Below are 144,179 nucleotides of genomic sequence, written 5' to 3'. Positions count from 1 at the left end.
AAGGTTGTTTTTCTAGCTAGAGGCCTGTGACCAGCAGTGTGCCTCAGGGATCAGTGCTGGGTCCACTGTTATTTGTTAATGATTTGGATGAGAATATAGGAGGCATGGTTAGTAAGTTTGCAGATGACACCAAGATTGGTGGCATAGTGGACAGTGAAGAAAGGTATCTCCAATTGCAACGGGATCTTGATCAATTGGGCCAGTGGGCTGACGAATGGCAGATGGAGTTTAATTTAGACAAATGCGAGGTGATGCATTTTGGTAGATTGAACCAGGGCAGGACTTACTCAGTTAATGGTAGGGCGTTGGGGAGAGTTACAGAACAAAGAGATCTAGGGGTACATGTTCATTGCTCCTTGAAAGTGGAGTCACAGGTGGATAGAGTGTGAAGAAGGCATTCGGCATGCTTGGTTTCATCAGTCAGAACATTGAATATAGGAGTTGGGACGTCTTGTTGAAGTTGAACAAGACATTGGTAAGGCCACACTTGGAATACTGTGTGCAGTTCTGGTCACCCTATTATAGAAAGGACATTATCAAACTAGAAAGAGTGCAGAAAAGATTTACTAGGATGCTACCGGGACTTGATGCTTTGAGTTATAAGGAGAGGCTGGATAGACTGAGACTTATTTCTCTGGAGCGTAGGAGGTTGAGGGGTGATCTTATAGAGGTCTATAAAATAATGAGGGGCATAGACAAGGTAGATAGTCAATATCTTTTCCCAAAAGTAGGAGAGTCTAAAACTAGAGGGCATAAGTTTAAGGTGAGAGGGGAGAGATACAAAAGTGTCCAGAGGGGCAATTTTTTCACACAGTGGGTGGTGAGTGTCTGGAACAAGCTACCAGAGGTCATAGTAGAGGCAGGTACAATTTTGTCTTTTAAAAAGCATTTAGATAGTTACATGGGTACGATGGGTATAGAGGGATATGAGCCAAATGCGGACAATTGGGATTAGCTTTGGGGCTTTAAACAAAAAGCGGCAAGTTGGGCCGAAGGGCCTGTTTCCATGCTGTAAACCTCTATGACTCTAAAAGTTAGCTGCAGTAATAATGACCATGAAACCATTGTCAATTGTTGTAATAAGCCATCTGCTGTCCTTAACTGTTCTGACCTCCATGTGTCTCCAGACCCACGGCAATGTGGTTGACTCTTAAATGCCCTGTGAAATCACTTAACAAGCCACTCAGTTCAAAAGCAATTTGGGATGGACTTGCCAAACCCTATTACATAATTAATTTTAAAAAGCTCCACGTTCTGTGAATCAAAAACTTTGAGTGTCATGACAAACTGACAGAAGCATTATTACAAGCAATGGGTGTAACTTGGAAAGGTTGTAATTCAAACCAGTTGTCTAATCCTATTGTGTTTCAGGTTTTGAATAGAATTGGATTTTGCTTGTGATGTCTTAAAGATCAAAACGGTTGTTTTAAAGGACCACTAAAAGGACTATTGTATAATTTTTCATAGAATCCCTGCAGTGCAGAAGGAGGCCATTCAGCCCATCAAGTCTGCACCAACCACAATCCCTTCCAGGTCCTATTCCCGTAATCCCACATATATACTCTGCTAATCCCCTGACACTAAGGGGCAATTTTGGCAAATCAACCTCACCCACACATCTTTGGACTGTGGGAGGAAACCAGAACACCTGGAGGAAACCCACGTTGACATGGGGAAAATGTGCAAGCTCCACACAGACAGTGACCCGAGGCCAGAATTGAATCCAGGTCCCTGGCGCTAACCACTTTGCCACTGTGCCGCCACTGTATTTGCATTATTCCAAGCTCTGGGTTCTATAGCATTTCATTGAGAGAGGAAGAAGTAAACACAGTTTTGTAGAATGACGTCCACCAGACCCAACCAACAGAAAATATGTATAAATAGTTGTTAAGTGAAAAAAATCACATTTAAACTAAGGTTACAAATCTTTTAAACTGTATTTGTAGCTGTATCTATCTCCAGGTGACATTCTTGCCACGCATATGGGTTTTATTATCTTGTTCAAAGTTTAAGCCAACCTGGATCATTCATGTACAAAGTCCTACAGTTTGTGACCTGTGTATTACACATACATAGCACTGTCTGATTGTTCAGACCAATGTACTCTGATTAAGATTAATTTTACAGCGAGTTAGATAAGAACAATAAAAATTTCTGAAGAGGTGCTATGATTCCAATTTAGTCATATCCCTCTTATTGACAACTATCTATAAAACTAATGTTTTCCAAATAATTTCACATGCCTTCAATAATGTACCCCAAGCTCAAGTTACTTTAGTAAGTCAGTGATTTAGGCATTGTACATAAAGGTATTGAGATATTTTTCGAGCTATTTAAGCAGACTCTCATCATAATTCTGATTCTGGTTATACCAAGTCCTAGGCTAGTGCTAGAGGCTCCAGCAACATTGTTTTGAGATGGTGCCTTAACCCTACCACAGCAGACCATTGACACTGAGGAGGTGGAGCTAAGGATGGTGACTGCCTATGTTGGGAGTCCCAATTTATTTAGCTTCAAAAGCCCCCAGCATAATATTGGTGAGCAGTTTATCTAATGAGATTTGATGCATCCATCCCCTCAAGGATGGAGCTGAAGAGTTCAGACTGCTTCTGAAGACGAAGTTTTTAACTAATTATATAATTGACTCTCTCACAATAGATGTTTGCAGTACAAAAGGCTATTTGGTCAATCACGCCTGAGTTGGTTCTCTTTAAGAGCTTTCGTTTTAGTCACATTTCCATGCCCTCATCCTTTTAAAACTTTTTATATATATTTAAAAGTTTTTAAAAGCTTCTCCAAATTTGCTCCAAATTCATTTCTGATTGGGTATTTTCATTTTTCAAGGTAAGAAAATCCAGAATACTTTGCATCCTTAGCACAATGACTTGTCATTAACCCCTAGGCAACTTCTCAGTTTGCGTTTGAATTACAACTCAAAATATCTGTAGCAAGGAAACTGGCAGCAAAATTACCACAGTGATGAGGTACCATCCTTAATTGTTATGCTTATGGTTTGTTTCTGACTGGCTATGTAATATCACACAACGTGATGCCTACATATGCATTAAACCATGAAATATCTACTGGTCAGCAATGCCAGTATTTTTATATAATTTCCCACTGAACAATATGCCATTCTTATTCAATGTCAGTATGTTGGTTCATTTCCAAAAGTAGATGGTGTCAATGGGCGCTCCTGCATATACAACATGTTGAACCTACAAATATGAATGTTTTTATTGTAAGTTGCATCTTGACTGTATGCTGTGCTGAAGTATGAGATGCAATAAAGGAGTTTAAATTCATATGAAGCCTTATGATGGCCAAGCAGTAAACAAGAAACAGAATTTCCAGATATCCGGAGGGATATCAGGGAACATATTCTCATTGACTCCAGCAAGCTCAATGTCATTTCGCACTCCTCCATGTGTTGATTGGCAGAAGGTGGGACTTCCATCCGTCACTGGGAGGAGGTCCGCTTTGGAGATCAGATTGGCCGGCAGCAGTCCAGTCATTTCAGGAACAGCACTACAGTGGCCAGAAGAGGCACTGCAGCTAGCTGCGTGGAACTAAGTACTGTGAACTGGAGGAAAGGTAAATGGCAGGGGTCAAGTGGGGGAGGAGATAGGGAAGGCCTGAGGGTTGTCAAGGGGAGATCGGGGTCTCAGGGAATAGGTTGGGGAGAGTGAGAGTTGTCCGGAGGTTATTGGGCCCTAAAGGGAGAGTGCCCTCAGTCTTACAAAGATGCCCCTGCCTACTTGTTTCCACCCAAGATTGAACTTTGTTCAATTTCAGGTTTCCCTCCCCAATCTATCATCCACCTGCCAGCCTAAAAATTGAGGCTGGGCAGAAAAAGTCCATTAAGTGGCCACTTAAGGACATTAATTGGGGAAGGGCAGGCTTTGTGTCCGAGGTCCTGCCCGCCTCAGAATAAAATCACTACTAGTTGGGGCAGATGGGATCCGGGAGCGAATCCTGCTGGGGTGCTGGGGACGGTGGGGAGCATATAATTCTGGCAATTATTAGGTACATCCCATCCGCCTGGTGTATAGAGTAGCACAGTGGCAAAGTGGTTAGCACTGCTGCCTCACAGCTCCAGGGACCTGTGTTCGATTCCCAGTTTGGGTCACTGTCTGAGTTTGCACATTCTCCCAGTATCTGCATGGGTTTCCTCCAGGTGCTCCAGTTTCCTCCAATGGTCCAAAGATGTGCGGGTTAGGTCATTGGCCATGCTAAATTGCTCCTTAGTGTCTCAGGATGCGTAGGTCAGAGGGATTAGCAGGGTAAATATGTGGGATAACAAGGACAGAGCCAAGGTGGGATTGTTGTTAGTGCAGACTCGATGGCCTGAATGGCCTCCTTCTGCACTGTAGGAATTCTGTTCTATACTATTGACCAGATTCTTTAAAATGCAGTATCTCTCAATATATGTTTTCGGGTGTGTACGTATTGTATACAACACTTGGTACAGTTGTCAATTCAAGTCAGTCGTGATACATTGTCATTCTCCAGGCAGGTTGCCTTGGGATGCCAATCAGGTGAATCACTCACCGAATGTACCAGAAAGTTGCTTCATTACCAACAATAGAGGATTAGGGACTATTTTATTTCGCAATTTGTGCATCAGTGTTCAATTTGCCTTGCACCTTTAAACCCATTCTATAGTACCTTCCTGAAATGCCAGCAATACAATGTTTAGAAAGGTCGAGGAATATTTGGAACTATTTTCACCATTCCCAAACACTCGAGAAATTCATCCCTATCCCAACATAGACATCATTAGGTGGCTAGATCCATTTAATCTTTATGCCCCAAATTCCTTCTTGCCCCCTCTTTCCTCCACACCTCCCACAACTACCCTAATGCCCAACCCCCACACCAATACCACCACAACATGGGGGTATTGAACAACCTGAGACACGTTACAGATGTAACATTTCTAATGGAGTGGCGTGGGGAAACAATGGTGGGATGAAAAAGATGGAAAGTGAGATTTAAATACAAACTGGAGGAACAGCACCTCATCTTCTGATTAGGCACTTTACAATCTTCCAGACTTAGCATTGAGTTCAAAAACCTCAGAGCCTGAACTCTCTCCTCCAACTTCACCCCATTTCCATTTACTTTATTTTATTTGATATTTTTTTAAATTTTCATTTCTTCCATGGTTCATTTTTCCACCTTCACCTAAATCTCACTTTCCATCATTTTCCCCCACCATTGTTTCCCCTCCCCTTATTCCACTAAGGCCTTCTGTTACATGTCTCAGGTTGTCCTTTGACACTCTGCTAACGTTTGTTCTGCCACTTACACATTCCAATCTCTTAATGGCTGCTATCAGCACCCTCCTTAACCATAATCACCACAATTTACATTTCCTTTGTCTTTTTGTCTTGAAGGGGGTGATTCTCCCAAAAAAAATCTAAGTGCTCAATGGACGGAAAAATGGAAAATTGCCAGCCTTCAGATCGCCGGCCTTCCAATTTCTTCCCAACCACCTCTCCCAGCCCTCGATCATCGGCTTTCCAACCCTTCTCCATGATCACAGGTCTCCCCGACCCAGCCACCCATAGCCAGCCCTAGCCCTCCCCTATGTGCAGCCCCAATCTCTACCTCCCCATATGCAGCCACAATCTGCCCCATGTGCAGACCCGTTCTCCCCACCATGTGCAGTCCTGTTCTCCCCCATGTGCAGCCCCATTCCTCCTCCCACATATAGCCCCATTCGCCTCCCCCCTTCTTCCATCAATCCCACTGCGGAGTGGACAGTAGGTCCTCCTCTCCACCACCAATCAGCCCCGCCCCTGCAGTAGGCCTCACCCCCTCTGTCTCTGCTGACTTGACACAGCCCAGTGCCCGGTGGCCAGGATGCCCAGTGGACACTGCCAGAGTGCCAGGCTGGCACTACCAGGCTGGCACTGCCCAAGGGGCATCTTCTACCCTTGACCTCCAGAAAGGGGCCTCAATGGCTCTGACCCCACCATCGGGGTGATCACACCTGATCAGTAATGGGGATCAGCTTTAATCCCCAGGGGCAGGGGCGGGAGGGGCAGACACGAGCGAGCCTGAAGAATACGTCCTGGGCTTGTTAATGATATTGAAATTGAGATTTCAGTATTGTAATCAGCCATGCGCTGATTTCCAGCACAAGGCTGATTACATTGAAAAAAAGTGCCTGGGAGGCGCGCGAACAGCTGGATGCCAGTCGTGAATCCTGCTACAGGCCCCCAGTTGTGTCCACCGGCTCAAGTAGTGCAGCGGGCTGGGTGAATTGTCCCTCACATCTTTGTTAATCGCTCCCCTCCCCCCTCCGCCATTCTCACCCTAACAGTATAAATATCATCCCCGTTTCTCTTGTCTTCAGCTCTGACAAAGGGTCATCCAGACTTGAAATGTTAGCCCCATTCTCTCTCAATTTTATAGTGTTTGGATCTATAGGAATCACAGTGTGTATAATGACTGTTGAAGGTAGGTTTCTAGTCCATAATAGCAGAGAACCAATTTGTGAATTTCTGAACTAGCAATTTGAAGAAAAGAAGTGCGTTGGACTGCTCCATCTCACAAGTGCAATTAAGCATGGGATGGAGCATATTAAGATGTGGAAGGAAATTCCTACATGTGTCAGTAGATTCAAAGGTCATGAATGTATCATCAACATATCAGAAATATGCTGATAGGCAGCTGTTCAGGACTCATTCCATCAAAAACATGTTTCAACAAAATTGTTAACGAATGCTGGGTCTAGAGAGGATCCTAAGGCTACAGTAGTTATTGGGCATATATTGTGTCATTAAAACTGAATTTTACTGTTTCAGTTGTTAAGTTATAAGTTCAGCGCATACATATTCATAAAATAGTGATGCTTCTGTCCTGCTATGATATAGGGTCATTTTGCAAATGTAAATGGCTTAAATATGTAGGTCACATTTTGTGAAGGTGAAGTCCATGTATGTGGGAAACTCATGAAGAACTGGCTGTTGTAATTCATTTGGCGAGCCAATGCTTCATGGAATCCGTCATTGATAAAATATGGTACAATGGGCCATTGGTTTTGTGTATCTTCGGTAGCCCATTCAAGAACATAATGAGCCATGAGGATGAGTCCTATCATAATCATCACAAGGCGGCAAAGATGTGCTGGTTAGGTACATTGGCCATGCTAAATTCTCCCTCAGTGTACCCATACAGGAGCTGGAGTGTGGCGGCTAGGGGATTTTCACAGTAACGTCATTGCAGTATTAACGTAAGCCTACTTGTGACACTAATAAATAAACTTTAAACTTTAAACATTACTCTTGCAAGTAAATTACAAGTCTAGAAAATATTTCTATAGCACACCTTTGAGCAAGGATTGGTGGCAGTTCTAAAGATACAAACCTGAAGCCATCATTAAGAATGGATTGCATTTTGTCAACATTATTATGCTTGTTTAGAATGACCACTCTAGTTCTTTTTATCAGACTTGCAAACATGTGTGCATAGTTTGGCTCTTAGGTTTTGCAAATCCAAAACAACGGCCAAAATTTTACCGCCCCACTTGCCACAGAATCGGAGCGGGCAATGGAAAGGTCCATTGACCTCAGGCAGGATTTTATGGTTTCAGGACAAGAGTGGCTGTAAAAATTCCACCCAAAATATCTACTGTTAGATGTGATTCCGTCATTGGGCAGCACTTGCTGAACAATCCTGAGTATGTTAATAGGTAGACTAACAAGTAATTTAAGATAATCTATCAAGCTCCTAATGCGGCTCAATTATGTTTGCTGGAAGTAACATTCCTTTATGCTTCCTGAAGTCGATGACAATCTCCTTTGTCTTGTTGACATGGAGTGATAGTTAAATAGATAGTTAAATTAGATAGTTAAGCCAGTTGACATTCAACGATTTTCAAATCTGCATCTCATTGATTTAAGGGCATGAAGATAATGCTTTGGGGTTGGATTTGAATCCCACCATGTCCGATAGTGGAATTTGAATTCAACAAAAATTTGGAATTAAAAGTTTAATGATGACCATGAAACCATTGTCGACGGTTGTAGAAACCCTTTAGGGAAGGAAATATGCTGCTCTTTCCTGGTCTGGCCTACATGTGACTCCAGACCCAATGTGGTTGATTTAAATACCCCCTGAGATGGCCTAGCAAGTCACTCAGTTCAAGGAAAACTACGAACAGGCAACAAATGTGGGCCTTTTCTGTGATGCCCACATCCCATGAAAGCATAAAGAAAACCTACCTTCCAAGAAAATGCTATAGTTTTATCAAAGCATATTATCTGACTGGGCAAAGCCAGGGGCTATCTGCTACATACACAAATTTGTGGGTGGTGGGGGGCAGGGAGGAGGGTGGGTGGGGTGGGTGAAATGGGTAGGACTAAGTAGGGTAATGAGATCGTTACACATTAATGGCACTGCCAAAAAGATAACAATTCTACTCTCATTTGATGCTGGCTTCAATGCCTTACCCACCCAAATGACATTTGGCCTCTTCCTGACTGCAACATCAAATTTTGGCACTGTAACTGTTTACTTCATTAAACTATTACCATTGCGGTAATCAGTACAGTTTGCCTCATGCATTTGTGGTTATAAACAAGGAAGAAGTTTGTTGTCGGCTGAAGCAGGAATAAAGTGAGGGCATCATTGTTTTTGAACAGATTTCTCTAAGCTTGAGAACTAAAAGACCATGTGAGAGATATCTTTTGAAGTTTTCAGCACAAACACTGAAACATTGTACATAAGTTGTACTGATGTGGAGATGCCGGCATTGGACTGGGGTAAACACAGTAAGAAATTTAACAACACCAGGTTAAAGTCCAACAGGTTTATTTGGTAGCAAAAGCCACACAAGCTTTCGGAGCTCCAAGCCCCTTCTTCAGGTGAGTGGGCATAAGTTGTACATAAGTTGTACAACAGACTATCTCTGAAGACGAAAATGGCAACTGAAAACAGCAAACAGAAGCTAAAATGTCCGTGCAAAGGTACTTTTCTCCTGTTGGCCGGCTTTGCGGAGAGTTAGCATCCATGGATGCAAAGAGTGAGAGAGAGAGAGTGCTTCTTCCAAAAATGTGGATACCATGAATTGCTACATAATGAAAGAGCCATGGCTATTTCTGAGATTATGGTCAATTCTATTGTTGGAAGGCATCCAAATATTAATGTTGTGCAAACTGTGCTGTTCATTTGGTTTTGGGGATTCATGTGAGGAATCCTGCTGTTAACATGGTTGTTGCGACACATTGTACTTGAGCAAATAATTTTCACCAATGGCAGAACCCAGTACTTGAGTAAAAAGGACAAGGTTGAAGCATTTGCAATCAACTTCAACTCGAAATGTTACATGAATGACCCACCTTAACCTACTTTTGGATCTACACCATCATTATTGCCAGTCTTTGGCCAAATCGATACATTTAAAGTGATATCAGGAAACGGTTGAGCAAGCGGATACAGCAAAGTAACGGCAATATCCTGGTTATAATGTTGAGAATTAATGCTCCAGAACTAGCTGCACGCTTAGCCATGGTGTTGCAACCTGTCACAGTTACAACCCTGGCATTTACATGACAAAGTGGGAGCTCGTTCATCCAGGAAAAAAACAGGATTAACCCCTTCAGACCAATTACCATCCCACCAATCTGCTCTTAATCATCGGCAAAATGACGGAAGGGGTCATTGACAGTACTCTCAAATGGCACTTACTCAGCAATAACCTGCTCACCAATTCTCAGTTTGAATTCCACCAAGAGCATCCATCCCTCTAAGTTCCACTGGTGCATAGTCACAGAGCAGTTCAGAACTTAAGGTGCAGGTTACACAGGCCCATACAAGGAAATGTTTCTTTAAAATATGCACATGCATGGCCACATGGTAACTTTAAGGGTTCAACAAATTGTCTGCGCACAGCAAAGGAAAATTAGAGAAAAAAATGACCAGGATCATGCAGCTTTGCATCTCATTACAACATTGATCCAAACAAAGTGTTTGGAAAGGAAAAGGAAAGGCAAAAAGAAAATAATGGAATCTGCAAAAGTGGCTGCCTTTGATATCAAGGCAGCATGGTATCATTTTATTGAGTGTGGTATGAAGGAACCCCAATAAAACTGAAGTTAATGAGAATCCAGGAATGAGGGGGGTTTCAGGGTCGCTCCACCTGCTGGCAACATACCTAGCACAAATGATAATGGTTACGGTTATTGGAAGTCAATCATCTCAGCCCCAGGACATAGCTGCAAGATTTCTTTATGACCTCGGCCCAAATATTTTCAGCTGCTCCATCAATAACCTTCCATTATTTGTAAAACCAAAAGTTCACTGATGATTGTGCAATGTTCAGTTCCATTTATAAGTCTGCATAGGCTGTTAAGTGAAAAGTAATATTTGTTTCACACAAGTGTCAAGCAATAACTAGCTTGAACAGAGGGATTCTAACCATTTCCCTTGACGTTTAATGTTATTTCCATCATCAAATCCTCCACCACCAACATCTTAGGTGGTCAGCATTGACCAGAAATTCAAATGGAGCAACGATATAAATAGTGTGGCTGCAAAAATGGGTCAGGAGTGAGAATTCTGCAGAAAATGTGTAATCTCCTGACTCACCAGAAACTTTCCACTATTTGCATGGCACAAATTAGGAATGTGATGGAATATTCTCCAATTTCCTGGGTGAGGGCAGATCCAATAGTACTCAAGAAACTCAAAACCATTCCAGGACAAAACACCCTGCTTGATTTGCACCCAATGCACTACTTTAAACAACCACTCCCTCCAATGCCAGCACACCATGACTCTTGCTTGTGTACAATCTACAAGCTGCATTGTAGCAACTCATCAAGGTTTCTTTAATAGCATCTTCCAAACCCATGACCTCCCACCACCTAAAAGCACGAAGGCAGAAAGTGCATGGGAATATCAATACTTCCAGATTACCCTCCAAAACACATTACCAAACTGATTTGGAAATATATCACCATTCTTTGATTGTCAATGGGTCAAAATCCTGAAATTCCCTTCTCAATATCACACAGACTGCAGTGGTTCATGATTGCAGTTTACCAGCACCAGTTCAAGGGCAATTATGGAAAAAGACAACTTTGAATTAAGCTGGGGAATGGTTAATACTTTGCCTCTACCAGAATAATTACAAAATATAGTGGGCCCTAGACAGGCTGGGCAATTACAAAATGTGCAAAGACATTTTACCTTGGGGGGTAAATAGAACAAAGGACAAAGAACAAGTTAGTATTTTATTATACACATAGAAAAGCACAGCAGATGGGTCTGCTGGCCAGACATGGTGTGAACAAAGAAAAGCCTGCAATACAGATGTCATCATACCCTTTGGCTCATACTTGAGTCTTTATAAAAGCATTGTCATTGAGAGGACAAAGTTTAATTGACTCAGTTAAAAACAGGATAAAGGGATTGATTCATCCATCAATGAATTGTACCACCAAGACAAAAAATACTGAAGATGACTTAATCAGAGATAGAATAGTCTTTGGCATTTTAGATGAGAATCTCTCCGACTTCTTATAATCTCAGAAAGATTTCAATTTAAGCAAAGCTGTACAACTGACCAGACAAGATGAGGAGTAAAGACAGAATAAGGCTTTTGTCGGAGATGTGAGGGAAGTTTCCCAAGAACAGCCTGAGGTAGTTGTTCAACTTATGGGCTGTAAAACCAAAAGTGTAACGAGACAACAACCAGGGAAGTGCCTTGAAAAGGTGCCAGTCAGCATTTTCCAATGATCCTGCTGTAGTGGGAAGAAGGTCCACAGTTGGAAAGAATGCTCTGCCCAAATTGCACAGCACCATGGCTGTGGCAAGTTAGGCCATTTTAAAGTGGTCTCCTGTTCAAGGAAATTCTGTGTTTATGTGAGAACAGGATAAATCTGCTAAAGGATCCTATATTCAAGAAATTCAAGAAAGGTGCTATCAAAGAAGCCTTGATGAGTTGCTACAGTGCAGCTTATAGATTGTACACAAGCAAGAGCCACGATGTGCTGGTATTGGAGGGAGTGATTGTTTAAAGTAGTGCATTGCGTGCAAATTCTGCAGGGTATTTTGTCCTAGAATTTTGAGTTTCTGCCCTCATCCAGGGTATATATTTTTTAATTCGTTCATGGGGCATGGGCGTCACTGGCTGGCCAGCACTTTTTGCCCATCCCTAGTTGCCCTTGGAGGGCAGTTGAGAGGCTGTGGCTCTGGAGTCACATGTCGGCCAGACCAGGTAAGGACGGCAGATTTCTTTCCCTAAAGGACATTAGTGAACCAGATGGGTTTTTCCAACAATCAACAGTGGTTTCATGGTCATCAGTAGATTCTTAATTCCAGATACTTTTTATTGAATTCAAATTCCAACGTCTGCACAGCAGGATTCGAACCCAGATCCCCAGAACATTAGGTGAGTTTCTGGATTAATAGTCTAGCGGTAATACTACTAGACTGTTACCTCCCCCATAAGAGAATATTCCACCACATTCCTGATTTGTGCCACACAAATAGTGGAAAGTTGCTGGGGAGTCAGGAGATGAGACATTTTCTGCAAAATTCTCAGCTCCTGGCCTATTCTTGCAGCCACACTGTTTCTATGGTTACTCCATTTAAATTTCTGGTCAATGTTGATCAGGGAAAATGAGATGCTTAACTCCAAATTGGATCAGACCAATAGTGAAAGTTCAGAGTTATTAATTCAAACAAACTAAGCTCATACTTGGATCTCATTAACAAGCCATGGATTTACTCAAACTTTATTTCATTCTAGAAGCAAAATGCCAAACAACAGAGCTTCTACAGCTGATGGGTACCTTAGAAAATCTGAAGCAAGGGTGGAGGTGATATCGCTACCTATAAAAACAGAAATTCTTACCCAAGAGTAATTGGGAACTTCTTCTTTTGGTCTCCAGCAATTTCTCATACTTATTTTCATCTACCAGATACATTTCTTACTCAGATATTTAATGCTCCTCTTGTTGTCACAGCAGTGCTGAATGTTAGAGCTGCAAAGTTCATCATTTTGTTAAACTGGAGCTTTCACCTTTCCCCAATCTGCAATACAGAAGAAGGTGAGAGGGAGAATTTCAGTGTGTTGTCTGCCTTTGCAAGGGAGAGTGATTGTTCAAGTTCTGGAGGGTTTTGTCTTGAATCAGATATGCCTTGATTAGTCTTCACTGCCTTTACATTCAGATCATCATAACTGTCGCAACCCAGGAACCAGGTGACTTGAGAAGCTGCAGTCCCACTCCAGCAATATGTTTGCCTTCCAAGGCGACAACAAAGGAATGCATATGTCTTCCTCATCCTCCAAGAGAGCTGAGATCACTAATGGGGATTGACACCTTTGGCCCAACATTTCTCACTTTTGGAGGTGGGGAGTGGGAGTGGTGAAGTAGGACTTGCCTAAAAACTAAAAATAGTACATGAGGTTAACAGTTTGTGGGAAGAGTTAACTTGGGGGAACATGTAGGGTAAAGGGTAAACTCCAATAATGGCCACTGACCATGTTCATATGGAGATACATCACAGTGATGTCATGCACTGACAGCAGATGACTGAGAAGCATCTTAAGAGAATAGCTGCAGCTATGTCTTGGTCTTACTTAATCTTTGTAGATAGTATGTAAATAGGCATGTTTTCAGCAAAAGACCATTGTCTCCAGCAACATCTCTTCTCGAATAAGCTAATGACTGCTAATATAAAACTCCAATAACAGAATGTCAACTTCCCAGGAGTGAATTAATAACAACAGTACTCCAAAAAAGTATTAAAGTTGTTTGCCTCTTGCAAATGTAACGGCCGGAATTTTACTGTCCCACCTGTCACAGGAACGGAGCAAGTGAGGGGCGGACAATGGGAAGGTCCATTGGCATTGGGTGGTACTTTACGATTTCGGGACGAGTGAGGCCGTAAAATCCTGCCCAACATTTCTCACTTGTTTGATGCATATGCACACGACAGACTGTCCAATATGACAAAAGTCTCCTCAGCTGGCTTGGATGAATCCAGTGGCATGAAAGCTCTATGTAAGCATTAATTTTGTTGGCAAGAGCCTTCTTCAATCCAGATATCTGCGGGTCATTGCGAATAAATCAATAGTGACCTATCATGTGAACCAGAGTCAGCAAGAAAAGTATGCTTTCACATGACCAAATGCAAATGGCAGGGTGGTGACTTGAGGTCAAAAACAACTTGATAGATCATTTCCACCTGTAATTGCTGGTCTTATTCAAAACGTTTGCAGTGACACAGCAAGTTTAGAACCCCCAAACTCATTCTCATCCTTTTTTTAGGGATATCATTAAAACCAATAGTCAAAAATAATGAAGAAAAGTATTGGTTGTAAAGTAGAAATTCAAAATGCTACCCACTGCACCACAAGATTGCCCTTCTGGTGCCAGGTGCTCTCAGCTAATTTTCCATTTTGTAAAATATATTTTCTGCCTTTGTCACAAAACCTGGTTTCTGTGTGCTTGTGAACACTCCTTATTTAATGCTGCATTATAAATCTCCAACCATGCTACTGAATCGTACCATTTTTATCATTCCTGACTGCCTTTTTGCTCTCTAGTCGTATTTTTGTCACTTCCATCAGTCTTCTTGCTTCTGCCTTGCAATTTATTCTGCTCCTGTGAGCCTATTTGCTATTCTGACTGATCTTGATTCTGTCTCCCTTTGGCTTCGATTCTGCCATCAGTGTTCTTGTTGCTAATCCCACTAGTCTTGGCGCTAGCTTAGTTCACAGGAAATGCACATGAAATAAAATCTTTCTGAGTTAGGTTTGCAATTGGAATAGGGCTTAGGGTTCACGAAGGTTTTATGTTTGTCGTTGAGATGGGCTACAGCATTGGCTTATACTTGGCTTTGGTATGTAAGTGTGAATTCATTGCATCTTCTTCCCAGTAAAACAATTTAGGCCTTCCTTTAATTTTTAACAACTTCATTAACAATTCCCAAAATTTTCTCTAAATTTCAATATGCAGTGCCAGAATATTATCTTAAGATCATAATTGTTACACCTCCCCCTAAAAAAAATGAAAAGTCAGCCCCATAATGTTGAGTTTTCGTAAATGCTATCCAAAATATAACAAATAAGATCATTTACACCTTAACAACTAACTTACTACATACAGTACAACTAATAAGCTTCCCCCCTCCCCCATTCTGTCACATTTCCCACTATACAACCCATCTTACCAGCATCACAATGTTTAACCTGTATCAACTCAATGTATGCAATAAGTTTTAAAGTTCCCATTATGGCGATTCCCAATGTTTTTTATTTCATTGGCAGCTTCACTTTCCAAGATGTGTCATAGCAACTCTCCTTCCTCATGATGATTAAAGTTGTCATTGTTTTTATGTTATCGGTGGATAGTTCAATCCTTGGTCTGGTTTTGTTAAGTCAGTCAAGAACAACATGCTGACTTCCGGTAGTCCCTCTCGCTTTTAAATACCAGCACATGTAAACTGTAAACTGAGAAGAAATTCTCTATTGTAATGCTAGTTACCTTCCAGACTCAATGCAGGGATTCTCCCAAAAAAAACTAAATGCCCAATAGGTGGGGAAAAGAGAAATTTTCCCAACCATTTTTTGGCGTACTTAGTGGAACAAATCTCCACACTCTGAGGTTCACGCTGGAAAGTAGGGGACGGGGCCTTATCCCACCTAAGAGGTCGTCACCTGCGTGCTGAACGGGCCACTGCACATGTGCCAATCTGTCAGTGGGGAGATAGACGCATGCACATTGCCCCCCCTCCCCCCTCCATCGCCGGCCTCCCGGTCGCTAGCCTACCCATTGTTTCCCAACACCCCCCCCCCCCCCCACCACAGACCCCCCACTGATGTCTCCTGGCCCACTGCACTACTCAAGCAGTGCAGCGGAGTGGGAGAATCCCAGTCAATATTTCCTTTGATTCCTCTTTAAGACCAGATCTTATATTGTCATCAGGGTGTTGACTTTTTAACTTGGTCTTTGGATCCCCCTATTTAGATTTTACCCCTGATCTCCATTCTCTTTCAGAGCTATTTTGAATATTTTTAAAAGGTCTCAGCTAACCAACCAGCCCAGCCTCTTTCTCCTGTTTCTCCTTCACTACTTTGAGAATTTCATTGAGGTTATATCAATGTTTGGATGAAAATTCCTGATGCTCTTTTTTTCATCAGCTTCCATATTATTTTGCATGCTTTTACTTTTTCATTTTCCCACTCAGCACAAGTTTTGTCTAATTCCCTGTGGCAAGATCCACAGTTAGTTCTCTCTGGGGTTCAACGATGTCCTCATAGCCCCAGAGCAACAGTATCAGTTAGAGCAGTCATTTTGGGCCACTGCCCATGCGCCAATCTGTCAGTGGGGAGATTATCTGTTTCTTGCTGGTTGTTCATTAGCCTAGAATTCTGATGCTGTTTTCTATTTTGAAACTTGTGGCTTAAGAGTCTGCAAGCAGGTTCCACTTAGTTGGTTGGTTTTAACTCTTTGAAGTCAACCTGAGGTTTCAGTATCTTTTCAGATTTAGAAGTTTAATCTTGATTTGTTAGGCACCTCTTCAGTCAAACTAGATTCAGAGATAAGCATATGTTTTTCAAAGTTCTCTGATCTAGCTGATGCATCCTTATCTTTACCCACTGCATTGGATTTTGTGGAAATGCCTGGAGGCAGGACACAGTCTCCAGGTAAGGTTGTTCCCCAAGATAAGATCAACATTATTAATAGGTAATTTGGATAACCCACCCAGAATAACAGATACACTAACTAAAACAGAGTTTAAACTAACTTTACACAATGGAACAGGTAACAGAACAAGTTAATACACTTATAATTAGCAAGTCTGTGGAAGAAATTCATGTCTTTTGCTAATATTAAGCTTTTAAGGCAACTCCTCATCCCTATGAATAACCAACCTTTGGTTCTTATAGCAGAGAAAAATTGAATCATTTCATCCTCAAATATAAAATCCCATGATCTTTTATGTTCTGATTTACAAAGAACAAAGAACAAAGAACAATACAGCACAGGAACAGGCCCTTCGGCCCTCCAAGCCTGCGCCGCTCATGTGCCCAACTAGACCATTCGTTTGTATCCCTCTATTCCCAGTCTGTTCATGTGGCTATCTAGATAAGTCTTAAACGATCCCAGCGTCTCCGCCTCAATCACCTTGCTTGGCAGTGCATTCCAGGCCCCCACCACCCTCTGTGTAAAATGCGTCCCCCTGACTTCTGTGTTCAACCTTGCCTCCCTCACCTTGAACCCGTGACCCCTTGTGTTCGTCACCTCCGACCTGGGAAAAAGCTTCCCACTGCGTTTGATAAGGTCCCCCATGGTCGGCTTATGATGAAAGTGAGGAGGTGTGGGATAGAGGGAAAGTTGGCCAATTGGATAGGTAACTGGCTATCTGATCAAAGGCAGAGGGTGGTGGTGGATGGAAAATTTTTGGACTGGAGGCAGGTTGCTAGCGGAGTGCCACAGGGATCAGTGCTTGGTCCTCTGCTCTTTGTGATTTTTATTAATGACTTAGAGGAGGGGGCTGAAGGGTGGATCAGTAAATTTGCTGATGACACCAAGATTGGTGGAGTAGTGGATGAGGTGGAGGGCTGTTGTAGGCTGCAAAGAGACATAGATAGGATGCAAAGCTGGGCTGAAAAATGGCAGATGGAGTTTAACCCTGATAAATGTGAGGTAATTCATTTTGATAGGACTAATTTAAAGGTGGATTACAGGGTCAAAGGTAGGGTTCTGAAGACTGTGGAGGAACAGAGAGATCTTGGGGTCCATATCCACAGATCTCTAAAGGTTGCCACTCAAGTGGATAGAGCTGTGAAGAAGGCCTATAGTGTGTTAGCTTTTATAAACAGGGGGTTGGAGTTTAAGAGCCGTGGGGTTATGCTGCAACTGTACAGGACCTTGGTGAGACCACATTTGGAATATTGTGTGCAGTTCTGGTCACCTCACTATAAGAAGGATGTGGAAGCACTGGAATGAGTGCAGAGGAGATTTACCAGGATGCTGCCTGGTTTGGAGGGTAGGTCTTGTGAGGAAAGGTTGAGGGAGCTAGGGCTGTTCTCTCTGGAGCGGAGGAGGCTGAGGGGAGACTTAATAGAGGTTTATAAAATGATGAAGGGGATAGATAGAGTGAACGTTCAAAGACTATTTCCTCGGGTGGATGGAGCTATTACAAGGGGGCATAACTATAGGGTTCATGGTGGGAGATATAGGAAGGATATCAGAGGTAGGTTCTTTACGCAGAGAGTGGTTGGGGTGTGGAATGGACTGCCTGCAGTGACAGTGGAGTCAGACACTTTAGGAACATTTAAGCGGTTATTGGATAGGCACATGGAGCACACCAGGATGATAGGGAGTGAGATAGCTTGATCTTGGTTTCAGATAAAGCTCGGCACAACATCGTGGGCCGAAGGGCCTGTTCTGTGCCGTACTGTTCTATGTTCTATGTTAACCCTATCTATGCCCTTCATAATTTTATACACCTCTATTAGGTCGCCCCTCATCCTCTGTCTTTCCAGGGAGAACAACCCCATTTTACCCAATCTCTCCTCATAGCTAAGACCCTCCATACTAGGCAACATCCTGGTAAACCTTTTCTGTACTCTCTCCAAAGCCTCCACCTCCTTCTGGTAGTGTGGCGACCAGAACTGGACGCAGTATTCCAAATGTGGCCTAACCAATATTCTATACAGCTGCAACATCATATGCCAACTTTTATATTCTATGCCCCATCCAATAAAGGCAAGCATGCCAAATGCCTTCTTGACCACCCTCTCCACCTGTGCTGCCACCTTTAAGGATCTGTGGACTTGTACACCCAGGTCCCTCTGTGTGTCTATACTCCTGATGGTTCTGCCATTTATTGTATAGCTCCCCCTTACATTAGATCTACTGAAATGCATCACTTCGCATTTATCTGGATTAAATTCCATCTGCCATTTCTCCGCCCAATGTTCCAGCCTATCTATACCCTGCTGTATTCTCTGACAATGTTCATCACTATCCGCAACTCCAGCAATCTTTGTGTCGTCCGCAAACTTACTGATCACACCAGCTACATCTTCCTCCAAATCATTTATATATATCACAAACAGCAGAGGTCCCAGTTCAGAGCCCTGCGGAACACCACTAGTCACAGACCTCCAACCGAAAAAAGACCCCTCCACTGTTACCCTCTGTCTTCTTTGGCTAAGCCAATTCTCCACCCATCTAGCTAGCTCACCTTTTATCCCATGAGATTTAACCTTTTGCACCAGCCTGCCATGAGGGACCTTGTCAAACGCTTTACTAAAATCCATATAGACGACATCCACGGCCCTTCCCTCGTCAATCGTTTTTGTCACCTCCTCAAAAAACTCAACCAAATTTGTGAGGCATGACCTCCCTCATACAAAACCATGCTGTCTATCGCTAATGAGATTATTCAGTTCTAAATGCGCATATATCCTATCTCTAAGAATCTTCTCCAACAATTTCCCTACCATGGACATCAAGCTCACCGACCTATAATTACCCGGGTTATCCTTGCTACCCTTCTTCAATAACATTTGCTATCCTCCAATCCTCTGGGACCTCACCTGTGTCCAGTGAAAAGACAAAGATTTCTGTTAGAGGCCCAGCAATTTCATCTCTTGCCTCCCTGAGGAGTCTAGGATAGATGCCATCTGGCCCTGGGGATTTGTCTGTCTCAATGTTTCCTAAAAAATCTAACACTTCCTCCCTTGTAATTGAGATTTTTTCTAACGGGTCAACACATCTCTCTGAGTCAACATGTCCCTCTCCTTTGTGAATACTGATGCAAAGTATTCGTTTAGGATCTCTCCTACTTCCTTTGGTTCTAAGTATAATTCCCCTCCTTTGTCCCCGAGAGGTCCGATTCTTTCCCTAACAACCCTCTTGTTCCTAACGTATGTATAAAATGCCTTAGGATTCTCCTTAATCCTGTCTGCCAAGGACATTTCATGACCCCTTTTTGCCCTTCTAACTCCCTGTTTGAGTTCTTTTCTACTTTCTCTGTATTCCTCCAGTGCTCCATCTGTTTTTAGCTGCCTGGACCTCATGTATGCCTCTTTTTTCTTTTTGATTAGACCCACAATTTCACTGGTTATCCATGGCTCCCAAATCCTACCTTTCCTATCCTTCCTCTTTACAGGCACATGCCTGTCCTGCAGTCCTATCAACTGCTCCTTAAAAGACTCCCATATGCCAGATGTGGATTTACCCTCGAACAGCCTCTCCCAATCAACTGCCACCAAATCCTGCCTAATCCGGCTGTAGTTAGCCTTCCCCCAATTCAGCACCTTACCCATAGAACAACACTCATCTTTTTCCATTACTATTCTAAAGTTTACAGAATTGTGGTCACTATTTGCCACATTTTCCCCTACTGAAACTTTGATGACCTGACCGGGCTCATTCTCCAGTACTAGGTCCAGTATAGCCCCCATTGTACACCCATTGTACACCCATTTACACCCATTGTAAATACATTAGATGATATTGGTTTGTCACAAGCTTTGGTCATTGCTATCATGCTTTCTAGGAAGAACTAGCCATACCCATTAAGACTACAAACACAACTTTCATCTTCCAGCTGTTAGCTTTCACATCTTCAACTTCTTAGAGTCTATTGTAAGTCTATTTCCAACTTCCCTGATATTACTTTTAAATTAACTTTTGTTAACTGTTGAATGGGCTCACAGACAAGTCCTCTCTTTTGATTTGATTTGATTTATTATTGTCACATGTACTGGGATACAGTGAAAATGTATTGATTCTTGCACACTAAATGGTGAAACATACTGTTCATGAAGTAAATAGGGGAAAAGGAAAATGATAGGGTGCAGAATGTAATGTTGCAGTTACAGGTAGGATGAAGAGAAAGACCAGCTTAATACCTGATAGGAGAGTTCAAAAGACTGATGGCAGCAGGGAAGAAGCTGTTCTTAGATCTTTTGGTATATGTTTTCAGACTTTTGTATCTTTTTCCTGATGAAAGAAGGTGGAAGAAAGTGCATCCGAAATGCGTGGGGTCCTTGATTATGCTGGCTGCTTTCCCAAAGCAGTGGGAAGTGTAGATGGAGTCAATGGATGGTTGGCTGGTTTGCGTGATGGACTGGGCTACACTCACAACCCTTTGTAGCTACTTGCAGTCTTGGTTAGAGCAGGAGCCATACAAAGCTGTGATACATCCTGATAGGATGCTTTCTATGGTGCATCTGTAAAAATTCCTTCAACACTATTATTCCCACGAAACTCATCACCAAACTCCATGGCCAGGGCCTTGGCATCTCCCTCTGCAACTGGATCCTGAACTTGCGAACTCACAATCCTAGACCACATCAGTAAGGAGAGGCCACGATCATCCTCAACACCGGTGCCCCACAAAGCTGTTTTCTCAGCCCCCCTACTATACTCCTTATACACCTATGACTGTGTGGCCAAATTCCCCTCCAATTCAATTTTCACGTTTGCTGGCGACACCACTGTAGTGGGTCAGATCTCAAATAATGACGAGACAGAGTACAGGAATGAGATAGAGAATCTGGTGAACTGGTGCGGCAACAATAATCTTTCCCTCAATGTCAACAAAACGAAGGAGATTGTCATCGACTTCAGGAAGAGTAAAGAACATGTCCCTGTCTACATCAATGGGGACGGATTAGAAAGGGTCGAGAGCTTCAAGTTTTTAGGTGTCCAGATCACCAACAACCTGTCCTGGTCCCCCCATGGCTACACTCTAGTTAAGAAAGCCCACCAATGCCTCTACTTTCTCAGAAGACTATGGAAATTTGGCATGTCAGCTACGACTCTCACCAACTTTTCCAGATTCACTATAGAAAGCATTCTTCCTGGTTGTATCACAGCTTGGTATGGCTCCTGCTCTGCCCAAGACCGCAAGGAACTACAAAAGGTAGTGAATGTAGCCCAATACTTCATGCAAACCAGCCTCCCATCCATTGACTCTGTCTACACTTCCCGCTGACTTGACAAAGCAGCCAGCATAATTAAGGACCCCATGCACCCCGGAATTCTCTCTTCCACCTTTCTCCTTCAGGAAAAAGATACAAAAGTCTGAGATCACGTATCAACCGACTCAAGAACAGCTTTTTCCCTGCTGCTGTCAGACTTTTGAATGGACTTACCTTGCATTAAGTTGATCTTTCTCTATACCCTAGCTATGACTGTAACACTACAATCTGCACTCTCTTGTTTCCTTTTCTCGTGCCTTACGAGCCTGGTTGAGTTCTTTGAAAATGTGACCAAACACATTGACGAAGGAAGAGCGGTGGATGTGGTCTATATGGACTTCAGCAAGGCGTTCGATAAGGTCCCCCATGCAAGACTTCTTGAGAAAGTGAGAGGGCATGGGATCCAAGGGGCTGTTGCCTTGTGGATCCAGAACTGGCTTGCCTGCAGAAGGCAGAGAGTGGCTGTGGAGGGGTCTTTCTCTGCATGGAGGTCAGTGACCAGTGGAGTGCCCCAGGGATCTGTTCTGGGACCCTTGCTGTTTGTCATTTTCATAAATGACCTGGATGAGGAAGTGGAGGGATGGGTTGGTAAGTTTGCTGACGACACCAAGGTAGGTGGTGTTGTGGATAGTTTGGAGGGATGTCAGAAGTTGCAGCGAGACATAGATAGAATGCAAGACTGGGCGGAGAAGTGGCAGATGGACTTCAACCCGGATAAGTGTGTAGTGATCCATTTTGGCAGATCCAATGGGATGAAGCAGCAGTATAATATGAAGGGTACCATTCTTAGCAGTGTAGAGGATCAGAAGGACCTTGGGGTCCGGGTCCATAGGACTCTTAAATCGGCCTCGCAGGTGGAGGATGCGGTCAAGAAGGCGTACGGCGTACTCGCCTTCATTAATCGAGGGATTGAGTTTAGGAGTCGGGAGATAATGCTGCAGCTTTATAGGACCCTGGTTAGACCCCACTTGGAGTACTGCGCGCAGTTCTGGTCACCTCATTACAGGAAAGATGTTGAAGCCATTGAAAGGGTGCAGAGGAGATTTACAAGGATGTTGCCTGGATTGGGGGGCATGCCTTATGAGGATAGGTTGAGGGAGCTTGGTCTCTTCTCCCTGGAGAGACGAAGGATGAGAGGTGACCTGATAGAGGTTTACAAGATGTTGAGAGGTCTGGATAGGGTAGACTCTCAGAGGCTATTTCCAAGGGCTGAAATGGTTGCTACGAGAGGACACAGGTTTAAGGTGCTGGGGGGTAGGTACAGAGGAGATGTCAGGGGTAAGTTTTTCACTCAGAGGGTGGTGGGTGAGTGGAATCGGCTGACGTCGGTGGTGGTGGAGGCAAACTCGTTGGGGTCTTTTAAGAGACTTCTGGATGAGTACATGGGATTTAATGGGATTGAGGGCTATAGATAGGCCTAGAGGTAGGGATATGATCAGCGCAACTTGTGGGCCGAAGGGCCTGTTTGTGCTGTGGCTTTCTATGTTCTATGAATGGTATGCTTTGTCTGTATAGCGCGCAAGAAACAATACTTTTCACTGTATGTTAATACATGTGACAATAATAAATCAAATCAAATTGGTAAGAGTCGTAGTCGACTTTTCAGGTAAGCTTCAGAAATAGACATAGCCATTTTATCTTTTCAATAAATACAGCAAAATTCATAGTGAAATCGTGTTCTTTAAACTCTGGCAAATCCAGTGTAACTTTCTCAGCCTATGGATTCAAAATTCTGCAAAGAGCCCTAAATTTATTATGATTAGAGACTGTTAACATTTAAGAAGAAATTCAAGCATCCATTTAATAGCTGAAAGGGTAACATGGCAATATTTCACATTTGAAGATGTTTACTGTAACAAGGTGATGAAAAGCACTATTGACTAAACACTGGCCTGAATTTTCTGGGTGTTCACACTCCACAAATTTGGCACTCAGCCAAATCTCCATCCACTGCAGCGGGACCAAAGAATCCAGCTGGCATGAACTGCCGGAAAATTCCAACCACTATTTATGGAAGTAACTTATGCTTTAAACTGCAGAGCAAAACATTAGCGAAAAAAAACAATATCAGGTATACATTATACTGTCCTTTAGGCATTCAATTCTCCCAGAATCAGACCAAGGTAATTCTTAGTTCCTGAGGGTTGATATATGTCCTTTTCCTTTCTCATCCTTGTAATTTCTAACCCCAGGACTATATTTGCCAGTGAGAATATTATTCGAAATCCTCTCTCTCTCATACAAGCTAAGTGAATATTCATTTGTTTTTTCTCACAAATTTGGTCTTTTCAATCCAAATATCAGCTTTCACCTTTATTTTGGTGCAGTGAACCACAGAGATTTTTGGCCTCTTACTGATCTCTCTTTCCTGAACCCTGGTGGACTAACCCACTTGTCTGGGATATTTATGATCTTTTAGGACAGTAACCTGATCTTTGGCATCATCTGCACCCTTTCCCATGGAAAAGTGAATCACATGGACCTTGTATCCAAGTTGAAAAGATGATTAACTACTCCTTAAACCTCAAACCTATCCTATCCTGAAATCAAATGGACAGATCAAAATCTACTCTTCACAATCTAACTTCCCCAGGTTTTGGAGGCTAACACTTGCATCTGTCTTGCATTACAATTGTTCCCCATTACAACTGTGAATACCTTGCACCTACTTTCCTGTAAAACATTTCAATCTTCCTTTAAGTTTTCACAGTCCCATCACCCAAAACTGTTTGCAGCAGACTTCAGCAAAGGTCACATGACTTGCTTCATTTTGCCCTAATTTTAAACATACAGTGCCAAAACATATTTTATAAATCTCATAATCTTAACAAATTTGAGCACTGATATATATTATATATTATGTACAAAAATGTCTCATATATATGTCATAAAAATGTCCCAAGCTGGGGAATGGATGAGTATCTTTTTCAAAACAAAATCACTTGAGCCACTTGAATTAGAAGTAAGTTTTGCTAAACCTGCATGTAGAATTCAAAATTAGTAGTAAGAAAGCTATTCCTTATAGAATCATATAATCATAGAATTTCCACAGTGCAGATAGAGGCCATCTGGCCCATTGAGCCTGCACTGACAACAATCCTACCCTGGCCCTATTCCCGTAACCCCATGTATTTACCCTGTTAATCTCCCTGAGACACGGGGCCATTCACTTGGTGCGGCATGGTGGCACAGTGGTTAGCACTGCTGCCTCAGAGCACCAGGGACCCAGGTTTGATTCCCGGCTTGGGTCACCACCTATGTGGAGTTTGCACATTCTCCCCGTGTCTGCCTGGATTTCTTCCCGGTGCTTCGGTTTCCTCCCATAGTCCAAAGATGTTTGGGTTAGGTGGATTGGCCATTCTAAATTGCCCCTTAGTGTCGGGGGATTAGCTAGGATAAATGCATGGGGTTATGGGGATAGGGCCTGGGCTGGACTGTGGTCAGTGCAGGCACGATGGGCCGAATGGCCTCTTTCTGAACTGTCGGATTCTATGATTCTATGAACATGCAACACCACACAGACTCCAAATTCCACCCAAGGCCAAAATTGAACCCGGGTACCTGGCGCTGTGAGGCAGCAGTGCTAACCACTGTGCCACCATTCAGCCCCGTCATGTTTGAATGAACTACTGTGACATTGGTGTTTGTTTGTTTCCACTGTCACAATGCACTAACTGAAAATATGCAAAACACAAATAATCCAGCAGAAAGTCTATCCAATTTTCTGTTGAGTTAAGATCAATAGACTGAAAATAAGGCAGGTGACTTTATAGATCACCAATTCTGCTGCCTGAATTTTATCTGCATTTCACCCAGATGATCCAATATGCTCAGGCACAGGAAAATGCAAAACTGTCTTTTTCTGCCGTCTAGAAATTAGTTACAGCAATTAGAGAGTTGTATTTACATTGACGTACCAGGTTAATCCCACTTGATGCCTTCCAGGATACACCCACTGTCATTGAACATACTGATAGGTTCATAATTGAACCTTCTCTATGAGTGACTTTGTTGTATATTTTATCAGTCAAAGATAACAAGAAAACGTACATTGGACTTTCAGACATTTGACCAAGCATGGTTGATAATATTTTGCTTATGACTAGCAGTGCCAAATTTTGGATCACTTCTTCATTTAGACATTGTGCAATTGATTGTGAACTTTTTCATCTGTGAGCTTTTACTATTAATAAGATATTAATCCTGTTAATATATATTAAACATGCCTTCCTTATAAAATTAATATGTATAAATAGAATAACAGTTACTGAGGGCTTATTCCCACTGGCACTGATTTCTTCAAAATGTTACAGGTGGGAACTGATTTTGTCAACGCTCCTCCTGGTCTAGACTTCCTATTCCTGTTTCCAGATGAAAATAATATGAGCAAGTGTCATTCTGGATTGTGAATTAATGATTAAACAAACAGAATAAAACAAAAAAAGATGCTCAGCAGAGAATCAACAAAAATAGCAAGTAAAAGATAATTTGACAACCATATTTTTCACAGACCTAAGTAATTGATATGAATTTTCAATGTAATTTTAAAATATATTATTTCAGAAGTGAAATTGAGCTCAGATTTTTTTCACTGAAAAAGACGCTAATCATTTAGGGGGCGGCACAGTGGTTAGCACTGCTGCCTCACAGCGCCAGGGACCCGGGTTCGATTCCGGGCTTGGGTCACTGTCTGTATGGAGTTTGCACATTCTCTCCACGTCTGCGTGGGCTTCCTCGGGTGCTCCGGTTTCCTCTCAGACTCCAAAGATATGTGGGTTAGGTGGATTGGCCATGCTAAATTAACCCTTAGTGTCAGGGGGACGAGCTACCGTAAATGCATGGGGTTATGGGGATAGGGCCTGGGTGGGACTGTGCTTGGTGCAGACTCGATGAGCTGAAAGACTGCCTTCTGCACTGTAGGATTCTATGACTTAGTAATTTCTTGCTACTCTATGGGCAAAATTTATTTCAGTTAACAGACCTCTTTATTTAAACATGCTGGGACATAATCTGCTGAAATAATCACTCAAATGTAAGGGAGGTACCCAATTTTTCATTCATTAATTCAAATTGATAGAAGTTTGGTGATCCTCCCTCTGTGCACTGCACTCATTGAATTAATAAACCAGACATTGAACAGCATTTCTATTCCAGGGTCAGTAACTTTACTTCATGGTCATCTTCAAGTCCTGGCCTCACAGTGTGTCAGCAGCTCACATGCCGTGTAATTTCAATTTGGGAGTAGCTCACTGGCCAGGTTTTGCATTCACAGCTCAATTAGCAGATTCAGGAAGGAAGTGGGACATAAGGACCAGCAAGGTGGATGACAGCTATTGCAAAGGATACTTTTCTTCCGAAGAATTGGAAGAACAGAGTAGCGAGAAGGCAGAACTCCATCCGTCATGTGCTGGAGCAGATACTGTTGTTCTGGCTTTTCAGATGCATCATTGGAGGTCTTGCTGGAAGTGATGACTAAGCATAGAAACATCCTGTCCCCTGTTTGTGGCAAAGCTTGTCAAGTGTGCCTGGCCGGAGGTGGCTCTTACGCTAATCAGCAAAGGAGTGGTGAGGAGAAGGTCACAAAACTCTTCATTGACCTTCAATGTTTGGAAAGCTGAGTCAAAGATAAGGCATGCTGCCTGCTCACCAGTCACTGAAGTGGAAGACAGAGGGGGATCCTGAGGTCGGATAAAGTTCCCGTGACCATGGGGAAGACAGCAGCACAGCAATGCCTATGATACGAAAACATAGGTCAGAACCTTAGGGATGTTGGAGCACAGACTGCAAAATCTTTTGTGAAAGAAAAGCTGTTAGTGCTGAGGAGAGAGGTATTGTCCTAATAGTGGCATAGCCCTGCTCAGCAGGACAAAGATGCAGTGTCCAGGAGTCTCGAGTCTGCTGTACTGGAGAACCAGGGTCATGTGCGAGCCCACATGTTGGAGTTACTTGAGATATGTGAAGTCACGGCATGAGAACAAAGGAGTCCATCTCATGTGCTCCATGCTTTGAATGTATGCGTACCTCAATCGAGAGAGTGACCAGCCCCATAGAAAGTCACGTGTGGAATCGGTCAGAGTGATTGCAGGAACAGAGCACTGAATGCATGGAATGTCTGCCACAGCCTGTAGCACAGTCAATGGCGCAATGAAACATTGAGTGGATGCCAGCTATGCTCCAGATAGTGGTGTCCTCCAGTGCTCAAGAATGCCATGAAAGGGCTGAGGTGACAATAGGTGCAATGAGAGGGCCATCCATCATTGGACACCTTCATCACCCAATATTCTCCATACTGTCTTCACACTGAGGACACTATCTATTGTGTTGCATGACACTGCTACCATCCTAAAAAGGATAGATTCACAAACGATCTAGCAGCTTAAAACTGCCATGTGGCACTGTGCACCATTAGAAGCAGCAGACATGCATTCAACCACAATCTATAACCTCACGGCTTGGCACAGCCCTCAGTATCATGACCATCAAGTCAAGAGATCAACTCTGGTTCCAATGGAATTTTACTGCTCAGACGGGGAGCCTGGTGGCCAGGGTTCAGTCATCTTCTTGACAGAATTAATTCACAGCTTTTCAAGTTATAAAACTTACTTTAACAGGAGGATCATGCAATGTTTGCAGTCTCCCTCCCATTCCATTCCACCAGGTGGGAGAAGGATATTTGTCTGACCTTTTCCTCATGACACATAACAGCAATGGCCAACAACAGATATGCTCCTGAGAAGTGCTGCCCATCTTCCCCATTCCCAACAGCATCTATAGCGATATCACTTTAAGGATTATGCAAATGAGTAAGAAAACAGGATTTGGAGCAGCATGTGGCCAGCAGCTAGTGGTATGGGAATTGCAGCTGTGCTGTCCTCCTGGGGAATACTTGCTGAATCCATAAAGATGATCTGTCTGCTAAGCCATCCTATGCTGTATCTTCAAATAAACTGAACCTACATCTAGTTTACCAGTCCTGTGAGATTGGTAAACTTACGTGAAGTAAACATAGAAATGCAACATAACAGCAGTGATGTGAATTTGAAGACCACAGGATAAGCCACAGTCAAGATTTAAAATAGTTTCATCCTGTGTTTGAAAAAGCTAAATTGGATCCGTGGCCTTCCAATTCACGCTGGGAAATTTAAACATCAAAATCTTGGAAGGTAGAGTCCCTCTATAGAAGGTGCTTTGCATTACTGTGAGCACCTAATTTGTGGACCCGCCAGATAGAAACATAGAAGATAGGAGCAGGAGGAGGCCATTTGGCCCTTTGAGCCTGCTCTGCCATTCATTACAATCATGGCTGATCATCCAACATGCCTCTTGAATACATTCAATGTTTTGGCATCAACTACTTCCTGTGGGAATGGATTCCGCAGGATCACCACTCTTTGGGTGAAGAAATGTCTCCTCACCTCCGTCCTAAATAGTCTACCCTGAATCCTCTGACTGTGACCTCTGGTTTGGACTCCCTCACCATTGGGAACATCCTCCCTGCATCTACCCTGCTTAGTCCTGTTAGAATTTTATAAGTCTCTATGAGATCCCCCCTCATTTCTCTGAACTCCATCAAAAACAATCCTAACCTAGTCAATCTCTCCTCATACGTCAGTCCCGCCATCCCCGGAATCAGCCTGCTAAATCTTTGCTGCACTCCCTCGAGAGCAAGAACATCCTTCCTCAGAAAAGGTGGTTAATGGGGCAGCAAGTTGGTTCAGAGTTGTGCTGTGCAGTTGGTTTTGACCTGGAAATCTGCGGGGTCATTACAATGTCCTCAGGTGAACATTCCCAAGCAAAAGATGAAAGCATCTGAAATGGAAAAAAAAACCTCAGAACTAGACAGAAGGGGAAAAAACAGCAGCTATACTGGTGAATCTCTCCATGGAATAGAGAGATTACAAATCCCTACACATCAGAAAGATGATCATCAAATTTCCCGGCATGAATTGGAAGGTCACCAATTCAAATTTAGCATTTTCAAAGGATGAAACTATACCTTTACAATTTATTCATCATGGAACTGTATACACAAGCGGCGAAAATATAGTTAGCTATTGGAAATAAGAGATTGAATAGAGTCAACACTTTACGCCTGTCAGAGGGGGACCAGAAGGAACCTGTTAAACCAGGCGACATGTTGGACAATCAGCATTGTGTATAAGTGAACTTCAAACATCCTACAGACAGCAATCATAAGAATCAACTTATACACCTATGACTGTGTGGCCAAATTCCCCTCCAATTCAATTTTCAAGTTTGCGGACGACACTACTGTAGTGGGTTGGATCTCAAACAATGACGAGATAGAGTACAGGAATGAGACAGAGAATCTGGTGAACTGGTGCGGCAACAGTAATCTTTCCCTCAATGTCAACAAAACTAAGGAGATTGTCACCGACTTCAGGAAGCGTAAAGGAGAACATGCCCCTGTCTACATCAATGGGGACGAATTAGAAAGGATCGAGAGCTTCAAGTTTTTAGCTGTTCAGATCACCAACAACCTGTCCTGGTCCCACTGTGCCGACACTATAGTTAAGAAAGCCCACCAATGCCTCTACTTTCTCAGAAAACTAAGGAAATTTGGCATGTCAGCTACGACTCTCATCAACTTTTACAGATGCACCATAGAAAGCATTCTTTCTGGTTGTATCACAGCTTGGTATGGCTCCTGCTCTGCCCAAGACCACAAGGAACTACAAAAAGTCGTGAATGTAGCCCAATCCATCACGCAAACCAGCCTCCCATCCATTGACTCTGTCTACACTTCCCACTGCCTCGGCAAAGCAGCCAGCATAATTAAGGACCCCATACACACTGGACATTCTCTCTTCCACCTTCATCCTTCGGGAAAAAGATACAAAAGTCCGAGATTATGTACCAACCGACTCAAGAACAACTTCTTCCCTGCTACTGTCAGACTTTTGAATGGATTTACCTTGCATTAAGTTGATCTTTCCCTACCCCTAGCTGTGACTGTAACATTACATTCTGCACTCTCTCGTTTCCTTCTCTATAAATGGTATGCTCTGTCTGTATAGCGCGCAAGAAACAATACTTTTCATTGTATGTTAATACATGTGACAATAACAAATCAAATCAAATCAAATCAGTTTCTAGGTCAATACATCAACTATCATCCAGTTTACTCTTTGTTAAAACTTACATGGACACAAAGAAAGCTTACAAAATTAAGAAAAGAGCAATCATGATAAGGATCCAATGAATTACAATGAAAAGTCCATGTACATTTCACATTCCTAAATTCATGTTTAGTAAATGTAGTAATTCCCTTTATACATTTCCTCTGTACTATGGTATAATGAATCATAGAATAGAATCCCTACTGTGCAGAAGGAGGCTATTTGGCCCTTCGAGTCTGCACCGACCACAATCCCACCCAGGCCCTATTCCCGTAACCCCTCATATTTACCCTGCTAATCCACCTGAAATTAGGGTCAATTTAGCATGGCCAATCAACCTAACCTGCAGATCTTTGGACTGTGGGAGGAAACCGGAGCACTCGGAGGAAACCTACGCAGACACGGGGAGAATGTGCAAACTCCACACCGACAGTGACCCAAGGTCGGATTTGAATCCAGGTCCCTGGCACTGTGAGGCAGCAGTGCTAACCACTGTGCCACCGTGCCACCCCCTAAAATCTGTTGCACCATCTATCTAGTTCACATACAAAGATGGAAGGTAATTGGGTACTGTGAAACTACCCTAATTTGTTAGACCCTGAAGTTATTCAGCTTAGTGATGCCAAAAATCTATATTTTTGAAAAACAAAATAGGGATTTAAAAATATTGACATTATTTAAAGTAATATGAAATAATTATTATTTTTATGAACAAATATAATATCAAATACTATTGTTGCATTTACCTAGACACAATGATTTATTTTAGTACAATTTACTTACCAGGTAACTGAATTAGAACTGACTTAAATGAAAATTTGATCACTAGTCTTCAATTCTTTGGATCATGATGAACAGTTGGCTACATCACAAAGAGCATTGGAAATAGATTCTTCCAGGCATAAAGTAGTTAATCTATATCGGTACAGTGAATAAATGTCCTAGTTCCACATATAGATGGATTCTTACTTTTTAAAAAATCATTTCAATACCCCTCTCAGCTACAACCTCTAGAACTGTGATTTTTTTGTGTTGCTGTACAATCAGTTTCAGATCAACCTCCATGAGTGAAGAAGCAAAGAATGCAGCACCTTTGTTTGATTAGGGAAATTTTGAATCAATGGTCGGGCTAAATTTTAACCTTAGCACAATAACACGGTACAGCTTGCATCACTAGAGACATGTTTTGGTCGCTAGTGCTAAGCATAAGCAGATAGCAAGATACTTAGATTTTTTCTGAATTGTCTGCTCTTGCTTTTGTTACAAATTAGTGTCTTCGGTTGGTACTTTTTTAGATATCACTTGCTAAGTAGATCTCACACTGCTTACAAACGGGACTAGACTCACAGGCTGGAATTCCACCGCCTCGCCCGTCATGGAAATCAGAGCGGGCGAGGGGCGGACAATGGGAAGGTCCATTAACCTCTGGCGGGGTTTTATGGTTTTGGGACGAGTGAGGCCGTAAAATCCCACCCACAGTGTCCAATGTCGACTTACACAAATACATAGCCCAGGGATTAGACAATAGTACTGCCTTGTGATCGGAGCATAATATCCATAACTCTTGATTCTACTACTTTATGTCTTATCAAAGGCAGACTAAGAACCCAACTAGTAAGATGTGACCAGATATGAATCACTGAGTTACTTCATTTGATAGTACTGAACATACAGAGCAACAACTATGATTCAATTCACTTAATTGTATTAAACAGCTAGTAACCTAGACTGAAAAAGAGAAGAAAACGCACACACAAAAGCAAAAAGCATGCTAACTGCCTTCACCTACACATCATACACATCACATTGATCTGTTGGACACACTGCAAGTGAAAAGGAGGGCCAAAATGTTTAGTCTCTCCCTGTTAGTAAACATCTTCTCCATTGGCAAGTCTCCATGGTGACGCATGAAGACAGGCCCAGGCTAAAGCTTCAGAGAAACTTCAAAAAGGTTTGGTCTCCAGACATGCAGTGTACAGGCCCAGCATCATGTGGTCACGCCCTAACACTCCTGAACCAAATTTCAAGATATGTGCGAATAGCCCCCCCTGCTCTTTATAGATGTGATGTGGAGATGCCGGCGTTGGACTGGGGTAAACGCAGTGGGAGATCTCCCACTCCACCTGACGAAGGAGCAGCACGCTCCGAAAGCTAGTGGCGTTTGCTACCAAATAAACCTGCTGGACTTTAACCTGGTGTTGTTAGACTTCTTACTTTATAGATGCCTCAGGAAAGTTGAAAGCTAAGGGAGAAAAACTGAGCAAAAAATATCTGGAGTGGCACCTCCAGACAGACTGATATCTATGTATGTTGGGGGTGATTCTCCCAAGAAAATTCGAGGTGTTGAATTCGTGTAAAAACTGAAGTAAATCCCATTGGTTTTTCAGCGGGAGTTTCAAAATGAATCTCCCACATTCTGTGCATTATAGAGTACCTTAGCGTAAATCACGCTGAAATACAGTGGGCGGAGCCTATTCCCGCTGGAGAGGCCGGCAGCATAGCGCTGAGCAGGCCACTGTGCATGTGTCGATCTGTCAGCGCCGAGATTGGCGCATGCGCAGTAGCCCTGCACTGCAACCCCCCCATCACTGGCCCTCTGACCGCCCCCCCCCATTCCCTGATCGCTGTCCCCCTGGACCTGGTAAGAAGGTTAACAACACCAGGTTAAAGTCCAACAGGTTTATTTGGTAGCAAATGCCACACAAGCTTTCAGAGCCTTAAGCCCCTTCTTCAGGTGAGTGGGAATTCTGTTCACAAACCTGTCCAGGGCAGCCTCAACCGCCTCCTGTCTTCAGCCCGCCCCATTCCCTGCAGCCCCGATCTCCTGCTTCTCCCCCCGATCTCCTAATCACCACCCCCACGTACTGACAGCCCTGACTCCCCCCTCCCCAGATGTCCCGACCCCCCCCTCCCCAGCAGGTTGACCACCCCCCCCACCACACCAATGGCTAGCCCCGATCGCAGGCCTCTCTCCCTCCGTCGCCACCGAGTGCAGAGTGGCAGTGGACTCCCCACTTTGTGGAATGGACTGCCTGCAGTGATAGTGGAGTCAGACACTTTAGGAACATTTAAGCGGTTATAGGATAGGCACATGGAGCACACCAGGATGACAGGGAGTGGGATAGCTTGATCTTGGTTTCAGATAAAGCTCGGCACAACATCATGGGCCGAAGGGCCTGTTCTGTGCTGTACTGTTCTATGTTCTATGATTGCACCCCCCCCCACCCCCGGGGCCCCACCCCATCAGGCCCCATCCCCTTGGCATTGCCCTATGCCTGGTGGGCAGTGCCAAGATGCCCCCTGGGCATTGGCACTCTGCCCCTTGGGAAGTGCCAGCGGGCCCAGGCTGACACTGCAAAGGTGGCATGCCCAGGGGGCACCCCCCAGCGCCTGACCCTCTGGGGGGGGGGGGGGGTGCCTCGATTTCCTCCGTTCACTCCAGAGAGGTTGGGCCGCCAGCTCCCCACAAGTGTCCACAAGTGGGGAGCTATACTAAACCCTGCTGGAGTGAACCACCTCTGGCGGTGGGGGAGAGGCTAGCAGGCCCAGAGTTTCAGTCCAGGGCACTCTACTGCTATTTAAATTAGATTTTAAATCCAGAAATCGACTCGGAGGTGACGGCACCGGAAATCTGGCTGTCGGAAAGATACGGAGGCTGTGACTCCCAATGGGGAGCCTGTGAAACAGCCTCCACTCGAGTCTCCTACGAAAGCAGCACAGCAGGCTGGGAGAATCGCCCCTGTTATCTTTTTGGCAGCTCCTGCAACCAAGTCACTGTCAAATGTAATTCCTTGCATCAGTTTGGAGTCAGCTGGTGAGGCTGAGAGTGTTGTTCCTGGCGAAAAAACCAGTGTATTTCCCTCCAGAGAAACCAGTCGGTTTTCTCTCTCGATCTTATGACCCTGTCAAAAAAAATGTTTCACGCCATCATTTGGGAGTGGGGCCTCAACAAGCCAGTAAAACCCCACTGCTCAGAAATCAGGCTCCATCTTTAAAGGGCACCCCAATCTGAACCTGAGTAAACCCCATCCCCAGCCGACCATGGAGGTCTCAGGGGCTCACCTCCCCACCCTTGATTGGAGTTGGCACACCTCTACTCGCCCCGATCATCGGCCCCTACCCACCCTCAATTTGCCGAGTCATTGACCCCTTCTCCCCCCCAACCCCCCCCCACCCCCAATTATCGGCCCCTTCTCCCTCCCCTCCCTGATAATCGGCCCCTTCTCTTTCCCCCCTCGATCATCGGCCCCTTCTCTTCCTGGCTGCACCAACCATGATGCCAACATGGCAGTGCCAACCTGAGCCAAGTAGCAGTGCCAGGGGGAATTGCCAGGTCACTGCTTGGCCATGTCCCTCTTCCCCAGGAGCTATACTCACCTTTATGATCCTGGGGGGGTCCCCACGACAGGTTCACATCCAGGTGAACCTGTTGTGAAAGTCACTGACGTAACGTCACACCGGTGCCCACTGAATATCCAGTGAGGGAGGAAGGAGATGTCTGCTGTCCTGCGGCGTGATTCACACCACTCTGCCGGAGAGGAGCCAGTAAGATTGGATTTCGCCAGAGCAAATCGCACTCTCCAGATTTTGAACATGCGCCACCATTCCTGCAGACAGAGAGTGTGCAGCCTCAAAATCACCCTCCCCATCTCTACAGAATTTGCCTATATTTGCACCCTGGGCAGCACATTCCAGTTTTACTGCAGAGACTTAACACAACACGGGAGACAGCAGTTCTGAATGATAGGCCCAACACAATTGGCGTGGAGACCTGGTGCTGTCCGGGCTGTCTCTGATTGTGGGAATGACTGCCATCTCCCACTGGTCAGCCATCTCAACCACCACCAACACCCACCTCCACCCCCTCAGGTGGGGCAGCCCCTGACGGATAAGATGCTGAGCTGCTAAGCATCATCTACTTCAAAGGATTCTTGGAGCTTCGAGTCTTTGCTCAACAGCAGATGGAATTTATTACAACAGACAGACAAACAAACAAAAAGAAGATGACAACTCTGACTGTCAAACTAGAGTGTAAGGACCATATGCACGGGATTGACAGGTGACTTGCAGCTGGTCAATAACACAAACAAGATAGCTGTGATCAACATTGATAGGCTGGACAATGACATAGCTTCCCTACAAGAGGTAAGGCTGACCAAGAGCAGGTCATTGAAAGAGAAACCTTTCCTCACAGAGGAAGTGTTCAGAGGAAATATATGGGCAGGATGTAGGGGGCGATTCTCCTAGCCTGCTGCACTGCTCTAGCAAGATCCCTGCTGGGCGCCATGGCCTCCCCACGTCTCCGGGCTAAGTGTTTTAGAGTAATCAGCTCCGTGGAGCTGATTTCCATATTTGAATCCGCGTTTCAATCCCATTAGCGGGCCCGGGACTGAAGTCTCTGGACCCGCTCGCATCTCTCCCCACCCTGCCAGGAGTGGTTGACTCCAGCGGGGTTTTCAAAAGCTCCTCATGAATGGGGAAGTGGCGGCCAGCACTGCTGGAGGAAACAGAAGCCATGGAGGTCCCCACAGGAGGTTGTGGGTAAAGAGGGATGCCCCCGGGCATGGCCAGGCTGGTCCCCTGGTGCTGTCCAAGGGGCAAACTGGCAATGCCCAAAGGGCACCTCAGCACTGCACACTTGGCATTGGGCAGTGCCAAGGGGGTGCGGCCAGAGGACTGTGGCGTGTTGGGGGCGGAGCCTATAAGGGGGATCAGTGGGGATGGGCGGGGGGCTCCCGCTGCAACTCTGCATAGGGATCGCAATAGAGGGAGGGAAGGAGGGTGATTGGGGAGATCCGGGAGGCCAGCGATCGTGGAGGGCGGTGGGGTGTCAGAGAGGCAGCGATGGGGAGTCACAGGGCTGACCAGCGATGGGTGGCCAGCAATCAGGAGCCCGGCAGTATGGGGCCACTGTGCATGCTCCGATCTCCGCACTGACAGATCGGTACATGCGCAGTGGCCGGCTCAGCACTTTGCTGCCGGCCTCTCCAGCGGGAATAGGACCCGCCCACTGATTTTTAGTGTGAATCTCGCTAGGGCACTCTGCAGGGCTCAGAGTGTGGGAGATTCATTTTGAAAATCCCACTGAAAAAACCAGCGGGATTTACTCCAGTTTTTGCGCAAAATCGACACCTAGAATCTTTTTGGGAGAATCGTCCCCGTAGGCTTCCCTGTAAGGAACTCGGTACTGATGATGATAGAACACCCAACAAGTGATTCAGATGGTTCGTTCCAATTGCTTTTCAATTCAAGCAGGGCCAGTTAATCTTGTGAACACCTATGCACAAGCATAATGCTCGACTACAAATGCAGAAGACCAGTTCTATGAGGAGCTTGACACTGCTGTCAACAGAATTCCAGATCAGAACATCTTTACCTAATTGGGGGTTTCAGTGCAAGAGTGGGATAGACCATGAGACATGGTCCTCCAGCCACAAACATTACGGTCTGGGACAAATTAATAATAGCATAGGCTACTTGACTTTCCCTGCCATCGAGAGCTTTGTGTAACTGGCATCTTCCTTCAGAAAAAAATATGCTCAAAGTTTTGTGCAGACATCAGGGCATTGGCACCAGCAGGATCTGATCACCAGCAGGTGTGACTCTCTGAACCATTACAAAGTCAACAAAAGGGAATGAAACTAGCGTCGACCTGGACACCGGAAACCACAAGAGCAAACACAATCCTGTCGATCCTGAAAAGTCATCCTTACTAATATGTGGGGACTTGTGCCAAAGCTGGGAGAGCTGTCTCACAGGCTAGTCAAACAACAGCCTGACATAGTCATACTCAATAAATCATACCTTACAGATAATATCCCAGACCCATAATCACCTGAGTATGTCCTGTCCCACTGGCAGGGCAGACCCAACAGAGGTGGAGGCACAGTGGTATACAGCTGGGAGGGATTGCCCTGGGAATCCTCAACATTGACCCTGGACCCCATGAAGTCTCATGGCACCAGGTCAAACAGGGGCAAGGAACCTCCTGTTGATTATCATGTACTGTGCCCCCTCAGTTGATGAATCAATACTCCTCCATGTTGAATACCACTTTGAGAAAGCACTGAGGAAGGCAAGGGCACAAATATACTCTGGGTGGGGATTTCAATGTCCATCACCAAGAGTGGCTCATTAGCACAACCACAGACTCAGCTGACCGGCTCCTAAAGGGCATCGCTGCTAGACTGGGACTGTGGCAGGTGGTGAGGGAGCCAACAAGAGGGAAAAACATAAAAGTAAAATACTGCGGATGCTGGAATCTGAAGCAAAAATAGAAAATGTTGGAAAATCTCAGCAGTTCTGACAGCATCTGTGAAAAGAGAATAGAGCCAATGTATCGAGTCAGTCAGGATAACCCTGCATCAGACGGAAAAATATACTTGACCTCATCCTCACCAACCTGCCTGCTGCAGATGCATCTGTTCATAACAGTGTCAGTAAAAGTGACCACATCTTTGTGGAAGCAATGTCTTATCTTCACAGTGAGAATACTCTCCACCATGTTGTGTGACACTACCACTGTGCTAAATGGGAAATACTTCGAACAGAGCTATCAACTCAAGACTGGGCATCCATGAGGCGCTGTGGGCCATTAACAGCAGCAGAATTGGACTCAACCACAATCTGTAACATTATGGCCCGGCATATCCCTCTCTCCACCATTACCACCAAACCAGGGGATCAACCCTGGTTCAATGAAGAGTGCAGGAGGACATGCCAGGAACAACACCAAGCATACCTAGAAATGCTACTGGCATGCCAAACAGCATGAACAGCAAGTAGACATAGCTAAACAATTCCACAACCAACGGATCAGATCTAAACTCTGCAGTCCTGCCACATCCAGCTGCGAATGGTGGTGAACAATTAAACAACTCATGAGAGGAGGAGGCTGCACAAATATCCCCATCCTCAATGATTGAGCAGCCCAGCACATCAGTGCAAGAGATAAGGCTGAAGCATTCGCAACAATGTTTAGCCAGAAGTGTTGAGTGGATAATCCTTCTTGGCCTCCTCTGGAGATCGCCTGCATCATAGATGTCACTCTTCAGCCAACTCAATTCACTCAATGTGATATCAAGAAATGGCTGAAGGCACTGGATATTGCAAAGGCTATGGGCCCTGACAATATTCTAGCAAAGGTACTGAAGATTTGTGTTCCAGAACTTGCTATGTCCCTAACCAAGCTGTTCTAGTGCAGCTACAAAGCTGGCAGTTACCTGGCAATGTGGAAAATCGCCCAAGTGTGTCCTGTATACAAGAACAGGACAAATCCAATCCAGTTATCACCTCATCAGTCCACTCTTGATCATCAGTAAAGTGATGGAAGGTGTTATCAACAGTACTATCAAGGTCAATGTGGGGATGTTCGCTGATGACTGCACAATGTTCAGCACCATTCACGACTCCTCAGATACTGAAACAGTTCATGTCCAAATGCAGCAAGGCCTGGACAGTATCAAGGTTTGGACTGACAAGTGGCAAATAACATTCATGCCACACATGCGCCAGGCAATGACCATCTCCAACAAGAGAGGATCTATCCATTGACCCTTGACATTCAATTGCATTACCATCACTGAATCCTACACTATCAACAAACTGGAGGTTACCAGTGACCAGAAACCGAACTGAACTTGCCATACAAATACTATAGCTACAAGAGCAGGTCTGCAGCCAGTAACTCATAAAAACAGAAGAACATAAGAACATAAGAAATAGGAGCAGGAGTAGGCCATCTAGCCCCTCGAGCCTGCCCCACCATTCAATAAGATCATGGCTGATCTGAACAAAGAACAAAGAACGATACAGCACAGGAACAGGCCCTTCGGCCCTCCAAGCCCGCGCCGCTCCCCGGTCCAGGATTGAATCCTGAATCCAGGATCCCCGCCCAATTTTCCAGCCTATCTATATCCTAATATCCTATCCACCGAGCTGTCCCTCACAGCTACGATGCTTTGTTCATCACAACCTATTAACTCACCCCCACCCCCCCATTCCAGACCATGTGATCTCCAGGGAGAGGCGAAAACCCAGAGTGAAAACCCCAGGGCCAATATGGGGAAAAAAAAATCTGGGAAATTCCTCTCCGACCCCCTGTGGCGATCGAAATGAGTCCAGGGGATCACACTGGCCCTGATCAGAAAATGCTTCCCAACCCTATTCATTTCCACTTCTGCTTTACGAACACCATCTGAATTCCCTGCCCCCGAGACAGGTTCCCAACTATCCGCAGTCTCGCTCTGTACTGGCACCAGCAAGATGATCATAGAATGAAGCCTTGAAACGAGAAACAAAGAACAATTAGCCCGCGCCGCTCCCTGGTCCAAACTAGACCACTCTTTTGTATCCCTCCATTCCCACTCCGTTCATATAGCTGTCTAGATAAGTCTTAAACATTCCCAGTGTGTCCGCCTCCACCACCTTGCCCGGCAACACATTCCAGGCCCCCACGACCCTCTGTGTAAAATATGTCCTTCTGATATCTGTGTTAAACCTCCCCCCCTTCACCTTGAACCTATGACCCCTCGTGAACGTCACCACCAACCCGGGGAAAAGCTTCCCACCGTTCACCCTATCTATGCCTTTCATAATTTTATACACCTCTATTAAGTCTCCCCTCATCCTCCGTCTTTCCAAGGAGAACAACCCTAGTTTCCCCAATCTCTCCTCATAACCAAGCCCCTCCATACCAGGCAACATCCTGGTAAACCTCCTCTGTACTCTCTCTAAAGCCTCCACGTCCTTCTGGTAGTGTGGCGACCAGAACTGGACGCAGTATTCCAAATGCGGCCGAACCAACGTTCTATACATCTGCAACATCAGACCCCAACTTTTATACTCTATGCCCCTTCCTATAAAGGCAAGCATGCCATATGCCTTCTTCACCACCTTCTCCACCTGTGACGTCACCTTCAAAGATCTGTGGACTTGCACACCCAGGGCCCTCTGCGTCTCTACACCCTTTATGGTTCTTCCATTTATCGTGTAGCTCCTCCCTACATTATTCCCACCAAAATGCATCACTTCGCATTTATCAGGATTGAACTCCATCTGCCATTTCTTTGCCCAAATTTCCAGCCTATCTATATCCTTCTGTAGCCTCTGACAATGTTCCACTATCTGCAAGTCCTGCCAGTTTTGTGTCGTCCGCAAACGTACTGATCACCCCAGTTACTCCTTCTTCCAGATCATTTATATAAATCACAAACAGCAGAGGTCCCAATACAGAGCCCTGCGGAACACCACTAGTCACAAGCCTCCAGCCGGAAAAAGACCCTTCCACTACCACCCTCTGTCTTCTATGACCAAGCCAGTTCTCCACCCATCTAGCCACCTCCCCCTTTATCCCATGAGATCCAACCTTTTTCACTAGCCTACCATGAGGGACTTTGTCAAACGCTTTACTAAAGTCCATATAGACAACATCCACGGCCCTTCCTTCGTCAACCATTCTGGTCACTTCTTCAAAAAACACCACCAGGTTAGTGAGGCATGACCTCCCTCTCACAAAACCATGCTGACTATCGTTAATGAGTTTATTCCTTTCTAAATGCGCATACATCCTATCTCTAAGAATCTTCTCCAACAACTTCCCCACCACGGACGTCAAGCTCACCGGCCTATAATTACCTGGGTTATCCTTCCTACCCTTCTTAAATAACGGGACCACATTAGCTATCCTCCAATCCTCTGGGACCTCACCTGCGTCCAGTGACGAGACAAAGATTTGCGTCAGAGGCCCAACGATTTCACCTCTCGTCTCCCTGAGCAGCCTTGGATAGATTCCATCAGGCCCTGGGGATTTGTCAGTCTTTATATTCTCTAACAAACCTAACACTTCCTCCTTTGTATTGGAGATTTTCTCCAACGGTTCAACACTCCCCTCCGAGACACTCCCAGTCAACACATCCCTCTCCTTTGTGAATACCGACGCAAAGTATTCATTTAGGATCTCCCCTACTTTTTTGGGCTCCAAGCATAAGTCCCCACTTTTGTCCCTGAGAGGTCCGATTTTTTCCCTAACAACCCTTTTGTTCCTAACGTATGAATAAAATGCCTTGGGATTCTCCTTAATCCTGTCTGCCAAGAACATTTCGTGACCCCTTTTTGCTCTTCTAATTCCCCGTTTGAGTACTTTCCTACTTTCTTTGTACTCCTCCAGAGCTCCCTCCGTTTTTAGCTGCTTGGACCTAACATACGCCTCTCTTATCTTTTTGACCAGTCTCTCAATTTCCCTGGTTATCCACGGTTCTCTAATCCTACCCTTCCTATCCTTCTTTTTTACAGGCACATGCTTGTCCTGTAGCCCTAACAACCGTTCCTTAAAAGACTGCCACATACCAGATGTGGATTTACCCTCAAACAGCCTCTCCCAATCAAGAGCTGCCAATTTCTGCCTGATCCCAATAAAGTTAGCCTTCCCCCAATCCAACACCTTACCCTTGGGACACCACTCATCCTTTTCCATCACTATCCTAAAGCTAACAGAATTGTGGTCACTATTTGCCACATGTTCCCCTACCAAAACTTTGAAGACCTGACCGGGCTCATTCCCCAGTACCAGGTCCAGTATAGCCCCCTCTCTAGTCGGGCTGTCTACATATTGTTTCAACGAACCCTTCTGTACACATTTTACAAATTCCTCCCCATCCAGAGTCCCTGCCCTCAGCGATTTCCAGTCTATACCAGGGAAATTGAAGTCTCCCACTACAACAACCCTATTTTTCCTGCACCTATCCAGTATCTCCTGACATATCCATTCTTCCACTTCCCTTGGGCTGTTGGGGGGCCTGTAGTACACCCCCAACATAGTGACTGCGCCTTTCCTGTTTCTAAGCTCCACCCAGAGTGACTCGTTACACGACCCCTCTGAATTGTCCTCCCTCTGCACTGAAGTGGATCAGTTCCACTTACCCGCCTGATCCCTATAACCCCTAATTCCCTTACCGATCAGGAATCCATCTATCCGTGATTTAAACATATTCAACGAGGTAGCCTCCACCACTTCAGTGGGCAGAGAATTCCAGAGATTCACCACCCTCTGAGAGAAGAAGTTCCTCCTCAACTCTGTCCTAAACTGACCCCCCTTTATTTTGAGGCTGTGCCCTCTAGTTCTAGCTTCCTTTCTAAGTGGAAAGAATCTCTCCACCTCTACCCTATCCAGCCCCTTCATTATCTTATAGGTCTCTATAAGACCCCCCCTCAGCCTTCTAAATTCCAACGAGTACAAACCCAATCTGCTCAGTCTCTCCTCATAATCAACACCCCTCATCTCTGGTATCAACCTGGTGAACCTTCTCTGCACTCCCTCCAAGGCCAACTCACCTCCTGACTCCCCAAAGCTTGTCCACCATCTACAAAGCACAAGTCAGGAGTGTAATAAAATACTCTCCACTTGTCTGGATTCGTGCAGCTCCAACAACATTCAAGAAGCTTGACATCATCTGGGACAAAGCAGCCCACATGATTGCTACCCCTTCCACAAACAGTCAAGCCCTCCACCACTGATGAACAGTGGAAGCCGTCTGCACCATCTATAAGATACACTGCAAGAACTCACCAAAGTTCTTTAGGCAGCACCTTTAAACACATGACCACTACCATCTAGAAGGACAAGAGCATCAGATACCTGGGAACACCACCACCTGGAGGTACCCCTCCAAGTCACTCACTACCCTGACTTGGAAACATATTGCTGTCGCTAGGTCAAAATCCCGGAACTCCCTCCCCAACAGAACTGTGGGTGTACCTACATCTCAGGGGCTGCAGTGGTTCAAGAAGGCAGCTCACCATCACCTTCTGAATTAGGGATGAGCAATAAATGCTGGCATAGCCAGTGACGTGCACATTTCTATATGAATACAAAATGGCCGAGATAGATAATCCATTTGGCACTTCTAGTTAAAGAAAGTTGCAAATGCTTCAGCCTTCTATTTCGCTGGACTCCTCCATCATTGAGTATTGGGATATTCGTGGAGCTTCCGCTTCCAGTTTGTTGTTTAATTGTCCATCATCATTCATGACTGAGTGTGGTAAAACTGCGGAACCTAGATCTGATCCGTTGTTTTGGCATCACTTAACTCTATCGCATGCTGCTTGCACTGTTTGACATGCAAGTTGACTTGTGTTTTAGCTTTACCAGGCTGACACATCATTTTTAGATTTGCCTGGTGTTTCTCCTGACATGCCATTCTTTCTTTGAACTAGGTTTGATCCCCCAAATTGATTGTAATGGTAGATTGTGGAAATATACCAGGCCATAAGGTTATAAATCGTGATTATATACATGGCACTCAGAACCTCATGGGCATCCAGGTTTGAGCTGCTAGATCTGTTCGAAGCTAATTCCACTTAGCCACAGAATGCAATGGAGGGTATTCTCGATGTGAAGATGGCACTTTATCTCCACAAGGACTGTGTGGTAGTAACTCCTACTAATACTGTCATGGACTGTCTCTTGCTCATCATTTTCTTTCTCCAATGTCCAAAGGGATGTCTAAAGGGAATTCCTTCGATAATATTTCCCAAAATTAATCCATGTAAATGGAGCCTGCCGCAATATGTCAACATAAAGCCTGAATTCTGCTCAAAAATCCAGCCTATGAACAACGTATCCTGCTACTTCCAATCTGTTACCTCATTGGAGTTTTGGGGCCCATATCCATATTCGCATAATGATTTTCCACGGAAAATGTATCAGGGACTATAATTTCGATGAGGTTCTCCTGTTGGAATTTCAGCAGAAGTTGAGCGGAAACTCTAGAATTTTTTTTACACTGTCTCTGACATTTCCACCAATCCTGATTACAAACGGAGGTTGGGGAAATTTCTGTGAAAATGCCACTCTTACACAAATAGACATTTTTCTTCAAACTATACAACTTTTAACTGAATCATTGCAACTGTGAAGAAATATGCGCACAAGAATTCTAAAGTTTTTTTACACAGCTTACCGGTAAACACCAAAGATATCAAGCAATTGCCTTTAACTTCAGGCTTGGGGCAAAGTGCAGACAAATTAGCGAGACAATTCTGACCTATGACACTCAGGTTTTTTGCCTGATTCTTTTGACTTTGTTGATCTTGTTTTTTCTGCCTGGATAATAACAAATCAGTATTTTAAACAAAGGTAGACGTCCCTTGGTAACACAGTGATTCAACTACCTGAAATGTGGCCTTTGGTTCTTGCTGTTAGTCTGCCACAATTTATCAGGTTTGGTTTCGTAACTGTGAAATGGGAATTGATAGTGCTGACTTAAGATTGTGTGGTTATCATGTGCAGTGGGGCAGTTCAATGATACCTTAATAAACTGTGCTCTGGAGCTGAGATATCAGTTTGCACCTCCAGATATAAAATCTGTGACCCCAATCATGGGAATAAGAGAGGCTGATAGCAAGGATGTATGCGATTGTCTGAAGACGCCACTATCCTTGTACAAAGTTCCTCTTTCATGAAAGCACTAATTGACACAGGTACGGCAACATAGTCGTTATGTTAATTAACTAGGAAATCCAGAGATCTGCAGTAAAGTGTTAAATCTCAACATGGCAGATGAGGATTTAATATTCAGGTAACTAAATAATATCTTGAATAAAAAGGTCGTATCATTACAAATTATTGTAAAACCCAACTGGTTTTGTACACTTCTTCAGAGAAGGAAATTTGCCATCCTAAAAGGTAACTCGGTTGTATTGAAACTGCCACAAAAAACTATCAGCATAACTTCCCTTTGGCAGAAGGATTGAGAAAGTGAGGGGACCGACTTAAGCTGAACTGCAAAAGAACTAAAGGCAACCTGAGGAAAATCTTTTTTCATGAGTGGAAGGGGTTCTGGAATTCACTACCTCAGAGGATGGTGGAGGCAGATTTAATCACAGTTTTCAAAAGGAAGTTAGATAAACACATGTATAGAAAAAAAATCAGAGTGAGAGGGAAGGGAACTAACTAAGTTGCTCTTCCGGAGAGACTGCATGTTAACAATGTGTTGAATGACTTCCTTCTGGCCAGAATAATTCCGTGTTGTGTGCTGCTCTGTGCACAATCTGCCTCTGGCAAGGGGGGACCCACTGGAGGGTGGGGATAGCAAGATAGCTCCACAAGTCGAGAAAATTAATCTACTGATGGATCTGATGAGGAGCACAGAGAGGCATAGGGTGAGGACTTGGAGTCGGTTGTGAGGAACCTTCAGGGAGGTAGGAACACCAGGGAGGCCTTGATTATGCATTCCTTCAGTGAGACTGCCAAGGCGTTGAATCTATCTCACGCCAAGTATACAGCTTCCTTACCAGACATTTGTGATGATCCAACCCAAGATCCCAAAGTCCATTCATAGCCTGTGCAATAAATTTACACGCCCTTGTCGCCATCATTGATAGCCATCAAGCATACTCTGGCCATTAAAACAAAAGCAATATTTATCTCATATTCAAAGTTACAAAAACATAGCAAGCATAACAATTTTGGTTGTTAACATTCACATCATAAAGAAAGATTACAATGTTGAAATAATGGCACCTGTGAGAAGTTCCTGTTCTGCTCAAGGTATCTTAATCTTGCATTTGTGGGTACTGCGTCTTGATGTCCATGCACCGCCCCCCCCCCCCCACCCCCATACCTCTCCCCCCGCCACATCGCCTTGCTGGTAGTTCCATTGGAGGCAGCAAGCTGATTCTCCTGTCATGTCAACACTTAACAGGGCCTGAGTGGCTTACGCTTGGGAGGGTGTATTCAACATCATGGCTGGATACTCTTCAGTCAGCGTGGCCTCATCAGACGCAATGGGCACTGACAGGGAGGGGGAGGAACTGCTGTCCTCATCCAGAATGCCCTGAGAGGAACCCACAAAGACGACAGGCAGCTCATCCGTCAGCATGAGGTATGTCTGGATTTTCTTGTTTTTTAGATGGACACTTAACAGAGAAATTAGGTGCCTTATCCATCTCTCATACTGGAAGTGGCCTCCTGAGCTCATTGCCTATTTGAGGATTTGCAGGTCCGAGCAAAACCCAAGAGTCCCTGCTTCTGTTCCTGCTGCTACCCCTCCATGAAAGTTGTCACTCTGTCAATGGAGAACGCTGTATGTTCAGTGCTCATGCTCCGCATGCATTCCTCCAAGGTAGGGACCATGGCACACAGACCCTCAGGAATATCTGCCAGATTTCCCCACACATCCTAAGAGACATCCAGGATTCGCTGCCTCATTGACAACTCCAGATGCTCCTTGGGCGGCACGGTGGCACAGTGGTTAGCACTGCTGCTTCACAGCTCCAGGGTCTCGGGTTCGATTCCCGGCTTGGGTCACTGTCTGTGTGGAGTTTGCACATTCTCCTCATGTCTGCGTGGGTTTCCTCTGGGTGCTCCGGTTTCATCCCACAAAAAATTGCCCCTTAGAGTCCTGAGATGCGTAGGTTAGAGGGATTAGCGGGTAAATATGTGGGGGTAGGGCCTGGGTGGGATTGTGGTCGGTGCAGACTCGATGGGCCAAATGGCCTCCTTCTGCACTGTAGGGGTTCTATGAGTTCTATGCTCATCATCTACCTCAGATGCAGCATGGTCCCGGTCTCCAGCAGTTGTCTGACTTTTGGTGGCCTGGAAACTCTCTGCCTCTGCCCAACTCCTTGTGTGAGTGTGATGTGCCATCGTCACTGTGCACTACAATCAGCTGTGATGAACTAATGCCCACCGTTTTGATAGAACCTGTGCTGGAGCCTTGTTCAGGGAGAGGGTGTGATGCAAATGCAAGTGTCAGTGTCTCCTCCTCAAGGGGTTAAAGTGGAGTCCTTAGATTTCCTGAAGCATCTTGCGGATGGCACACCTGCAGGAGGAAAGCAATATGTCAGTATATTCATTCGTCACGTAGCCAATGTGCATGCCTGCAGGCTGTTGAGACAATGGAGAACTGCATCACGACACCGTCTTGGTTGGAGGATCAATGGGAAATCTTGCTTTGACATTTCCATTTCAGATGAGGCAGCCTTACAATCTTTGCTCTCCCCATTACGACTGCACTCCACTCTTACCTACCTCTGAGACCATAGCCCCACCGTGACAGTGGAATAAACTCTGCGGTGGCATTCATGCTCCAGGGCATCCTTCCCATTGTGGATCAGGACCAATAGGTGGGCTCCCCATTATCTGTTCCTGTGGGCTGCACCGGACGATGGTTTCTTCTGAAAGCGCAGAAGAGAATTCCACAAGAGAAAGGGCCAGTCATTTAAAACTGAGGCGTGTAGAAATTTCTTCTCTCAGGGCTGGTGAATCTCTGGAATTCTCTATCCCAAAGGGTAGTGGAAGCTGGATCATTTGAAGCATCCAAAGTGAAGGTGGGAATAGAGGGCTATGGGGAAATGGCACAGAAAAGGAGTTGAGGCCGGCATAGTTCAGCCATGACCGTATTGAATGGCAGGGCAGGCTTGAAGGGCTTGGTGGTCTACTACTTCTATCTCTCGTGTTCTTGTTTATTCATTCTCCCTCTCCCTGCAGCACCGTTCCAGCTTGGCCCACTCTCCTCCGAGAGCCGGGTTGTGGGGTACATCAGAGTGGCATACCTCACCATCCAATGCACTCAGGCCAAGTGGCGGACCGCCCAGCCTTGACCGATGCAGGCTTCAGTGCTGTTGGCACTCTTACACCACTGAGCATGATGAGGAATGACAATCCAGCTACACTTTCCACACTGTTCCATGCCACCTCTGTATTCATCCCTGCCAACTGCAGAAGATTGTTGAACCCTTTTCGGCACTGTATCCAGGTATGGCATACCACATTGTGCCCACTGACCTGCGTGGTCATTCCTGCCCATGTCTTCTTAGCATCAGAGATGATCTCCTCTAACAGCATTCCCAGGTGTCGAAGAAACAGGAAGCAGAATGCCCACCAGACTTGCCCTCCCACCTTCCGTGCCCACTGGGTGCTGAGGTCATTGCTGGACAATGGGATACTTAGTTTAATGGTTGCAGACAGTTTTTCAGCCTTCCCTACAATGCCTGACAGCTGCCAGGGAGCTACCTCCATAGTTTTTAAATTCCCCATTGAGCCCCTATTCGACCCTTGCCCGACTTATTCCTGTCCTGCCCTGGACCATCAGGCCAACTGAAGAATGCGCTACATGCTGGGTAGGCCTTACTTGACCACAGAGCATGGAATCACCTTCACAACGCAATCTCACCCGTGAGAGGATTTTACATCTACATCCAGGTTCACCGACCTTGCACACCTGACAGGCATGAAATTCCGGCTTATGTTTCTTTGTAACTGACAATTGTGGCTAATATGCTAAATTTAGTCTTTTTTTGATAAAATGTCTCTCAAGAATAAGTATTATTTATTTTTTATTTCCTAGTGTCACAAGTAGGCTTACATTAACACTGCAATGAAGTTACTGTGAAAATCCCCTAGTCACCATACTCAGGCACCTGTTCGGGTACACTAAGGGATAATTTAGTATGGCCAACGCACCTAACCACCACGTCTTTCAGACTGTGAGAAGAAACCGGAGCACCCGGAGGAAACCCACGCAGGCACGGGGAGAATGTATAGAATCTGCACAGACATTGACCCAAGCCAGGAATCGAACCCAGGTCCCTGGCAGTCCCTGGCGCTGTGAGGCAGCTGTGCTAACCACTGTGCTACTATGCCACCCATAAAATCAAAATGGAGAATGTGGGCATCGATCCCACTGCCTCTCACATGCAAAGCGAGCACGCTATCATATGAGCTGATTCCTGACAAAAAAAAGGAGCATTTAACAATTCCATATCAAATGATGTTTAACACAAATTCATGCAAAGTTAGAGTCCACTAGCAAGGATACTGGAAGCTTTTACTAAAAGATGAGGGGAGTTGAAATTGATATTTGCTGGTAGTATAGGGAACTGGAAGCCCATCGATATAAATGGTAAAGAAAATCAGTTAGGTAGAAAATGGGCTGTTACTCGTCTATTGCCCATTTTACCTCATTTCCAAAAATGTAAAGACAAACAATGCGATAAAAAATTTCATGTATTTCCAAAAAGAAGTTCATGCTTAAATAACTTTATTGAATTATTTGAAGAAGTAGCAGAAGAAGAAAATAAGACAAAGCACTGACTGTGGTACACTGGGCTTACATTCTGACTGTGGTACACTGGGCTTACATTCTGACTGTGGTACACTGGGCTTACATTCTGACTGTGGTACACTGGGCTTACATTCTGACTGTGGTACACAGGGATTACGTTCTGAATGTGGTACACTGGGCTTACATTCTGCCTTTGCTGAGTTGCAATATTTGTTTCACCTTTGTAATGACCTCACATTTACCAACATTGTACTCCATCTGCCAGACCCTCGCCCACTCAACTTAGACTATCTATTTGCCTTTGCAGATTTTCAGGGTCCTCTGCGCACTTTGCTCTGCCACTCATCACCGTGTCATCTGCGAATTTTGACATACTACACGGTCCCCAACTCCAAATCATCAATGTTAATCGTAAACAATTGCGGTCCCAACACTGATCCCTGAGGCACACCACTAGTCACTGATCGCCAACCCATTTACCCACACTCTTTGCTTTCTGTTAGTTAACCAATCCTCTATCCATTACATTACCCGTAAAACTGCACACCTTTATCTTATGCAGCAGCTTTGGTGCGGCACCTTGTCAAATTTCTTCTGGAAATCCGGATACACCACATCCACAATGTTCTCAAAGAATACCACCAAATTAGTCAAACGTGACCTGTCTTTCATGAACCCATGCTGCATTTTTCCAATGGGCCAATTTCTATCCAGATGTCTCGCTATTTCTTCCTTGATAGATTCAAGCATTTTCCCGACCACATAATGCATTTGCTATTTTCGCCACCATCTGTTTTAGTACCCTGCGATGCATTCCATCAGGGCCAGGAGACTTGTCTGCCTCTAACCAATTAGTTTGCCCAACATACCTCTTTTGTGATCATGGTAGTTTATAGGTCCTCACCTGCCATAGCCTTCTTGACATTAGTGACCTGGCAGCTATGTTCCCTGCCAGGTGTGCCCAGAATGGGAGAATGCGATATTTGCCTGAAACATAGAAGCTTTCCTTACCTGCTGGGGACTGCGGGGACCGGTGTGTGTTTGAACTCATTTCATCGTATTTTGCTTTGTTTAACTTTTCTTTGAGATTCTGTTCATTTTTAAGAAGCCACATTTTAAATTATCCCTTTGTTGATCTGGTCTATTTTGTTAAGATGCATATTGCAAGATGCAGAATTTCACTGGCATTTCAATCTCTGAGCTTTTCCATCGCATGCCAGCGCCCCACAGTCTCAGTCACCTTGCAGAAATGTCCCCCTCATTTTAACAAGGAGCAGAAGGTTTTCCTGTGTCAGCAGCTGCTGCACCCCTGGGAGGGAGAATAGGGAGAGGGAAAAGGTGGGAGAAGAAGGGAAAGAGGGAGTAAGAGGTGGAGGTGGGAACCAAATGTGGTTTTGAGTGGTTCGAAAAAACTAATTGTGCAAATTTATGGTTTCTGAAATTTGTAGTAATTTTCAGCAAACTGAGCAGTGGATGTTCGGTGAATTATCAACCTGGTAGATTGTGTTCAGTAACGGGTGAACAATCATCTCATTGAATGAAAATGAATGTTCACTTACTCCTCTTCCTGTAAGTTTGTAAATACCTGGTGTGGTTCCTTTATGTGGTGAGGTTCCTCAATTAACTCCTGCTGATGTTGGAACAGAGTCTGATCAATGAAAAGTAATATTGTCCCTCACAATTGGTCAGAGCAGTGGAGAATAGGAAAAGTGAATGGGGAAGATTGAAGAGAGAGGGAGGGAGTCAGTCCCAAGGTGTTTGGAAGGAAAGGAGGGAGGAACTCCTTGGTGCCATGGACACCAATGGATCTTGGCGCAAGGACAGTGAAAGATGAGGCTTTATCAATTTCCGTTTAAAACTTTCCTCTCTGAACTGTTCTCTCTCTATCTCTCTCTCTCTGCCGGAACTGTTACCTGTTTCTCCTTTTCTATTTTTTTTCTGTTTTTGTCTCTAATATTTTCTGGATTTTATTTTGTGTTAATCAGTGACCGTAATGAGACTGAGCTTCCTCGCTGTTTAAGGGAGGGTGATTGACACCTAGATCCACCAATCAGAGAAGGGGAAGCATCGAAGCCCCGGCCTTGGTGTTAACGGATGTGCACGGACCCTCATGACCAGCACTATGCATGTGCATGACCAGAGTGCGGCTCCGCTCTCTGCGCATGCATCGGCCTGCCGCCTGAGCGCAAGAGGAAACAGTTAGAAAATAGACACAGAAAAAAAGAACAAAGAAAATTATAGCAGAGACACAGGCCCTTCGGCCCTCCAAGCTTGCACCGACCATGTTGCCTGAACTAAAAAAACTACTCTTCCGCGGGCCATATCCCTCTATCCCCATACTGTTCATGTATTTGTCAAGACGCCCCTTGAAAGTCACTGTCGTATCCGCTTGAACTACCTCCCCCGGCAGCGGGTTCCAGGCACCCACCAACTGTGTAAAAAAAAACTTGCCTCGTACATCTCTTTTAAACCCTGCCCCTCGCCCTAAAACCTATAGCCCCTAGTAATTGACTCTTCCACCCTGGGAAAAAGCTTCCGACGCAGCATCAACACTGAGTATATCTGGGTGATTATAGAATCATAGAATCCTACAGTGCAGATGAAGGCCATTTGGCCCATCGAGTCTGCACTGACCACTATCCCCACAACCCCATGCATCTATCCTAGCCAGTCCCTCTGACACTAAGGAGCAATTTAATTGCAATTGTAATTTTGTAATTGTAAATGTAAATTTAATTGTAACAGGATTACAGAGTACTGGGCCAATGGTAAGATACTTGGTAGTGTGGATGAACAGAGAGATCTCGGTGTCCATGTGCATAGATCCCTGAAAGTTGGCACCCAGGTTGATAGGGTTGTTAAGAAGGCGAATTAATAAGGTTGTTAAGTGGCTGAAAGGTGACCAGGACTGGGAGATGAATATCCAGGGGTATCAGGCATTTAGGAAGAATAGACAGGAAGGAAAAGGTGGTGGGGTCGCGCTATTAATAAGAGATAATATCAGGGTAGTACTGAGGGATGACATAGGCTCTGAGGAACAAAACGTGGAATCATTATGGGTAGAGATGAGGAATAGTAGAGGGAGAAAGACACTAGTAGGTGTGGTATATAGGCCCCCAAATAATAATGTTGTGGTAGGGAGGGCTATAAACAAGCAGATAAGGGATGCGTGTAAAAACGGAACAGCAATAATCATGGGGGACTTCAACATGCACATTGACTGGCAGACTCAAGTCGGTAAGGGTGGAATGGAGGAAGAGTTCTTAGAATGCTGTCGGGATAGTTTCCTTGAACAGCATGTTACGGAACCGACGAGGGAACGAGCTATTTTGGATCTGGTATTGTGTAACGAGGTAGGTAGAATTAAGGATCTTATTGTGAAGGACCCTCTTGGGTCTAGTGACCACAATATGGTCGAATTTCTGATTCAGATGGAAGAGGAGAAAGTTTGGTCCCAAACCAGTGTCCTCTGTTTGAACAGAGGGAAATATGATAGGATGAGGGATGAATTGGCTAAGGTAGACTGGGAGAGCAGGCTGGCAGGTAGGATAGCTGAGGAACAGTGGAGGATTTTTAAGGAGATCCTTTTCAGTTCTCAGCAAAAATATATTCCAGCAAAAAACAAGGATTGTAAGAAAAGGGAGAACCAGCCGTGGATAACGAAGGAAATAAAGGAGAGTATTAAAATAAAAACAGCTGCGTACAGAGTGGCCAAAAATAGTGGAGAAACAAGTGATTGGGAAAAATTTAAGAAACAACAAAGAGAGACTAAGAAAGCGATAAAGAAAGGAAGGATAGACTATGAAGCTAGGCTAGCAATTAATATAAAAAATGATAGTAAAAGTTTTTATAAATATATAAAAAGGAATAGAGTGGCTAGAGTGAATGTTGGACCCTTGGAGGACGAGAGGGGGGAGTTAATAGTGGGAAATGAGGATATGGCTGAGTCTTTAAATACGTTTTTTGTGTCGGTCTTCACGGTGGAGGACACAAATAGTTTGCCAAATATTAACGATAGAGGGTTGGCAGCAGGAGAAATACTTAATACAATTAATGTTACCAGAGAGGCAGTGCTGGGTAGACTAATGGGACTGAAGGTGGATAAGTCCCCGGGTCCGGATGGAATGCATCCCAGGGTATTGAAAGAAATGTCAGAGGTAATAGTGGATGCGTTAGTGATTATTTATCAAAACTCGTTGCATTCTGGGGTAGTGCCGGTTGATTGGAAAACGGCTAATGTTACGCCGCTGTTTAAAAAAGGAAGGAGACAAAAGGCGGGTAACTATAGGCCGGTCAGCTTAACGTCTGTAGTAGGGAAAATGCTGGAATCCATTATTAAAGAGGAGATAGCAGGGCATCTGGATAGAAATGGTTCGATCAATCAGACGCAGCATGGATTCATGAGGGGAAAGTCGTGCTTGACGAACATGTTGGATTTTTATGAAGATGTGACTAGGGCGGTTGATGGAGGAGAACCGGTGGATGCGGTGTTTTTGGATTTCCAAAAGGCGTTTGATAAGGTGCCCCATAAAAGGCTACTGAAGAAGATTAGGGCACACGGAGTTGGGGGTAGTGTGTTAAAGTGGATTGGGGACTGGCTATCCGACAGGAAGCAAAGAGTCGGAATAAATGGGTGTTTTTCCGGTTGGAGGAAGGTAACTAGTGGCGTGCCGCAGGGATCGGTACTCGGGCCGCAACTATTTACCATTTATATAGATGATCTGGAGGAGGGGACGGAGTGTAGGGTAACGAAGTTTGCAGACGACACAAAGATAAGTGGAAAAGTGAATCGTGTGGAGGACGGAGAAGATCTGCAGAGAGATTTGGACAGGCTGAGTGAGTGGGCGAGGATATGGCAAATGGAGTATAACGTTGAGAAATGCGAGGTTATACACTTTGGAGGAAATAATAACAAATGGGATTACTATCTCAATGGAAACAAATTAAAACATGCTACCGTGCAAAGGGACCTGGGGGTCCTTGTGCATGAGACGCAAAAGCCCAGTCTGCAGGTACAACAGGTGATCAAGAAGGCAAATGGGATGTTGGCCTATATTGCGAAGGGGATAGAATATAAAAGCAGGGATGTCTTGATGCACCTGTACAGGGCATTGGTGAGGCCGCAGCTGGGATACTGTGTGCAGTATTGGTCCCCTTATATGAGGAAGGATGTATTGGCATTGGAGGGAGTGCAGAGAAGGTTCACCAGGTTGATACCGGAGATGAGGGGTTTGGATTATGAGGAGAGGCTGAGGAGATTGGGTTTGTACTCGTTGGAGTTTAGAAGGATGAGGGGGGATCTTATGGAGACTTATAAGATAATGCGGGGGCTGGATAGGGTGGAGGCGGAGAGATTCTTTCCACTTAGTAAGGAAGTTAAAACTAGAGGACACAGCCTGAAAATAAAGGGGGGTCGGTTTAAGACAGAGTTGAGGAGGAACTTCTTCTCCCAGAGGGTGGTGAATCTCTGGAATTCTCTGCCCACTGAGGTGGTGGAGGCTACCTCGCTGAATATGTTTAAAGCGCGGATGGATGGATTCCTGATCGGTAAGGGAATTAAGGGTTATGGGGATCAGGCGGGTAAGTGGTACTGATCCACGTCAGATCAGCCATGATCTTATTGAATGGCGGGGCAGGCTCGAGGGGCTAGATGGCCTACTCCTGCTCCTATTTCTTATGTTCTTATGTTCTTATGTTCTTATGTACGGAGTGTTAGCTTTTATTGGGAGAGGGATTGAGTTTCGGAGCTAGGAGGTCATGTTGCAGCTGTACAAAACTCTGGTGCGGCCACACTTGGGGTATTGCGTACAGTTCTGGTCGCCGCATTATAGGAAGGATGTGGAAGTGTTGGAAAGGGTGCAGAGGAGATTTACTAGGATGTTGCCTGGTATGGTGGGAAGGTCTTATGAGGAAAGGCTGAGGGACTTGAGGTTGGTTTTTTTTAGAGAGAAGAAGGTTAAGAGGTAACTTAATAGAGGCATACAAGATGATCAGAGGATTAGATAGGGTGGATAGTGAGAGCCTTTTTCCTCACATGGTGATAGCTAGCACGAGGGGACATAGCTCTAAATTGAGGGGTGATAGATATAGGACAGATGTCAGAGGTAGGTTCTTCACTCAGAGTAGTAAGGGCATGGAATGCCCTGCCTGCAACAGTAGTGGACTTGCCAACATTAAGGGCATTTAAATGGTCATTGGATAAGCATATGGATGACATTGGAATAGTGTAGGTCAGATGGGCTTTAGATTGGTTTCACTGGTTGGTGCAACATTGAGGGCCGAAGGGCCTGTACTGCGCTGTAATGTTCTATGTTCAATTTATTTGTACAAAAGTGCAGTAATTTCTACTTTTCCTCATGTCCAGTCGGAACTTACTGGCACTGTATTGTTGTAAGAGTACGTTTGTTCATGTCACAAAAAGCCACCATTGTTGTTTTATCATGAAAGATATAAAATATATAATCTTCTGGAAACTCCATTTAATTACAAAAGACTGGCCGGAATTCTCCCATCCCACCCGCCACCGGAATTTTAGCGGACGGGTTGCGGACAATGTGAAACCCCATTGACAGTCAGGTGGGAATTTCCGGCTTTTAGACCAGTGCGGCCAGAGAATTCCACCCTTTATCTCAGGGTGAGAATTGGGAGAGGGGAAGCCAAGACAGGTGACTGACTCTCCTGACCTTGACAGAGTGTTGCCCAGATTCAATCTGCATGACCTGGTCAGTTCCCGCCCAAGGTTAAATTCACCCCTCTAACGATGGAATTATTTCTTAAGCTCAGTACACTTTTTGAATTAAAGCCATGCCAAGGAATATACAATGACAATGGGGGGGTGGGGGGGGGGGGGTGGGGGGGGTGGGTGGCGGTGGCAGGTGTGGGGGGGCGGTGGCAGGGGTGGGGGAGGCGGAATCAGGCTATTGATTTGAATGATCAGCCATGGTCATAATGAATGGCAGAGCAGTCTCAAAGGGCGGAATGGCTTCCTGCTCCTATTTTCTATGTTTCTACATTTCTAAAACATTGAATTGTCAAAACAAACTTTTACATGGAAATAGAGATTAGAATCAATTTTAAGAATTTGGTTAAGGGTGTAAACAAATATTTGGCATGATGGTCCAAATGGCCTCCTTCAGTGCATAAAATGATTCTATGAGAAGTATATTAACAAAAACTTTAAAACATAGCTCTAAAGTTATTTTAATCCAAAATTGACTAAAACTAAGACTTAAGTGTGTATTGGGATTACAATGTTGAAAAAGTAGCCGGTATTTATCATTGCCTTTGTTAAATTACCTATCATAGCGACAGTACAGTATGGATACATTATCTCCCTTTGATTGTTATGGACTTATTTAGCTGTTCCTGCCACTTTGTGCAGGCAAGATACAGGGACCTGATTTTAATAAGGCCCGTCTGGCTTAAATGGGGTGGTACCTCTTAAATGGCATAGTATCACCTACCAACCTCCAGTTTACACTGATGCACCAGCCACCACGAGTTGGAATAGTTCTTCCAAAGGGTAGCCAGATGCCCAGTAGTTTGTAGCAGTAGATCCTTTCAGTATGCAAATCAAGATCTTATGGCACAGATAGTGTCCTGGCTGCAATTCTGAGGGACAAATGGTCCCAAATCTTTTATTTCATTTTTGTAGGATCTGTAAGAATATTGTGGGTGACTGAAACCCCATGACCATTCCCCTTTGCAATCGGTATCCTTCTCAGGCCTTCCAGATATCCTCCTTGCTTGTCAGCCAGAATAGCATTTTTCCCACACAGAATTTCTCCACAGGCCAAGTGGTTCGCCGTAATGGGACACCTATTTAGGGAAAGTAGCAAGCTAGGACTATGCTAATTAGACTTGAGACTCACAATGACTCAAATGTTCCTGTTGGCTCAACAGACAGATAGCTGTATTGGTCCAATACAGTTTTGTAACGATGAATAAATGAGGAAGTATTTGTGTAAATTAATAATCCTTACTGCTGCCTCTTCCCACCACTTATTTAGGCGCTGCACTAGGCTGTTGATATCTCCATGACGATTAGCAATGGTGTAAAAACAGAAAATGCTGGAAAATCTCAGCAGATCTGGCAGCATCTGTGGAGAGTGAAAATAGATTTAAAGTTTTGAGTCGTATGATTCTTCTTCAGAGCTAAAGAGAGGAAGAAATTGGTTCATTATATTCTGTGTAAGAGGGGTGGAGCAGCTGGAGCAGGGTAGAAAGTCAATGATTGGTGGGAGCAACAAAAAAATCAAAATACCGCAGATGTTGGAAATCTGAAACAAAAACAAAAAATACCGATAAACCCAGCAGCTCTGGCAGCACCTGTGAGAGAGAAATACAGTTAACATTTTGAGTCCATTGACCCATCTACAGAGCCATGATGTGTAGAACACGAGACAGTGGAGGCGTTGAAAGCAGGAGAAGGTGCTTGTGGTTGCATAAGTGGAGTCATTTGAGTCATTATGACTATTTTTCAGAGCTCTGAAGAAGTCATATGGATTGAAAACATTACTTCCGTTTTTCTCTCCAGAGATGCTGCCATACCCGCTGAGTTTTTCCAGTGTTTTCTGTCAGCATCGAATGTGTTTCCTGAGTATGATTTTTCATGTTATAGTTTGCATAGCAGCACAAAATATTGAAAGCCAACTGGATTCTCCAAGATAGCTGTCAGTTGCTTATCCTGCTCCCACTCAAATGATGTGATTACAATGCTTGTTGTGAACTATCACACATATTGAGAGATTGTGTGGAGGCAAATGCAGGCCCCCTTGTTTAAGGTTTATTTCAAAATGTCTTGGAAACTCTTTTATTTCACGATGCATGGTAAAAATCCTTTTTGCTTTGCAGCTTGGTTGAAAACTTGCACTAGTTGTTCTCCTAATTTCCACCATTCCTGCATTTCAGGGTGTGTGGCATGACATCAGCAGAAGGCATGTGTCATGTGATCCAGTTTTTAACTTCACATTAGTTTTTATGTGGAGCAAAGCAGAGGCAGCTCTGCTGCTGTGTCTTCAAGCTTTCTGTCTATGTATGTCTATTCTCATGTGTCTGATCTTAATAACTGAACCCACAACCTAATCCTTTATGAGTGATTGGTGCCTTTATATCATTATAAAAACATGACACTATCCTGAAGGTGCTGAATCATCTTAGATTACGAATAGGATTTTCTACGCAACTCACTGCGTGCTTCACAGCGGCAAAGGCGACCTGCCATTCGCTAGTGACGGGATCTTCTGGTCTCATCGTCATCAACCGGGTTTCCTGTGAAATGCACCCCTCGCTGCCATGAAGCCTGTGGCAGGGTTGCGCCATCAGTGGGACCGGAAGATCCCACGGTGTGAACGGCCATAAAGATCCAGCCTACAGTTTAGCAGACAACAGCAATTTACTGATACCTTTTTAGCTGATCATTCTTCCTGTATAAGGAAGGTATGGTGTGATAGTGATTATGGTATTGAATTAAAAGTCAGAGGTCATGAGTTTGAATCCCATCATGACAAATTGACAACTTGGATGAAAAAAATCTATCATCAGGAAAATAGCTGTGGAAGCTCCCGGATTGTCTCAAAAGCCAAAATATGTGTAATATTTAATGGAGCTGATGATGGATGGACTTGCAAAATGCCAAACCCAATCAGGCAGTTGACAGGCCAGTGGTGGACCTTCTTCAGGACCAAGGACAACTTGGGCAGAAATCCTGCCCACTGAGAGTGGCCGGGGAGGTGGTGGCTGCTGCCAGTACAACACCCCAGCGAGACCTTGGATTGTGGAAGGACCAAGGCCACAGATGAGTGATGGCGAGAATGGGGTTTATAGGGGAGTAGTATAGGGGCGGGATCAGCTGCAAGAGTGGGAGAGTGACTCTCAGTGATCACCTCCTCCTGACGTGATGTCCCTTTATCATTCACTGAGTACTCCCATGGCCACCCCTCTCCCCCAGGGAAGCAGCAAAGTTGGAAAGCAACTCCACACAGGTTACTTATTATGCTACCCTAATGATGAATTCCTCTGTGCACTGCTGGGTTAGTAGCAGTAGCAGTAGGATGAAGTTCTTAAGCAGGTATTAATTGTCCACGTAAAGACCTCAGTTGGTGGCAGAGCAGGAAGAGGACATGTCCCTACCCATCATCTTCCGGTCTGATTGAATGCCCACCAAACCCGCCACAAAGGAGGACAATAAATTATGCCATAGGTTACTAATGCTTCTCTGGAAAGAAACTTGTGTGTATACTAGTCTGGCGTAATTTAGTCCTACACTATATGCCTTCTGAAGTGACCCAGCAAGCCATTCAGTTATTAAAGATTCACTCAACAATGTAAACTTGTATTTATAAACCATCTTTAACAAATTGAGATTTTCCAATCCACTTCATGAATTTTATCAAACAAAATTTGACAGAGCCACCTAAAGAGATATTAGGAGGGATCATCTAAAGTTTAGTCAAGGTGGTATGTTTTAAGGAGCATCATAATAAAGAGGAAAGCAAGGTAGCAATGTAGAGATATTGAGGGAGGAAATTCCAGAGTATAGCACCTTGACAACTGAAGACATGAGCACCAAAGGTGGAACGATTCAAATTGGGGATGCTCAAGAGGCCTGAATTGAAGATGCACAGATATCAAGGAGGGTGCTAAGGCCTAGAAGAGAGATAGCGAAGGGTGAGGCACTGGAGAAATTTGAAAGCAAGGATGAAAATTTTAAAATTTAAGTGTTGCTTAACCAGGAAATGTTGTAAGCAGGAAGCAGAGGAAAAAAGACCACTAATAAATTCTTAGGGTGATGAGCACTAATATCACATTGCCACCTTCAACATCATCAGAGAAAATATAGTGAATATTAACATTCAATATAACAGCAGGAGAGATGGTGGCATCATGTGAGATAGCACGAGTATCTCAACAGTTTTTAGGTAAACCTCAAATGAATTATCTTCCTGCTTTTGGGGGATCGTGATTCTCACTAACCTTATCCTTAATTCGACACACCTGGAAAGCACTGTGCAAAGCAGTTTTGTAATGAGCAGTATGGACAGTCCCATTAATCCCAGGACCCCATGCTAAGGGCAAAATCAATCAGGTTTTTAAGTCTGCATTATTATTGTCGTGGTGGCACAGTGGTTAGCACTGATGTTTCATTGTGCCAAGGACCTGGCTTCAATTCCGGCCTTGGGTGACTGTCTGTGTGGAGTTTGCACATTCTCCCTGTGTCTGGTTTCCTCCAGGTGCTCCAGTTTCTTCCCATAGTCCAAAGATGTGTAGGTTAGATGGATTAAAGGTAAATGTGTGAGGTTATAGGGATAGGGTGGGGTGTGCACACCTGCTGGGCTGAATGGCCTCCTTCTGCACTGTAGCGATTGTATGAATTCTATGAAGTGGAAATCCACATAAAAACTAGTGCACATACTGGGCAATCAGTCCAGGTTCCCAACTGTCAGGTCCTGGTGCAACCATCAATGTGGCTCCTCTGCAGCCCACTCTGACACTCTGGAACTTCCAGGTGTGAGCATAAGTGAGCTCCACAGACATTGTGCTGCAGTTGTGGCCTCAGTACCAGTGAACTTCTTAGTGTCTCTATTGTTGGGACAAGAAGCTCCAGGTTCATATGTTTTTAGATGATATGACTGATGTTCAGCATTGACATGAGAAATGCAGGAGGAGGGTGGGGAGTTTTCAAGAATAAATTTTTGGAGGGTCCCAAAGGGAATATGAAGAGAAGCCAATGCAGCCGATCCTTTGGCTACTACTGGAAGGGAACCAGGAAATTACAGCAGGTACTCAGCTGGATGACAGAGGGGAGGGTTCGAGGACGATGGGGGCATCAGCTCCATGCAACTAATAAATACAGTACATCCCACTTCAGTGTTATGAAACTCAAAAAAACTTACCTTATGTTGAGCTGATGAGTCAGAAGTCAGAAATTGAGATCTGGAGGCCAGGAACTCCAGTTTCCAGTGGACAATGGGACCTCTGCACATGCGCCAGCCAGGAAATGGCCACACATGCAGTTTGTTCATTTTCGCGTCTTTGGGCTGGAAAGAGGTTTTGTGCACACGTGCAGAAGGAAAGCAAGGAAAAAGAAGTGAAACAGCGTGAAACAGCAGGTCAGGTGATTTGAACCAGAATGCCATTTGAGAGGCGTCCCAAGGAGCAGGACATGAGGAAGGGGACAGGGAGAAGATCCCAAACTAAAGAAAAGATCCCAAACCAGAGTACATCAGAAAGAGGTTCTAGAAGTTATGTTGAAAGAAAGGGGCTGAGAAATAAGTTCCAAATTAAAGGCAGGGCTGTAGGGAGCAGACTTGAAACAAAAAGGCTCGACAGAAGCCCTGATGTTTTGAAGAGGCAGTTGAAAATTGGCAACTCCTTACTGCAGACCTTTTGGAGCAGTGGTATTCTGGCCACACCTGAGGACCTGGAATTGCATTTGGAAGATGGAACTTGTGTGTACTCAGAATTTAGCAGAAAGGATGCTCAGAATGTGAGATTGAAACCCTGGTGGTGGATCCTTGTTGAATCCATCTGAGTGAGAATGAATTCCAAAGCAAGTTCTTCGAATGTGGAGATTGGAAACTCCCTTGATAAAGCAAGACCAGATGACTCACGGTGTGGCAAGCATCTGGATGGGTTGTTGAGAAATCCATAGAATCTGCAATGATTGCATTGGCCATTTACTTTGGAATGTGGTGTGTCTGACCCCAGTTTATCACTTGGCTTAAATGTGCCCCATGCTTACCCTGAATATTAGAGAATAAGATAGATATGGTAAATTGTTCTATCTTTCTGAATTTATATGTGTCTGTGAAGATAGAGCTGGAGTGAAGGAATAGTGAATATTTGAATCATCTTATTGTGTTTGTATAAGATCTTTCCAATCTTTCTCTCTGTTGTAATGTGTTGTTTTCTTGTTTAATAAGTGTTTTATTATTTGTGTTAAAAGCTCATCAGAAGAATCCTGTGAATCTGTACAGCAATGTTGTTCCACAATGTTTTTTAAAAGTTGAGGTCTATCAAGCCAGATTCCCCTCTGGGATCTGACTTGTTCAGTATTAACATCAGCTGGGATTGTAACAAAATAAACAATGCATTAATGATGTGAAAGTTTTATTGGTAAAACAATGTCATAGTTGTCATATATTCCAATATCATGTTGTTACTTAAGTGATGGACTGGCTGTGCTCAGTTGGAAGCATGCTCACCTCTGACCCAGAAGGATGTGGGTTCAAGTCCCACTCCTGGACTTGAGCACAAAAATCAAGCCTGATGCTCCAATGCTGTACTGAAGGAGCAGTAAGCAGTCTCACAACACCAGGTTGAAGTCCAACAGGTTTATTTGGTAGCACGAGCTTTCGGAGCGCTGCTCCTTCATCAGGTGATGAAAGAGCAGCGCTCCAAAAGCTCATGATTCTAAATAAACCTGTTGGACCTTAACCTGGTGTTGTGAGACTCTCACTGTGCCCACCACCGCAGTCCAATGCTAGCATCTCCATGTCACCTACTGAGGGAGCGCTGCATTATTGGAGGTGTTGTCTTTCAAATTGCAAATGTGATGTTAAACTATGGCCCTGTCTGCCTGTGGGGTCACATCAAAGATCCCATGGCATTAGTGTAAAGAAGAACATGGTAGCTTAACTTTGATGTCCTGGCCAATCATTATCCTCAATCCATATCAGATTTTCTGGTTGTTATCACATTGCTGTTTGTGGGAGCTTGCTGCGCACAATTTGACTGCCAATTTCCCTATCTTTTAATGGCGGCTACACTTCAAAATATTTTTTTTGGCTTGAAATTGCTTTGGGATGTGCTGGGGGCCGCTATATAAATGATTGATTTTTATTGTCTAGAATCACACCGTGGCAACCGACTTCTTGTCAAATCATCGCTGGTCATGACTCGCCACCGCAAAAAAAACTTGCCCAAAAGAACAAGTGGCTCCTCCCCACCCCTCCGCAAACTCCACCTATATTCATTCGAGGTAAAGTATGTCCACAGGTATTATCAGATCTGGAGTTAAAATTATATTGATGGGCTGCGTGAGTTTCGCTCTGAGTTTAATGATGTCACCTTAGTCCGTCCGTGTGAAACTAGTTCTAACCAATTTCAGCTTGCCTGGGCCATTTATATATATATATATATATCAGTTTAGAATCAACCGTGGGCCATCGGTATTTTTCTCGTTTAAGAAGAAGATTCGATTGCAAGTACGCTGACAAAGAAAAGCTATTTCTACTGCAAATTATAAAGTCATTCTGGAAACAAAATCTCAGCTCCCTTTGTCCCAATTGCTTGAAAAAAAAACTCCAGGTTTCAACCTTTGGACTTTCTGATAACTTTTGCAACTGCAATGAACTTCATAAACAGATTGGCTCAGCTTTAGTGACTATATAAGTACTGTGCCAGGACACAGCTTAGTCACTTCAGAAGCAGATCGGAGCCCAACTCAACATGGGCTTCAGGAAGCTCGTTTTCCTGCTGCTGTTTGGCAGTTGTGTTGTTGCACGTAAGTTTTCGATCACGTTTACCATAGTAGATCAGGGCCCATTAAATGCGGTGCAAAATACAATATAATATTCGGTATTGTGTTTTACATGCTGTGCGCTGTAGCGTGTTTGGAATTATTAATTTATGTGACAGTTACATTTTTGTAACCTACCTTCATACCTTCCTGCGCAATACGAGTATCTTCCGAATAGAAGTTGTAAAAATTCGTTCAGATTGATTTGACAAAAACACTCATACAACAACTTTAGTTACAGTGCAGAAGTCAATCTGTTAATTTTTTTAAATTTAAAAACAATATTCGATTTCTACCCACCTATTTAACTCCAATTTTGCTTGAAATGTGTTTAAAAACTGGGTCACATGAAGTTTTTTTTCCCCCTTGACTTTATAAATATTTAACTTTTTTCATCAGAATGCAGTGTCTTCACAAAAGAAGAGACAAAGCATTCAGAAGGTGATTTGTGAAATGTCTCAAAGGGCAGTGGCGGAGAACTTAGGAGATATGCGCTGTTCAGTTCAGTTGTATTTATTAAAACAAAATCTGCACGTAAAATGTTTCTTCACTTTTTCAGAATACAGATCTGAAGACAGAGAAACCACACTCTGTTCAAGTAAGTCACATTGTATTAACTACATAACAGTTGAAAATAACCTGAACACAGTTACAATAAATGTTTGAGACCACTAAAATCAGAGGAGATCAAATCGCACCTTGGGTACTTGGCATCAACTCGCACCCAAACCCCGCAATTTCATGATTTGGACAGGACAGATTGTGATTCTGATTTGCACAGATTGTGATTCTGAGGCGATGTCATACCAATCAGGAGGGTACGGGGCAATTCTGGAATTTGGAGTCGGGGATTCGGAGGACAAAAAAAAAATAACGCGGGGAGACGCAGCCTTCCTGCCTGCTGGTGACTGCCGCACATGAAGATGTGTATGCCGAACAAATTCTGTCAAGAAATTTGTTTGTGGGAGTTTGGAGTTTTGCTTGGTTGCGGAAAGAGGCCAATTCTGCCCATTCTCAGCGCTCGGCTGGTGGAATAGCGCCGTCCGGTGGTGCATCGGAATGGTGCAGCCCCTCCAGACCATCCTGAAGAGGCACATTTTGTCAATGGGCATCAGGGTCGGATTGATCAACGTGATGATATAAACCTTAGGGGTGGGGGTTGCTGGGGGTGTCGGTTTTTCCGGCCTAATAATTACAACGTGTACTTACTTTGCCCAATGTAGAACGAACAAGCCGCTTCAAGAATCTTAAGACGTATTTTTACAACTATGAAGCTGAAACCTCAAATGGAATGGTTGGGACAAACTCGGTCTCCGGTGTCCAGATATCTTGCGCTGTAAGTTGAACGTTGCAGTCGACGTTTTCCCACGTGCAGAAATGCAACATTTAGATCCAGAGCTCACTAAGAGACATTTGAAGAACTCCCAATGATCTTTATATATTTCCAAATGACGAGTCGGGTGGAAAGATCTCATTCGTAATGACACAGTCTATTTTGTATCTGCAATTTAACTTTGGGTGCCTTCAATATGTTTCGTTTACTCAAATATAGTTAGCATCGCGATGTGCTTCAGCCTAAATAACGTAAAAGGTGCAATTTATTTGCCAAATGCAATAGAACGAAAGAGTTTCTGACGAGAGCTCAATAAGTGTAAAAGATCTATAAATATGGTGTTATAAATGATTTAAATAACGGATTTTATACATGATTTTAAAATATTTTTTCATGCATCAGCTAGTCACAGGGGCCTTTAATTTGTGCATTGATTAAAAACATTAACTGAAATTGAAAAGACAGTTGAAACTATTTGTTTAGTATGGCTTCTTTTCAACAGGTGAAAATTGAAGTTCCTCAGTACTGTTCCTACACCATGCAGATAAATGCATGCACCCTGAAGGAAGTGAACAGCATGAGTGACGATGGCAAGCCTAACTTCGCGCTTTCCAAGGACACTGAAGAGTTTCAGCAAGCTATGTCCAAGTGAGGAACATTAGCATTTCTGAATCTTGATGCGTGAATTTCAGTGGGGCTTCTCATGTCATCCGCGATAGCATTGCCTGAACAGTCCCAGACTGGTAAAATGGTTTAAACACCATACCGGGGGCAGGCGGCTGCAGTACTTCATCTGAAATAATGTCAGACGAGCAGCGGAGCTCAGGAACACAACCAGCTTTCGTCCTTTGTCTGTAAAAAGACACAATGTTATAAATAACTGCTTGCCTTACAGGCAGCTTAATGTTTAACACATAAGACATTCCTCAGTTCTTAAATGAGTTAATGTCACATTGAAAAAAAATAGACAGTCAAGCTTCAAGTGCTCCTTCACCGTATGCTTCAGATAGATTTTGTCCAGTACTCCTTGTGACTTGTGAATGGTGAATGGTACTTAGCTTACAATTTAATTACATTAATAGGATTTTTAATGACATTAATAGGATTGTATTACATTGGACCAGTCAATGGCCCGTTTAATATTTGGGGCCAACAGCTGCTTAGTCTGTAACAATCACTAATACATTTGGAGGAGAGCACTTAGCTCTTCCTTAACTTTGCAACTTCCAATTTCAAAGAAGGTCTCTTAAACAGCTGTTAATCTCTCACTAAGAGAGGACCCATATCCGTAACTGGATAAAACTGGTTCAACTCAATTTCAGACATCTTTTAGGTATCCTTTGGTTGTGGCATGTTGGTCCTCAATACCTGGCCTGAACTGTGCTCATTTTACACACAAAACAGACACAGTAAGGTCCAATTAATAGGCTGTCATATCTAGATTTCGCAAAAAGAATTTGCCAATCCTGTGATAAATCAAGAAACAATTGGATGTTTAAATGAGGGACATTACAGTCTTCTGGATAGATGAACTAAGATGGTTCAAGTGACACTCCTCATCAGTAATAATCTTGAGCTATGGAAAATGACAAGGAAATGGGATTGGATTAAACAATTTATTTGAAGAGCCAACACTGGCACGCTCGCATTGGACCAACTGATTTACAATACTTCTAAATTCTATGAAATCTTTTTTCTTATAGGTATGAACTGAAATTCACAACTAATGGACATTTGGGTGTCAATCTATACCCAAATAAAAATGAAGCAACCAATATTCTCAACATCAAAAGAGGAATCATTTCTGCCCTTCTGGTGCCAATGGAGTCCAATGAAGATGTACAGACATTTGACATAGTAAGGTTTTTTTAAAAATTAGTTTATCACTGTTCTAGTGCTTTTATGAAAAAATCCAAATCGATGCTTGTTTTAAATGTCCTTTCTACTGCAGAGTTTCTACAATAAAATTACTTGGTCCAAACTGCAATGTTACGTAATTTCCAAGAACATTATTAGCTGTCTCCACAGCTTGGTGTAGAGTTTTCAGCCTGGGACTGAAACTGATCAATTTTGTAATTTAAATTTAAGAAAATAATGTATTTTTCCACTGGGTTAATTCCTAGAAAATGTGCAAAATGGAATCAGTTTTGCTAGGTTCATTTGAATGTAAGCTGTCTAGATTGATTAAAACAAAAAATTAGAACATTTCCAAAACAGTATTATCTTCATGAAATTAGTGAAAAATATGTGATTTCAAAAAATCTTTGAATGCTATTCATTAACTTTCCCAAAGTACAGGGCAAACTAAGAACGAGGTAAAGGGAAAGGGCCAGATCAATAATTTTGATTGTGGATGTTAATTTCAAGATGGCTTGGCATTAGCATCATTTTTCTCTTTCAATGAAATTAAAAACAAATATTTATTAAAAATGCAATTTTTTCTTTCCTTTGTGACTCAGGCTACTGTGTATGGTAACTGCACAAGTGAAGTCACAGTGAACAACAGAGTGAATGACATAGCTACTCAAATGACAGTCAAAAGAGATCTTACTGCCTGTAATAGATTCACACCTGTTACAGACTACAGAAGTCCTTTGGCACTAGTTACAGGAATGGTAAGAAAACAATAATACCTACTGAAGTGTGAATATTGTTAAGACACTTTTTTATTGCAAATTCAAGTTTTATTATGTGACGTCTCTTTCTTAAAAGCTTTTTCTTTATATACCTAGCACATACCCATGGCATCTTTGCTGAGCAGCAGTCAATCTTGCAGTTATTCCCTTGATGGAAAGAAGCATGTAACAGAAGCCATTTGCAATGAAAAGCACACTTTGCTGTCTCTTACTCAAAAGTAAGTTGCTTCACCTAAAGTATCACTTAAAACTGCTGGATCACAAATCTACATCTTCACATTTTCTTGTAATAGATTTAAAAATTATATTTTGGCACAGTATATCAAGAAGATACAAAAGTATCTGCTCTGACATTTTTAAATATATATTTAGGTTAATAATCTGTTTTAAAGAGTTTAGGTTGTTTTTTAATTTTACTTGTTTGGTAAATTTTGGGCTGTCTTTCTGATGCTGTTATGCATGTTACTATATACCTTTTTAGCACTCTTAATATGTTTCCAAAATTGGCATTTTAATGAAAATCTGTTAAATGAAAATCACTTACCCATTAGAAAACATAGTAAGGGTGAGTTACACTCCTGAACTGTAAATTTTACGTTAAAAACCTATTGGCTGCCTTGAATCTAAATGATCCAAAAATCCTCATGTTCATTCTTAATCATTAAAGAACTCTTAATAACTTACTAACTTTTGATAAACTTAGTAACTCTTACAACTTACCGCTTGTTCGGTCACCACCTCTCCCGATTTGCTACTTCCCTCCCTGACCCTCCAGTTCACCTGCTTGCCGCTTCCCTCTCTTATTCTCCTGATTTGCCACCTCCCCTGAGTTACTATCTATCCCGGTCTCCACTTCCCTCCCTCTCTTCCCCTCTGATGTTGACCATCCTGCTCACCACTTCGATCTGCCTCTCCCTCTTGTTCATCGCTTCCCTCTCCCGAACCCTCATATTAGAATACATTTTAAGCTGAAACACCTGTACACTTTACAATATTTCTCAAACTGGCAACTATCAGAGAAAAAAATATATGCTTGAAAATTCCTTTTTAAGAACCGTTGGTAAATGTGTTTATTTTGCTGAATACACACTCGGGATGGCAATTTAAGAAAAATAAACCATTTGTGTTTTGGCTCTTGCAACGATCTGCATATTTCCTGACAATCATTGCTTCCAGTATGTATCCTCCATTTTATTCCATACTGCATAAACAATTTTGTGCATATAAGTTCACGGGTGAACTAACCAATTGGTTAAAGAAACCTTCCAATTTGATTAACGCTTCCACTATGAAAAACAATCAGATGCCAGGAGACATTCTTAAGTTACTTCTGTCTGCTATAACAGTTGTCCATTTCAATCTTTGAAGTAAGTATGGTAAAGATAGAGCATCTGTGAGGCCTTAGACTGCTTAAGTTAAATAACTGGCTTGTTCTGCCCACTTCCTTACCCGTGGAAATTGCCAAAAAACTTCCGCCTGTTACTTTTTAAAATTAATTCCTGGAAATAAGAACAATTTTTATTGCAGTTATTGATTCAGAAATGCAGCAATGGGATATGGAATCATGTTATAACAACACTTCTCCATTATCCTCTGTATAAGTCCATGGCATTTCATGTACCAGTATCAGAGTGCCAGTTACATTTTGATGCTATCAGAGAACCACCTGCCTCTCTGTTAATAACAAAAAAACATTTTTTCTTTAGACCTTACAGCTACAGGAGGTCTCCTGGGCAACAGGGGAAGCTTTCTAAAAATGTTAGAATCAACCTTAGGCCTCCAACCTTGCCCAAGTGCATGTTAAACGTTGTGTAATTTGAAACCTAAAACTGCATTTTGTCAATGGAATCATAATAAAGTACTTGTAATAGTGATTTAATGTTTTTTTTCCTTGTTAGAAATCAAAATGGAGCTGTGTCACAAGTAAAGCAGACACTTAAACTTGAAAATTTCAGTCCATCTAATATCAGATACTTTGCTAGTGGTAAGATATTGATCTTAAACTCTGAATGTTTTATAGCTATAGAAACAAAAAAAAATGGAAAAGCTCAGTTAGCCTGGCAGCATCAACTCTGAAGAAGAGTCATACCGATTCAAAACGTAATTCTGTTTCTCTCTCCACAGATGCTGCCAGACTTGCTGAGTCTTTCCAGCATTTTTTTAATTTCAGATTTCCAGCATTCACAGTATTTTGTTTTTCTTACTGTTTCTTAGATCTTGTTTACAGTATTCTTTCATCTTGGTCTTACGCATTGAAATATTTTCAAGTTATATATATATATATATATATATATATATAGGAAGATAAGGGTGAGGTTTTCTGGCCACGCTCGCCCCAAGATTGGAAAATCCTGCCCGAGGTCAATGGACCTTTGCATGGTCCTGTCCCTACAATTCCCGTGGCGGACGGGATGGGAAAATTCTGCCTACAGTCTCTAGCTTGTCATTTTACATTTCTTTTAAAATCTGTAGAATACTGTATGATTTAGAATATGGTCATTTAAGTTTTTGTATATTGAAATGAAGGATAGAGATAATTTTATGACTTTGCATTCTCAATTGGGTACCTCAAATAAGGAATTTTGGTGTATTCTCATTAATGAATGGATGATAATGGGGAATAAACACAATATCCCAGTCTGTGCTACGTAGTGAGTTCCCAATATGCCAGTGAAACCTGGTGGGAAACAAAACATCGGGCAAACTTACAGGAAAATTTTCTGCTGGCTAATGTTTTGATAATAGCCTCAAAATGCCAACTTTTGGATTCGGCATTAAACCGAGGTCCCATTTTCCTGTTTGGGCAGATGTAAAAGATTCATTGTACTAATTCAAAGAAGAGTAGGAGAATTTCTGCAGTGTCCTAGCCAATATTTATTCCTCAATCAATATCAGAAAACAATATTATCCAGTCATCATCACATTACAGTTTGTGGGAGTTTGCTCTGAGCAAATTGGCTGCTGTGTTACCTACATTACAATAGCTTAAAGTTTAAAGAGGCTTACATTAACACTGCAATGAAGTTACTGTGCAATAGGGACCACAGTTCAAAGATAGTTCATTGGTTGAATAGTGCTTTGAGATGGCCGATGTTCATCAAAGGTGCTATATAAATGCAAGTTTAGTTTTCTTTTTTAGAATACATTCCATCCAACCTTCAAGTCTGTGACTGCTCTGGAAAGGAAAATCAAGTGGACTGCGCCATGGAAGGCTAATCAATGTTTTCGGCTTTACTTTATCACCAGTAAAACCTGGGGAAGGATAGAATGTCAGAAATTTTCCTCAGTGTATCCAGATTGTGCAAAAGTACTTCTCCAGATCCACAAAGAAATATGCTGCTCTGAGATTCTCTGCTTCCCACTCACAGAATTGTTTGAAATATTCTCCGACCACTTCTCCATTCCTCTGTGGATGGATTGACTCTAAACCTCACAATTCACAATTGTGACCTTCCTAAAGCTGGGCAATTGCCTCATTGGGGCTGTTTTGAGTGTGCAGCTGGATAACAAGGAATTAAAAATAAAATAAGCTATACTGATTAAATACCTAAACCTCAGTTAAGTAGCAAGACCCATTAGCTTTAGCAAGACCCATTAGCACTGGCCTGATTAGTGGTCAAGGACAGGACCATATGGATGTGTAGGGGGTGCCTCGGGTGTTCTTACTAACAGGTTCAATGTTCATGCTATCTGTGTGGATGAGGGCAAGGTCTACAGAATAAATAAGCAAAGTGACATAGCACCATGGTACAGGAAGCCATTCAAATGGGGAGAGTGAAAAGCAATGAGGTGATGGTAAAAGAGTGTATTGTTAGGGAAACGGATATTATTCTCTGAAGCTGCAACTGGGATTTCTGAAGGTTGTTTTGCCTGCCCAGTACCAAAGTTACCAAAGAGAGATATTATCTCTCAGCCTGAGAAGAATTTGGAGCAGGAGAGGAGGATCCATTTAGAGTCATAAGGCGGGATTTTACGGCCTTGCTCGTCCCGAAACTGTAAAATCCTGCCCAAGGTCAACGGACATTCCCATTATTCACCCCTCGCCTGCTCTGATTCCCGTGACGGGCAGGGGGGTGAAGCTTTGGCCATAGAGATTTGCAACACAGAAAGAGGCCCTTTGGCCTATCATATCCGCACCGTGGTTCATGTAAGAACCAATTATATAAATAAAACCATGAATGAGGTTCTATTGAGAGAATTTGAAAAGCTGGGATAAAAATTAAAACAAAGAACCTCTCTGATTATTCCCTGAGCCAATGGAAATTACCATAGAGAATAAAAGAAATGCTGGTTTCCTCTGAATGAAGTTTTAAATAAGTAGGCACTACATAAACAAGGCGGATGTCAGTGTCCTGACAAATCAAAAAACTAGGACAGTAATCAATGCTTTAAACTATTGGAGAAGAGGAGTTGGGGGGAGTTCAGGAAAGTGCAAAAAGTGGAAGAGAAATGTCAAGTTCTCGAGCAGAGTAGCAATGTGTATTAAGATAAAGAGAGTGATAAGTACAGTAATGCTCTCTTGTGAAAGGGTAGACATATCTTAGAACAGTGCTTCCCAAACTGTTTCCCAGTTTGATCCCATTGTAATGCTTCAGACTTAGTGAGACTCCAAGTGAAAATTTGGGAGATACGAGAGTTGTTGGCAGTGTATTGGGAGCCCCATGTTGTTGAGTTGGGGTGGAGGCTTCAGTTGTTGAGAAGGGGGCCTTTGCTCTTCTGGAGGGGGTGGGGGGAGGAAATGAGAGGAACCGAGCACAGGGGGAGTTGATGAAAAGGCAGGGTTTCTCCAAAAATGAGGAGCACCTATCTACTCACTGGTTTTTCTTTGCTGCAGTCGGGCCGGTGAGGGCAATCCATTGGGCCATGCCTTCCAACGAAAGAAAAGAAAAAACACAACTTTGCACCTGTCAGAAGTCAGTGCGAGCTCCATGACAGCTTTTGCTGCCTCAGAGTGATCGCAATTGATCCCATTGAGGGTAATGACCCAAAGTTTGAGAAGCCGGTTATGGAGGAAGTTCAGCAAAGGTTCATTGGGATGAGGGGATTGTCCAATGAGGCAAGATTGAGTTGACAAGGCCTATATTCCCTAGAATTTAGAGGAATGAGTGGTAATCTAATTGAAACAGATAAAAGGAATTTGACAAAATAAATGTTAGGCAGATAATTCCTCTAGCAGGGAGCTTGGAACTCAGGGTCATAGTCTTAGGGGTGGCAACGGGTTCCCCAGTGATGGGACAGGCGAGCACACAAAATGCTGTAGACTTCAGTGAGACTAGAAGATCCCACTAGAGGGCAATGATGAACCATTTCCATCATGAAAAATATGCTGGAGGGGATTGGAAAATTTGCGCTATGAATAAGGGCATTTCAAACTATTATCAGGAAAAAATAAACATTGTAAAGGTTATGAATCTTTGGAATTCTGTACCACAGAGAATTGTGGATATCCAGTTGTTGAGTATATTCAAGACAGAGATTGATAGATGTTTGGTTACTCAAAGGACATGGGGCTAGCTGAGGTTGGAGATAAACCATGGTCCTATTGATTGACGGAGCAGATTCAAATAGCCAAATGGTCTAATCCTGATCGTACGTATTATGTTCTTGCAGCCTGGTTTTCAAATAGGTGATATTGGGCGGACTTCACACCTCCCAAACCTACTTCCAATTAAACTCCCCCTATAATGAACAGCAACATGATTATGGATAATAGATTTATTTCAGCATGGACACTAAGAGCTCTTTTTAAATGATCTTTTCCAGATGATTCAACAATCATGAAAGAATTGACTTTGGAGCATGCTGATAGTAGAGCAAAGAATATAGATTCTACAGTGTCATTACTACAGGATCTGATCAAACTAACTGAGAGTGGTACGAACCGGGAAAGAGCTAATCTGTTTCAAAAGTTTGTTGTTGAATTGAGGAGAATGGAGAAAGATACTTTCGAAACTGCTTTACCTAAATTCATTGAAGTGGAAGCATCCAGGTAATCAAGATAATTTGGTATTTCTTCCACTGTACCTATCCATTAAATGAGCATAAAACAGTGGGTGCTAAAAGAACAATTTTATTACTAGCAACTTTCTGTTTATAATGTAAATCATGGTTATAATAGAGGCCATTAAGGAATTATTAATAATTCTTAATGCTAACCAATGCTGTTTTCCTTTCAACATAATCCATCAATGTCATTGCTTCCAACCTGAGTTGGCATTATTGGGACATATTTTGATGCATTTCACAAGACAGAAATAGGGTAGAAGCAAATAAGAAATGCTGTAATGTGACCAACTGCTGTTTGAATGTCTTTGCTCCGGTCGAAGCAATCGTCCCATGGCTTCCTATTGGGCTGCCAAGCACCCATCTGAGTCAGGTGGTAGGCTCGTTTAACAGGCAAATTTGGCTCTCAACCCTTACAAAGAGCAGTACTGTGTAGAGGGCACGCCATACATGCTCTGCATAGTACCAGTTGACAGAACAGCCAACCTAGTATCGTATTTTCTTAGTACTGGGATTCATAGGAGTGCTATGCCAGGCGGCACAGTGGTTGGTATTGCTACCTCACAGCACCAGGTTTTATGCCAGTCTTAGGTGACTGTCTGTGTAGGGGTTGCACATTCTCCCCATGTCTGTGTGGGTTTCCTCCGGGTGCTTCGATTTCCTCCCACAGTCCAAAGATGTGCAGGTTAGGTGGATTAGCCAAGCTAAATTGCCCCTTAGTGTCTAAAGATCTCTAGGTTAGAGGAATCAGGAAGGTAAATGTGTGGGGTTAAGGATATAGGGTGGAGGGTGGGTCAGGGTAAGAGCTCTGTTGGAGAGTTGGTGCCGAGGTGATGGGCCAAATGGCCTCCTTCTGCATGTAGGGATTCTATGATTCTAAGTATCACACCATTACTTCTCGCTGATCCACACATTGCCCAAACGAGTGAACATATAGCAGAAAATATCCTTAAATTTAGCTGATGTACAGAAAGTGAAATGAATACTAGGAAATATATTGGAATTTTTAAAAATTGATGAAAGATCATAAAAGACATATCAGAAAGTAAAAGCATATCTTAATTTTCACTCTTTTTCTGAGGGTTATGAAATTCCACACTTTGAAAATCATTTTTTCAGGGTGAGCGAAACTTTTCCGCAGTGGTTATCACTTACCGGAGCATTAAAAGCTCACTAACTGCTGAATGCACTAACTTTCTCAGCCATCCATAAGGGAGAACTGGTGGGCAAGTTTATAGCAAGTTCAGGCATTTCAGTGCCAACACACTTGGTGAAGGTGAATGCTGCTACAACACATCCTGTGGAGTAGCTGGACAAGAACTTAGGGATTTTTGTGCTTAACTGCAGTTGTTAGAAATTGCTGTTTGATCTACCCTGAAATAATCGTCAGCACTGGTAACCTATAACAGGGGAGATTAGAAGGACAAGGTGTTGTTTAGTTCTGAGATTAATGATGTATGTTCATTATTATCATTGCCTGCTAATTTTGGTATATAATACTCACCCGAGTTTTTGCACTTAAATTCCCTTTGTCATTTTAAAAGGCTCATTACTGTTCAAGCACTTCTCCAGTGTGGTACTCCAGAGTGCTTTGGAGTGATCCTGAAAATTCTACAAAGCGAACGAGTCCATCCATTGGTGGCAGATGCAGTTACCTATGCCATAGGACTTATGGCTTCACCATCTGCAAGTATGATTCAGGAAACCCTTGATCAGGCAAAGCTTCGGCATACACGGGGTATCTTTTATGCCCTGAGCCACACAGTAAGAAAGTAAGTGCAGTTGTTAATAAAAACATCTACCATACATGTGGCAAGCTTTTGCAGAAATAGAACTTGTAATATTGACTTCAAATGTCAAATAAGCTGAGGATTTTTATGAGACTGTGTCAAACCTTTAAAAAAAAAACAGTTTTGAATGACTTGTCTTTCCCTTTATTTCCTTACTTGGACTGATATCTACGTAGTTAGTTCTGCTTGTGTTTCAAAGGGTGGTTTGTATGGGATGCAAACCTCGCTAGCTATTCCCAACGCGTCTCTGTAAATAATTAATAAGAACTCATCAGGAGTCATACTGATCCTAAAAGATTTCTGAGGGGAAGAACTATGCTACTCTGCAGTGCTCCATCTAGTGGAAAATCAAATAAATGGCTATAATTTTCTCACAGTAAGAGTTTTAACAACACCAGGTTAAAGTCCAACAGGTTTATTTGGTAGCAAATACCATTAGCTTTTGGAGCGCTGCTCCTTCGTCAGATGGAGTGGAAATGTGCTCTCAAACAGGGCACAGAGACACAAAATCAAGTTACAGAATACTGATTAGAATGCGAATCCCTACAACCAACCACTCGACAATCACCAGGCAAGACTGTTCTCTTCCTGTGGGGGAGCACTTCAGCAGTCACGGGCATTCAGCCTCTGATCTTCAGGTAAGTGTTCTCCAAGGCGGCCTTCACGACACACGATAGCGCAGAGTCGCTGAGCAGAAACTGATAGCCAAGTTCTGCACACATGAGGACAGCCCAAACCGGGATGTTGGATTTATGTCACATTATCAGTAACCCCCACAGCTTGCCTCCTGGACTTGCGGGCTATCCTGTCTGGAGACAATACACATCTCTTTAAACTGTGCTTAATGCTCCCTCCACCCACATTGTCTGTATTTTTAAGATCTGGTTGGCTGTAGGGATTCGCATTCTAATCAGTATTCTGTAACTTGATTTCTGTGTCTCTGTACCCTATTTGAGAGCACATTTCCACTCCACCTGACGAAGGAGCAGCGCTCCGAAAGCTAATGGTATTTGCTACCAAATAAACCTGTTGGACTTTAACCTGGTGTTGTTAAAACTCTTACTATGTTCACCCCAGTCCAACGCCAGCATCTTCACATTATAATTTTCTCAAACAGAGAAGTTTGAATGTAGGGCCCTATTTTACCATTTAGATCCTAAGTGCTGGGCGGACTTGAAACTGGGAGTGTTTCAGATCTGACTTTTAGACCTGTTCTCCGGCGTTTCCATACGTACTCTGTCTGAAAAAAATCAGTGATTTTGAATGGCAGTGCACAAGACTGTGGGCGGGGTTTAATGTGTCCAAAATCCTGCAGCTCCAATCGGCACCTCCAACTGCGCGTGCGAGAAAAAAATGATAGAATGCTGTTCCCCTGCTACTTCCCTCCCCAGCCAGATAATGCCTCCCTGTGGCCCCACAGACAATGCCCCACCCCCACCCCCCCCCCCCCCCCCCCGCAACATTACTGACCCCCTTATTCCCCCACCCCCTCTGCCATCCAGACCAATCACGGGCTCCTCCTCCCCTTCCCCCTCACTGATCTCAGACAGAGTGGCAGCAGACCCCCCCCCCCACCCCCCCCTCAAGCAGAGAGCCGTCAGACCATCCTCTCCCCCCTCAAGCAGACAGTTACTTTCTCACTAACTGGAGCGCCCAAATCTGACTTTTGTGGAGCATGTCTGTTTCACGTTGATTCTGGATGGGCGAACGTGGTGATAAAGGGGGAAGTGCTAATGCATATAAATGGCCGTCGCACCTGTTTTGGGCGCGGTCTCGATTGCGACCATTCTCAGGCCTTGGTAAAGGGGGAACCGGCGCAGAGGCGGGGGTAGATCGAGCTACTCACCTCACGCCCGATTTTACCAAGTTTTCGCGCCTGAAAACAGGCGCAACTTGATGATAAAATTGGGCCTGTAATTCGCAATCGGGGTTAGAGTTTCAGATTGGAAAGATATAACTGGAGCACAGGAGTTGCTATATTTGTTGGTATGGCAAACAAATAGAAAAGAGTCCGTTTTACTTCTTTATATGAAAAGATTTCAACAATTGTACTCAACTAGCTTAACTGTTGCGGTGTAAAATGTTTGGTGTTCCCAGGAGAGTACTAATGTTTTAATTCAATAAACATTGGCCGGAATTCTCAAACCTTTCACACCCCACTGCCACTGCCAGTGAGAACAGAGAATTTAGCATACAGCTAAATCTCCATTCACTACCTGCAGCTGGATTGGAGAATCTAGATGCTGGCAACGTCAGAGAATTCGGCTCGTTAACCTAAGAATAATTTGCTGCCAACCTTTGGTTACAAGTTGTAACCAAGATGACGTGCTTACAAAGAAGTCATCACCTTCATGACAGAGTTTTAAATAAAGATCCCTTATCTCTACCAGACACAATGCAATGATATAAATAACATTGGAGTGCATCATCATTACACTTGGGCATTAAATTCCACCCATGCTCTTGCAAAATGGATAGTTTCCACTTCACAAGTAATTAAAGTTTAGGCAAACAACTTCATGCATCTTGTATTTATTTAAATATTTTGACATCCATCTTTTACTGTATAAATTAATGGAAATGACAAATTTGGTGGATTACCTTACACAACGTCCAGGGTGTAAAATAATTTCAGCAAGGTATAAAATGAACCTTGGAATGAAAATTAAAATGTTAGGAATCTAATTTACCATTCACAAGGAGGATATTGTAAATAAATAAATGATTATGGCCGCACATTTTTAAAGCTCAAATTATACACAAACCATTCCTGATCATTTGGGAAGCCAAGGAAACTTAAGAAAAAGGAGGTGGAGCAAGTCACTTTGCCCTTTAAGCCTCTTCGACCAGTCAACAAGATCATGGCATTCTTTCGACCCCAGCTCCAACTTCTTACACTATCCCCATATTCCCGAAATCCTTTTGTAGCCAAAAACATCCTCTTGACCTCTGTTTGAATGTACTTATTTTATAATATCAATAATAGCAAAGTTATTTTAATGGTGAAACTGGTGAAGTCGTGTTACAAATGACAAATTAATTGTAAAAACGTTATGTTTTGGCTTATATTTTAATATTAATTTCTAAATAGGAATAGCCATATTATGCTATGAAACTATACGGAAATATTTTGATGTGATGTGTCTTTATAAAGATTATAAATCGTTTCACATTCCAACTGTTAATCCTTTAATAATCCTATTAGGTTTTATGATGAAACCAAGGCTGTAGTTCCAGAACTAAAAGCTGTTGCGGATTACTTGATGTCCATAATTGGAACTGACTGCTCTGGTGATGAAGGCAGTGTCTACCTGACTCTAAAGGTAACAGAGTACGATTTGCGACCAATTGATTTCTTAACACTTGGAAATTAATTGAATATGGCTATAACTGTGATTTATGTTTTCATTTTGTAGGCATTGGGAAACATGGGACAGGCAATGGAGAATGCAGTGCCTGAAATTAATGCAAATCTAATAGCATGTATTAACAATGATCAAGTCTCCCCCTCTGTTCAACAAGCTGCAATTCAAGCTCTGAGACAGATGACCTTGAACAATGAGGTAATGTCACTTTTGGAAAACATAAAGATGTTCATTTTTGCTGTTTTTATTGAGAAACATATTGAACAGGATACATCAAAGAAGCAAGTGATTAATTGTGCTTAAATCACCTCAATCCTGAACTTTAAAAGTCTGTAAGTTCGAGAAGGAATGAGAGACAGAAGGAGAAGAACAGTCCAGTCATTTTGAGCACTTGGATATGAATAAGTACTTAGAATATCTCTTGCATTTCTATAAATAGGACATCGCAAGAATATTTTCAATTTTGTAATCTTTTATATGCAGTGATATTGGAGATATCTGGGGCTAATTACTTCTGCTCCTTTTAGGAATGGGCATCAGACATTCCAGGAGTAGATAAGTCAGAAATTGGGATGGAATCCATCTCCAATAGGTTCCCAACCTGCTTAGCAGAAATGATAACTACAGACCAGAGTATTGGAGATATGTATTCTGCCCTTCCCTCTTAGCCTTGAAATTATGGAAATATATACCTCAGAATGAGGCCGGGAATTGAAGCTCCTCAGTAAGTCAAAGCAGACCAATTAAGTCCCCACAGGACATTCTACCCACTGCAGTACCTGTTGTTATGTCGACATGCAGTGAGGTTTATCACTAGGCAATGTTTAAATTCAACAACACTCGATTCAAGTGGCACAGGATTGAGGGAATTTTATCATTGGCCTTTTTGCTAACATTTATGATTTTGTGCCACATTTGCAAGTTAACAACAATTTAATGATTATCTTGCTGTTTTGATTATTCTGTTAAATAATGCAGCCGATTAAATCCTGAATGATGCACGTCCAAATGTAAAGTCTTACCCTCAGCCCCCACTCTGATCCTATTGGGGTCAGGTGGATGATAAATGTGTGGTGGGTCCTTAGTTAATTCAGATCTGGAACAAGCTTGGAACCGCCTGCCAAAACACTCATTGCACTGGAGAAGAGATTGTTGAGCGTTCCATAAAAAGAAAAAGTTGTACTCTCCATGTGTATAATGCAGTCAAAAAAAAACTTTTTGAAGGGTCATTCCTTGATTCCTCATGTTGGTCCTTATTGGAATTGGTGCACAGGTGAAACCAGTGGGCAGAATGTCCTGTGGGGACTTAATTGGGAAGATAAAATTGAAGTTTGTACCAAATGTCTACTTACACCCCGATATTCTGCCAATTTTATTAAAATACACCAGAATGACAAACCTGCTGGAGTGTTTTGAGGATGTTACTTGTAGCATAGATAAAGAGGAAACAGTTGATTTGGTGTATTTAGATCTTTGGAAGGTCTTCAGAAGGTCAATGTAGGAGGTGAGGAAACACATCCAGAACACATGGGATTGGAAGTATACTGTTGTCGATTGGGAGTTGGTTAGCAGACAGAAAACAACGTAGGAATAAATGAGTCATTTCCAGGATGGCACGCTGTTACTAATGGGATTCCGCAAGGATCAGGGCTTGGGACACAGTTGTTCACAATCTATATTTGGATGCAGGGGCCAAATGTAATATTTCCACATTTGCTGATGACACAAAACTAGGTGGAAATGTGGATTGTGAAGATGATGCAGGAGGTTTCAAAAAGATTTGGACAGGCTCAGTGAATGGGCAAGAACATGGCAGATGGAATATAATGTGAGTAAGTGTGAAGTTATCCACTTTGGTAGAAAATACAGAAAGGCAGAGTGTTTCAAAAATGGTGAGGGATTGTTAAATCTTGATGTCCAAAGAGACCCGAGCGTCTTTGTTTATGAGTCTCCAAAAGTTAACCTGTAAGGGCAGCAAGAAATTAGGAAGGCAAATGGTATGTTGGCCTTCATTACAAGGGGATTTGAGTACAGGACTAAAGATGTTTTGCTGCAGTTATATAGATCCTTGGCGAGACTGCACCTGGAATTCTGCATACAGTTTTGGTTGTCTTATCTGAGGGTGGATGTTATTTGCCATAGCAGGAGTGCAACAGAGGTTCACCAAACATATCTCTGGGGTGGTCGGATTGTTTTCTGAGAAAGAATTCAGGAAACTGGATCTGTATTCTCTAACGTTTCAAAGAGTGAGAGCTGATCTCATTGGAACTTACACAATTATTACAGGATGTGACAGGATAGATTGGATGTGGATCAGATGTTTCCCCTGGCTGGTATGTCAAAAAAACCAGGGGACATAGTTTCAGAATAACAGGCAAGCCATTTAAGATTGAGATGAGGAGGAATTTCTTCACTTTGAGGGTGGTAAATCTTTGGAATTCTCTACCTCAGAAAGCTGTGACAGTTCAGTCATTGAACATGTTCAAGGTGTAAAGCAATAGATTATGGATCCTAATGGCATCAGGTGATATCAGGTTAGTGGAAAGAATTGCAAAAGTGGTAGTTAATCAACCTCAATTGGTTTGAATAGTGGAGTAGGCGCTGGGGGCCGAATGGCCTGCTCCTGTTCCTATTTCTTATGGTCTTAATGTAATGGTATAAACAAGAATAAATCAACATAAGTAATCAGGGTTGAAGGAAAGCACCAAACGCAAACCAAATATTTCTTCTTTTAGTTTTACATTTTCCGATCAGTTGTGCACAACTGGACGTTGCATGTTTAAGAATCTGTAATCATGATGCTGTAAAAATACATTCAGAGAAACAGAAAATATTGTGAAGAAGAAACAACAGAAAAATGACAGGCAGGGATTTTTCAGTGGGACTCATTGTGGGGATACGGAGGGCAACCAAAAATCCATTGATTTTCATCAGGACGAGACAATCCCAGTGACAGTGGGGCCAGGAAATCCAGCCCTTTGTTTCCTGATGCACCAAAACTTCTGAGTTTAAACGTACACTATTTTGACCCTGTGTGATTTCAGCAAATTTGTGTGCATGGCACTTTAACTTAGATTGGGGCCAAAAGATGAGTTGAAATATGTTCAGGGAAGGGATCGAAACTCTGGTGAGAAAGAACAAGGACATTTGAGCGGTTTCTCTATTTTTAAGGTTGGGTATTTACTTTATACCCCAATTATGCACAACCTTTCCCCTTTATTTACTCTTCCTCATCTGTGTCAATCTTTGCATGGAAATATGATCTTGCCACACTTCTGGCTAAGTTATGGCAGTGGAGCAGGAATCCAAGCCACGGTTTTCATGGTCTGATTGTCCTTTCATATCTTGCCTAAATGGCAAATCTTTCTTTGTGGGTGTAGACAGAGACCATAAATTTCCCGTCCCGCCCATCGCAAGAATTGTAGTGGGCGGGACAGAAAATTTGGCCGATCATTTGAAGGTCCATTGACCTCGAGCGGGAATTTCCGGTCTCGGGATGAGCACAGCCGGAAAATCCCGCCCAGTGTGTGAGAATCTGCATAAAGCTGAAACAAATTCTTTCCAACTCAAAATCACTATATACATGTCTTTGACAATTCATACTACTTGATAGTGATCATAAGCAGATGGCCTGACTTAATTACTCCTTGCTAACCTCGGGAATTAAGGCCAATTGTTGGGCCCAGCTATTGTACAAGCTGAGACTGCAGCTAACCCGGGGGCTTGAATCTTGTCCGTTTTTCTGTTACTTATTGCCGTTGTATAATTGTCATCACCACTGTCGCCTTTGGATGAGCTACTGAAGGATATTTTTATGTGCAGATCAAGCTGTTGCCATATCAATAATTTTAATTCCAGCTTCGCAATCTGCTTCTCGAAGTACTGAAAGATTTGAAAGGATCTGTGCAAAAGAGAATCGGAGCCTATTTATTAGTCATGAAGGATCCATCATCAAACCATCTAAAAAAAATCATAAGACACCTACCAAAGATTGAAAATGTCCAAGTCCAAAGTTTTGTTTCTACACATCTTGCCAATATTCACAAATCTGAGGATCCCAATGTCCAAGTGTAAGTAAACTACTATAGTACAAATTTTAGCATTAATGTCCACACCCATGTTTGACTGTAGAGATACTGATGACTTGTAAAGGAACACTATGTCATTTCAATTTCCATATTCATCCATATGGGGCAGAATTCTCCCAAAAATTTCAAAGGGGGCGACATCACCGGCTCTTTATGCCGGTCGGTTGGTGTAGCAAGCCAGTAAGGTCACGAGAGAGGTGAAAAACCTGGTTTGTGCCCGGTTTCTCACCTCTCGCGATAGTATCAGCCCTGTTAAGGTGGTGTAATCCTGGGCGCGAGATGGATTTAAATATTTATAATTGAATTTAAATATTATTAGTGAGCCCGGGATGCAATCACCCGAGCTCCCTTGCCTTAACGACCTCACCAGTGGAGGTCCTCACCTGTGAGGATCACTTATGGTCCCCCACCAAGGGAACAGATGTGATGGTCTTGCCGGTGGGACTAGAAGCCATTGAGGCCTTCCAGGTGGTCAGGGGTGGGCAGTGCTCCTTGGCTGGCACTGCCAGCCTGGGACCTCGGCAGTGCTACCCTGGCACTTCCCACCAGGCACCCTGGGCAGTGATCGACCGGGGAGTGGCGAACAGGGGCAGCAATCGGTCAGGGTGGGTGGAGGGGGTTTGAGCGGGGTGGTGATCCACTGAGGGGGTCGGTGAACTGGGGCAGTGATCAGCCAGGGGCATGGGCATCTCCCAATGTGCTATGTACTCTTGCACATGGTACAGTGAGAGATCAGGGCACATGTGAAATAGCATCCTCCAGTAGTCAGCAACTAGCTTCCCAATGTGAATAGACTCCATCCACTCCCCCTACTGGCAAGAATTACACTGTGCCACATTGATTTTTCTAAGTGTCATAAAATATGGTTCTTTCTCTCGTCGAAAAAATAGATCTGAAGCCCTCCCGTTTTCACACTCGTTCGGCACTTAGGGGACAACCTTACCAAAAATATTCTATGTGTCATACCGGCAAGAATAATGAAGTGATTCACGTCGGTCTCTCAGGTGCACTCCAAACCGCAATCCTCCCACACTCAGTCACATTTTTGGTGAGTTGGGAGTATCGCGCCCATAAGGAGGGTAGGCAGGGCTTCAGAGTGCCCTGATCTCTCATTGTAATGGAAGATTCCCTCCCTCCCCCCACAGACATCAGGCCCCCCCCCCCTCATGTTCCCCCACCTCCCAAGCATGGGTTGCTGGTATTGATGCCCTCCCTATGAATCCCCCTGACATGTAGCCCCCATCATGACCCCCAACGTGCCCCCCTATCAAGGACCTCTGGCATGAGCCCTGCCATCATAGAGTCCGCATCATAGCCCCCATTCAAGCCCCACCCTTTTGGCACTGCCCTGGCACACTGGTGACACCGAACTGGCACTACCGGGGTGCCTGGTGGCCATTGCCGGGGTGTCTGGTGGCTACCCACCACCAAGTAGGTACTGCTCAATGGGCACCACCCAGCCATGCCCCACCCGCCCAGGGGCTTCAATGGCCTCTGAGCTCCCCCGGCATGAACATCACGCCAGGTCTCCATTAGTCTCTCACTATCTCACCACGCTCAAAGGCCGAGACTTCTGTGTGCTGGGCTATGCATGTTTAAATGCTACTTTAAATATGCTAATTGGCTCACGCCTTCTCTGGGTGAAATCTGGTTTGTGCCATTAGGTAGGGGCCAGGAGACTTGCAAATTGTTTGGGGGCGGTCATTAAAAAGAGATTTTTAGGCCCGCATGTCATTCTCCAGGATTGGTGCAATCTACTAACAATGTGATGAGGTCGGAGAATCGCCCCCATGGAGTGAGCTTGCTGATGAGAATAAATATTTCTTTCCCTTCGCCTAATTAATAATTAGAACCTAGAATGGTTGCAATTGATATATGTTTATCTATGTCTGTTACATGGGTATTGCTAATCTTTTTGAAGAAACATCTGAATGTGGCAATAATAATCATATATGGCACAGTTAAATTATTGTGTTTTTCTTTGCACAGACTGAAAAAAAAATTATTCGATGCTCTTCAAGAAACTGATCTCCCAGAACCCTTGAATTTTAGAAGGTTTTCGAGAAACTATAATGTGTACAAAAAAATTAACATTCCAGGAAAACAGGAGGCTCTGGCAGCCGGATTGAAAAGCAATGTCATTTTTGAGCAAGAAGGATACTTGCCAAGATCAGTAATGCTGGAAACTACTTTAAATGTTTTTGGTCAACCCATGGATTTTTTTGAGGTAGGTACACATATGATGCAACCCAAACATGTTTGCCTCTAATTTAAATCAAATTAAATCCCCCTTAGACAAATGCCAGCAGATAGAGGCATAGAGGTTTACAGCATGGAAACAGGCCCTTCGGCATTGACACCCTCCCTATGAGTCCCCCTGCCTTACCCCGACATGTGCCCACCCCCCATCATGACCCCCTATCATGGACCTCCGACACGATTCACCCCTGCATGAGCCCCCCCCCCCCGCCATCATAGCCCCCGCATCATGGCCCCCATTCAGGCTCCACCCACTTGGCACTGCTCTGGCACACTGGCGACACCCAACTGGCACTACCGGGGTGCCTGGTGGCCACTGCCATTATGTCCAGCAGCCACCACCACTGTGCCAGGCGGGTTCCATCAGTACTGCCACCCAGTTTTTACCACTGGTAAACTAAGTTAATCCCAATTTCCCACATTTGGCCCATATCCCTCTATACCCATCTTACCTATGTAACTGTCTAAATGGATAAGAATGGTTCGATTAAGCAGACTGGATAAGAATGGTTCGATTAAGCAGACTGGATAAGAATGGTTCGATTAAGCAGACGCAGCATGGATTCATGAGGGGGAAGTCGTGCTTGACGAACTTGTTGGATTTTTATGAAGATGTGAATAGTGCGGTTGACGGAGGGGAACCGGTGGATGCGGTGTTTTTGGATTTCCAAAAGGCGTTTGATGAGGTGCCTCACAAAAGGTTGCTGAAGAAGATTGGATCACATGGAGTTGGGGGTAGGGTGTTAGCGTGGATTGGGGATTGGCTATCTGACAGGAAGCAGAGAGTCAGAATAAATGGGTGCTTTTCTGGTTGGCAGATGGTAACTAGTGGCATGCCGCAGGGATCGGTACTGGGGCCTCAACTATTTACCATTTATATAGACGATCTGGAGGAGGGGACTGAGTGTAGGGTAACAAAGTGTGCAGACGACACAAAGATAAGTGGAAAAGTGAATCATGTGGAAGGTCTGCAGAGAGATTTGGACAGGCTGAGTGAGTGGGCGAAGATCTGGCAGATGGAGTATAATGTTAACAAATGCGAGCTTATTCACTTTGGAAGAAATAATAGCAAATTGGATCATTATCTAAATAGAAAGAAATTACAACATGCTGCTGTGCAGAGGGACCTGGGGGTCCTTGTGCATGAGACGCAAAACCCCGTCTGCAGGTGCAACAGGTGATCAAGAAGGCAAATGGGATGTTGGCCTATATCGCAAGGGGGATAGAATATAAAAGCAGAGATGTCTTGCTGCATCTGTACAGGGTATTGGTGAGGCCGCAGCTGGAATACTGTGTGCAGTATTGGTCCCCTTATTTGCAGAAGGATATATTGGCCTTGGAGGGAGTGCAGAGAAGGTTCACCAGGTTGATACCAGAGATGAGGGGTGTTGATTATGAGGAGAGACTGAGCAGATTGGGTTTGTATTCGTTGGAATTTAGAAGGCTGAGGGGGGATCTTATGGAGACCTATAAGATAATGAAGGGGCTGGATAGGGTAGAGATGGAGAGATTCTTTCCACTTAGAAAGGAAACTAGAACTAGAGGGCACAGCCTCAAAATAAAGGGGGGTCAGTTTAGGACAGAGTTGAGGAGGAACTTCTTCTCTCAGAGGGTGGTGAATCTCTGGAATTCTCTGCCCACTGAAGTGGTGGAGGCTACCTCGTTGAATATGTTAAATCACGGATAGATGGATTCCTGATCGGTAAGGGAATTAGGGGTTATAGGGATCAGGCGGGTAAGTGGAACTGATCCACTTCAGATCAGCCATGATCTTATTGAATGGCGGGGCAGGCTTGAGGGGCTAGATGGCCTACTCCTGCTCCTATTTCTTATGTTCTTATGTAATGCTTTTAAAAGACATTTGTACCCGCCTCTACTACTGCCTCTGGCAGCTCGTTCCAGACACGATGTCAGCTACTCATTCAAGAGTTTTAAAATTTAGAAAACTAGAAGATTTAAGATAGCTCTTCCCAATGGCTTAGTTGATCAATGCGATACACTAACGTGTAACTTAGCAACAGAGCGAGAAGGTCTCATGTTTCATGTCTAGTGTACATTGACCTTCGCTGACCGCAAGCAGAATGAAGGTAAGGTGAGAAAAAAATAGTTAAGCTTCCTGCTCTGTCAACTAAGGCCTTCCCCTTTGTAGTGGCTTGTGGAGAAGACTGAAGTCAGTTGAGATAATTAAATATCCGACCAGAATTCCTTGCCTAAACTCACATGTAAAGATTGACATTTTTGCTGTTATATTCGGAGGCTTGCTGGTGCCAGTTTAACATAGTAGCTTTAATGTTAACCCTTAACCTCACAATGGGTTGGGGACAGTTAGGGATAAAGTGTAACCATAGCTAAAAATTTAAAAAAAGAAATCAACCAATGTGTCCCCAACTCACTTCATTCTCACCTTGCACGATCTTTAAGTCAACAGGTTGCCTGTGAGATTTGGAATGCTGGAGCTCTTCATTAACATATTTAATTCAGGCTCCCACAATGCAGTTGGGAGCCGGATAGACATACAATAGTTGCTGGCAAGGTTTCTCAGGGCTAGGGAATTCTGACAGTGAAATGATAGTGAAAGTTGCAAACTCCAGCAGGTTAATGGTTTTTAGAGCACCTCTTGTCGGGAGTGTTGCTCCCAGCCTCTCATTGAAGCCTTTGGCCATCTTTCTGTTAATCACAACCTCTCCTTGTTGCCATGGACCCTAACTTGTCATCCTACCCTTGCCCACCACTCACTAAATTCAGTGTTGATCTCATCCTCAACATTGCTTGGAGTTGACATTTGGCAGGAGTTTTGCACCTCATGCCTCTGCACCACACTGCCCATCTGAACGTTAATAACTTGTATTTATATTGCACTGTCAGTTTAATAAAACATCCCAGGTGTGTTGTAAAGCAAACTCTGACATTATGCCATGTAAGACAATATTATATGGTGGATGCAAAAATTAGTCAAATTTGCAGCTTTTGGGGAGCATCTTAAAGGATTAAAAGAGGTGGGAGGAGGAGAGATTCTATGAATCTATAAGAGGTTAAGGGAAGGGATTCAAATGCTTAGCACCAAGACACCTGAAGGCATGGCAACCACTGGTTGAACAATTTAATTTGGGAATGCACATGAAGCCAGAATTGGATAAGTACAGATATTCTGCAGGGTTTAGAGTTGGCGGAGATGTGGTAAGAGTGAGACCATGGAGAGATTTGAAAACAAAAATGAGAAATTTATAATTGAGGTTTTGCTTTATCAGGATTGAAAATGCTTCATGCATTTTGGGGGACTAACCATAGAACCATAGAAAATTACAGCTCAGAAACAGGCCTTTTGGCCCTTCTTGTCTGTGCCGAACCATTTTTTGCCTAGTCCCACTGACCTGCACTTGGACCATATCCCTCCACACCCCTCTCATCCATGAACCCATCCAAGTTTTTCTTAAATGTTAAAAGCATTTACCACTTTATCCGGCAGCTAATTCCACACTCCCACCACTCTCTGCGTGAAGAAGGCCCCCCTAATATTCCCTCTAAACTTTTCTCCTTTCATCCTTAACCCATGCTCTCTGGTTCTTTTCTCCCCGAGCCTCAGTGGAAAAAGCCTGCTTGCATTCACTCTATTTATACCCATCATAATCTTATACACCTCTATCAAATCTCCCCTCAATCTTCTACGCTCCAGGGAATAAAGTCCCAACCTATTCAATCTCTCTCTGTAACTCAGCTTCTCAAGTCCCGGCAACATCCTTGTGAACCTTCTCTGCACTCTTTCAACCTTATTTACATCCTTCCTGTAACTAGGTGACCAAAACTGTACACAATACTCCAAATTCGGCCTCACCAATGCCTTATATAACCTTACCATAACACTCCAACTTTTATACTCGATACTCCGATTTATAAAGGCCAATGTACCAAAGGCACTCTTTACGACCCTATCCACCTGTGACGTCACTTTTAGGGAATTCTGTACCTGTATTCCCAGATCCCTCTGTTCAACTGCACTCTTCAGAGTCCTACCATTTACCCTGTACGTTCTACTTTGGTTTGTCCTTCCAATGTGCAATATCTCACACTTGTCTGCGTTAAATTCCATTTGCCATTTTTCAGCCCATTTTTCTAGTTGGTCCAAATCCCTCTGCAAGCTTTGAAAACCTTCCTCACTGTCCACTACACCTCCAATCTTTGTATCATCAGCAAACTTGCTGATCCAGTTTACCACATTATCATCCAGATCATTGATATAGATGACAAACAACAATGGACCCAACACCGATCCCTGCGGCACACCACTAGTCACAGGCCTCCACTCAGAGAAGCAATCCTCCACAACCACTCTCTGGCTTCTTCCATTGAGCCAGTGTCTAATCCAATAACAAGGTAAGGGAATACACAATGAACAGAAGGATGCTAAGAAGTACAAAAGACCAGAGGGACCTTGGGGTATATGTCTGTACATCCTGAAGGCAGCAGAATAGGTAGATAAGGTAGATAAGAAGGCATATGGGATACTCAACTTTATTAGCCGAGGCATACAATATAAGAGCAGGGAGGTTATGATAGACTGCAATAAAATTCTCATTCGACCACAGCTAGAGTACTATGTGCAGTTCTGGTCACCACACTATAGGAAGGATGTGATTGCACTAAAGAGGATGCACAGAAAATTCATCAGGATGATGCCTTGGCTGGAGTGTTTCAGCTATGAAGTGAGAGGGTAGGGTTATTTTCCTTAGAGTAAAGAAGGCTTAGGGGGATCCGATGGAGGTGCACAAAATTGGAAGAGACATTGACAGGGTAGGCCGGAAGGAATTTTTTACCATAGTAGAGGGATTAATAACCAGGGGGCATAGATTTAATGTAAGGGGCAGGAAAATTAGAGGAGATTTGAGGAAAAACATTTTCACCCACAGGGTAGTGGGAATCTGGAACTCACTGCCTGAAAGAGTCGTAGAGGTGGGAACCTTCATAACACTCAAGAAACATTTAAATGAGCACTTGAAATGTCATCACATACAATATTACAGACCAAGTGCTGGAAAATTGGGATTAGAATAGATAGGTGCTTGACAGTCTCCTTTTGTACTGTGATTCTCTATGACTCTCGGAGTCAATGTCGATCACCGAGCACCGCAATGGTAGGGGAGCAGGACTTAGTGTGAGACTCAGCCTTCTTATGTATGTACGGGTGTCTTCCAAGGGAAAAGTTTATTTATTAGTGTCACAAAAAGGCTTACATTAACACTGCAATGAAGTTACTGTGGAAGTCCTCAAGTCGCCACACTCCCACTCCTGTTCGGGTACACTAAGAGAGAATTTAGCATGGCTAATGCACCTAACCAGCACGTCTTTCGGACTGTGGGAGGAAACCGGAGCAAACCCACACAGACACGAGGAGAATGTGCTCCGTATAGACATTGACCCAAGCCAGGAATCGAAGCCGGGTCCCTGGCGCTGTGAGGCAGCAGTGCTAACCACTGTGTCACCAGGCCTCCCAAAAGGATAGACAATTACAAGTTGGAAGGGCAGAGAATGGAAAAATAGATCATGGACAACTAATACGAATAAAAATAATTTAATTATATTAAAGCTATCAATTATTAATGCTAATGTATAATTTTAAAGGAATTCATACAAATTAAATACGATTATCTTTTTAAACAGCTTGGTCTGGATGGCAAAGGATTTGAGCCATCTCTGGAAGCAATGTTTGGACCGAAAGGATTTTTTCCCGACAGTGCAATGAGGGCTTTATACTGGGTGAATGGCAAAGTTCCAGACAAGGTGTCACAAGTGCTGACCAATTGGTTTAGAATCAATAGAAATGGCGAAGATTCGAAAGAAGTATGTATCTAAGATTTATCCTTGATTTGTTCCAGAATTTACTATTTAGAGTGCGCTGTCACATATTTTATTTGCTGTTCGCTAGGACCTAATGAAAAGACTCACAGCCAATTTCCACAACATGCTGAAGAAATTTGAAGAACAAACACCAGAAGCAGAAGCTTTCTTGAGAATATTTGGAAATGAACTGGGATATATCAAAGGCAGTGATTTGAACCTGCTGAGAGAAATGATGTCAAACGGATTTCAACTGTTCCGAAGCCTTCCATCAAAGGTACTTTTCATCAAATCACACAAGGCACAGAATAGGATGTGAAGATGATCATTTGGTCAAAAAGGAAATATCCAAATTTTAAAATTAATTGGCTTTGTGACACTAATATATATTTGGTTGAGAAAAAAATATACCTTTTGCTGCAGTTGGCTAATTTGAATGTATACTGTCATCAGTAAACATTACCGGCTGCTCCACATGATACACTTTGTTGAAGATACAAAGGATGATTCTTAATACTGTGAAACTTCCATGATGTGCTAACTTCGCTTTCTGTGCTGTTAAAAGCAGAAAAGCTTGTCATGAAATACTAATAGGCACAGGATTTTCTTTCCGTTTTACTTTATTTAAAACTAGCCACATAACATTCATGACTTTAAACTGTTTGACTATCCGATTTATATTTTACTACATATTATTTTTTGCATATGTAGCTCGTGCCAGCTTTGCAGAAAGGTATATATGGTGACGTATTTGCTCACTATATCTTCATGGACACCCAATTTAATCTCCCTACTGGAGCTGGTCTTCCTCTCAAGCTGTCTATGTCTGGAACAATAGCACCCGGTGCCAAAGTAGGGATGAAACTTACAGGAAAGAAGGTAATATTTAGTTCATCTTGCTCAAAATTAGCATTTGATTTTTCATGGAGGAAATCACAGAACATCTTTTCTCACACATCTCTTGACATTTCAAATATTCAGGCCGGAACTTTCCGGCAGTTCCCGCCAATGGGATCTTCTGGCCCTGCCAATAGTGACTCCCCACACTCCCTGGCAGTGAAGGATGCAAACAATGGGAAAACCCATTGACAGTGGCAGGACTGGAAGATCCCATCACCAGCCAATGGGCTACTTCGGCTGCCACAAAACACCCTGCTGGGAGGCGGGGGTCAGTGAGGTTGGGGGGGGGGGGGGTAGGAGAAAATACCATCCTTAGTTTTTTTCATATAAAAATATTTAAGAGCAGGGAGAGATATCAATCATTTTTCCTGTATTTACATACAGCAGGTAAATTAATCAGTTGTGAACTCCATTTACGTATATAATCTAAACAAATTGAGTTATTACAAAATTGAATAAAGTTAAAATTGGCTAATTAAAAATCATCATCAAATGTTTATACTGGGGACAGCTTTCTTGATTTTACATTTTGATATGCGTATTCATTTGCCGAGGCTCTCCATTAGAAGCATGACGTCAAGAATTCTACCTACAAAGTAACTTACTTATTAATAGTCTCATGGTGTGGAACTTGAATATTGTAGAAATGAGAGACATGTTGTCAAAGCTTTTCATCTGACACTCACCAGGAAAAATACAAGAATACCAAATTTGAAATGCTTACAATTTATACTCCAAATAAAAAGGGCACTGATTGGTAGGCAAATCAGCTGATTGGCTGAGGCCTTGCCTTGGAGTAAAGTAACAGGAAATATAAATTTCCCAAGCTACTGGGTAATTCAAAAACAGTGCAAGATTTGAACATATTTCAATATCTTTTGTTTCCCAATGGTGAATTTGTGTGTTTGAATGTATGTTGCTTCTAGCAAATGTAAATGATGTAAATGTAAACCATATTACAAGCTTACCTGATTATCATAAATTTGTTTGCTGATATTGAATGTCAATTTTTTTTGTTAAATAATACATATTTAATGAATCTTAATATTAAATATAAACATACCTCATCCGGTGTGAGGTAGGCCAGGTATGAAGGCACTACACCCTATAGATTGGCTAATTGAATCCATCAGCATGCTCCTTCAGTTGCTTGAATTAGGCAGAATACAGATCACAATGAACGAGCACAAAGCCCAAAGCAAAATGCTACTGTTAGGTGTGATGCCATGATTGGACAGCATTTGTTGAACAATCCTGAGTGCTCAAATAGCTACAAACATAACCAATTTAGGATAATCAGTTGAGCTCTGACGAAGGGTCATCCAGACTTGAAACATTATCCCTGTTCTCTCTCCACAGGTACTGTCAGACTGGCTGAGATTTTCCAGCATTTTGTTTTGTTTTTGAGCACATAATGTGGCTTAGTTCACTTGCTAGAAGCAACATACATTCACATACAGGGGCCCATACAATGCAAACAAAAGGAATATGTTCAAGCATTTTTTGAATTCCCCAAGAACTTAGGAAGCATATAATCCCCTATTGATTTCTCCATAAGACCATAAGACATAGGAGCAGAATCAGGCAACTCAGCCTATTGAGTCTGCTCTGCCATTCAATCATGGCTGATATTTTTCTCATCCCCATTCTCCTGCCTTTTCCCCATAACCTCTGATCCCCTTATTAATCAATAACCTATCTATCTCTGTCTTAAAAACATTTAAGGCTGTGGAGGCCAGGTCATTATGTGGCAAAGAGTTCCACAGATTCACCACCCTCTGGCTGAAGAAATTCCTCCTCGCCGTACATCTCCACAGCAACCATTGGCCAATCAATCAGCACCCTTTTCTCCAGAAAAGATTAAAAGCTTCGGCAGCATGTCTTTTCAGCAATATTGAAAATTTGGAAAATTAATTGCTAATGAAAACATATATTTCTTCCATTGCAGAATGAAGGTCTGATCAAACCAGTTGTTGCAATTGAGTTAGTGACCCAACTGGGAGTCAATGTACCCAGTTTTGTCAGAAATGGAATACAGATGAATCACAATTTGTATCATGAATCTGGTTTTGAAGCCCGGATCAGGAAGAATAATAATCAGATAAAATTCAGCATTCCAGCACCCAAAGAATCAATCAAACTCTTAAGTTTTAGGTTAGTGTAAAATTAATCCTTCATTCTTTTAATTTTCATGGAAACAAAAGCATGGCCAATCTATGACAAGATCTTTTTCTGCCCTTTTTGCAGCAATAAACAGTCTCTGATATATAGTACAAAAAATGAGATGCTTCCATCCATGATGGTGGATGGAGAAGAATGGAGATCATGCAAACCATTGATTACAGGACTTGAAATTTGCAGCAGTTCCACATTCTCTGATTCAAGTTATCCAATGGCAATAGAATCAAGGTCAGTAATCTGTTCAAGAGTCATTTTTCATCACTGATTATGGATATGAATTGTAAAGATGTGGGCACAAATTCTGAAGTTGTCAACAGGTTTGCAGACCTCAGGGATGAAGGGCATATTGGAGATGGGATGATGCGAAGCCACGTTCTAAGAGCAGGATACTGATGATGATGATTCTGAATGGCAGGGAACAATGTCAGTGAAGTATTCAGTTGGCATTAACCCCAAGGAATGAAGTAATCTGGTGGGGAATTTAGTGCAGCTAAATTTTGGGAAGCAAAAAATAGGTTTTTAGATTAAATTAATTTGGAGCGAGAAGAGAAATTAGAGACAGAAGGGGGAGGGGGTGATATTTCAATTTTAGATGTGGACTCAATTTGAGGGAAGCTTTTTCTTAATGGGCAAGGGAAGTGAGTGAATCAACAGAGGCAGTTGAAAGTTGTTCTCTAACTTGGAGTTAACAAATTATTGTGCTTCTTGCATTAGTTAGAGCTGAGCATGGAGAGATCAAGACAAAGGTTTAAGGAAGCTATTGTTTGGAGAGAAATTAAGTATGGAGTCATCTAGTAATGTTCTACAAAAAGCTTGTATTTTCCATATTAGGTGCAGTAAACAAGGATACTTAATTGGTGATCACAACTGAAAAAGATGGAAAAATGAGTTTAACTTAAGCATTCTTAGACTAAACATCTGTCTTATAGAATTGTTGTATCCTTAATACACACTTTTGGGGAAAATGTTATTTCTTCACAATATCAAATTTCCTTACACGTGCTCTAACACGATCATGTGACCAATTAGTTCCAACAAATTTCTGCACTGTCTTTATGCCTGAGCCATGAAGAAATATGTACATATGTTGAATGGGCCAATAGAGTACTTGGTTTTCAACTGATTGTTTTTTAGCCAAAAGTGTTGTTTGAGGAGACACTAAATGAATAAAGTAAATAGGAGATGAGAAAGTAAGTTATCTGTTCTGATTGAGGATGCGAGGCAATTATCCTAATTAAATTCTGGTGGTGAAGGTGTGGCTGAATCTTCCATCCATGGTCACCCTACATCAATGAATGCATATCTGGCGAAACCACATGGCTGCCTTTGGAGGTTTTTCACATTCCATCTATATGTTAGTGCACAGGTACAAAGAAAAGTAACCAAAACAAGTAATGGATTGCTGGTCACTTTCTCAAACTGTTTGGAAGAGAAAAGTAAGGAAGCATCTTTCAAGTGTACAAAGCCTTGGTTAGACCACATGCATTGTGTATCAGAAAAGATATAATGGCTTTAGAGGTGTGGAACACATATTCACCAGAATGATACTGTGGCATATGAGATTTAATTTCATAAACTTGGTTTGTATCGCTTTGTGTTGAGTAAGTTAAAGGATGATCTAATCAAGATATTAAAATATGGAGGGCTTTCATGGAGTGCAAACATAGGAACAATTTTGTATGATGGGAAAGTCCAAAACAAAGGACTATAATCTTAAAATTAGAACGAGAATAGCTTGGAGTGGAATCAGGAAGTATTTTAAACTTTGATTATTGTAATCTGAGGTTATCAGATGTTTAATCAGTAAGGGAATCAAGGGTTATGGGGATAAGGCAGGAAAGTGGAGTTCATCATTATCATATCAGATCAGTCAGGATCTCATTGAATGGTGGGGCAGCCTTGATGGGCTGAATGACCTATTTCAGCTCCAACATCTTATGGCCTTATTAAAAGGGTAGTGAAAATCTGGAATTGCCTTGCAGTTGCTGTGGATGCTGAGTGAATTGAAATTTTCTAGATTGAGATTCAACCATTTTTGTTCGGTAAGAGTCAAAGGATATCGGTCACTAATGGGTAGGTAGAGTTGCATTATGTGAAAAACAAACTAATTGAAAACAAACTAATTGAATTGTGGGACTGACAGAAAGGGCTGAATGGCCTACTATATTACTATCATCCTGTAAAACCTCAGGGGATTATGCCAACTAAGAACAAGGGGAACTTTACCAATGACATCCCCTCCAGGATCAATTATCTTGCTCCAAGAAGCTTGTCTGATCCTTTGGGAACGGAAGTTTGAAAAAATGAAGTTTCTGATTGGACACTTGCTAAATCTTTTCTCTGCGCTATTGGAGTACCATGGTGCACTTCAACATTCTTCACTTTCAGCAGTTCAACCCATGGTTCAGGATTGGTACTTTTTCAGCAGCTACTGAAGTGTCTTTGCAAGTGTGATTCACATGCCCTGACCAAGTAAGTAATGTAAGAAGTTTAACAACACCAGGTTAAAGTCCAACAGGTTTATTTGGTAGCAAAAGCCACACAAGCTTTCGAGGCTCTGAGCCCCTTCTCCTGAAGAAGGGGCTCAGAGCCTCGAAAGCTTGTGTGGCTTTTGCTACCAAATAAACCTGTTGGACTTTAACCTGGTGTTGTTAAACTTCTTACTGTGTTTACCCCAGTCCAACGCCGGCATCTCCACATCACAAGTAAGTAATCCCATTGCTGCAATTTTGGATGAAGTTTCAATCTTTCAGCATTGGTAAAAGGTACTGCTTCACCACCTTTAACAAATTTGCCATGTCATTTGTACAAACTCAGGGCAATTTGAGCAATCAATTAAACAATTCTCAAAAACTTTAAAGCACGACCCCTGGTATTTCAAGGCCCTTATATCGACTGAATTGCTCCTGTTGGCCAACTTAATTGCTTAGTCAAAGAATTCCAGGAGATTTGTGAAGCACAAATTATTGCTTTTAAGTATTTTGTTCCGATTCCATATCATTACTGCACTCTAATGCATCATTCCTGGTTTTCACTACAATCATATAATGCAGAAGGACACCATGTTTGTACCTATTCTTTGAAAGAGTTATTCAGATGGTGCCACTCTTACTTAATTTCTTTTTGAAAGTTAATATTGAATGTACTTGAAATATTCTTGTCTAATTTTCCTGCCGTGCATTCACAGATAATTTTTGGAGGGTTGTCATGCTGTGTGATAGCGGTATGCAAACACATTTGTGTGTGTGTCCTGTCCGATAATTTAGCAAATATATTCATGCATTTATTTTAAGTAAGTTACCATCATTGTTAAAGTACCAGAGGAAACATTAACATATTGCTATGTAATTAAGCAACATCATTCCACCTCCGTAGAACATAATTAAACTGAGACCATAATCTAATTACTAAATCTTAAGATACTTTAAAATTTTTGAACAACCTGTATTTTTAAGAGCTTGTTCAAATATCCTAGGGTTCATACAATTGACTAGACAAGTTTATAGTGGGATTATATATATATATTTCCATTCATACTAGCAGGTGCTATCATTGCAAAATACAGTGATTTTCATGTCATTCTTGCACAATAGATATTGATGATTGCTTTTTATAATTCATTCAATGTGAACATTGTTGGCTAGAGTATTTATAGCCCACCCACAGGAGAGAGGAATTAAGATAAGGAAGTAAAAGTGTGTTTATGAGAGGTGTCAAGTGGAAAATACAGTTGAGAACCAAGAGGAAAGCAGAAGGTTCAGGTGGGAAGTGGAAAAGCACATTAGAGAAGCAAAGAGGAATTTGTGAAAAGACTGGCAGCCAATTTAAAAGAGAATCGCAAAATCTTCTATCAACATATAAATAATAAAAAGGTAGCAAAAGGAGGAGGAGGGCTGATTAGTGACTTAAAATGTTATTTATGCATGGAGCATGGCTGAGGTATTAAATGAATACTCTGCATCTGTCTTTACAAAGGAGGTAGACACTACGCAGGACATGGTGACAGTCGAGAAAATTCTGCCCCGAGAAGGGTTCAAAATTGATAAGGAGCAAGTGTTGAATAGACTGCTGGTAGTTACAGTTGACAAGGCACTGGGATCAAGGATATTGAAGGAAGAGAGAATGGAAATTGCTGGGGCACTGGCCATACATTTCCACTCTTCTCTAGACACAGGGGAGGTGCCAGAGGACTGGAGAATTGTAAATGTTACACCATTTGTTCAAAAAAAGTTGTAAGGATAAACCCTAGCAATTACAGACCAGTCAGTTCAATATCAGTAGTGGGCAAGCTTCTGGAAACAATTATTTGGGATAAAATTAGTAGTCACAAGGAAAATGTAGGTTGATTAGGAAGAGCCAGAATAGATTTCTAGAAAGCAAATTATGTTTAACTTGCTGGAATTTTTTGAGGAGGTTTAAAATTTATTTATTAGTGTCACAAGTAGGCTTACATTAACACTGCAATGCAGTTACTGTGAAAATCCCCTAGTTGCCACACTTCGGCACTTATTTAGATACACGGAGGGAGAATTTAGCATGGCCAATGCACCTAACCAGCACATCTTTTGGAGTGAGGGAGGAAACTGGAGCACCCAGAGGAAACCAACACAGACACAGGGAGAATGTGCAAACTCCGCACACAGTGACCCAAGCTGGCAATCGAACCCGAGTCCCTGGTGCTGTGAGGCAGCAGTGCTAACCACTGTGCTATCATGCCACCCTAACAAAAAGGGTTGATGAGAGTAATGCTGTTGATTTGGTGTACTTGGACATTCAGAAGGCGTGTCACACAACAGACTTGAGCAAAGTTATAGCTCATGGAATAAAAGAGGCAGTAGCAACATGGATACAAAATTGACTGAATAATAGGAAACAGAGAGTATGGTCATGGGATATTTTTCAGACTGGAGGAATATTTGTAGTGGTGTCCCCAGGGGTCAGTATCGAGACACTTACTTTTCCTGATATATATTAATGATCCAGATCTTTGTGTGCAGGGGACACTTTCCAAGTTTGTGAATGATACAAAACTTGGAAGTATGGTAAAATGTGAAGAGGACAACATAGAACTTCATAGGAAAGTTGGTGGAGTGGGCAGATAAGTGGTAGATGACATTCAATGTGAAGAAGTGTGAGATGATGCATTCTAGAGAAAGGACATGGAGAGGTAAAATAAGGGGTAAAATTCTTAAGGGGGTACAGGAGCAGAGGGAACTCTGGTGTATATGTCCTTAGATCATTGAAGATGATAGAACAGGTGGAGAGAGCAGTTAACAAAGCATATAGTATACTGAGCTTTATTAATAAGGGTGTATACAACACGTTAGTTAGACTTCAGCTGGAATATTGTGTACAGTTCTGGAAACCAAAATACAGAAAGGATGTGAACACATTAGAGAGAGTCAGAAGAGGCTTGCAGGAATGGATACAGGGATGAGGAACTTCTGAAATCTCCGGGCCCGCTAGTGTATAGGTGTGGGCTGGACCTATTGGGATTGGGCCTACATGGGGGCCGATTGGTGAGGGTGGGGACGTCCACTTCCACTCTGCATAGAGATCGGTGGCAGAGGGAGGGAAGGGGGTGCTCGGTGCTGCCAGGGGTTGGGGATTTGGGACTGCAGGGTGGGGTGGTTATGGAAATCGAGTCTGGTGGGGAGGGTGTGGAGACATCAGGGCTTACCCAGAGAGGTCTGGGAGGCCAGTGATCGGGGAGGGAAGGGGGTGGTAGGGATTGGAAGGCCAGCAATACTCCAAGGAGTCACGGGGCTGGCCGGTGATCGAGCTGGCCAGCGATCGGGAGGCCGGCAGTGCAAGGCCACTACGCATGCGCCGATCTCGGTGCTAAGAGACCAGAGCATGCTGCCGGCCTCTCCAGTGGGAATAGGGCCCACCCACAGATTTTCAGTGTGAATCCCGCTAGGACACTCTGAAGTGCTCAGAGTGTGGGAGATTCATTTTGAAAATCCCACTTTAAAAATTTGGGGGAGTTACTCCAGTTTTCACGTGAATTCGGCACTTTGAACGTTTTTGGGAGAATCGCCCCATAGATTATTACTTGAAAAGAAACAATGTGCAGGAGTATGAAAAAAGGCTGGTGAATGACATCAAGTCCTTTGGAGATCTGGGTGAAGATACGATGGGCCAAATAGCCTCCTTCTGTGCTGAAACAATTCTGTGATTCTGTGAATTGCCTTTGAATTGAGTGGCTTGCTAGGCCATTTAAGTGACTGGTTCACATGTTGTCCAGACCAGGTAAGGGTGGCATAGTTTCTTCCCGAAAGGACATTAATGAACCAGATAGGTTTTTCATGGTCTTCATTAAACTTTTAATTATAGATTTTTTATTGAATTTATATTTCAGCATCTGCCGTGAAGGGATTCAAACCCTGGGTTGCTAGCAATGATACTAAAATAGGTGGGAAAGCAGCAGTGAAGAGGAATAAAGATTTTACAGATGGATATAAATAGGCTGGGAGAATGGGCCAAAATTTGGCAGATGGAGTTTCATGTAGATTAGTATGAGGTTATCCATTTAGGCTGAAAAAATATAAAGGCAAATTATTATCCAAATGGAAAGCAGATTCAAAATGCGTCTGGCAAAGGGATCTGGGTGCCATTGTTCATGAATTGCAAAAATTCGGTATGCTAGTACAGTATAATATAAAAGGCAAATGGGATGTTGGCACTTATTGCAAAAGGACTTGAGTATAAAAGAAGAGAAGTGATGTTGCAGTTGTATAGGGTGTTGGTGAGACCCCTTCTGGAGTATTGTGTCCAGTTTTGGTCTCCTTATTTGGAGATGGACGTGGTGGCATTGGAAGCAGTTCAGAGGAGGCTTACCAGGTTGATTCTGGGGATGAAAGGGTTGACATATGAGGAGAGATTAAACAGTTTGGGCTTATACTCGCTGGAGTTTAGTAGGATGAGATGGGATCTGATCGAGGTATATAAAATACTAAAAGGGATTGATAAAGTAAACATAGACCAAACATAGACCATCACACAAACCAGCCTCCTATCCATTGACTCTGTCTACACTTCCCATAGCCTTGGAAAAGCAGCCAGCATAATCAAGGACCCAATGCACCTCAGACATATTCTCTTCCACCTTCTTCCGTCGGGAAAAAGATTCGAAAGTCTGAGATTACATACCAACCAACTCAAGAACAGCTTCTTCCCTGCAGCCATCAGACTTTTAAAACGACCTACCTTATATTAAGTTGATCTTTCTCTACATCCTAGCTACGACTGTAACACTATATTCTGCACCCTCTCCTTTCCTTCTCTCCTATGTACTCTATGAACGCTATGCTTTGTCCATATAGTATGCAAGAAAAACACTTTTCACTGTATCCCAGTACATGTGACAATCAAATGAATTTTTTAAAAATGTTTCGCCTTGTGGTGCAATCTAGGGCAAGAGGTCACAGGTAAAGGTTGAGAGGCGGTAGATTTAAAACTGAGATGAGGAGGAACCTCTTCTGGCAGAGGGTGGTGAATTTGTGGAACTCGCTGCCACATAGTGCAGTGGAGTCTGAATCATTAAATGGTTCCAAGAAGGAGTTATATATATTTCTGATTTTAAAAAGGGTTAAAGGCATATATGGGGAACATGTAGGAAGGTGGATTTGAGACCAGGAAGAGATCAGCCATGATCTGATTGAATGGCAGAGCAGGCTTGAAGGACAGAATTGCCTATTTCTGCTCCTTGTTCCTATGTTCCTAGTGCAATGACAATACAGCTATGCCACTGCCCCTTCTTGTGATATTATGATATAATTACTAAAACTTTTGAATACATAATTTGAATTTTATTACTACAAATGTATTAATAAGATGTATTCACTTAATGCATTGATTTAATTAGCATTCTGGATTTTCACCAAACATTAGAATTAAGTTTAAATGTTATTAAGAAACACCTTGTGATGTAACCTCTCTTTTGCATAATTACTTAAACCCTATGGTTGGTCTTGTGTTGTTGGTTCATTCAAATTTCTTATTCATTTTTGTATCCTAGGGTTGAAGTTGAACTTAAGCCTACAGGCACTGTAAAAAACTATGCTGCATCAGTAGCTTATCAATCACAAAAGATTAAAGAGGAATTGGAACACTCTCTTAAGTTTGCTCTTCAGACAGAAGGTACGTTGATTTACATTTTTTTTGTAGGATGCCAAAGATCTACAAGATTCCCTTAACTGACATATTAATCCTATAATGTCAAACATTCCTCGGCTCTACTAGAACTCTCCCAGCAAAATTTCCATGGGGATACATCAGAGGAAGCAATGAATTGGCTGAGGTTTGGATAAGTTAGCCCAGGCTGAGATTTTGGTGTGATTTTTTTGGACAAAGCCTAAAATCCATCCCAAATATATCCCTTGACACTGAAGGGACAGGGTCAAGAATGGAATCCTGACATTAGGAATTCCGTAGATTTTGCCTCCTTTCCACTGAGTATTCTGTGTGCCATGATAAAGGCATATCAACATAAATGGGTGTGAGAGACCAAATGGGGGGCCCAGGCCTGGGTCCTAGCCTAGCGGCCCCCCAAGATCTTCCTTAAAATTTACCATGATTAGTGACCAACTGGTCAATTGGGAAGAAGTTCCAGAAAGTTAACAGGGCACCAGCAGTTGCACTCTTTTCTGGTTAGTGCTGTTTTCCCACTACTCTGATGTTTGCCTGCCAGTCATAACTGATTCTAATCCTGGATGCTTGCTGTGTCTCAGGAGTGGAGCTCACTGACAGTCACTAACTGGCAAATATGCCCATGGAACAGTTTCGCACATTTTCACAGTGACTCTGCTCAGTTCTGGACTAAGATAGCTGAGATTAATTAATGACGAGAGTCAAAATCTTACCACTGTTCACGTCAGTGGGATTTGCCCACCCTGCCGCAGTGAATGGAGATTTGGCTGGCCGCCAAATTCTGCGACCTTGCTGCAATGGGAGCGTGGTGTGATGGTAACGTCCTTCATTGTCTTGGAGAAGAATGAGAAGCCACGCAGATCACTTACTCAGGAGGGTTAAACTGCCTCTTACTAGTTATGGATAAAGATAAAGAAAGCTATCTCTCATTTTAATGTGTGACAGCATACATAGCAAGGGACTGCAGAATGAATTCCACTCAAATGGAAAACAATAATAAAGTCACCTCCTCATTGGGGAATTTTAGAAAGGCTTTCCTTTGGCACAATGCTTTGCCTACCAGCAGCCAATGGCAGTGATTTGGATGTATTTCATAAAGTTTCTCCGTACATTAAAATGAAAGTACAGATAATGGAGGGAAGTGTCATGATGATCATTTATTCCAACCAAACAGGCACTGAAAATATAGAGGCTACAGCTGAAGTTAAGTACAACGTCAATAAGCAAGTATTTACTGGAGATCTCCAGATTCCAAAATTTGACATGGAAGTAGGCATGAAGCTAGGAGTTGAAGATAAATCTGCACTGAAAAATACCGCATACGTTGTTAAATTGGATATCATAAACAAAAATGTGCCCGAGGTGACCCTCACAGGCCGTGCAAGGTGTGTATAATATAATGCAGTGACTTTTAAGTAACAAAGAAGTGTTACTAATGCCAAAAGAACAAATAATCCTTATCGGATAAAAAGTCAAATCACAATCTTAGAATGGTGAAAAAACAGCTTCTCAAAATACACAGAGGTTGAAAACCTGTAAGTCAATTGTGTTTTCTTACCCAATGAAAGGAATGTGTTGATAATATTTGATTCATATATTTTCCTTCATTTGTAAAGTTTTAACGAAAAAAACAATGCTTGAAATGCATAGCAATCTTAACATCAATTAAGGAAAAGGAAAAATAATACTTCAGACATGGGGCTGGACCTTTCAACCCTTACCTTTCTGACGACAGAGCAGGCGAGCCATGCAAGATGCCATAGACTTCAGTGGGACTGGGAGATCTCACCAGCAGACAATGGCGAGCAACTTCCATGGGAAGAAAATGGCTGGAGTAGAATGGGAAAAATCTGGCCGTTCTGTCTAGTCGGAGTGGTTTAAGGCCTCCCTAGTTTTCAGTTGCAAGATCCTATGTGAAATAATTTTTGTGAGGTCTCAGCCAAGCTCTTAATAGATTTAAAAATCCTCAAGTGAGTATGTGTTCAGAGAAATTCACAGTGTGCAGCAAAGGGGGACTTTGAGTCTGAGTCTGGAGCAAAAAGATCTTCATATTTTATTCAGGCCCTGCTGCATTAAACTGGAGAGTTCTTAATGCTGGCATTCAGTGCAAAAGATGAAAAATATTTAATTCTACAATCCTGCCATCTCACACTTTGATGAATATAAAAGCATATATTCAAAAAAGAAATCTTTAAAAATGCAGAATTAACAATGCATCAGTATATCACTAGTCTTTTGGCTCAAACAACAGCACCTGTCTCTGAGTGAGGTGCGGCTGGAGTCCCACTCCAGGACCTATTTTCCACAAAAGAACCCAGATAACACTGCAGCAACCAGGGTGTATGAGCACCAAACCCCAGTCTGGGTAAATGGGGAAGGTTAGTGGCAGGAACAGAATCCATTGCTAAAACAATTATCTAGAAAATAATAGCTGACATCAATGAAGACGGAAAAGTTTAAAATTTATTTATTAGTGTCACAAGTAGGCTTACATTAACACTGTAATGAAGTTACTGTGAAAATCCCCTGATCGCCACACTCCAGCACCTGTTCAGGTAAACTGAGGGAGAATTTAACATGGCCAATGTACCTAACCAGCATGCCTTTCGGACTGTGGGAGAAAACCAGAGCACCCGGAGAAAACCCACACAGACAGGGGGAGAACATGCAAATTCCACACAGACAGTGACCCAAGCTGGGAATCAAACCAGGTCCCTGGCACTGTGAGGCAGCAGTGCTAACCACTGTGCCACCCTAGATTCAAATCCATTCTGGCAGCAGTGGGATTTGAACCCAGGCCTCTGCAGAGACTGGAGCCTTAATCCAGCGTCTTAAACCACTCGGCCACACTACCACGAAAAGTGTGATCAACCAGCATTGAGATAACCCCATGTAACATAGAAAGAAATGAAAGAAAGGGAGCAAAACACATACAGTGGCAATGAAAATATCAATTCTGACCTGTGCAATTTTCTTTTTAAAGGTACGATAATGAACAGAAAGACCTCTTGCTGCAGAGTATCTTCACCATTCCTCAACTAGGTGTAAATACAAATGTTGCAACTCAGATTCGGCACTTACCTGATGAATGGTTTACTGAATTCAATATAGAAGCTTTGATCTCTCATCTTAAGGCTTCATACCAAACTAATTTCAAACACGGTATGTTACTAATAATGTTTATTTTCCATCTATTATTTTATGAAAGAAGCTGATATGCTTTCTGGAATTTAAGCAGATAGTGGCTTTATTGTGGTTCTTTTTCTCTTGTTCCATGGGAATGTCCTCATAATATGATTAAGAACCATCAGCACAAATCTATGACCCGACACTGTCAATTCCAACATATTTTCCCTCAAAATGTTGGCAGCTATCATGTAGATTTTTTTCCTATGTTGTAATAAACTGAGATCATGGTCTGTGGGAAAAATTTCCGATCATCGTGTTAACTAAGATGTAAAATTCTCACCTTTAATAAACGTATATTATAATGGTATTTAGGATTGTATAGTCAATAAGTAATTAAATCTGTTACTTTGGTGGAGAATACTTAAGAGTACCAGAATCTTAACCAACGGCCAATAGGTCATTGTGTATCGCACTGTAACCTAAAATAACCGAAAATTGAGCTGTGTCTACAATTCCTCCTACAGTAAGGTCCTAGCTTCAATCATTCCGTTGTGGGCAGTTGCAAAGTGGAGATGGGGGGGGGTGGGTGGTGGTGTGATTCTCCCAAAATAATTGTAAGTGTTGAATTCATGTAAAAACTGGAGTAAATCTCGCTGCTTTTTTTTCAGCAGGAGTTTTAAAAAAGAATCTCCCACACCCCCCCCCCCCAGACAGGGGAAGGAAAAAAATAAAAATAGGACTGTATAAATTTTTCAAATTGTGTCATCTAATTTGTCCTTTCAATGCTGATATCTGGTGTACTTTTTCTGAAGAGAGAACAAGGCAAAATAACAGACTCAGGAGAAAATTCTTTTCACTGCTGGCCATCCAGTTTGTGTCTAAGAAAAGCAGTTGAAAATCAGGGGTGGTGGTGGGGAAGTGAGTATGATCACTTTAGAATCATAGAATCCCTACAATGCAAAAGGAGGCCATTTGGCCCTTCGAGTCTGCACCGACCACAATTCCACCCAGGCCCTATCCTCATAACCCCATGTATTTACTCTGCTTATCCCCCTGACACTAAGGGGCAATTTTAGCATGGCTAATTAACCTAACCCACACATCTTTGGACTGTGGGAGGAAACCAGAGCACCCGGAGGAAACCATACAGATATAGGGAAAATGTGCAAACTCCACAAAGACAGTGATCTGAGGCCGGAATTGAACATGGGTCCCTGGCACTGTGAGGCAGCAGTGCTAATCATTGTGCCACTGTGCCGCATTGTCCAGTCCATTAAAGCCCAAGGCCCACCTGATGCAATGTTCAGTTCTATAAATGGACAAAACAGACCGCCTGCCTGAAAGAAGTGGATGACACTTAAGTATACAACTCGTAGTTCCCATGACAGTTGTTGGATACTTGCAACTTGTAAGTAAAATGGGTGAAACGCGTGCCAGACACACTCTCCCCAATTGAGCAGCCTAATCTGCAGACTTTAAAATGATCACTCAAGGACAAGCAAAGATGATTCAGGAAACATGTGCAAAGGGGAAGAAAAAAACTCTCCTGGACCCTGAAAACGCTCCATGTCCTTGCTGGCCCTTTTGCGACTTCATTGAGGACACTTGCCCACTTTGCCTAGCCTGTTGCCTATCTCAAACTGAGAGCTGGTGAATTATCCACCGTCCTGGAAACTTTATGAAGAAGCAGGATTCCTGCTGGGTACCTGCAGCTTGCTGGCTGAATGTGAATGAGATTTGGGCTACGAAATGGCTCAAATGGCCAGCACAAATGGATTGGATCATTTACTTTACACCCATTTGACTGCTACTTTAAAAGGCTGCCATAGTGGTATGAGTACCACTGACTTAGACCCAAATTTTCACCCCTAGATCAGGTTTGCTGTGTCAGGGGATTTTAGTTGGATTTTCGTACAGAGGTTGTTGGGCTGAAAGAGGAGATGGGGTGGGAAATCCCACAACGAATATGCAAGCTGCCAAGTGTGAGGCAGGCAGGCTGCAAGACATGACTCTGTAGCACAGCACTGTGCTTAATATTATAAAATATATTTAAAACAAAGCACACCTCTAGCCATCAGCCACTACACATTCATTCTCTATCCCGCATCCAAACCAACCTATACTAACCCATTCCCCCACCCACCCCATTACCATTATACCCCCTATGCTAACTTAGAGCATGATCTTACCAGCCGTTCATGCCACGCTCTCGCTGCAGCAAGGTCAGAGAATTTGGCGCCCACCAAATCTCCATTCACTGCAACGGGGTTGGCAAATCCCGCTGGCATGAACGGCCATAATAGTCCAACCTTAGGGTCAACTCATACCAACCCATGTCCTTCACCCATCAGCCTTTGTATTTACTCTCTCCATGCTAACCCACCTAGTATCCTTGGACAATTCCTTAACAGATTTGACACTTCCTGAGTAGTTTTTAGGTTTGACATTTCATGGATAACTTTGACAGCTGGATATCTCCTTAGCATTTTCTTGATAGCTAGGTAGTTCCTTAACAAGCAAACGGGTCCTTTACAGCTAGACGGCTCTTTGACAGTTCCTTCATAGCTGGACAGCACAGTTTGACAGATTGACATTTCTTTGACAGTTGCACAGTTCCTTAACAATCCCTTGACAGCTGGACACTTCTTTGACAACTGGATAATTCCTTGACATCTGCACCGTTCATGGAAAACTGGACATTTCTTTAACAGTTCTATGATAGCTGGACAGCTCTTTGACAGCTTAGTAGCTCCAATGAGTTTGTATGTGAAAAAAAGATATAATCATCTTCACTTCTAACAATCCTAAAGGGCACCTGACCTATCCCAAAGGGTGTTTTACCTCTCCAAAAGATATCCTGGTTATCTAAACACATCCATCAAATTCAGTCCTCCTCTGCCTATTCTATTCCTCAGACCCTGGATTCCACATTCTGGTTCTTCCAAAATTGCACTCCAGTAGAGGCAGCTGGTGATTTGATTGGATCGGCCAGCTGCCTCCATGAACAAACGCATGCACAATGCTAGGTTCGGGGTGGGGGTGGGGGGGAGGGGAGCGGGGTAGGGAGTGAGCCTCTCCGGTGTGGTGAAAATTCAGAATGATCACATTGCATGAATTTATGAAGCAGTTTAAAAATCATCAAATGAGAATATTTGTTGAGTTTAGATCTGGGATCTTACCTTTTTGAATTTGTTCCGCTCTATTACACTTCTAGATAACAAGAAGATTCAAGTTGCATGGAGCTCAGAAGTAACATCTGATCTTAAACCAATTAATGAGAAAATCAGAAACATGGAAATGCCTGACATGTCTGAATACCAAAGAAATGTGAATAACTATCTTGACAACTTCTTGGATCGACAAGTTCCCCAAACTGATATGACACTAAGGCACATTGTTTCCAAATCAATGGAGGTAAGACGGTGTATTTTAACATGGAAGTGTGTGGTACTCTACTTAGTAGAATCATAGAATCCCTAGAGTGCAGAAGGAGCCATTCAGCCCATCGAGTCTGCACCGACCATAATCCCACCCAGGCCCTATTCCCGTAACCCCACATATTTACCCTGCTAAGCCCCTGACACTAGGGTCAATTTAGCATGGCCAACCAACCTAACCTGCACATCTTTGGACTGTGGGAGGAAACCGGAGCACCCAGAGGAAACCCACGCAGACACAGGGAGAATGTGCAAACTCCACACAGACAGTGAGCCGAGGCTGGAATTGAACATGGATTCCTAGCGCTGTGAGACAGCAGTGCTAACCACTGTGCCACCATGCTCTAAATTATAATTATAATAACTTTAGAAATGATCTACAAAACAGTCCACTAACAGGGAAATAATGTAAATGCTGGAAGCCTGACATAAAAACAAGAAGTCCTAAAATTCTCATCCTCAAGGCAGATAATGGATGTCAGCAAAATGCCTGTATCAGCCAACCTACCTCGGGAGAAAGTACCCACAAAGGCAGCATCTTTCATTGCCAAAAGATGCATGTGGGCTGGAATTGGGCCAACCAATCCTTGGAGAAGTTGAAGGCAACCACATGGGCTGCTAGGTACAGAGGCAGGCTATTTTGAATTTTCACCTCAGTACCATGGCACTTTGCTCCAGCTAAAATAAAAACACAAAGACCCTCCAGCCCTCACACACCCCGCAGCCCCCTCACCTTCCAAAACACTCCTCATTCCCCATCATGCCACTTCATGCCACTCACCTTCTTGGGTCCCCTATGCCAAGTTCTGCCCTTCCACTCACTCATATGGCCACCCATGTCAAGCTGTGGGACTTCCATCTACCCCCATAGCTTCATGTCCCCATGCCAATTTCTGATCTGCCACTCAATCTCGATGACCGGTCACACTCCCTCATGCCTAATTATGGCACCTCCATGCTCATCTGACCACTGTACAATGTATAGAACCAAACAAATCTATACTGAGAGTTGGATGCATGCAAACAACCTTTAAATAAAAGTAATTCATTCATAACTTTCTCCTATGTTGAAAAACATAATTTCACTATAAACTAACGCAAGTGTCAAGTATCCAGGCCCTTAACATATGTGAACAAATATTGTGAAAATTACATCAGAGATCAGAGAATCTGAGCTGTAAATCAATGCTTTCTGTGGAGCGGAGCGGTTTCAATAAGCTTCATGAACGTTTATGCTCTCAGTCAGGCTGAGGGCACACCCAAAAATTAAACCGCCTTGAAATGAGGTTGGTAATTCTGGAAACACTGGGCTAAATCTTACCAAAAAATGGCAGAGTGTTCATTCCAGCGAGAAAACTGGCGTGTTTCTCTCCAGAGACTTCCAGCACTCGCCTTATCCTAAACTCTGGGGCTTTGAATCTGGGGACTGCTTTAGTCCAAGTCTTGGCCACTGCTGCTACTGGAGCTGGTGTGGTGCCAAAAAATCCTGTCCCACTTTACAAAACTGCAGGATTTTAACTGCATCCTTGGTAAGTAACTGTCCCTCCCCTCACTGCCAAGTTAATCCCCTCTGCAAAAACTGTTTATCTTCTCCATTAGAAAGTGTCTTATGATACTGCTCTCCCAGCCTGCAGCCTGGATTTTAAATCTGGAGTTGGGAACTGGACATGGGGGCTATTACTAGTTTCTAACACAACACGGAATGCTTTCGACTCATCCAAATCATGCTTCAAAGTTCCAGCCATTTAAAGACCACTTGTGTATTTGTCATCCAATGAGGGATGGCAGGCAGACTCCTAGCACTGTAGTGGCAATGGGAAGCCCTCCAGCACTTGGAGCTTTGCAACGTCAGTTGCTTATGTAAACATGGAGACAGGGAGGACCAGTGAAGATAGGTTCATTTTCTTTTCAAAAATCCACTGCAGCTTACAGTCATGACCCTGAAGGGGACAGCCAGTTACCCTGGTTGTGGCCTGTGAGTTTTTATGAGTCGAGGTTAGTTGTCCCTTGTGTCATTGTGGTCCAGGTCGATATGAGTTGCCTAAACCGCCAACTGGAAATTGCAGTTCTTCATTGGCTGCATGTGAGATTTCCATCCCTCACTTAGGCAGAAGCCCTGTCTCAGATGATTGCCAGCCAATCTGATTGCCCAGCAGCTTTGGAACCTGGAAATGTGGTCACGTCTGGGGCTTACAAGCAGGCCTCAGTCTTTAGTTCCAGAGTCCAATACTGACTAAGTGCATAGGGAACAGAGGTGAGGCCCAGAGGGTGTGGAAAGGGAAGGGGTCTTCATGGAAAGGCCAGGGGAAGAGGAAGCCTCCAGGACGGGAGGGGTGTGGACCTTGAGGGAGGGTGTTGATGCAGAAAGGGAGCCTTTGAGGGATGCCCACCACCTTTCTGCCCTGTGGCCCCACCAGGATAACTTGCCATGCTTACCGCTCCCACCCCTGGCCACTTCTCACACCTTCAAACTGATGGGACCAATGATCCATATAGTAACGTAATGGCAAAACTGGCAAGTCTTTGAACTGTTCATGATACTGAAAAAATCAGCAGATAGATTTAAAAATGCTCCTTTTGCAACCGCACAAAATTGTCAATTAAACACACCCAACTTCAGCCTTATCCTATAGGGCTCAAGAGAACAAAATTTCATGGGGTGTCCCCAACTTTTGGAAGCCAGGAACATGATGGGTTCCTGACTATTTTCCAGCCCTTCTGACCAACAGGATCTTCTGGAATCGCGGAAGGCAAAACCCCACAATGGATTCCCCTATGGCAGGATGGGCAAACCATACAAAATACTTCAGCAGGACCAACAGATTCCACCGGCGGCCAATGGCAAGCTGCCTCCACCACCAGAAAACACGACATGGGGGGCGGGGGAGGGCACGGAAAACACGCTGTGGGCTTGGGAGGGAGCATGGGAGGGAGAAGGGGGCATGGGTGCAAAATCCTGGCCATTGAGCACTAAAGTAGGGAAATTTATGTTGAATCTTTATAAAGCTCTGAACAAAGATCAAAGAAAATTACAGCACAGGAACTGGCCCTTCGGCCCTTCTAGCCTGCACCGACCAGGCTGCCCGACTGAACTAAAACCCCCGACCCTTCTGGGGACCATATCCCTATACCCATCCTATTCATGTATTTCTCAAGATGCCCCTTAAAACTCACTATCCTATCTGTTTCCACGACCTCCCCCCGCAGCAAGTTCCAGGCACCCACTATCCTCTGTGTAAAAAACTTGCCTCCTACATCTCCTTTAAACCTTGCTCCTCACACCTTAAACTTGTGCCCCCTAGTAATTGACTCTTCCACCCTGGGAAAAAGCTTCTGACTATCCACTCTGTCCATGCCCTTCATAATATTTAGACTTCTATCAGGTCGCCCCTTAATCTCCATCATTCCAGTGAGAACAAACCAAGTTTCTCCAACCTCCATACCAGGCAACCTCTGGTAAATCTTTTCTGTACCCTCTCCAAAGCCTCCACATCCTTGTGGTAGCGTGGCAACCATAATTGAACACTAGATTCCAAATGCGGCCTAACTAAGGTTCTATGAAACTGCAACATGACTTGCCAATTTCTAAACTCAGTGCCCCTGCCGATGAAGGCAAGCATGCCAAATGCCTTCTTGACTACTTTCTCCACCTGAATTGCCACTTTCAGTGACCTGTATCCCTGTACACCCAGGTCCCTCTTCCTATCTGGTTAGATAATAACTAGAGTTCTACATCCAGTTCTGGCCGCCACACTTTTGGAAGAATATGAGGATCTTTGAGAGGGTGCAAGTGGAGGTTTACCAGAATGATTTCAGGGATGAGAGGATTTAACTATGAGATTGGAGAAGTTTGAATTTTTCTCCCTGGAGATTGTAGGGAGATCTGGTAGGGTTGTACTAATTATGGCAGGTTTACATAAGTTAGCTAAAGAAAAACTATTCCCATTAACTTCTAGTATTAGGACTAGGGAACACAAATTTAAGATTTTGGACAAGAGTTTCGGGGCAATGTGAGGAAAAACATTTTTAAACAGTGAGTGGCAATGCCACCCAATCTGCCACCTTTGAGGTGGTTGGTGGAATCAGAGTTCAATAATTACACAAGAGGTATTTGGATGGGCATTTGAGGGAAGTAATCAGGGATGGAACAGGGGAATTAAGACTAACTGGATTGTTCGAAGGGAGCAGTTTACTCAATGGGCCAAATGATTATCTGTGATTATTTGACTCGATGAACAGGCAGGACCGAGTGCGAGCTAGTCAGGCCTTTACCAATTTTTCTCCTTTTACCTATCGGACTGCTTTTTTGTTTTTGGCAGGCTAGCAATAGCTGGTTCCAACATGCTGCTCCAAATATTCCATTTGCTGACACATTCCAAAGCAAATTGCAGGCTCTGCGGGCAATGGATTTTGAACAAATAAAATTATATGTCACTCCTCCAGAAAACTTATTTCTGAAGAGGTAAGTCATTTTATTTCTTCTTTCAAGGGGCAAGAAGTTGATTTTGAAACTTGTCAAAGCAATTCCTATCAATGTTAGATAAAGTCTGCTTTCCCCAGTGCAATGTCGATTTACCTGAATTCTGCAGACACTAAGGGCAGAATTTTATGATCTTGTTGCAACGGACTGTTCAAAGCTCCATTGATTTTACCAGGACCAAAGAATCCTGCAAAAAATAAAATTCCACCCTAATTCGTAAAACAACATTGTCGGAGAAAGGACTTTTATACGCTACATTTCCCATGCTCGCCAGGTGAGCAGGGATTCGCCTGTTCACTCGCTGTACCAGGGCAATTACTCTTCCACTTTGTAATACACTTTACTGAAATGCTATCCAGACCATGGTGGCAGAAGAGGAAACTCCGCCTCTCAGAAGAGTTCAAAATTGATAAGGAGTAAGTGTTGAATAGTCTGTCAGTACTTAAAGTTGACAAGATACTGGGACCAGATGAGATGCAACCAAGGATATTGAAGGAAGTGAGATTGGAAATTACAGGGGTGTGGCTATAATTTTCCAGTCTTCTCCAAGACAGAGATGTATATGTGCATAGCTCACTGAAGGTTACAGGAGAGGCGAAGAGAGCGGAAAATGAAGCATATAGTATACCGGGCTTTATTAAAGGAGGAATAGAGTACAACAGCAAGGAAGTTATGCTGAACTTATACCTGATATTAGTTAGACATCAGCTGGAATAGTGGGAGTGATCTTGAGCCTGCGCTCGCCGTCTGTGGGAATGGCAGCGGGGGCTCAAGATCCAGTGAAACCTGAAAGTTACGAATCTCGCTGCCAAGATAATCAGATTCATGCCCACAACAGATGTGAACATGGTTTTAGTACATTTGAATGCATTAACATTAAAGACCCCCTTAACCATATATTGAGCCCGAGGCATATTTTCAAACTATGTCAGCACGATTTACAACAGGTTCACCCAGACATGACCATGTTGTGGGGATCCCCCAGCTGAGTACTGCCTATGGGGGAGAGAGACATGGCCAGGCAGTGTCCTGGCAATGCTCCCTGGCACTTCACTGGCACAGGTTGGTGCTGCCAGTTATGCACCGTTCCAACCTGGAAGTGTCAACCTATGCCAGGGGGCAGTGCCAGGAGTGGACCCTAGTGGAAGCTTCATGGGGGAGCTCAGGAAAGTGGGATTCAGTTTTTTGTGGTGCTGGGTGGGGGGGGTGCTATCAGACATAGGAGTTGAGGATGCCAGCGGTGGGTGGTAGGGTTGGGAGAAGGGGTCTGATATTCATTGGGAAGGGGAGGGGTGCCAGCATTGACTGTATGGGTGGGGTGGGGCTGTTGGGGAGAGAGGTGGTTCTGATCATGGAGGGGGAATGTCAGCTCCGATCGTGGAAGAGATGGGACTGACAGCCCTAATTGTCGGGGGAGGACACCAGCTTTTAATGGAAGGAAAGGTGTGGTGCAGGCGAGGTGCCGGCTCCATTGGGGTGGTGGGGGGTTGGGAAAAGAGGTGCTGGCTCTGATTGCAGGGGGTGAATGCCAGCTCAGATCATGGAGAAGGGTGGGAGGGGGGGTGGAGGAGAAGTGCCAGCTCTGATCGCGGGGGTTGGAGTGGAGCCGAAGACCTCCGTGGCTGGATGGGGGTAGATTACTTTTCCCTCTGATCGGGGCACCCTTTAAACATGGTGCCCCGATTTCAGTGCAGCCGGGCTTTGCTTAGGCCCCACCCCTCAACATGACAACATGAAACAAGCCTATCTGTTACTTTCTGACAAAGTGTCGTAAGATCTGGAGAGAAAACTGGCTGACAATTTGCCGTTTTTTGGTATGATCACCCCCATTGTACACAGCCCTGGCACAGTCCTGCCACATTACAGAAATGATGTAGTGTGGAGAGAGTACAGAAGAGGTCTTCAGACATGTTTTCAGGGATGAGAAAATTCTATGTAGAAAGATTGAAGAGGTCAGGACTATTCTCCTTGGAAAGTAGAAGGCGAAGGGGAGATTTGATTGTGATGTTCAAAATCTTGAGGGGGCTGAACAAGTTTGAGTTATGACGAGAGACTGGGTTGACTGGGACTTTTTTCCCTGGAGCGTAGGAGCTTAGGCATAATCTTATAGCGGTCTGTACAATATTGAGGGGCATAGATCAGGTAGATAGTCAACATCTTTTCCCAAAGAAAGGGAAGTCTAAAATTAGAGGACAAAGGACTCACCTGATGAAGGGGCAGCACCCCGAAAGCTTGTGCTACCAAATAAACCTGTTGGACTTTAACCTGGTGTTGTGAGGCTTCTTACTGTGCCTACCCCAGTCCAACATTGGCACTCTCTCCAAAACGAGAGGGTGCAAATTTAAGGTGATTTGCAAAAGGAGGAAATGTGGGGCCAAATTCTGCAACCTTGCCTGCAGCTGGGATTCTCATCCTGCTGCAATCAATGGAAATGTGGCTGAGTGTCAAATTCTCGGCTCTCACTGGCAGTGCCGGTGGGGCGTAAATAGCCAGAGAATTCCGGCCATGATGTCAGAATAAACCTTTTCACACAATGAGTAGTTCAGGCCTGGAATGCACTGTCTGGAACTGTGGTGGATGCAGGTTCAATCGAGGCATTCAAGGGGCATTAGATGATTACTTGAATAGAAACAATGTGCAGGGGTACAGGGTAAATGGCACAAACTCAGAATGATCTTTTGGAGAACCTGTACAGACAGAATGAGCCAAGTGGCCTCCTTCTGTGCTGTAACAGTTCTGTGATGCTTAAATTCAGTCGATTGTTGATCAGTCTGTCAATGGAACAGTTTCTCCCTAGTTAACCTGTTTCGACCCCTCATGATTTTTAATACTGCTATCAAATTCACCTTGCAGTTTGAGAGGGAGAGATTGGAATTGGATATAATGGTGCTACAATTGAGTGAAGAAAACTGCAAGGCCATGAGGGAGGAGCTGGCCAGATTTGATTGGAAAGGGAGCCTAGCAGGAAAGACTATGGAAGAACAGTGGCAGGAGTTTTTGGGGATAATTAAGAAGGCACAACATAAATTCATTCCAAGAAAGAGGAAGCATGTTAAGGGGAGGACAAGGCAGCTATGGCTGACAAGGGAAGTCAGGGATAGCATAAAAGCAAAGGAAAGAGGATACTGTGAGGTGAAGAATAGTGGGAAGCCAAAGGATTGGGAAGCTTTTTAAAGCAAGCAGAGGACAACTAAAAAAACAATAAGGGTGGAAAAGATGAACTTTGAGGGTAAGCTAGCTAGTAATATCAAAGAAGATTGCAAGAGTTTTTTTAGATGTGTAAAAGTTAAGAGAAAGGCAAGAATGGACACTGGACCACTGGAAAATGAGGCTGGAAAAGTAGTCATGGGGACAAAGAAATGGCAGACGAACTGAATGGGTACTTTGTATCAGTCTTCACGGCGGAAGACACCAGTAACATGCCAGAACTTCAAGAGAGTCAGGGAGCAGAGGTAAATATAGTGGCCATCACTAAGGAGAAGGTGCTCGGGAAGCTGAAAGGTCCGAAGGTGGATAAATCACCAGGACTGGATGAACTACACCCCAGGGTTCCGAAGGAGATAGCTGAGGAATTTGTGGAGGCATTGGTGGTGATCTTTCAGGAATTAGGGAAGGTCCCAGTGGACTGGAAAGAGGCTATCTAACACCCCTGTTTAAGAAGGGAGAGAGGCAGAAGATGGGAAATTACAGGCCAGTTAACCTGACCTCGGTCGTGGGTTAGATCTTGGAGTCCATTATTGAGGATGAAATTGTGGAGTACTTGGAAGTGCGTGGTAAAATAGGGCTGAGGCAGCACGGCTTCATCAAAGGGAGGTCATGTCTGATAAATCTGTTAGAATTCTTTGAGGAGGTAACAAAAACGTTAGGCAAAGGAGAGCCAGTGGACTTGATTTATTTGGATTTCCAGAAAGCCTTTGCCAAGGTGCCTGACAGGAGGCTGCTAAATAAGCTAAGAGCCAATGGTGTTAGAGGCAAGGTACTGGCATGGATAGAAGATTGGCTAACAGACAGAAGGCAGAGAGTGGGGAAAAGGGGTTCTTTTCCAGGATGGCAAATGGAGACTAGTGGTGTTCCACGAGTTGGAACCACAACTTTATATACATGAGTGATCTGGAAGATGGAACTGAGGGCATGGTTGGTAAATTTGCAGATGATACAAACATATGTAGAGGGACAGGTAGTGTTGAGAAAGTAGTGAGGCTGCAGAATGATTTGGACAGGCCAGGAGAGTGGGCAAAGAAGTAGCAGGTGGAATACAATGTGGGAAAGTGTGAGGTTATGCACTTTAGCAGGAAGAATAGAGGCATAGACTATTTTCTAAAAGGGGAAAGGCTTCGGAAATCTGAAGCACAAAGGGACTTGGGAGTCTTGGTTCAGCACTCTCTTAAGGTTAACATGCAGCTTCAGCAGGCAGTTAGGAAGGCAAATTCAGTGTTGGCATTCATTTCGAGAGGACCAGAATACAAGAGCAGGAATGTACTGCTGAGGCTGTATAAGGCTCTGGTCAGACCCCATTTGGAGTATTGTGAGCCGTTTTGGACCCCATACCTAAGAAAGGATATACTGGCCTTGGAGGGGGTCCAGAGGAGATTCACAAGAATGATCCCAGGAATGAAGGGTTTGTCATATGAGGAGTGGTCGAGGAGTCTGGGTCTATACTCGATGGAGTTTAGAAGGATGAGGGGAGAATCTAATTGAAATTTACAGAATACTGAGAGGCTGAGATAGAATGGATGTAGAGAGGATGTTTCCACTAGTGGGAGAGACTAGAACTTGAGGGCACAACCTCAGAGTGAAGGGACGCTCCTTTAAAACTGAGATGAGGAGGAATTTCTTCAGCCAGAGGGTGGTGAATCTGTGGAACTCACTGCCTAAGAGGACTGTGGAGGCCAGGTCATTGAGTGTCTTTAAGACAGAAATAGATAGGTTCTTGATCAATAAGGGGATCAAAGGTTATGGGGAGAAGGCAGGAGAATGGGGATGAGAATCATATCAGCCATGATTGAATGGTGGAGCAGATTCAATCGGCCGAATAGCCTAATTCTGCTTCTATATCATACAGACTTATGGGTCTAAATATCCTTTCAATCTTCTCATCCTCAAGTCGAACAATCCCAGCTTCTCTGTTACTGAAGTCCCTCATTCCTGAACCATTCTTGTGAATCTTTTTTGTACCCCCTCTAATGCCTTCAAAGCATTGTTAAAGTGTGGTGACCAGAACAGGATTCAATTTTCTGCTTGAGGCTGAACCAATGTTTCAAAATTGTAATATAACTTGAATTATTACTGTCTTTTCACCTGTTCAGACTTTGTGACCTAAAGGTTTAAGGTTCATTAGCATAGTAGAAAAAAACATTTTATTAATGCATTTGTTCTAACTGTGCAATAATTTTAGTAAGTAGACTTTCAATTATGCAATAATGTTAATAAGATTAAATCCAGCCATTTATTTTGCAAAATTAAAGGTTGTTACAGCAGCTTTTTATAATATATACAGTCCTAAAAATATTTAAAGTTGTTCCTTTTTTCATAATTAATCTTTTTATATAATGGTATGTTAGGACTTTAAGATTTTAGTAGGTTGTGTTTCTTTATCGTGGGAGAGCAACAGGGAGTCAAGGTCAATCATGCAGCTGAGTCCAAGAGTCACAAAGGAGAGCTGGCAGTGGCAGATAGGCGACAAGCAAGGAGCATGCAGGTAGCATTGGGAAGCTGGACTTTGGTATCTCCGAAGTAGATCAAGCTGTTAAGAATAGTGCCTTTGCAACACCTATCCTAAGGGGTCTTAAATATCACTGGCATCACGAATATCCACCTTGGAGAAGAAATTTAGAGAACATGTCAGAGTTTTTAATGTGACACAAAAATATTACATTAAACATGTGTTAGAGAAGTAGCATGACAGAAGGAAGTGATTAGGTGTTTATTAACAAGAAGTGGGTGAAATTACAAGATTTTTTATTGTTACAGCTATGTTCTCATCTAATGTAGTTGTCCTTGGCCATGTTCTTATACAGTTAGTGAAGGCAGTGCTACTTGAGCAATGAAGCTCTCCCATTTATGTATTTGGAAATCATAGTTCTCCTTAAGACAAAGTGATGCTGTCACATTTAACATCTCAGAAGTTTCCTCAAAAGAGGCACCTTCACCGAAATCCAACGTGACATACGTTCAAGTCCAAATCCAATGCTTTACTCATGGAAATACCAAAAATCCTCAAAAATAAAGCTGTTATGACCCCCCTTTCCCTTTAAAAAAGAGTTACTTATCAATTTGAGCTCAATTTGTTCACTCCCCTCATCTACCATAACAAGCATGTTAAAGATCAAAGCCAACAAGTGTCTCATTATAGTTCAATAATACATTTAAGTTAAGTTTCACAATGTAATAGGGAACCTGAAATAAATGTAAAAGCTACTAGTGTGCAGATTTTCCAAGGCTTGGGAAACCTGGCAGTAAAAAGGAGGTGGCAGCTGCCAGTTCAAGGTGGTAAATGCCTTTTGCAGCACTCCTGTACATCAGAAAGTGCATGAGCCTGTCAAATAAAACTTCAGTCCCCACTCAGCCAGTTGAGGTCTTGCTATTAAATTCAGCAGGACGTTCACATCACATGCCTTGCTGAGTTTTGCCCAAACCCTTCCCGCCCCCCCTATAATTATCAGGGCCAACAAATCCAGAATGTGTATGTAAGAGATACAGAAACTGCAGCAAAATAAGAAATATGCAAATATTGACATTAATAAATTATTTGTGCTGCCTTTTCAAATCTCTTTATATCATCGTACTCTTAGCTTGGTGATTTCTTCCTGCCTTTGGTTAGTATGCTTCATCCTTGCTCCATCCATTGGTGAATTATCATTCAATCACTACATTACGCCATTTAGAATTTTCTAAAAAGTTCTCTTTGCCTTGCCACAATTCACCCTGCTCTCAAAATCCCCCTCCACCAAAATAATTTTGAACCGTTTCCTTTCTCAGTGTTACCATTTCTGTTTCACTGCCTTTTCTCACTTCCCCAATGATTAGTGTCCATCATTGCCTCTATCTCTTTTCTGTAAAGTGTACTGGACAAATGCAATTTGTTATGCGTTTGATAGTTTGTGAAAATTTTATATGTTAATACACTTTTCCTTGTTTTTTATTCCCCCTACAGCCATGGTTCCATTGCAGGCACATTTAGTGGCAATAAGTTTCAAGTTCCAATTCCTTTTGCTGGAATAGTGACTCAAGGAAGTTTATTTTTTTCAAAAATGTTGAGTGCCCAGCCAATGGTTATGAAAGTACTTGGAATGAATTCACCATCTGATGTTGAAGAAATACCTTCCACTCCAACTACTACTATTCCTAAAGCATACAATCTCCACATTCCTTTCATTAACAAGCTGGAATTTGCCACACAGATGAACAGTAATTACTACAATTGTTCATCTAACTTCATGACGGAATACAGTGGAAAGAAAGACAGAAAACAATTTTCTGCCGATATAGATATCCAAGCAGTCTCAGCACTGGAGTATCTGTCCTATCACCTGAAAGGTAAAAGATTTCTTCATGAACCTCTTTGAAATAATTTAATCTTTGTCTTTAAATTCTGTGGATTTCTGAAAACTTGTAGTTTAAGATTATTAATGTTTCACAGTATGAGATGTTTTACTGGAGCATATCTGAAGTTATAAATTTGATAGGAAGACAAAAAACATGGCAAATATTTACACTTAAAATTTGAAATTTGCATTGCAAAACTTATACCATGCTAAATCAAAAGAACAAAATCATAGATAATGATACTTAACAGTTTAATTAAATTTGCTTATTTTTGGGTGTCAATTTTGTACAAACTGCAGCTGCGATGTATGGAACCTCATTAGATCTTTTAAATATTACAAACTTTCATAGCTATGAATATTACAGCTTTGAATACATTTCATTAGTACGCTCACAATTTAAAATATATGTATAATTATGTTCCATAGGTTCTGCACTTTCAAAACTAGAAACAGAGGACATATTTACTCACAGCATCTCTTCATCATTTCAACATAAACTACTAGAATCTTCCATAAAGCTATATCAAAAGTATAATTATTTGGATGAATTGGCGTTTGAGACGAACTATGAATTGGTTGCACTCAGCAACTTGGGAGCAAAAGCCTCTTGGCTTTCATCGTCTGAGGTTGTGACGAAACATCCAATCATAGAAGTGCAAGGACGAACAACGGGAAATTTAAGTATAGCTTCTTATGACTCTACCTTGAATTACAGGACTTCAGAAAGATTTGATTCCGTTACCCTGGAAAACAGTGAAAGTTCTATTTTTAACTTTAATTCACCATTCCTCCAACTTACCAATAGAATGAATAGTGATTTTAGAAAGGATGTTTTCACACTCTCATCAAGCACAGAAGGATCATTGTTAAATTTGAAAAATTTCATAAAAGTGAAATCAAAGGGTGAAAGATTTGAACTGAAATGTGATACTTCAGGCGAGTTCAGTAATGGTAACTTCAGCAGTAACATAAAATTGACTGAAAGTGCTGAAATACTCAAGGTGGTGAATAAACTGCGAGGCGAACTGTACGGTGCTACATTAGAAACCAAAGATGAACTAAACTATCAGGAGAACCAGTTTAGTCTCTCCCTGAACACAACTGGAAAATACAACAAGATGGCTGCAACCAACAGTTTGACTCTCTTAGTATCGGAGAAACATTTTGAAGTTGAACATAAATGGAATGCAGATTATTATGACAAGAAGTTCCACAACCTCTTGTCTGGCACATATTCTGAAGGTGCTCTCGAGATAAAATCAGATACTGCCTTCGCCGGTGCAACTAACCAAGGTATTTTGAAAATTGGCAAAAGTGGTCTGTCAACTGAAGTGACCTCAAGTGTTAATATACACTCTACCGTTCTCAAACATGTATTCACAACTGTCATTAATCAACATGGAGCCACCATGAGCTTTGGTATCAATGATCAAGAAAATAACTTAATTAATTTAAACGTGGCAGGAAAGGCAAACAGTCAAGGAATATATGCCACCAATTCATTTTCAAGTGTTATTCTGCAAACTAAAGCAGATAATGCCATGGATCTTCAATTTAATAAAGAGAAAGGGCTGATGTTTAATACAGTGACAAATGCATTGTTCAAAGAAACAAAATTTAACCATAAAAATAGCCTTACCATTGGTTCTTGGAAATTAACTGCTTCAAACATAATCAATGCTGGCAGCAATTTAGATTCTAACATCAAATACCAGCAAACATCTGAAGTGCACATGCAACCTTTCATAGTTTCAATCAATTTTGACAACAAATTCCAGTATCAACAGCTACATGCTTCCCACATTGTGCAACTTACACTTGAACCTTTCAAGGTTGAATTTAAAGGTGAATTGGCAGGATCGCAGCAGGAAAATCACTTGGCTCATGTTTATAAAATGAAATATGCTGATCTAAAAACTCTATTAAGTTCAAACACTACAGGAAAATTAAATAATATGAATATTAACCACAAGCTGAACCTGGAAATCAATGGACTTTCTGCAGAATTCTCCAGTGACACATTGTGCAATTCAAGAACACTGAAGTTTCAAAATAACGTACGCACTACAGCTATACCGTTTGTGTTCACATTTGCAGCTGATACCTCTGCTAAGGGATATATTGATGGTTGGGGTTTGCACGATGGAGAGCTTAACAATAAGCTCCAAATGAAGGCAGAACCACTAGCCTTTGCACTTCATCATGACTTTAAAGGAACTTCTGAACATAAATTGGCAGAAAGAAGATTGAAGTCGCTTCTGGAAAACAGTTTAAACATTATGTTCATTCCAACTGAACAGGAAAGCAAATGGATACTAAAGAGTCAGTTAAACAATAATACTTACACGCAAACCGTTGATGCCTACAACAATCCAGAAAAAATAGGCATAGATATTGCAAGTAATGCAGAAGTTGATTTTAGTTGTCTGAAGGCAGTTAATTTCCTTCCCTCCAAGGTGCTCAGTTCTGAGCTTCAGAAGATGCAAATTTCCGGGAATCTGAAATATGATAAAAATGGAAATGTTCATGTTATCAACATGCCATTCTTGGAACACTTACCCGCTTACTTCGAGTCATTTAAAACTGTCATTTTAAGTACTTTGGAGGGCATTCAAAATTACTTGAAGGACATTCAAGTTAATCAGTTTGTCCAGAAATGCAAGAAAACCTTAAACCAAGTGAGTGATTTCATTAGAGACATGAATTTAGACATCAAGGTCAATGATGTAGGGAATAAAGTGTTAATATTTGTAACAGAGTATCAAATAATCCCTGAGTACCTTAAGGCTGCTTTAATGGAGTTGCACAACAGTACATTAACCATTCTGAAAGGATATGACAAAACTAAATTGAAGGATGCCATTGAAAGTTTCCTTAACCTAATTGTGGATACGCTGATGGAAATTGATCAAAAATATGAAGTAATTTCAACAACTGCCAACCTCATCACTGATTTGAAGAAAATTCTCTGGAACTATTACCAGGATGCTATACAAAGAAACTTTACTAATTGGATTCAAGACCTTGAGGAAAAATATCAAATTAATGCTCAGCTTCGTGGTAAATTACAAGAACTACAGTTGCAACTCCAGAATATCAATCTGCAGGAATTTGCAGATGGATTAAGACAACAAATTAATTTAACTGCACTTATTGAAAAACTGGAACAACACCTAAATACATATGATCAAGAGATAAAGAAAATAATTAAGACGATGTATGAGGGGCTTTTATGGCTGTTGGAGCACTATGAAATGAATGATAAATTTGACAGCATTATTGCCACGATGCACCAGCTAATCACTAAATATGAAATTGACATATTGGCTCAGAAACTTTTGACTGAAACAATTAACCTCATTAAATCATCCAAGGTAAAGGATACAATACAAGGAGCCGTAATCTCTCTCAGAAAAACACTTGGAAAATCATACAATGGAGTAATTCAGTACCTTGCTGATGCAGCTGGACAGATAAGATTACATGATTACCAAAAAACGATTGACCGAATTAATGATTTCCTCGCCATGATTACTACAAATATAAGACAGTTTGACTACAATACTTTTGTTGATGAAACAAATGCTCAGATCCTCATCATAATCAATGAAATCAAAGATAAAATGGAAGACTTAGAACTTCCACAGAAAGTTAAGGCTGTGAAAAAGTTTTTACAAGAAATTCAGTCTTTTATGGTTCACTACATTGAGCGACTGAAACAGAGAAATCTCAAGGAATTGATCAACCCATTGGTCGATGTGTTCAGAAGTATAGTTACATCATTTTCCAATTTCCTGGAAGGCATGTTTGGGGACTTATTCGAGGACCTCCGAGTTAGGATCAATCAAATGGATATCCATGAGGAATTGCAAAGACATTGGCAAGATGCTGTGAAGTATTATAAAATAATTGTTGGTCACCTCTCAGCAGCATATGATTATGCAGAAAGGGAAATTATTATTTTGGCAGCAGAGTACAACTTCAAAGAAATTGTGGATCAAATCCAAATGTACTTGGAAGTAGGTTTTATTGTTCCAGAACTGAACCTGGGCCTAATATTTATACCTGAGTTTGAAATAAGCATTCGTGCTATCAGAAAAGGAGAGTTCAACACTCCATCATTTACAGTGCCTCTGACAGATCTAATAATTCCATCCTACCATGTCAACTTAAACAACCTGAATGATATCAGAATTCCTTCGAGAATTGATGTACCATCATTTACGATCTTGTATTCAATTATTGTACCAGCTTTCACAATTGATTTGGAAAACATTAAGAATGTTACCATCACAACAATAGAAAAGATACTCAAATTTGACATTTCCATAGGAGAGTTCAATACATTTTCAGATTTAAATTTCCCAGTTATGTCATTGCCAGATGTAACGTTTCCTGAAATAGATTTCAGTGCATTCCACCTGCCTGATATAAAACTTCCAAATGTAAATTTAGACCACTTCTTGTTAAATGATATTCGGATTCCAGAATTCCAACTTCCTCGTATACCTCACAAAGTGTCGGTTCCTGCATTTGGGAAACTCAGTGGTACATTCACTTTTAACTGTCCTGTATATGGACTTCATACCAGTGTTGGTATTCATAACATTAATGTTGTTCAAAGCAGCACTGAACTTCTAGCTTTTATCACCGCAAAGGGCAAGTCAAGTGTAAGCGCCCTATCCTTTGACTTAGAAGCAAATGCCCGTCTATCAGCTCCTGAGCAAACTCATTTGGAACTCAGTGAAAGTGTAAAGTTTGACCACACCGCTATAACCGTTGGCCACGTGGGTAATCTTACTTTCACAAGACCCTTTGTGAATGGAAAAGCAGAGACTAAGATTACAATTACCACCGAAGCCTATAATGCAGAAACAATAAATACAGTAACTATGAAAATACAGGGAGCACTTTACACAAAGATGCAGACAACCTATAGTCACAACCTCAATGTTCCACATAAACAGTTATCAAGCCAATTTTCATTTCTTAACATCATTCAAACCACTCCTAATGAAAAAAGTACAGCATTATCTATCACAACCACTGCAAATGGAAAATGGTCTTTTAAAGACCACTCTGATGAAGGGGCACACAAAAGTGAGCTGAAGTTAAGCCTGGCTGCACCTGCTCTTATAGTTGCATTCTCAGGTGACACCAACACCAAGTATATAAAGATGAAACAAAACTTCAAGACTGAGATCTTACCTTCATTTGCTGCCAGATTAACCTTGAATTCAGAGGCAAAGATTGCTGACACTATGGTTTGTATTGGGAATGCAAATGGAAAAGCTGATCTAGCAACATTAAAAGTAGAATTGACAGGATTTCACAACACTAGACTTGCTCGTGGAGCAGCAGGTACAGTGGAAAATTCATTTCGCTTTACAGCAGAACCATTTGCAATTGGCTTTGAAGCAAAGAATCGTGCTGATGTAAAGATTTCTTCCCCTTTGATACTCAGTGGAAAAATAGAGTTTCTGAATAACTATGACTTGACCCTGAACCCAGATGAACAACGATTCTCATGGCAAGTAAATTCTACACTGAACCAGTACAAATATATGCATGATATTGGTGTAACTAATAATGAAGAAAATATCAATATGCACCTTAGATTGAATGGTGATGCAAACCTTGATTTCCTAACCCTACCCATTTCCATCCCTGAAATTCCAATTTTTAATTCACCATTCAGAATTCCTCCTGTTCATAATTTTTCTTTGTGGGAGAATGCAAAACTGAAAACCCTGTTGAGAACAACCCAACAGTCACTTGGCTTAAGTATAAAGACTGAATACAGAAAAAATAAAGATTTCCACAGCTTCAAAATAGGTATGGAGCCACTTTACAGTAGGATCAATGATTGTGTTATGTCATCTGCTTCTGGATTTCGACTGGCAAGAAACAAGATCTTGAACTTACTAAAGAAAGGAGAGTCTGGCGGACTGCAAGAAAATCCTGTAATAAAAATGCTTCGTGTGCCAGGGTATACTATACCAGGACTGAAGATTGAAGTCTCCCCTTTTAGACTAGAAATCCCAATTTTCAATTTTGCTGCTATTAGAAATATTACTACTCCAACATTTACTCTACCCATTATTAATTTCATTATGCCTTCATACACTTTTACCTTACCATGGCAGAACTTCAAATTAATTTACATACCTAACAGTTTGTATACATTGTCATTTCCAAAGATCAAAATGCCACGTATCCAAGACACTATCAGAGTTCCTGCTATGGGCAACTTGACATGTGATTTCTCACTCAAATCAAGTTACGTAACTTTAAACTCTCACTTTGAACTCTTCAACCAGTCAGACATAATTGCTCGTTATAGTGCCTCATCTTCATCTATCTTTACTTCAAACTTCAAAGCAGAAGGAACAACAAGCTTGGCAAGACGGCGAGGACTGAAATTAGCAACAGCTATTTCTGTTGACCATGATACCATTCAAGGAAAGCATGACAGTACCGTAAGTTTAACAAGGAAAAACATGGAGGCTTCAATTACTACTGAAGCCTTGATTAACCCTTTTGATGGCTTTATTCTTAATTTCAAACATGATCTGAATGGAAAAATAAAGCCTAGGCCTAATGTGCGATCAAAGATTTCCCTTAACTACAAATTGTCAATGCCTTCAACTGATAAAAAATCTCCTTTAGTTCAAGGAAGTGTCATCCATTCTCTTACCTTGGCAGATTTTACATCTTATTTAAATTTGGAAACATCAACCAATGCTCACATTGAAGGAACTATGCAATACAAATTTTCTGGCAGTATGAACAACGAAGCAAGTATTTATCTCAGTTCAAATAATACACGTTCAAACGTAAAACTTGAGTTAATTTCATTGGTTGATTCAACTTCTGGAAATGTTTGGAACATCACAGCAAATGAAAAGCTTGCTGTAGCAGCATCCAGGGATCATATTTTTGCCATCTGGGATCATTCTGCTGATAATATTCTGACACTTCCAATATTTGAAACAAATGGTCATCAAAAATCTAAGGCAACATTAGAATTAGCATTCTGGAGTTTGACCGCAAAGTTACAAACCGAGACTCATCAACGCAGTAACGTGTGGCAGGACGCAGACGTTCAAAATGATATAGTTATAATCATCAAACCAGAGATGCAAAAGGTAGCATGGAATAATAATGGTCACCTCCTGTCAACAGTTTTCAGTGAAGAGGTGGAACTATTAAACAATGGAGCAGAAATACATCTTGGCTTGGCTGGTTCCCTGCAGGGATATGCGCATTTTCTGAAAAACATTCAGCTTCCATTATATGATAAAGACTTGTGGGACATATTGAAATTTGACTTGACTACTAGTGAAGAACAGCAACAATACTTAAATGTGTCTGCATTGATAGTGTTTGCAAAGAGTGAAAACAGTTTATTTATCCCTTTGCCAGTGCAGATGTTAGCCAGTGGTCTAAAGATAAGTATTCCTGAGATTACCCTTCATGTCCCTGAATGGGTCAAAAATGTACCGGGAATGATTCCTAATGACCTACTTCCAGAGATCAGAAACATCCACATTCCTGATGAAATTGAGTTTCCAACAATCATAATACCACTGATAAACATTGTGGTGCCTTCATATAAATCCCAGTTTTCAGAATTAAAACTACCAAAGATAATCATCACTCCTGAATTCGTAGTTCCATTTACAACCCTTCGGATACCATCATACACCATTAACTTAACAGATATTGCTATACCACCAAATATAAATACTCTTCCATTTGACCTATCTTTGCCAAATTTGCCTACTGTTAGCTTTCCTCAAGTGAACGTTCATTCTAATTACTTTGAACTTAAGGGTTACAAGATCCCTTACCTTGAAATTACAGTACCAGAATTCAAAATCAAGATTTCTCAGTTTGCTCTACCAAAATCCTTCAGAATTGCTGGACATTATTTGCAGCTGGACGACATTGCAAAGCAAATTGCAAACTTTGAGCTACCAACAATAACAATTCCAGCAAAGACAGTGGAGATTCCACCATTAAAAGCAAAATTACCTCTAGCACTTGTTTTGCCAGCATTTAAGTCTTTTACCGGAAATGTCAAAGTCTTCTCACCAATATACAATACTACATGGACTACAAGTGTGAAATCGGATCAAAATAAAGCAAATACCCTCATTGCAAAAGTCGATGCAACATCCAGTTCTACACTGCGGTTTTTGGAATATGAATTAGATGGTAAGTTGAAAATATAGCAGTTTGTGTTTCTAAAACCTGCGTATTTAATTATTGCCACATTAAAATATACTTTGCCCTTTGTGCTTTTTTCCGTAGCAACACATTACTTTTTACAATTACTTCATGGGTTATTCCAAGAAAACTTAATTCAATATTTTTTTAACATTATTATTTAAACATGTCATATTTAAACATTATTAATTATTTAAACATGTCATATTTAAAACAATACCTATTGCATCTGTTCTGGAAGATTACTGGTATAGCTTTACAATAGCATCATAATTTATTTTATTTAATATAATTGTGTTTCACGATAACTCTTTAAAAATAATTTAGCATTGAAATTAATGGGTGATGTTTTATGTGCATTTCTGAAAGATTTTTTTTTCTCCTTTTTTTTTACAGCAAGTGCAACCTTAAGCACCACCACTGATACCTGCAATCTTAATGGAAAATATACATTTGCCCATCCTGACTTAAGTATTGACTGGCAGCAGAGTTGTACTCTTCAGCATTCAGGGTAAGTTGCATGTTTTTATTAACTTTATAGATGATAACTTGTCTGACGGAATGTTTAATTTTGCTTCATTCCCAAAAAAAATCCCAATTGTTTGATAAACAACTTTTCTGGTCAAGGTTAAAATTTTATTTTGATGCTGGTTTGAATGAGAACCAATGATAGATTGAAGCGTCAGTCCCATATATGAGATTTCTACCCTGCTGTGTAGAAAAGGTGTGTAAGACTTAACATCTGACTAATTATTCCAAAATAAGAGGTTTTTTCATGTTTAGGACATGAATGGAAAGTTAATTGATTTGTTGCTGATTATACAGCCTTTCCTGATAGGGTGTTGGGAAGAGTTATAGAACAAAGCGATCTAGGGGTACAGGTTCATAGCTCCTTGAAAGTGGAGTCACAGGTGGACAAAGTGGTGAAGAAGGCATTCAACATACTTGGTTTCATTGGTCTGAACATTGAATACAGGAGTTGGGACGTCTTGTTGAAGTTATACAAGACATTGGTAAGGTCACACTTGGAATACTGTGTACAGTTCCGTCACCCTATTATAGAAAGGATATTATTAAACTAGAAAGAGTGCAGAAAAGATTTAATAGGATGCTACTGGGACTTGATGGTTTGAGTTATAAAGAGAGGCTGGATACGCTGGAACTTTTTTCCCTGGAGCGTAGGACACTTATGAGTGATCATATAGAGGTCTATAAAATAATGAGGGGCATAGATCAGTTAGATAGTCAACATCTTTTCCCAAAGGTAGGGGAGTCTAAAACTAGAGGGCATAGGTTTAAGGTCAGATGAGAAAGATACAAAAGGGTCCAGAGGGGCAATTGTTTCACACAGAGGGTGGTGAGTGTCTGGAACAAGCTGTCAGAGGTAGTAGTAGAGGCAGGTACAATTTTGTCTTTTAAAAAGCATTTGGACAATTACATAGGTAAGATTGGTATCAAGGGATATGGGCCAAAGCAATTGAGGCTAGCTTAGTGGTTAAAAAAGAAGTGCAGCATGGACAAGTTGGGCTGAAGGGCCTGTTTTCATGCTGTAAACCTCTATGACTGTAGTATAAAGGAAAATCAAGAGTGCTGTATTACAATGGCACTGTGTTTCTTGCAGAAACAGGAAATTCTGCCTAAGTGTATCAAATGTCTGCTTCTTAGACTGAAGCAAAATGGTAAGATTTTCTTTAGCTGGAATTGGAAAGTTATGCAGCGGAGACAGCAGTTTAGGGTTTGCAAAGTAGAATAGTCTATGTTTTTGTTAGTTGAGGTTTGGTTACAGAGGATGGAACTTTCTCATATTTTGAGAACATGACCTGTGTTAGAAGGTTGGAAAAAAGGCATTGAATCCACCGGCCCCCATGGTAGCTTCCTCCACTGTATTGTGAAGCAGATAGAAAAAAAAATCATTCCAGGAGACGGGGTGGGCTCATTCAGAATGGTATCCCGTAGATTGTCTATCCACATCGGTGTGAAGACATGCCACTGTGAATCATGACAGATATCCCACAGCATGCACCTGATGAGCAGAACCAGCTAGCCCACCAGAGGAGTTCAGGTCTGTGCTTGGCTCAGAGGGGAGAGGGTCATGCTTGGGTCTATACCCAGGCACTGCCCCTTGGCAATGCCCAAGCATGACCCTCTTCCCCCCTGAGCCAAGCACTCACCTCAACTCCTCTTGCAAGTTCTACTCATCAGGTGTTTTCTGAAGGATATCTATCATGATTCATGTCGGTATGCCCTCACACCGATGTAGATGGACAATCTAATACGGATGGGTGGCGGGGGGAGAACTATCAGGCATAAAGGCTTGGTAATAACATTTAAATGTATTGAAATGTGGACCAGTTATAACACTGGCAGGGGGCAGGGACGATCGAAACGGGAAATCTAACCGGCGTAAATCGCATTTTGGGACTCGATTTCCTGCTCCTCCGCCAATCCTCACCTCCCCACCCCAAAAAAGTAGGAGCAGAAAATCCCCCCATAGACTATAAATCCTCCTCTAATCCAGTAGTTCCTATATTTGTTCCTGTTCTCTATAGGTATGTCCTAATTCTCTTTTGTCTTTTCAGATGTCATAACTTTCAATTTTTTGATATTTTAGTCTTGATAAGACTATCAATAAATTCCCCAATAAATTTAGTGTGGTTTTTGTCACAATTTTGCCTGTGCTCATTTTAAATGATTTTGTGGACAAGTTTTTGATTGTCCTGCTCAGGTGTTAATTTGGTGCAATAGATCACATTGCTTTTACAGAACCCAAGGTCCACTTGTGGTGATCTGCCACCACATAAATAAAAAAAGTGATTTTCTTTTGTCTCTTTAAATATGAATTATGCTATTGTGCTAATAGAAAATGTTGTTTTCTTATACAGTAAATAATTATTTCTTTTTTTAAAAAATTCTCTACTAGTGTAACAAGTCATTTGACAGTAGAGGTCATCAGTCCAACTTTCGCAGACCTTAGAATTCATTGGAAGGAGAATAATCATGAAATTACCTCATCAGTCTCCTCTCCAGCTGTTGGATTCCTAGGATTGGCAGTCAAAAAGATAGCACCAAATGTTATGTATGGAAAAGTATATATCCATGAGCCAGTAAGTAACTTTATTTTTATATGTGATAAACATGAACTGAATGCCAAAAACAAAATGTCTAGGTGTCTAGGTTATTATTGACCTCGAAATCATAATGTTTCCGCCCACACACCTTGCACATACAATGGAAGGAATTCTCCATTTTTTTTCTCGAAGTGCAATGGTAGGTGTTTCTGGCAGGGCCATTCCCGTTGGCTGGAATGGCGCGAACCCACGCCCAATTCCATGCTTGCAGCCTCGTTAATTATGCATGAGCAAACATCTTTCTGAATCACCTGATGGGTCTGGCTGCCGTCTGTTGGGTTTAAAGATCCAGGAACCATATGTAAATGTCAGTCCAGCACGCTCATATCACTCCAGCCCACAAGCCTTCGTATGATCATGCAGTCTGTCCGAACCCAGAGGTAGAAAACGCCAGAAGAGATTTGCACCCTGACTCAACCATGTCCTTGAGATCTTGATTCCAAGAGTATGGGCACAGAGGCAAATCTCTACCCAAGGGATGGCTCCAGGAAGCACACCAACTTCGCCACTCCAACCTGAGGGGTCAGCGCGACTAGTAACTATGCCAGAAAAATCATGCAGTGCTGCAAGTTGATGAATGATTTCATCTACTTCACCAGGGTGAGTCCTCTCTGAGCTCCCTCCGCGATCAAATTCTCTTTTACCGGGATCGGTATTGGAACCCTTGCTTTTCCTGATATATATCAATGATCTAGATCTTAGTATGCAGGGGACAGTTTCAAAGTTTGCAGATGATACAGAATTTGGAAGGACTGTAAACTGTGAAGAGGTGTAGAACTTCAAATGGACATAGGAAAGTTGGGGAGTGGGCAGATCGGTGGCAGGTTCAATGTAGAAAAGTGTGAGGTGTTGCATTCTAGAGGAAGAGCATGGAGAGACAATACAAAATAAAAGGTAACATTTTTAAGGGGGTGCAGGAGAAGAGAGATATGTGCGTATATCATTTTAGGTGGCAGGAAGGTGGAGTGAGCAGTTAATAAAGCATAAAGTATCCTGGGCTTTATTAATAGAGATATTGAATATAAGAGCAAGAAGGTTGTGCTGAACTTATACAAGCCACTAATTAGCTGGAATATCGTGTACAGTTCTGAGCATCGCACTATAGGAAGGATGCAAATGCATTGTTGAGTGTGCAGAAGAGTTATGTATAGATGGTTCCAGTGATGAGAAACTTCAATTCTGAGGATGAATTGGAAAAGTCAGGGCTATTCTCCATGGAGAGTAGAAGGCTAAGAAGAGATTTGATAGAGATTACGAGGGGGCTGAACAGAGTAGACGTGGAGAAACTTTTCTCACTCGTAAAAGGATCAAGAACAAAAGGACACATATTTAAAGTGATTTACAAAAGTAACAAATATGGTGTGAGAAAAATCTTTTTCACACGAGTGATTCAAGTCTGGAATGCATTGCCTGGAAGTTTGATGGAGGCAGGTTCAATCGAGGCATTAAAGAGAGCATTAGATGACTATTAGAATAGAAACAATGTACAGGGGTATGGAGAAAAGGTAGGGGAATGGCACTAAATCTTAATGGTCATTTAGAGAGTCGGTGCAGACACAATCAGCCAAAAGGCCTCCTTTTGCATCATTACAATTTTCTCATGGACAGTTTCACAACACTCCTATCCCATTTATTATGTTGCTCACAGTCCAAGCCCTCGTTCTTTTGGGGAGGACTCACCTCTTTGTCTAATCGAATTGTGAAGGGCACAGCAAACTGATCATGTAGGAAATCCTCTTCTGTGTGTGTTACAGAGAGCCACCTGAGCAGTTCAGGCATCAGAATCACAACTTCAAAAGTTCTGTGGTCTGTTCCATGAGGGAGAGTGTGGAGCTTTGGACCTCTCCTTGGCATGAGTCTGAGATTGATGCACTGGAGTCATTAGCCACTGTTTAAGTGATAGCTCTTGTCCTCCAACCAGCAACCATCCCTGCAGACATTCTGGATCCAGTCTTTGTTAAATTGGCCATTCCTACCTCTGCCCTAGCCCATCACCTGAAAGCTGCTGAAGCCCTGCGTGGACTTCCACCCACCCAGTCTAGAGTCTGCATGCATCCCCCACCAGTAAACAGTGTGGCATTCCTTTGACCCCCTTGTTTATGAACATTTTATGCAGCCTGGTCAGAGTCCAGCTTCCCTTCCCTCAACCTTCCATTGTTCGTCATCTTTATCTGCCTGCAATTGTGCACCCTCACACTTTCTCCCCACCCCATCAACTCTTGTACAGCCCTCTTTTCACAATGCTCCCCTATTGTCTTTGTCAGATACACCCCCCTCCCCTGCACTCCTTCTCCTGCACCTGTCTACCCCCCACCCCCCTTCACCCTGCCACCCCCAATTGAACTTTGGTCTATTGGAGTTGAGGATCCATGTGTCCCATAGCATGGCAAGGAGCTGGAGGGCATAAATGGTTTGCTCCAGTAGAGTGCTGTTCAGCGCAACAGGACTGGCACAGCATTAAGGCAGGTAGACTATGTTGCACTCACCCCAAAGTTTTGAGTGCACATCACTCTTTTTCAAACAGGTTTGACACCAACGTGATTTCCCACTGGCGTGACGTAAGATTGGCAGGCCTGAAGCATTTTCGACAAGCAGCTGTTTTAATGAGCATTCATAGAATATAAATGATGCAAATGCCATTCTCACCATTAGGCAGCTGCAGGACCACCATTAACCCACTGTTGGGAGAATTTCATATCATTTTTACACCAATGTATTTCTAATTTTTTGGCTTCCACTGGATTCTCCACTCCCACTTGCCACCAAGCCCAACACCTTCGGGATGGGAGAATTCCACCCAATGTAAAGCAGTGAATGTTAGGATGAATACCAATTTTTCTGAACTGGCACTCCTAAGCTATTTCAAATGATTTATAGCTCCGTCTTTAAATGCAATATTAATGCACATACATTTTCTTTCCACAGACATCTTCCGAAATAGTAGTTTTGGATCATAAGATTTCACTGGAGAACCCTGAAAGCATTCATATGCAGTTCAACTGGAGAAATGACATAGCTGCAGATATGGCAAATGGCCTGAAAGAGAGGGTGCCCAAGATGATTCAAGCTATCTATAAATGTGCAAACAAGTATCACACTGAACACCTTGGAATGGAAATGAGCGCTGTACCCTCAAAAGGCAAAGACTTGATTAAACAGAATGTTGATAAAGCATTTAGAAAAGCAAGCTATCATATTAAGGAAGTTGAGAGTTTTCTCCAGTCTGCAGTTGATGATACTGCCTTACAATATCAAAAAGTGAAAGAAGCGACAAATAAATTGTACAAGAGAGCAGCAGAGAAAGTAGCAGAAGTAGACTTTGAGAAAGAGGTCACCACATTATTAGATGGCATTTCAAATTTGACACAAGAATATCAGAGTAAGTTGAAGGACTTAATTGATGCAGCAATCAAATTTTTAAAATACACCAAATTTCAGCTCCCTGGATTTGATGACCAGTATACAGGGCAAGAGTTATACACAATGTCCATAAATTATGCAACAAAATTGTTTGAGGAGTTTAATACTATTGTAAAAGATAACCTTGGTAATGCGGTTGAATACATCCAAGAGTTGGAGCTGAGCATGGTCCCTGGTAATAATACAACCGCTAAAGCCTTAGAAATACTTTCTCGGTTAAGTGGGTCTCTAAAGCAAGTTTTAACAAAAATGCTTGAAGTTTTAACAAACATGCATAGTGCTGATGTTGAAGAATATCTAAATTACTTCAAAACATCTATACAGACCTGGTCTAAAGAATTAGTTAATATTAATGTTGCAAACGCCAATAATCTGAAGCATGAAGTAAACAAATTTGTTAAAAATTCTACAGAATTTTTAAATGAATATTTTAAATACTTGCACACCGGAGAAGATTCAATTCCTGAATATATTAAAATGATCAAAGAAGATTTGAATGTTACATTTTTAGACATTAAGAAGCAAATACTTACATATAAACGGATAATTAAAGCTAAATTAGATGAAGCTATTTTGAAGCTAAATGACCCCTATGAAAAGTTGGTTGCTCAAGGAGTATATGCTGTTGATCTGTTTATTGAAAACATGGGCAAATTTACTGAACAACTGTTTAGGTTCCTGGAACAGATTGCAATCAAACTAAGCGTTGAAACGGAGTTTTCTATGAAAAGGCAACCTGGACAGCTTATACTTGATATTCCTCTTCCTCTGAAGTGGGAATCATTTGATGATGTGCCTCAATTGAAAGAAGGAACACTGAGTCAGTTACACACCAAGGGACAGCAAATCCTTCAAAAAAGCACGGCTGTAGCCTGGGAAAAGATTGTGGAGAGCTATCAAAAAAGTAAAATGGCCTTGCATGAAGAAAGAACAAAGGACAACAAATCAATATTTTAATATTCATCTAAATATTTAAAATTGTTCTGAATCAAACTATGTAGCTTGCAAAATATTTGACGCTTGTGAATGAAAAGGAAAAAAATCATTTGTTATGTCAGCATTTCTAATGAAAATAAATACAAACTTCTTAATAACTTGGCAAGTTCCGTGTATCATTTTATTTTTGTATTTGTTAACATGAAACAAGTGGATTGTCACAAATATTCAGGTAACAGTAGATAAACAGAAGGATTAAAGTGAGAATATGAAGACCTTTTGGATATTTTTTACTGAGTAACATTCTCTTTAACTTGAATAAGTACAGGGACAAATTTTCTCAGCTTTTTCTACATTACAGCACCATCTACATAGGTGAGTGAGACCTGATTACACTGGGTTCTGTTCCTTTTCCCTTCAATCATCTACATTTTAAATCCTTCGTAGGCAAGTGGACGTTAAGCGTACTTACAACTCAGCAACCAAACGTAAGAATAATGCTACAAAATGTCAATGCTGGACTTAGTAGGTGCAACAGTATGTGCAAGGAAAGTGATCATGTTCAGCTTTGCTAAAGGAATAAGAGGCTATGAAACTGTTGATGGCCTTTGTTTCCGAGAAGGATTGGAGAAACAGACATTCCCGGTAACGCGGCAGACAACCCTGCTCCTGAAGTGGGTTATGCTGAAAAGACTGCAGACACCCATCCACTTTATGTCCATGCTGTGGCCTGAGGAGTTCTGATAGGGTCTGGGGGGAGCAAGCTGCCAGAAATCCTACTCCATCGCAAATACCCTGGCCCCAAAAACAAAGGCACTTTGTGGTTAAAAATTTCAACCATTGCCTGTAGTGCAGTCCGAATCGTGTTCCCAATGTAACTTACTTGAGGGTGAGCCCAGACACTTAAATCAAAAGTAAATCAGTTTGTGTTCGATTTTATGTTCTGTCAGTTCCTTTTGAACTGAACAGATGAGTTATTTAAATGCAGCAACTGTTTTATGTATACTCAATTAGATTGAACCGTCCAAATTATTGTATTACTTTCCAACAGCTTTTTACTGGTTGAACTGGGAGCCCAGTGGTCCAGGTTTGATTGCCTTCTTGACAGCATTAGTTTACACATTTTCAAGTTGGTAAACTTACCTCAACCGGAGGGCAATGCGAAGATTGCTATCTCTCCTCCCGAAAGATTAAGTGGGTGTATGGGACAGCATGGTGGCACAGTGGTTAGCACTGCTACCTCACAGTGCCAGGGACCCGGGTTGAATTCCGGCCTCGGATCATTGTCTGCGTGGAGTCTGCACGTTCTCCGTGTCTGTGAGGCTTTCCTCCGGGTGCTTTGGTTTCCTCCCAAAGTCTGAAATACTGATTAAGTGCATTGGCCATGCTAAATTCTCCCTCAGTGTACCCGAATAGGCACCAGAATGTGGCAACTAGGGGATTTTCAGAGTAACTTAATTGCAGTGTTAGTGTAAGCCGATTTGTGACACTAATATATAAAACTTTTAACTTAAACTTTAAACATATCGGTACAGCTGGTTGGCCTAAAGACAGGAACAACCTCCGTTAATGTGGCCTGTGCAGACAATACAGTGTGCAACACAAGCATGCTGTAGAAACCCCAAAATCAACTGCTGTGAAAACCATACAACTAATTCATTCCATGATTAGTAATCAACAGTTCCACGTGGACCTTGAAGATCAAGTCAGCTGCCCACACATAACCAACTATGGGTTTTCACAAGCATAGCCCTCATTCCTGTTCTCTTCAACACATCTCTTCAGAACACGCGTTCTCCAAGGCGGCCTTCACGACACACGACAGCGCAGAGTCGCTGAGCAGAAACTAATAGCCAAGTTCCGCACACATGAGGACGGCCTAAACCAGGATGTTGGATTTATGTCACATTATCAGTAACCCCCACAGCTTGCCTCCTGGACTTGCAGAATTTCACTAGCTGTTCTGTCTGGAGACAATACACATCTCTTTAACCTGTGTTGAATGCTCCCTCCACCCACATTGTCTGTACATTTAAGACCTGGCTGGCTGTAGAGATTTGCATTCTAATCAGTATTCTGTAATTTGATTTCTGTGTCTGCACTGTTTGAGAACAGATATCCACTCCATCTGACGAAGGAGCTGTGCTCCGAAAGCTTATGGTATTTGCTACCAAATAAACCTGTTGGACTTTAACCTGGTGTTGTGAGACTTCTTACTGTGCTCTTCAACACATACCAGAGAACTCCCTCACACAAAGCCACGTTTCTTAGCATATAGAACATAGAACAGTACAGCACAGAACAGACCCTTCGGCCCACGATGTTGTGCCGAGCTTTATCTGAAACCAAGATCAAGTTATCCCACTCCCTATCATCCTGGTGTGCTCCATGTGCCTATCCAATAACCGCTTAAATGTTCCTAAAGTGTCTGACTCCACTATCACTGCAGGCACTCCATTCCACACCCCAACCACTCTCTGCGTAAAGAACCTACCTCTGATATCCTTCCTATATCTCCCACCATGAACCCTATAGTTATGCCCCCTTGTAATAGCTCCATCCACCCGAGGAAATAGTCTTTGAACGTTCACTCTATCTATCCCCTTCATCATTTTATAAACCTCTATTAAGTCTCCCCTCAGCCTCCTCTGCTCCAGAGAGAACAGCCCTAGCTCCCTCAACCTTTCCTCATAAGACCTACCCTCCGAACCAGGCAGCATCCTGGTAAATCTCCTCTGCACTCTTTCCAGCGCATCCACATCCTTCTTATAGTGAGGTGACCAGAACTGCACACAATATTCCAAATGTGGTCTCACCAAGGTCCTGTACAGTTGCAGCATAACCCCACGGCTCTTAAACTCCAACCCCCTGTTTATAAAAGCTAACACACTATAGGCCTTCTTCACAGCTCTATCCACTTGAGTGGCAACCTTTAGAGATCTGTGGATATGGACCCCAAGATCTCTCTGTTCCTCCACAGTTTTCAGAACCCTACCTATGACCCTGTAATCCACATTTAAATTAGTCCTACCAAAATGAATCACCTCACATTTATCAGGGTTAAACTCCATTTGCCATTTTTCAGCCCAGCTTTGCATCCTATCTATGTCTCTTTGCAGCCTACAACAGCCCTCCACCTCATCCACTACTCCACCAATCTTAGTGTCATCAGCACATTTACTGATCCACCCTTCAGCCCCCTCCTCCAAGTCATTAATAAAAATCACAAAGAGCAGAGGACCAAGCACTGATCCCTGTGGCACTCCGCTAGCAACCTGCCTCCAGTCCGAAAATTTTCCATCCACCACCACCCTCTGTCTTCGATCAGATAGCCAGTTACCTATCCAATCTGCCAACTTTCCCTCTATCCTACACCTCCTTACTTTCATCATAAGCCGACCATGGGGGACCTTTTCAAACGCCTTACTAAAATCCATCTATATGACATCAACTGCCCTACCTTCATCAACAAACTTAGTTACCTCCTCAAAAAATTCTATCAAATTTGTGAGGCACGACTTGCCCTTCACGAATCCGTGCTGACTATCCCGGATTAATCCGCATCTTTCTAAATGGTCGTGAATCCCATCCCTAAGGACCTTTTCCATCAATTTACCAACCACCGAAGTGAGACTAACCGGTCTATAATTACCAGGGTCATTTCTATTCCCTTTCTTAAACAGAGGAACAATATTCGCCACTCTCCAGTCCTCTGACACCATCCCCGTGGACAGTGATGACCTAAAGATCAAAGCCAAAGGCTCTGCAATCTCATCCCTTGCCTCCCAAAGAATCCTAGGATATATTTCATCAGGCCCAGGGGACCTATCGACCTTCAGTTTATTCAAAACTGCCAGTACATCCTCCCTCCGAACAACTATTTCCTCCAGCCTATTAGCCTGTAACGCCTTCTCTTCCTCACAAACATGGCCCCTCTCCTTGGTGAACACTGAAGAAAAGTATTCATTCATCACCTCGCCTATCTCTACTGACCCACTACTGTCCTTGACCGGCCCTAACCTCACCCTAATCATTCTCTTATTCCTCACATAAGAGTAAAAGGCCTTGGGGTTTTCCTTGATCCGACCTGCCAAGGACTTCTCATGTCCCCTCCTAGCTCTCCTAAGCCCCTTTTTCAGCTCATTCTTTGCTAACTTGTAACCCTCAATCGAGCCATCTGAACCTTGTTTCCTCATCCCTACATAAGCTTCCCTCTTCCTTTTCACAAGACATTCCACCTCTTTCGTGAACCATGGTTCCCTCACTCGGCCATTTCCTCCCTGCCTGACAGGGACATACCTATCAAGGACACCCAGTATTTGTTCCTTGAAAAAGTTCCACTTTTCATTAGTGCCTTTCCCTGACAGTTTCTGTTCCCATCTTATGCCCCCTAATTCTTGCCTAATCGCATCATAATTATCTCTCCCCCAATTGTAAACCTTGCCCTGCCGTACGGCCCTATCCCTCTCCATTGCAATCACAAAAAACACCGAATTGTGGTCACTATCTCCAAAGTGCTCTCCCACAACCAAATCTAACACTTGGCCCGGTTCATTCCCCAGTACCAAATCCAATGTGGCCTCACCTCTTGTCGGCCTATCCACATATTGTGTCAGGAAACCCTCCTGCACACACTGCACAAAAACTGCCCCATCCGAACTATTTGACCTACAAAGGTTCCAATCAATAGTTGGAAAGTTAAAGTCCCCCATGACAACTACCCTGTGACCCCCACACATATCCATAATCTGCTTAGCAATTTCTTCCTCCACATCTCTATTACTATTCGGGGGCCTATAGTAAACTCCTAACAACGCGACCGCTCCTTTCCTATTTCTAACCTCAGCCCATATTACCTCAGTGTGCAGATCCCCCTCGAAGTGCCTTTCCGCAGCCGTTAAACTATCCTTAATTAACAATGCCACTCCTCCACCTCTTTTAACCATTCCTGTCCTTGTTCTACCCACGTCTCCGTAATGGCCACAACATCGTAGTCCCAAGTACCAATCCACGCCCCAAGTTCATCTACTTTGTTCCGGATGCTCCTTGCATCGAAGTAGACACACTTCAACCAACCTTCCTGTCTACCGGTACCCACCCTTGACCTTGATACCTTCCCCAATACCTCACCACCCTCAACACTGACTTCTGGACTACATCTCCTTTTCCCACTCCCCTGCAAATTAGTTTAAACCCCCCTGAAGAGCCGTTTCAAATTTCCCTCCCAGGATATTGGTGCCCCTCTGGTTCAGGTGCACCCCGTCCTGTTTGTACAGGTCCCACCTTCCCCAGGATGTGTTCCAATTATCCACGTATCTGAAACCCTCCCTCCTACACCATCCCTGCAACCACATGTTTAACTGCAATCTCTCCCTGTTCCTCAACTCGCTATCACGTGGCACCGGCAACGTACCAGAGATGACCACATGTTTTGTCTTGGCTCTCAGCTTCCAGCCCAGCTCCCGAAATTCCTGTTTTAAATCCCCGTCCCTTCTTTTCCTATGTCATTGGTACCAATGTGTACCACGACTTGTGACTGTTTCCCCTCCCCCTTAAGAATCCGGAAGACACGGTCCGAGACGTCACGGACCCTGGCTTCCGGTAGGCAACATACCATCCTCGAGTCTCTTTTGCTGCCACAGAACCTCCTATCTATCCCTCTAACTAATGAGTCCCCAATAACTATTGCCCTCCCGCTCTCCCCCTTACCCTCCCGAGCCGAGACGGACACAATGCTGGAGATCCTCTCACTGCGGCTCACCACTGGTATGTCGTCCCCCTCAACCGTATCCATATGCTGATGACTTGCCCCTGAAGATCCTGGGTCAAGAGCTTCACGACATTGAGAAAACATTAACTGAAGATCAGTGTTCTCTGAAAGCCTACTTTAGAAAGTGGAGTTGACGGCTTGGACAATGTGAAAGAGAAAGAGGACGCAAACCCCCAAACCCCTCCAAAGGAAAAGAGGACCCATTCTGGTCAATTAGTAAAACCTCCACAGTGTTTTCTCTATAAAATGAAGGAAGGAAAAAAGAAGAGATAAGAGAATAAAATAAGATTAAGGACCACAACACAACAAAGTTAAAGCTTTGCCTTGTTTGATCTTCATAAGGGTGCCTAGATAATAGAGCCAGTGAATGAACTTGAGGACATGAGGAAATAAGACTAATTTGCAAGAACATCTAAAACACAGAAGCCAATGTTCAAGGATTAGACTTAGAGGCTTTCCAGCAGCTTGTGGCACATAAGGCAGACAAAATAAATGCTTATAACTGTTTCCATAGCTAGTTTTTATTGGAACAGGTTTGTAGCCTGTCACCAGAGGCTATAGCTTGAGGGATGCCACTCCACATTAAGTATGGCTGATCACAGGAAACTCTGTCACTCTTAGCACTTGCCATAGGCATATTGGAAGAATTAAGGTTGATCAAACTAGGAGCAGGAGTAGGGCATTCACCCTTTCAAGCCTGCTTCACCATTCAATAAGATCATCACTGATCTGATTGTGACCTCAACTCTAGTTTCCTTCCTACCCCTAAATCCTTTAACTCCATTGTCAACCAAGTATCTATCTAACTGAACCTTAAAAATACTCACTGACCCTGCCTCCATTGCTCTCTGGAAAAGAGAGTTCCAC

At 42.6% G+C, this 144,179-nt stretch overlaps 1 protein-coding gene and 1 non-coding gene across 2 annotated transcripts; one reads left to right on the top strand and one right to left on the bottom strand.

The window, feature by feature from the left end:
- Nucleotides 1–64,557: 64,557 nt before the first annotated feature.
- apoba (apolipoprotein Ba) lies at nt 64,558–137,700 on the top strand. The gene is made up of 29 exons (XM_078213057.1): nt 64,558–64,680; nt 65,255–65,293; nt 65,919–66,031; nt 66,531–66,676; nt 67,732–67,885; nt 68,488–68,643; nt 68,761–68,882; nt 70,563–70,648; nt 74,428–74,653; nt 76,212–76,439; nt 79,663–79,780; nt 79,874–80,020; nt 83,681–83,892; nt 85,900–86,137; nt 91,825–92,004; nt 92,090–92,278; nt 92,713–92,880; nt 94,850–95,055; nt 95,149–95,310; nt 103,103–103,224; nt 104,408–104,618; nt 106,217–106,395; nt 109,577–109,776; nt 114,119–114,261; nt 121,433–121,815; nt 122,253–130,046; nt 130,455–130,569; nt 132,979–133,162; nt 136,112–137,700. The coding sequence occupies exons 1-29, from the start codon at nt 64,626–64,628 to the stop codon at nt 137,561–137,563; spliced, it is 13,728 nt and encodes a 4,575-aa protein (XP_078069183.1). The 5' UTR covers nt 64,558–64,625; the 3' UTR covers nt 137,564–137,700.
- trnal-aag (transfer RNA leucine (anticodon AAG)) lies at nt 106,006–106,087 on the bottom strand. Its single transcript has one exon. It is a non-coding gene; the product is annotated as a tRNA-Leu (tRNA).
- Nucleotides 137,701–144,179: the final 6,479 nt, after the last annotated feature.

This window comes from Mustelus asterias, chromosome 5 (assembly GCF_964213995.1).
Source record: "Mustelus asterias chromosome 5, sMusAst1.hap1.1, whole genome shotgun sequence".
Taxonomy (NCBI): domain Eukaryota; kingdom Metazoa; phylum Chordata; class Chondrichthyes; order Carcharhiniformes; family Triakidae; genus Mustelus; species Mustelus asterias.
This window is presented reverse-complemented; position numbering and strand designations above follow the sequence as displayed.

Excerpts from the sequence above, each read along its gene's own strand:
- apoba (XM_078213057.1), top strand. The coding sequence starts at position 64,626 with ATGGGCTTCAGGAAGCTCGTTTTCCTGCTGCTGTTTGGCAGTTGTGTT. Across the intron at positions 64,681-65,254 it reads TGGCAGTTGTGTTGTTGCAC|AATACAGATCTGAAGACAGA; the intron begins GTAAGTTTTCGA and ends TCACTTTTTCAG. Across the intron at positions 68,883-70,562 it reads TTGCTGTCTCTTACTCAAAA|AAATCAAAATGGAGCTGTGT; the intron begins GTAAGTTGCTTC and ends TTTCCTTGTTAG.